The 142,043-nt window shown below is 47.1% G+C and overlaps 2 protein-coding genes, 1 long non-coding RNA gene and 4 pseudogenes across 5 annotated transcripts, besides 6 other annotated features; 2 read left to right on the top strand and 5 right to left on the bottom strand.

The window, feature by feature from the left end:
* Positions 557–736: an enhancer, noted in NCBI's record as "active region_25571". NCBI's record gives its function as "activates an Ori minimal core promoter by ATAC-STARR-seq in GM12878 lymphoblastoid cells {active_cell/tissue: GM12878}" and the evidence as "EXISTENCE:reporter gene assay evidence [ECO:0000049][PMID:35858748]".
* On the top strand, positions 17,041–40,277 carry ZNF890P (zinc finger protein 890, pseudogene; annotated as a pseudogene). The gene is made up of 6 exons (NR_034163.1): positions 17,041–17,340; positions 24,898–25,032; positions 29,098–29,139; positions 33,844–33,970; positions 34,662–34,757; positions 39,364–40,277. The product of NR_034163.1 is annotated as a zinc finger protein 890, pseudogene (transcript).
* Positions 17,494–17,553: an enhancer, noted in NCBI's record as "active region_25570". NCBI's record gives its function as "activates an Ori minimal core promoter by ATAC-STARR-seq in GM12878 lymphoblastoid cells {active_cell/tissue: GM12878}" and the evidence as "EXISTENCE:reporter gene assay evidence [ECO:0000049][PMID:35858748]".
* Positions 43,499–44,497, bottom strand: OR10AH1P (olfactory receptor family 10 subfamily AH member 1 pseudogene; annotated as a pseudogene).
* Positions 43,507–43,665: a silencer, noted in NCBI's record as "fragment chr7:5157553-5157711 (GRCh37/hg19 assembly coordinates)". NCBI's record gives its function as "represses an EF-1alpha promoter that drives an FKBP-Casp9 reporter gene in an ReSE screen in both phorbol 12-myristate 13-acetate-treated (for megakaryocytic differentiation) and untreated K562 erythroleukemia cells {active_cell/tissue: K562 | K562(+PMA)}" and the evidence as "EXISTENCE:reporter gene assay evidence [ECO:0000049][PMID:32094911]".
* Positions 66,642–66,842: a silencer, noted in NCBI's record as "peak6353 fragment used in MPRA reporter construct". NCBI's record gives its function as "represses an SCP1 promoter by STARR-seq MPRAs in K562 erythroleukemia cells {active_cell/tissue: K562}" and the evidence as "EXISTENCE:reporter gene assay evidence [ECO:0000049][PMID:32103011]".
* On the bottom strand, positions 88,364–89,527 carry RBAKDN (RBAK downstream neighbor). Its single transcript, NR_015343.2, has 3 exons — positions 89,387–89,527; positions 89,090–89,225; positions 88,364–88,665 (listed from the first exon to the last, which is right to left on the bottom strand). It is a non-coding gene; the product is annotated as an RBAK downstream neighbor (long non-coding RNA).
* On the bottom strand, positions 88,366–115,727 carry RBAK-RBAKDN (RBAK-RBAKDN readthrough). The gene is made up of 6 exons (NM_001204513.3): positions 115,629–115,727; positions 113,496–113,554; positions 104,166–104,292; positions 103,808–103,903; positions 89,090–89,225; positions 88,366–88,665 (listed from the first exon to the last, which is right to left on the bottom strand). The coding sequence occupies exons 2-5, from the start codon at positions 113,508–113,510 to the stop codon at positions 89,122–89,124; spliced, it is 342 nt and encodes a 113-aa protein (NP_001191442.1). The 5' UTR covers positions 113,511–113,554; positions 115,629–115,727; the 3' UTR covers positions 88,366–88,665; positions 89,090–89,121.
* Positions 92,100–115,727, bottom strand: RBAK (RB associated KRAB zinc finger). Of its 2 annotated transcripts, NM_001204456.2 has the most exons (6): positions 115,629–115,727; positions 115,191–115,332; positions 113,496–113,554; positions 104,166–104,292; positions 103,808–103,903; positions 92,100–97,892 (listed from the first exon to the last, which is right to left on the bottom strand). In NM_001204456.2, exons 3-6 carry the CDS (start codon positions 113,508–113,510, stop codon positions 95,986–95,988), a joined length of 2,145 nt encoding a protein of 714 aa, NP_001191385.1. In that variant the 5' UTR covers positions 113,511–113,554; positions 115,191–115,332; positions 115,629–115,727; the 3' UTR covers positions 92,100–95,985. The 2 variants fall into 2 exon arrangements, with proteins under 2 accessions (NP_001191385.1, NP_066986.1); NM_021163.4 differs by having other exon boundaries at positions 115,191–115,727.
* Positions 115,118–115,227: an enhancer, noted in NCBI's record as "active region_25569". NCBI's record gives its function as "activates an Ori minimal core promoter by ATAC-STARR-seq in GM12878 lymphoblastoid cells {active_cell/tissue: GM12878}" and the evidence as "EXISTENCE:reporter gene assay evidence [ECO:0000049][PMID:35858748]".
* Positions 115,378–115,587: a silencer, noted in NCBI's record as "silent region_17907". NCBI's record gives its function as "represses an Ori minimal core promoter by ATAC-STARR-seq in GM12878 lymphoblastoid cells {active_cell/tissue: GM12878}" and the evidence as "EXISTENCE:reporter gene assay evidence [ECO:0000049][PMID:35858748]".
* SPDYE19P (speedy/RINGO cell cycle regulator family member E19, pseudogene) lies at positions 122,027–132,271 on the top strand (annotated as a pseudogene).
* On the bottom strand, positions 126,837–127,830 carry LOC105375134 (uncharacterized; annotated as a pseudogene).

Genomic DNA, 142,043 nt, shown 5'->3' with positions numbered 1-142,043 from the left:
GGGCATGAGCCATTGTGCCCGGACAGATCTTTTTTTTTTTTTTTTGAGACAGAGTCTCACTCTGTCGCCCAGGCTGGAGTGCAGTGGCGCAATCTGTGCTCACTGCAAGCTCTGCCTCCCGGGTTCACGCCATTCTCCTGCCTCAGCCTCCCGAGTAGCTGGGACTACAGGCACCTGCTACCACGCCCGGTTAATTTTTTGTATTTTTAGTACACACGGGATTTCACCGTGTTAGCCAGGATGGTCTCCATCTCCTGACCTCGTGATGCGCCTGCCTCGGCCTCCCAAAGTGCTGGAGTTACAGGCGTGAGCCACCGCGCCCGGCTGTGCCCGGCCAGATCTTAATCCTTTAGTGAGCCTGTGCCTCTGGACTGGACTTCATAAGTGCTTATTAACACCCCAAGTCACCTGCTGAGGCGGGACAGGACGGCTCCTGGGGGCTGGGGTTGGGTTTTTCCTTTTCTCCAGGTGGAAGGCTAGGGCCAGCTGGAGTTGGGTATTTTTCTTCCCCCAGGTCAGGTAGGCACTGATGAAGCCCCAGCAGGTTCAGCTGTGGTTAAGTAGTTTCTCCTGAGGGTTGGCCTTGTTAAGAACGGAAAGCCCGGGCTTGTCTCTCTTCCCCTCCCCCTGCTGGAGGCACGAGGGGATTTTTCTCTAATATTCACTCTGAGAACCTGGTTGAGCCTCTGTAGGTAAAACTCACAAGAGCACAGGGCGCCCTGTCTGGGTCCGCTCGGAGGTTTGTTTTGTTTTGTGACGGAGTTTCGCTCCGTCGCCCAGGCTGGAGTGCAATGGCGTGATCTCTGCTCACTGCAAGCTCCGCCTCCCGGGTTCAAGCGATTCTCCTGCCTCGGCCTCCCCAGTAGCTGGGACTACAGGCGCCTGCCACTACGCCTGGCTAATTTTGTGTATTTTTAGTAGAGACGGGGTTTCACCGTGTTAGCCGGGATGGTCTAGAACTCCTGACCTCGTGATCCCCCGCCTTGGCCTCCCCAAGTGCTGGGATTACAGGCGTGAGCCACCGCGCCCGGCCCTGCTGGGAGTTTCTGTCTCAGACTTCTTCAGCCGGGCACAGCAATTCAGCTCCTCAGCCTTCTGCTCTTCCCACCCCTCTTCACTGGGTCCGGTGTGGGGCTTCTGCCCGTGGGTTTCTATGCAGGTAAGTTTTAATTCTCTGTATCCGCCTGTCTCTCCAATTTTGCGGCGGGGAGTTTGCCCTGTGACCTCCCTCCACGGATGGATTTCAGAGGAGTTGTTGACTGTTCAGTTTGTACAGCTTTTTATTTGTGAGCTCAGTGTGGTGACTTCCAAGATCCTTCTGTGCCAAACTGCAAGTCCTATCTGGCTGTTTGTAGGCACTTGGTCCACCCATATGTGAAACCGTAGGGTTGTAGGGGTTTGATAAGGCTGGTGGATTTCTCCCCCATGACCCTTGGTAGCTTTGGTCAGTTCTTGATGGAAGTGGGGATATTTAAATGAGCCTGTCAAATATGCTCCTGTAACACGAGGACATAGTTTTTTCAGGCCCAGATATGGTGGCTCCAGCCTGTAATCCAGCACTTTGGAAGGCCGAGCAAGGAGGATCACTTGAGGCCAGGAGCTTGAGACCAGCCTGGGCAACATGGCAAAACCCAGCATCTATTTTTTTTGAGATGGAGTCTTGCTCTGTTGCCCAGGCTGGAGTGCACTGGCGCGATTTCGGCTCACTGCAACCTCCACGTCCTGAGTTCAAGCTATTCTCCCATCTCAGGCTCCGAAGTAGCTGGGATTACCGCGCCTGCCACCATGCTCAGCTAATTTTTTTGTGTGTGTACATATATATATATATATATATATAATTTTTTTTTTAAATTGAGATGGAGTCTCGCTCTGTCACCCAAGCTGGAGTGCAGTGGCCGGATATCAGTTCACTGCAACCTCCACCACCCGGGTTCAAGCGATTCTTGTGCCTCAGCCTCTTGAGTAGCCGGGACTTCAGGCGCGTGCCACCACGCCCAGCTAATTTTTTTTGTATTCTTAGTAAAGACAAGGTTTCGCCACATTGGCTAGGCTGGTCTTGAACTCCTGACCTCAGGTGATCCGCTGGCCCCGATCTCCCAAAGTGCTGAGATTACAGGCATGAGCTACCACGCCTGGCCCCCAGTCTATTTTTTTTTAAGATTTTTGTTTTGTTTTGTTTTTGAGACAAGGTCTCACTCATCCAGGCTGGAGTGCAGTGGCTCAATTACGACTCACTATAGCCTCGACCTCCCAGGCTCAGGTTATCCTCCCATCTCAGCCTCCTGGGTATCTGGGAGTACAGGCATGTGCCGCCATGCCTGGCTAATTTTTTGTAGAGACAGGGTTTCACCATGTTGCCCCAGGCGGGTCTCAAACTTTTGGGCTCAAGCGATCCTCCTGCCTCGGCCTCCCAAAGTGCTGGGATTACAGGCGTGAGCCACTGTGCCTGGCCTTTTAAAAAGTTTTTTTCAGCACCTGATATATGCTGGAAACTGTGCTAGATGCTGAGGATGCAGAAATGGATGCTTTCCTGCCCCCAGGACGTTTCTTGCTTGGAGAGGATTCATTCATCTTTTTTATTTTTTTGAGATGGAGTCTTGCTTTGTTGCCCAGGCTGGAGTTCAGTGGCACTATCTTGACTCACTGCAACCTCCACCTCCTAGGTTCAAGCGATTCTTGTGCCTCAGCCTCCTGAGTAGCTGAGACCACAGGTGTGTGCCACCATGCTCGCCTAATTTTTTTGTATTTTTAGTAGAGACAGGGTTTCACCATGTTGGCCTTGAACTCCTGGCCTCAAGTGATCCACCTACCTCGGCCTCCCAAAGTGCTGGGATTACACTCATCAGCCTCTGCTCCTGGCCCCCATTCATCTTTGAAGTGCAACCTCCAATGTCCCCTGCTCTGTTGATCTCAGCTTGTAGCATGTTCCTAAGGAGGCTACTGAGATATCCCCTGCCCCAGAGTTCATGGTTTTGAATTAGACCAAGACATAGCCAAAAGGTAGAGCCGATATCAGGATGAGGTATTGAACCACACCCACATCCCATGTTTACATTTCGTATTGTTACCCTCTGCCCTGGAGAACTTCCTTGAGGCCAGGAGTTGGTGTCAGGAGACTGCAGAGAAAATATTTCTTTCTTTTTTTTTTTTTTTTTTTTTTTTTGAGACAGAGTCTTGCTCTGTTGCCCAGGCTGGAGTGCAGTGACATGATCTCGGTTCACTGCAAGCTCCGCCTCCCGGGGTCACACCATTCTCCTGCCTCAGCCTCCTGAGTAGCTGGGACTACAGGTGCGTGCCACCACGCCCGGCTATTTTTTTGTATTTTTAGTGGAGATGGGATTTCACTGTATTAGTCAGGATTGTCTCGATCTCCTGACCTCGTGATCCGCCCATCTCGGCCTCTCAAAGTGTTGGGATTACAGGCGTGAACCACCGCGCCGGGCACATATTTCCCTTTTACAGTCCCCAGCTGATAAAAGAGAAGGTCGTTCTTTGCACGCCGACCTCAGAGGCAGAGAAGGATGCAATCTCATGAAGACGTGTTTCATAAATGAATGAGGAATTCTTGCCACAGCTCTGTGGTCTCTGATATCAACATCTCTACGTTCATCCCTGGCCGACTCGCTCTACTTCCATCAATCAAAAAATTCTTTTTTGTTCCTAATAACATAGGACAAAGCCTCTGATTAAATCAGCCAAAAACCCAGCAGCCCAAGTGGATGTTCCTTGCTATCTTATTGGTATCAAAGTTCATTTTATTTCCAAACAACAACAAAAAAATAAGTACAAGACTATGAAAGCTATCTGAATGGTAAACGACTTTTTTTGTTTGTTTCTGTTGGGTTTTGTTTTAATCTAAGAGGTTGGACTCAGCGCTGTTGCCACTTGGCTCCAGAGCACAGTGATTCTGCGATTCTGTGTTGCTATGGGGATGAGATGATGTGATTCAAATGCACAGCATGTTCTGTTGCTAAGGTAATTACAGGCATCCTCACCCTCTTGATCAGGGCTGGCTTTGCCGCAGATTTTAGCCACGGATAAACTGAGCGTGAGGTCTCGGGTGCAGACAGAGAAGGAAGAATAAGCTTTGTGTGAAAAGTTTTAGAGGAAGTTTGCCATTTCTTTTCTTTCTTTCTTTTTTTTTTTCTGAGATGGAGTCTCACTCTGTTGTCCAGACTGGAGTACAATGGCGCGATCTCAGCTCCCTGCAGCCTCTGGCTCCCGGGTTCAAGCGATTCTCCTGCCTCAGTCTCCCAAGTAGCTGGGATTACAGGCGTGTGCCACCACGCCCAGCTAATTTTTTTTTTATTTTCACCATGTTGGCCAGTGCTGGAACTCCTGACCTCAGGTGATCCACCTGCCTCGGCCTCCCAAAGTCCTGGGATTACGGGTGTGAACCATCGCGCCTGGCCAGAGGAAGTGTTTTTTGTTTTTTTTTTAAAGTATACTCGCTGCTTGACCTGGGTGACCTCATGGTGACAGCCAGCAGAGTGGACAGCATGATTACTTGTGTCTTCAGGGAAGTGGCCGGTGACTGCTGTTTCGCAGGGGCCTGATGGTCTGATGGGTAGATGGCTTGCCCAGAACCGCTGGCTGGCAGAGAGACCCAGAAAGTTTGAGTGCTCTGGGAAGTATCAGAACCTTTCCTATTTGCAGTCCAAGGGGAAGGGGATTGAGTGAAAAGAGACATGAAGGAGCTTTCTGGGAGCATGGACACTGCTGTATCCTGATTGTGTTTCAGTTACATGGGTGTCTAAACCCATCAAACTGCACACTGAGGTTCTGTGTGTTCGCATACAATGTACGGTTCATCAATAAAAGCAATCCTTTAGCTCTTTTAGGATGAGAAGGGAGGTGAGGGATGGGCGATGAGGACAGAAGTGGGAATGTGATGATCTTCCTGCCTCAGCCTCCCAAACTGCTAGGATTACAGGCGTGAGCCACCATGCCCAGCCTATTTACTTTTAAGACAGAGTCTCACTCTGTTGCACAGGCTGGAGTGCAGTGGTGCAATCATAGCTGACCGCAGTCTTGAACTCATGGTTTAGAGGAGGTTTGCTCAAGCAATCCTCCCACCTCAGCCTCCCAATCAGCTGGGACAACAGGCATACATCACCATGCCTGGCTAATCTTTACATTTTTTGTAGAGATGGGATGTCGCTATGTTGCACAGGCTGGTCTGGAACTCCTGGCTTCAAGTGCTCCTCCCACCTCAGCCTCCCAAAGTGCTGGGATTGCAGGCCTGAGCCACAGCGCCCCACCAAGACTGGAGTTTTGAACTACAGTGGTTTCCCCTCTTACTAACAGTCAGTTAGCCGAGGTCAACCGCAGTCCAAAAATACTAAATGCAGAAAAGAGAAAGCAATCCTTCAGACTAGGCAGGGAGAAAGCAGCCTTGAAGAACCACTGGAGAGCAGCCCTCTCCTGTCTCTGAACAAGACTGTTTCACGTGCTAGAGAGCTGGCTTAGCATTTGCTACAGTGTGCATTCCCTGCTTTTGGGGGGCAGGGCATGAAGCTTGGGCTTGGGTTTCATACACACGACCCTGCAGGAGCCTCTGAGGATGTCAGTGCCAGCCTCACCCTCCTTTGCCCTCAGTCCAGGCCATCTGAGTTTCTTGTTCTCTTTCCTTCCAGGACTGGGACACAGTGTCCAGAGAGCATAGCATTGGAGTAGGAGTTTGGGAAGCAGATTTCTAGTCCCTACCTGGTATGGTTAGGGTTTGGGTCCCCACCTAGAATCTCATCTTGAATTGTAATCCCATAATCCCCACGTGTCAAGAGCGGGACAGGTGGAGGTAATCGGATCATGGGGGCAGTTTCCCCCATTCTGCTCTCCTGATAGTGAGTGAGTCTTGAGGTGTCCGATGGTTTTATATGCACTGGCATTTCCCCTGCTTGCACTCACTCCATCCTGCTTCCTGAGAAGGTGCCTGCTTCTCCTTTGCCTTTCGCCATGACAGTAATTTTCCTGAGGCCTTCCCAGCAATGTGGAACTGTGAGTCAATTAAACCTCTTTCCTTCATAAATTACCCAGTCTTGGGTTTATTTATTTATGTATTTATTTTTTCTTTTTAAAATTTTGTTTGTTTGTTTTTGAGTCTGAGTCTCACTCTGTTGCCCAGGCCGGAATGTAGTGGTGTGATCTCAGCTCACTGCAACCTCCGCCTCCTGGATTCAAGTGATTCTCCTGCCTCAGCCTCCAGAGTAGCTGGGATTATAGGTACCCGCCACCATGCCTGGCTAATTTTTATATTTGTAGTAGAGATGGGGTTTCACCATGTTAGCCAGGCTGGTCTTGAACTCCTGACCTCAGGTCATCTGCCAGACTTGGCCTCCCAAAGTGCTGGCATTATAGCCGTAAGCCACTGTGTATTTCTTTCTTTCTTTCTTTCTTTCTTTTTTTTTTCTGGGACGGAGTCTCGCTCTGTCACCCAGGCTGGAGTGCAGTGGCGCAATCTCAGCTCAGTGCAAGCTCTGCCCCCCGGGTTCATGCCATTCTCCTGCCTCAGCCTCCTGAGTAGCTGGGACTATAGGCGCCCACCACCACGCCCGGCTAATTTTTTGTATTTTTAGTAGAGATGGGGTTTCACTGTGTTAGCCAGGATGGTCTCCATCTCCTGACCTCATGATCTACCCGCCTTGGCCTCCCAAAGTGTTGGGATTACAGGCGTGAACCACTGTGCCTGGCCTTCAGGTATTTCTGTTTTGTTTTGTTTGTTTTTGTTTTGTTTTGATTTTTTTTTTTTTTTGAGACGGAGTCTCGCTCTGTCACCCAGGCTGGAGTGCAGTGGACGATCTCGGCTCACTGCAAACTCCGCCTCCCGGGTTCACGCCATTCTCCTGCCTCAGCCTCCCGAGTAGCTGGGACTACAAGCGCCCACCACCACACCTGGCTAGTTTTTTGTATTTTTAGTAGAGACAGGGTTTCACCGTGTTAGTCAGGATGGTCTTGATCTCCTGGCCTGGTGATTCGCCTGCCTCGGCCTCCCAGAGTGCTGGGATTACAGGTGTGAGCCACCGCGCCTGGCCAGGTATTTCTTTATAGCAGTGCGAGAACAGACTAATACACTACCTGGTCACTAACTTACTGAACGTTGGCTAAACAATCTGGGCTACAGTTTCCCCAGGTGCAGAACAGGGTTAGTTGCTCTCAGGGCTACCATGAGGAGTCAAAGTTCACTGGAGGTGTCCTGTATACAAAGGTGAAACAGGTGCTCTGCAGAGGAGACAGGAGGCTGCCTTATGATGTTAAAAAAAAAAAAAAAAAAAAGGGGCAGGGGTCTGTTGGTGAAAAATCATTGGCAGCCACCAGGCAGTCAGGAGCCTCCATGGCTTCTATTTTTGGGGGAATGAAGAAATTGATCTTGGTGGCTCACACCCGCAGTCCTAGCACTTTGGGAGTCTGAGGCAGGAGGATCGCTTGAAGCCCGGAATGCAAGACCAGCCTGGGCAACAGAGTGAAACCTTGCCTCTACAAAAGATACAAAAATTAGCCAGGCATGGTGGTGTGCGCCTGTAGTCCCAGATACTTGGTAGGCTGGGGTGGAAGGATCTCTTGAGTCCAGAAAGTTGAGGCTGCAGTGAGCTTTGACCACACCACTGCACTCCAGCCTCAGCAACAGAGTGAGACCCTGCCTCTGAAAAGGAAAACATTGTAATATAAAAATATATTATTTATATATAATATATAATATGTATTATAGGCCCAGTGTGACGGCTCATGCCTATAATCCCAGCACTTTGGGAGGCTGAAGGACACAGATCACTCGAGGTTAGAAGTTCAAGACCAGCCTGGCCAACATGGTGAAACCCCTTCTCTATTAAAAATATTAAAAAAGGGCCAGGCACGGTGGCTCACACCTGTAATCCCAGTACCTTGGGAGGTCGAGGTGGGCAGATCACCAGGTCAAGAGATTGAGACCATCCTGGCCAACATGGTGAAACCTCATGTCTACTAAAATTACAAAAATCAGCTGGGTATGGTGGCATGTGACTGTAGTCCCAGCTATTTGGGAGGCTGAGGCAGGAAAATCACCAGAACCTGGGAGGCAGAGGTTGCAATGAGCCAAGATTGGGCCACTGCACTCCAGCCTGGGTGACAGAGCGAGACTCTGTCTCAAAGAAACAAAACAAAAAATCAGCCAGGCATGGTGACACATGTCTGTAATCCTACCTACTTGGGAGGCTGAGGTGGGGAGATCACTTGAACCTGGGAGGCAGAGGCTGCAGTGAGCCCAGATTGCCCCAGTGCACTCCAGCTTGGGTGACAGAGCGAGACTGTCTCAAAAAAAAAAAAAAAAAAAAAAAAAAGTCACCGGGTGCAGTGGCTCATGCCTGTAATCCCAGCACTTTGGGAGGCCGAGGTGGGTGGATCACAAGGTCAGGAGATCAAGACCATCCTGGCTTACATGATGAAACCCCGTCTCTACTAAAAATACAAAAAATTAGCCAGGCGTGGTGGCGGGTGCCTGTAGTCCCAGCTACTCGGGAGGCTGAGGCAGGACAATGGCATGAACCCGGGAGGCGGAGCTTGCAGTGAGCCAAGATCGAGCCACTGCACTCCAGCCTGGGTGACAGAGCAACGCTCTGTCTCAAAAAAAAAAAAAGATATCATCTGTTACATATTATATATAATATAAACTATATATTTATAATATGAACTATATGATATAAAAATCTTTATAAAGACATATTTATATAATATATAGTATATAATATATAATACAAACCATATTATATAAAATATATTGTAATTTATATATAAATAGTTTTGCATTTATGTATTTTTATATTACATAAAAATATATTTATATTACATATAAAATATATTTATGCAATATATTACATATAAATAACATTTTATATTACATATATATAATTATATATATTTTTTTCTGAGACAGAGTCTTACTCTGTCACCCAGGCTGGAGCGCAATGGTATGATCTCAGCTCGCTGCAGCCTCCACCTCCCGGGTCAAGCGAGTCTCCTGCCTCAGCCTCCAGAGTAGCTGGGATTATAGGCACCTGCCACCACACCTAGGTAATTTTTCTATTTTTAGTAGAGACGAGGTTTCACCATGTTGGCCAGGCTGGTCTCAAACTCCTGACCTCAGGTGATCCACCCACCTTGGCCTTCCAAAGTGCTGAGATTACAGGCGTGAGCCACCATGCCTGGCCTATTTTATATTTATATTTTATATATCCATATTTTTATATTTTACATACAAATATATATTTTTATGTTATATATATTCATTATATATTATATATATAAAATATCAAACCATGGAGACAGTGTTAAGCATCTTCCCAGTACATGGCCCTGATAAAATGCCATTTTTCCTGTTGCTATTTTTTCCCAGTGGAGACCTGGAAGCAGGATGGCACAGAAGACCCGGAATGAGCCAGTGCGGTTAACAAGAGGAAGCACATGAATTGGAAAGCTCAGTGAGCTCTTGTTTAGATAATAGGATCCATATATCACTAGTGATATGTTCCTTGATTCTCTTGTGATCCATAGATTCCTTCTCCCTCTCTTCCTTTCCTCCGTCCCTCTCTCTGTTGGCATTTTATTTGTAGAAAAAAGTGTAGAATTTCTTACAGCCTGGATTTTGCAGATTGTCTCATTGTGGTGTCATTTGACATATTTTTCTGCTGCCCTTTTATGTCCTGTAATTTGTTGATTAGATCAAGAGGCTTAGACTCAAGTTTTTTTTTTTTTTTTTTCCCCAGGATTACTCATAGGTGATGTCGTGTACAGCCATATAGATGGACAGGATGTCTGGTTTTCTTATTTTTTTTTTTTCAAAAAGATGTCAGCAGTCATTGGTGATCATTACCTAAGGGTGTTTTTGTTTGTTTGTTTGTGTTTGAGATGGAGTCTTGCTCTGTCGCCCAGGCTGGAGTGCAGGGGCGCGATCTTGGCTCACTGCAAGCTCCGCCTCTTGGATTCACGCCATTGTCCCGAGTAGCTGGGACTACAGGCGCCTGCCAACACACCCGGCTAATTTTTTGTATTTTTAGTAGAGACGGGGTTTCACCGTGTTAGCCAGGATTGTCTCGATCTCCTGACCTCGTGATCCACCCGTCTTGGCCTCCCAAAGTGCTGGGATTACAGGCGTGAGAAAAAAAAAGTTTTTTAGAGATGATGTCTTGCCATGTTGCCCAGGCTGGTCTTGAACTGGGCTCAATCGATCCTCCCACCGTAGGCTCCCAAAGTGCTGGAATTACAGGTGTGAACCACCAAGCCCAGCTAGAGCACTCATTTAGGAGTCTAGTTTTCTGACTCCTTCGGAGTCACATGGATTTTTTTAATGAGAAATAATCATTGGTGATTTTTTTTTTTTTTTGAGATAGTCTCACTCTGTTGCCCAGGCTGTGGATTAGTGGCATGATCTTGGCTCACTGCAACTTCCACCTTCTGAGTTCGAGCAATCCTTCTGCCTCAGCCTCCCAAGTAGCTAGCACTACAGACAGGTGTGCACCACCACACCTGGCAAATTTTTTTTTTTTTTTTTTTGGAGACAGAGTCTTGCTCTCTTGCCAGGCTGGAGTGCAGTGGTGTGATCTTGGCTCACTGCAACCTCTGCCTCCTGGGTTCAAGCGATTCTCCTGTCTCAGCCTCCTGAATAGCTGGGACTACAGGTGCGCACCACCACACCCAGCTAATTTTTGCATTTTTAGTAGAGACGGGGTTTCACCGTGTTGGCCAGGGTGGTCTTGATCTCTTGACCTCAGGATCCACCTGCCTCGGCCTCCCAAAGTGCTGGATTACAGGCATGAGCCACTACTTCCGACAAATTTTTGTATTTTTTAGTAGAGACAGGGTTTCACCATGTTGCCCAGGCTGGTCTTGAACTCCTGGCCTCAAGTGATCCACCCACCTCAGCCTTCCAAAATGCTGGGATTACAGATATGAGCCACCACGTTCGGCTTTATCAGTAATTTTTAGAGCACTTTTATTTTGGGAGCTCTATTACAGCAGTTTTATCCATGTCCTAAATAATATAGTTGCATACGTTCTTAGCTCTCATTTTGTAATTAGAGTTGGAATATTCCCCTTCCCATTCATTTTACAGGAGTTTTCATGTTATCTTGATATTAGAAGATGATAGCTGTAAGAGTTTTATTTTCTCTCTTACTAGGGAAGATAGGAAAAATAATAAAGATTTTATCTTTGGAAAAATAAACAAGTGATAGACAAATCTCTGGTGACACTAATCAATATAAAAGAGAAATTATTGGAAAACTCTCTAAAAATAGATATAGGAATTTAATTTTTTTTGCTACTGTTTCATAGCAACCATGAATTTATTGGGAAGGAAAACATTTTCAACCATTTATTATTACTTTTTCTTTTCTTTTTTTTTTTTTTGAGAGGGAGTCTCAATTTGTTGCCCAAGCTAGAGTGCAGTGGCGCTGTCTCTCCTTACTGCAAACTCTGCCTCCTGGGTTCAAGCAATTCTCCTGCCTCAGCTTTCCTAGTAGCTGGGATTACAGATGCCTGCCACCACACCCAGCTAATTTTTGTATTTTAGTAGAGACAGGGTTTCACCATGTTGGCCAGGCTGGTCTTGAACTCCTGACCTTGTGGTCCGCCCGCCTTGGCCTCTCAAAGTGCTGGGATTACAGGCATGAGCCCCCTCCCCCAGCCTATTATTACTTTTTTTTTTTTTGAGACAGGGTCTCGCTCTGCTGGTCAGGTTGGAGTGCAGTGGTGTGATCATAGCTCACTGCAGCCTCAAGCTCCCAGGTTCACGCGATCCTCCTACCTTGGCCTCCCAAAGTGCTGGGATTACAGGTGGGAGCCACTGTACTAGCCTTTGTACCATAATAAAATAAAGTCAGCCCTTCATATTTGGAGGGGATTGGTTCCAGGACACAACCCCTTTGTATTAGTTCATTCTCATACTGCTATGAAGAACTACCTGAGACTGGGTAATTTATAAAGAAAAGAGGTCTAATTGACTCACAGTTCTGCAGCCTGTACAGGAAGCGTGGCTGGGGAGGCCTCAGGAAACTGACAGTCATGGCGGAAGGCAAAGGGGAAGCAGGAATGTCTTACATGGCCAGAGCAGGAGGAAGAGAGAGAAAGACGGGAGGTGCTGCACACTTTTAAACAACCAGCTCTCATGATAAGTCACTCACTCTCACGAGTACAGCACGAAAGGGGAAACCTACCCCCATGATCCAATCGCCTCCCACCAGACCCACCTCCAACACTGGGGATTATAATTTTTTTTTTTTTTTTTTTTCCTGAGATGGAGTCTTGCTTTGTTGCCCAGGCTGGAGTGCAGTGGTGCAATCTCAGCTCACTGCAGCCTCTGCCTCCCGGCTTCAAGCAGTTCTCCTGCCTCAGCCTCCCAAGTAGCTTGGATTACAGGCATGTACCACCATGTCCGGCTAATCTTTGTTTTTTTAGTAGAGACGGAGTTTCATCATGTTGGCCAGGGTGGTCTCGAACTCCTGACCTCAGGTGATCCACCTGCCTCGGCCTCCCAAAGTGCTGGGATTACAGGTGTGAGCCAGCGCGGCCAGCCGGGGATTATAATTTAACATGAAATTTGGGCGGGGACACAGACCCAAACCATATCACCCTCATACCCAAATCTGCCATACTCAAATCCCACAGTTGGCCTTGCGGAACTGTGTATATGAAAAGTTGGGCTTGTATTTATTTGAGTTTCACATCCCTCAAATACTGTATTTTCTATTTGTGTTTGGTTGAAGAAAAAAAAACCTGCATATAAGTGGACCTTCGAAGTTCAAACCCATGGTGTTTGAGGGTCTACATAGTGTATTTTTTCCCCACTGATCTAAAATACAAATTTGTAGAGAAATCTTGAAAAAGTAATAGGCATAACAAATATCTGAGTTAAAAACATGTCCTGATTAAAGGACAATCTGGAAGAAAATATGTATAACCAAAATGACCTAAAGAGGAAGAAAGGAACAAATGACGTAAAACCCCAAAAGGATTATTCTTTTATATGCATATATATAATTTTTTTTTTTTTTTTTTTTTTTTTGAGACAGAGTCTTGCTCTGTCGCCCAGGCTGGAGTGCTGTGGCGAAATCTCGGCTTACTGCAACCTCTGCCTCCTGGATTCAAGTGATTCTCTTTCAAACAATTCTCCTGACTCAGCCTCCTGAGTAGCTGGGATTACAGGGCCCACCACCACGCCCAGCTAATGTTTTTATTTTTTTATTTTTATTTTTGAGATGAAGTTTCGTTCTTGTTGCTCAGGCTGGAGTGCAGTGGTGCAATCTTGGCTCACTGCAACCTCCGCCTCCTGGGTTCAAATGATTCTCCTGCCTCAGCCTCCCGAGTAGCTGGGATTACAGGCATGCGCCACCACACGTGGTTAATTTTTTTTGTATATTTAGTAGAGACGGGGTTTTGCCCTGTTGGTCAGGCTGGTCTCAAACTCCCGACCTCAGGTGATCCGCCCATCTTGGCCTCCCAAAGTGCTAGGATTACAGGCGTGAGCTGCTGGCTAATTTTTGTATTTTTAGTAGAGACGGGGTTTCGCAATGTTGGTCAGGCTGGTCTGAAACTCCTGACCTCAGGTGATCCACCCACCTTGGCCTTCCAAAGTGCTGGGTTTACAGGTGTGAGCCACTGTGCCTGGCCCCAAAAGGATTATTCTGAAAAGAGTCTCCACCCACAAGATTTGTAAATGAATCATTTTTATGGAGATGATTTCTACTGTTTATTTGTTTTCTTTTTGTTTTGTTTTGTTTTTTTGAGATGGAGTCACACACTGTGGGCTCAGGGCTGGAGTGCAATGGTGCTATCTCGGCTCCCTGCAACCTTTGTCTGCTGGGTTCACGCAATTCTCCTGCCTCAGCCTCCTGAGCAGCTGGGATTACAGGCCTACACCATCACACCTGGCTAATTTTGTGTATTTTTAGTAGAGCCAGGGTTTCACCATGTTAGCCATGATGATCTCGAACTCCTGTCCTCGTGATCTGCCTGCCTCGGCCTCCTAAAGTGCTGGGATTACAGGCATGAGCCACTGCGCCCGGCCTAGTGTTGATAATTCTCTCTAGAACCACACGGTAGAAACCACAGGTAGAATCTACCACAAGTTAGAAATCTATGTAGTTGAATGTGCAAAGGACTCCAATTACTGATGTCCAAACTTGATCCAGGAAACCAGATACAAAACCTTTTACAAAGAGACAAAATATTTTTGTAGAAACAAAAGGAAAAGCCAGCTGGGCGGCTGGGTGTGGCGTCTTATGCCTTTAATCCCAGCACTTGGGGAGGCTAAGATGGGAGGATCCCTTGAGCTCAGGAATTCAAGACTAGCTTGGGCAACATAGACCACATCTCTACAAAAATTAACAGAATTAGCTGGGCATGGCAGCATGTGCCTGTGGCCCAAGCTCCTCAGGAGGCTGAGGTGAGAGGATTTCTTGAGCCTTGGAGGTCGAGGCTGCAGATCGCACTACTGCATTCCAAGCTGTCTCAGAAAAACAAACAAACAAAAAAACCAACAAGCGATCCCATGTTATAAAATAAAAGGATTGTTTTTCTCCCACTCAAAAAGAGCATGATTAGCTGGGCATGGTGGCATATGCCTGTAGTTCCAGCTACTCAGGAGGCTGAGGTGGGCGGATCACCTGAGCCTGGGGAGGTTGAGGCTGCAGTGAGCCGTGATCATGCCACTGCCCTCCAGCCCGGGCAACAGAGTGAAACCCTGGCTCAAAACAACAAACCATAGGCCGGATCTAAGAGTAAATTTTAAAAAGTCTCAGTGGCTGTGTCCAGTAATTCAAAATAGATTGATATGAAGCTTACTGTTTAAACATATTAAAAACTGAAATCATTGGATAATTTTCAAATAAAATCACATGGAGACATTCAGTGTCCCCCTCCATGATATATGAAACCATAAGGAATATCAATTTTAGACAAATATTATGCTTGTTTGAACTCTACAGACAATTCCATTAACATTGTAAAACAGGAATTCTAATTTACTAAGTTAAATAAACTAGGATATCTCAAAGTTTTAAACATTACTAACTTCAAAGGTAGAAATGGTCAAGCATACAAAAAGCATCATTTTAAACTTTATTAAACTTCTTTTACTCTCACTTTGTAAGTTTTGGATAAATTTATTTTTTAAGTTATTTGGTGATGGAGTCTCGCTCTTTCATTCAGGCTGCAGTGCAATGGTGTGATCTTGGCTCACTGCAACCTTCGCCTCCTGGATTCAAGTGATTCTTCTGCCTCAGCCTCCCGAGTAGCTGGGATTACAGACACTCGCCACTGCATCCGGCTAATTTTTGTATTTTTAGTAGAGACAGGGTTTCACCACATTGGCTAGGCTGGTCTCGAACTCCAGACCTCGTGATCTGCCTGCCTCAGCCTCCCAAAGTACTGGGATTACAGATGTAAGCCACCGCACCCGGCCTTTTTTTTTTTTTGAGATGGGCTCGTGTTCTGTCGCCCAGGCTGGAATGCAATAGTACGATCTCTACTCACTGCAACCTCCACTCCCGGGTTCAAGCAATTCTCCTGTCTCAGCCTCCTGAGTAGATAGGATTACAGGTGCCACCACGCCCGGCTAATTTTTGTATTTTTAGAAGAGACGAGACTTAGCCATGTTGGCCTCAAACTCCTGACCTCAAGTGATCCACTTGCCTTGGCTTCCCAAAGTGCTGGGATTACAGGCGTGAGCCACTGTGCCTGGCCTACAGATAAAATTTTTTTAAAAAAAGAGATGGAGGTCTCACTGTTTCCCAGGCTGGAGTGCAGCAGTGCAATCCTGGCTCACTGCAGCCTTGACTTCTGACCTCAACTGAGCCTCCCGCCTCAGCCTCCCAAGTAGCTGGGATTACACGAGCAAGCCACCACGCCCGGGTCCCAGACATCATTTTTATGCAGGGGTTCCTCCAAGGTAAATATTGAGATGGGCTACCTCTGATTCCTCGCCTATGAAATGAAAGTAATGACATCTATTTTGGGGACTATCATGAGGACTGAAGGATAGGCCTTAATATAAAAATAAAGTTTTTAGCCAGGCACTGTGGCTCACGCCTGTAATCCCAGCAGGAGGATTCATTGAGCCCAGGAGTTAAAGTCTAGCCTGGGCAACATAGGGAGACCCTATCTTTACAAAATAAGAAATAAAAAAATTAGCCAGCATGGTGGTGCGGGCCTGCAGTTTCAGCTACTGGGGAAGCTGATGGGGGAGGATCACTTGAGCCCAGGAGTTGGAGCCTGCAGTGAGCTCTGATCGTGCAGCTGCACTCCAGCCTGGGTGACAGAGCCAGAGCATAGTCTTAAAAAATTCTTGGCCAGGCATGGTGGCTCACACCTGTAATCCCAGCAATTGGGAGGCCCAGGTGGGTGGATCACCTGAGGTCAGGAGTTCGAGACCAGTCTGGCCAATATGGTGAAACCCCATCTCTATTAAAAATACAAAAAATTAGCTGGGCATGGTGGTGGGTGCCTGTAATCCCAGCTACTAGGGAGGCCGAGGCAGGAGAACCGCTTGAACCTGGGAGGCAGAGGTTGCAGTGGGCCAAGATCATGCCACTGCACTCCAGCCTGGGCGACGAGCAAAACTCTATCTCTAAATAAATAAATATTTTTATGATCTCCCCAGGTAACAGACTCTCTAGGAAGGAGGCCCAGTGCCAGTCCCAGGTGGGACTTCGAGTTCGGGCCAGCCATATCCCGCCCCACAGGATGGAACAGGGCTTGGGGCAGATCAGATCAGACACGTGGGGCCCATGAGGGCCACCCTTGGCCATGGGGGACATGTAAGAGGGCGCATTCACCCCCAGCTCTGTGTCAGCCAGAGCCATAGCGCCACACCCTGCCAGCCCATGGCCACCTCCCATGTGACTGCAGCCATGGCTGTGGCTGGAAGTGCAGGGTGGCCTAACCGGAATCATGGCATCGTGGGGGGGTTCTGGGAGTTGTAGTCCCAGGGGGTTCTTTTACGCAGTGTTTTGAGGTGCAAGACTGCAATGCGCGCACTTCCGGACCCCAGGCTGTTCCCATGGCGACTGACACCTCAGACACGTGTGGGAGGAACGGCGTCTTGGCTCCCGGGCTGTGCGCAGCGCCAGCGTGGCCGGCACCCACTTGCTGCAGAGCCGGCACTGCACTGGGGTCCTGGGGGCGGCTCCTCCAGACGTCTCCGCGGGTTGTCGGGTGCTGCCAAGTTGGGCTGGGGGACGCCACAGGTAGTGGTGGGTCCCGAGCAGCGGCTGGCCCCTCATCTCACTGCCCCTCCCCGCAGCTCTGCCTCCTCGGACCCCACCGTCCCCTGGAAGCTCGCGCAGGGCACCTGCCACTGTGACCACTTGGACGCGGGTGAGCTGGGGGCTTGTTCTCTGCACAGGGGACCCCGCTCTTCCCCAAGAGTGGGTTTGTTGCCGTCCCTTCCCCTGGAGCTTCTCTGCCCATCCAGGCCCCTGATCTCCACTGCACTGCGGTGCCTGGGTCTCTAGGGGGAAGAGTGGGGCTGTTGGGGAAAGTCCCCGTCTCTTGCAGAGGGTAACCCCCTTCTTCCTCTCCAACCTGGCTCATGCAGAACCCTGATCACAGCCAGTGGTGGGCACTGAGCTAGGAGGGAAACGAAGGCAGGGTGTGGAGGGGGGTTATTTCAGGCGTCTGGGCTCATTCAAAACATCTACTGAGTGCCTGGGTCCGATCTGGGGGAGCACGGAGCTGGGGTCCCTCGTTGGATGCAGTCCTACAGAGGTGTTGGTCACGTTAACATGTGGGGGCGATCCAGGGGTAGGCGCCCTGTTAGTTACCTCAACTGTCAGGATGCATGGACACCCAGGGGAGGGAGGATCAGTTTCAACTGGGGAAGGTCAACTGACTTCAGGTCAGACTTAAAGAAAAATAAGATGTTGCAGATGAAAGGACAATAGGGTCTTTGAGGACCAGGGAGGAGCATCCCTAAGGAGTAATGATGGGTGATACTGAGGACTCGGCACAGGGGGGGCGCCCCGTGAGGCTGGGGGCGGGGTGGGGGCCTGACCAGCAAGGTCCGAGGCTGGGGTCTCCCTCTTGCTCCAGCTGCAAATGCAGTACTTCAAGGCAGAGGCATGATCATATTTGGGTGTTGGTCAAAGTACCCCTGCAGGAAGTAGAGTTATGAGGGTTGGACTGAGGGTGTGAGAAAATTGAGTAGGGAGACGGGAGACGCCAGACTAAGGCGGGACAGTGCCAGCACCTCTGTTGGAGACTGGCGGAGAAGGAGGCGGCTGCGCCAGTTCCGTGTAGACTGTTCTTTTCTAGCCCTTGGTGAAGAAAGGTGAGCAACACTCGGGGTGGTGTGATGTGATGGAGTTGGCGGAGGATGTCTGTCTGATGCTTTTTTTAAGATGAAACTCACTTGATTTGGGGAGAGAATGAAACTGGTACTATGGTTTTAAATCTTGATAAGAGCAAATGTTTTTATGGTGGTTTTTCTATCACACTTGCGCTTGGGTCTTACTGAAAGAGGTTTTTCTTTTCCTTTTTTTTTCTTTTTTTTTGAGACTGAGTCTCACTCTGTCGCCCAGGCTGGAGTGCAGTGGCACAATCTCAGCTCACTGCAACCTCCAACTCCCCGGTTCAAGCGATTCTCCTGCCTCAGCCTCCTAAATAGCTGGGATTACAGGCGGGCACCCCCACGCCAGGCTGATTTTTGTATTTTTAGTAGAGATGGGGTTTCATCATGTTGGTCAGGCTGGTCTCGAACTCCTGACCTCGTGATCCGCCCGCCTTGGCCTCCCAAAGTGCTGGGATTACAGGCATGAGCCATCACGCCAGGCTTAGAGTAATCTTACAATTATAAAACTCGACCATGGCCGGGTGCTGTGGCTCACTCCTGTAATCCCAGCACTTTGGGAGGCCAAGGCAGGTGTATCATTTGAGGTCAGGAGTTGGATACCGGCCTGGCCAATGTGGTAAAACCCCGTGTCTACTAAAAATACCCCCCCAAAAAAATTAGCTGGGCAGTAGTGGCACACGCCTGTAATCCCAGCTACTCAAGAGGCTGAGGCAAGAGAATCGCTTGAGCCTGGGAGGCGGAGGTTGCAGTGAGCCAAGATCATGCTGCTTCACTCTCGTCTGGGCGACAGAGTGACACCCTATCTCAAAAAAAAAAAAAAAAAAAAAAAAAAAATCAAACCTCGACCGTATCTGAAATTGTCTTTTTCATGCCTTCTCTTGCTCAATTGTGCCTGGATTCTGGTCGATTTTATTAATCTTAAATACAAACCAATTATTTTATTAGTTTTAATAAAACCTTTCCAAGAATTGATTTAAGTTTTTTCTTTTTAACTTATTGTAGTCCTAATATATGTATTAAATAAAAAGAATGAAACTTAATGACATTCAGCTCAGGTGGTTAGCATATAAAAAGGAATAGGGCACATCCACTCCCATTTGTCCAGTCTGTGTCTCCCAGAAAAAGATATTTAAAAAAGAGAAAAGCCAGGCATGGTGGCTCATGCCTGCAATCCCAGCACTTTGGGAGGCCGAGGCGGGCGGATCACGAGGTCAGGAGATCGAGACCATCCTGGCTAACACGATGAAACCCCGTCTCTACTAAAAATACAAAAAATCAGCCAGGTGCGGTGGTGGGCGCCTCTAGTCCCAGCTTCGCGGGAGGCTGAGGCAGGACAATGGCGTGAACCTGGGAGGCGGAGCTTGTGGTAAGCAGAGATTGCGCCACCGCACTCCACCCTGGGCGACAGAGCGCAACTCAGTCTCAAAAAAAAGAAAAGAAAAGAGAAAAAGCGCAAACCCCCAAAGCTAAAAGCATATGAGGAGAAATTAAAAGGAAGAGAGGAACATTTACTCTGTTTTATGGAATAAAGTGTTTTCCCACTTAAAACAAAAAAATAGAGCAAGTTAAAACAAAAAAATTTCTGCCACAAATGTATCACCTGAATCAAATCATGAGACATTAAACCTAAATTGAGTATTTTTTTTTTTTTTTTGAGACAGTCTTGCTCTGTTGCCCAGGCTGGAGTGCAGTGGCACTATCTCAGTTCACTGCAACCTCTGCCCCCCGCGTTCAAGTGATTCTCCTGCCTCAGCCTCCCCAGTAGCTGGGATTACGGGCACCCACCACCACACCTGGCTAATTTTTGTAGTTTCAGTAGAGATGGTTTCACCATCAAGACCAGCCAGGCTGGTCTTGAACTGCTAATCTTAGGTGATCCACCTGCCTTGGCCTCCCAAAGTGCTGGGATTATAGGCGTGAGCCACCACACCTGGCCTTTTTTATTTTCTAATAGAGACAGGGGTCTTGCTATGTTGCCCAGTTTGGCCTTGAACTCCTGGGCTCAAGGGATCCTCTTGCCTTGGCCTCCCTGAGTGCTGGGATTATAGGTGTAAGCCACCATGCCTGGCCCCAGTTGTTTTATTTTGTTACAAATCTTTTTTTTTTTGAGCTGTCGCCCAGGCTGGAGCACAGTGGCGCCGTGATCTCGGCTCACTGCCAGCTCTGCCTCCCGGGTTTACGCCATTCTCCTGCCTCAGCCTACTGAGTAGTTTGGGACTGCAGGCACCCGCCACCACGCCTGGCTAATTTTTTGTATTTTTAGTAGAGACAGGGTTTCACCGTGTTAGCTAGCATGATGGTCTTGATCTCCTGACCTCGTGATCCACCCGCCTTGGCCTTCCAAAGTGCTGGGATTACAGGCGTGACCCACCACGCCTGGCCTGTTTTATTTTTTAATAGAGACGGGTCTCGCTATGTTTCCCAGGCTGGCCTTGAACTCCTGGGCTCAAGGGATCCTCTCGCCTTGGCCTCCCTGAGTGCTGGGATTACAGGTGTGAGGCACCATGCCTGGCCCCAGTTGTTTGAATCATAGCCCAAGTACATGCAGATTTGTAGTGATTTAGAGATCTCTTGGTGTGCATACCTGGGAAACTGTACCCAACATCTGCCGGCCATGTATAAGACAAACCATGTGGCTATTAAGACCCCAAGGCTAGCTGGGAGCGGTGGCTCATGCCTTTAACCCCAGCATATTGGGAGGCTGAGGCAAGCGGATCACCTGAGGTCAGGAGTTGAAGACCAGCCTGGCCAACATGGGGAAACCCTGTCTCTACAAAAATTAGCTAGGCATAATGGCAGGGGCCTGTAATCCCAGCTACTCGGGAGGCTGAGGCAGGAGAATCGCTTGAACCCGGGAGGTGGAGGTTGGAGATCGTGCCATTGCACTCCAGACTGGGTGACAGAGTAAGATTCCATATCAAAACAACAACAACAAAAGGACCCTAAGGCTCTCAGAGATACCCAGGAGCTGGCCCTGTGCCCTCTCCTGGGTAATGGCCCCCATGCCACAGCCCTGGGACGGCCTCTGGTGTGAGGGCCTTCCTGCCTGCACAAAGCCTCGCCCAGGTGCTGTCGTGTTTACTCTGCCACCTTGTGGTGGGACCTTTTTCATCAGCCGCCTGCGCAAATGTGGTAAAATGTTAATATTTGGGAGATCTAGATGAGAAGGGTATTTGGAAATTCTTTGTACTATTCTTGAGACTTTCCTTTGAGTCTCAAGTCACTCAAGTAAAAAGTTAAAAAGCTAAAATCACTTACTGGGGCCGGGCGTGGTGGCTCATGCCTGTAATCCCAGCACTTTGGGAGGCCGAGGCAGGTGGATCACAAGGTCAGGATATCGAGACCATCCTGGCTAACACGGTGAAACCCCGTCTCTACTAAAAATACAAAAAATTAGCCGGGCGTGGTGGTGGGCGCCTGTAGTCCCAGCTACTCGGGGGGCTGAGGCAGGAGAATGGCGTGAACCCGGGAGGCGGAGCTTGCAGTGAGCCGAGATTGTGCCACTGCACTTCAGCCTGGGCAAGAGAGCGAGACTCCGTCTCAAAAAATAAATAAATAAATAAATAAATAAATAAAATAAAATCACTTATTGGAAAGGATTTGTTAAACCTCCCCCCTCCAAAAAAAAATTTGATTTGTATTTAAAACTAATAAATTAGACAAACTTCAGTCTGCACTGATGAAGGGAGAATAGAAATAAGCTATTTATTTTTTTATTTTTTATTCTTTGAGATGGAGTCTCACTCTATCACCCAGGCTGGAGTGCAGTGGCACGATCTCGGCTCACTGCAAGGTCCACCTCCTGGGTTCATGCCATTCTCCTGCCCCAGCCTCCCGAGTAGCTGGGACTACAGGCACCTGCCACCACGCCCGGCTAATTTTTTGTATTTTTAGCAGAGACGGGGTTTCACCGTGTTAGCCACGATGGTCTCGATCTCCTGACCTTGTGATCTGCCCGTGTCGGCCTCCCAAAGTGCTGGGATTACAGGTGTGAGCCACTGTGCCTGGCCAAAATAAGCTATTTTTAGAATGGAAGATGAGATGATTTCAGATACAGTAGATTTATTTTTATTTTTATTTATTTTTATTTTTTGAGATGGAGTTTGCTCTGTTACCCAGGCTGGGGTGCAGTAGTGCGATCTTGGCTCCACCGCAACCTCCATCTCCCTGGTTCAAGCAATTCCCCTGCCTCAGCCTCTGGAGTAGCTGCGATTACAGGCACACGCCACCATGCCCGGCTAATTTTTTTGTATTTTTAGTAGACATGGGGTTTCACTATGTTGGCCAGACTGGTCTCGAACTCCTGACCTCAGGCAATCTGCCCTCTTCAGCCTCCCAAAGTGCTGAGATTACAGGCGTAAGCCACCGTGCCTGGCCTTCTTTTTTTTTTTTTTTTTTTTTTTTGAGATGGAGTTTCCCTCTGTCGCCCAGGCTGGAGTGCAGTGGCATGATCTTGGCTCACTGCAACCTCAACCTCCTGGGTTGAAGCAATTCTCCTGCCTCAGCCTCCCTGAGTAGCTGGGACTACAGGCATGTGCCACCATGTCCAGCTAATTTTTTTTTTTGTAGTTTTAGTAGAGACGAGGTTTTACCATGTTGACCAGGCTGGTCTCGAACTCTTCACCTGAGGTGATCCACCTGCCTTGGCCTCCCAAAGTGCTGGGATTACAGGCATCAGCCACCGTGCCTGGCCAGTAGATTTTTAAAAAATGAGATGTTACTATAAATCATTTAATGGCATAACTCTGAAATTAAGTAAGACACATTTGTAGAAAATTGTAAATTGCTAAAATTGACTGACATATAGAAAACCTGAATAAACCACTTATACACATTGCAAAAGTCTTGAAGACAGTTTTATAAAATTCCTGAAAAACATATAGGCCTCGTGTTTCTTTGGGAATATTTTTGAGTATGGATTCATTTCATATTTGGTGATTTAATTTTTTTTTGCATTCTTTTTATTTTCTAATTGTATTGTTTTTTGAGTCAGTGGGATCTATGCAATATATGTATTTTTCTTTTCTTTTCTTTTCTTTTCTTTTTTTTTTTTTGAGACAGTCTTGCTCTGTCGCCCAGGCTGGAGTGCAGTGGTGCGATTTCGGCTTACTGCAAACTCTGCCTCCTGGGTTCACGCCATTCTCCTACCTCAGCCTCCTGAGTAGCTGGGGCTACAGGCGCCTGCCACCATACCCAGCTGATTTTTTTGTATTTTTAGTAGAGACAGGGTTTCACTGTGCTAACCAGGATGGTCTTGATCTCCTGACCTCATGATCCGCCCACCTCAGCCTCTCGAAGTGCTGGGATTACAGGCGTGAGCCACCGTGCCTGGCTGCAATATATATATTTTTCTTTTGGTATTCAGGTTTGCTCTTTATGCTTGCCATTTTTTTTTTTTTTTTTTGAGATGGAGTTTCACTCTGTCACCCAGGGTGGAGTACAGCAGTGCAATCCCGGCTCACTGCAACCTCTGCCTTCTGGGTTCAAGTGATTGTCATGCCTCAGCCTCCCAGGTAGCTGGGATTACAGGCGCCCACCACCATGCCTGGCTAATTTTTGTATTTTTAGTAGAGACAGGGTTTCGCGATGTTAGCCAGGCTGGTTTTGAACTCCTGACCTCAAGTGATCCACTTGCCTTGGCCTCCCAAAGTGCTGGGATTACTGGCGTGAGCCACTGTGCCTGGCCTGTAGTAATTTTCTATTGTTGTATGACAGATTGCCACTCATTTGGTGACTAAAACCACACCCACTTACTAACACAGAGTTTGGGAGGTCAGAAATCCTGGTGGCCTCACCTATGGGTTCCACGCTCCAGGTAGCATCAGGCTCTGAGAAAGGCGTGGGCTGGGCTGGGCTTTTAGCCAGAGGTTCTGGGAAGAATCTGCTTGTCAGTGCATTCGGGGTTTGCAGAATTCTGTCTTAAGACTTAGGTCCCCGATTCCTTGCTGGCTGTCAGCTGGGGGCCATGCTCAGCTCCCGAAGCCCACCAGCTTGCTTTCCAATGGGATCTCCTTTTTTTTTTGAGACAGAATCTCACTCTGTCACCCAGGCTGGAGTGCAGTGGTGCGAGCTTAGCTCACTGCAACCTCTGCGTCCCGCGTTCCAGTGATTCTCCTGCCTCAGCCTCCCTAGTAGCTGGGATTACAGGCGTGCGCCACCACACCTGGCTAATTTTTGTATTTTTAGTACAGACAGGGTTTCACCATATTGGCCAGGCTGGTCTCCAACTGCTAACCTCAGGCGACGCACCCACCTCGGCCTCCCAAAGTGCTGGGATTAGAGGCGTGAGCCACCGTGCCCAGCCGGTCCCTCCATTTTCAAAGCCAGAAACAGAGCATGGACTCTGTCTCGTGTTCTAGGCTTTCTGACTTTCCCTTCTGCCACAGATTGGTTTCTCTCTATCAGCGGTAAAGGTAACCCTGCCAATGTCTTCTTTTCCCCCTGTAGAGGTGGGGTGTTTGTTGACTAGGCTGGTCTCGAACTCCTGGCCTCAAGCAATTGTCCTGCCTCAGGCTCCCAAAGTACTGAGATGACAGGTGTGCTAATATTTTCATGTGAGCCTCCCTGCGTCATTTTAATTTCAGGTTTTCCTGGTGTCTTTGCAAAAGCTCAGGATCGGACTTTGTCAGCAAGGTGGGTCCCTCCTCTCAGCATAGCAAGCTTGTTTCTACCCTGGTCCCGAGAACCTCAGAGGCTGAAGCTTGAGTCCCCACCTGAAGGTAAGTTCTCAGTAGGGGAGCAGAGCCTTGGCAGCCAAGTGGAGTTGCCCAAGTGTTCGAGACCCAGGCATGCTGGGAGTAAAAGCATTCCTGTGAAGAACTTGACAACGGGGAGCAGGAATCTACTTTGGAAAGCGAGACCCCAGTTCTGAGACCTCTTCACATAGCTTAGGGCTGAAGCCGGAGGGTCACGTGGAGGGTGGCAGCTCCCAAGGTCCATGTACCTGGGGCTGGGCATGGTGGCTCATGCCTGTAATCCCAGCACTTTGGGAGGCTGAGGCGGGCAGATCACCTGAGGTCAGGAGTTTGAGACCAACTTGGCTAACATGGCAAAACCCTGTCTCTACTAAAAATACTAACATTACCTGGGTGTGGTAGTGGGTGCCTATAATCCCAGCTACTCGGGAGGCTGAGGCTGGAGAATCGCTTGAACCCAGGAGGCAAAGGTTGCAGTGAGCCAAGATCGCACCACTGCACTCCAGCCTGGGCAAGAAGAGCAAAACTCCATAAAAAAACCCAAGGTCCATGTGCCTGAAATGGTCCCAGCCCGCTGGGGGACAGAGCAAACATGGGTTTGCTGGGTGGTCACGTTGAGGGATCATCTAGGTTTCAGTTGAGTGGAAGGTTTGCTAGGAGGAGAAAGAGGCTCTTGCTTTAGGGAGTACAAGTTTGTGGGCTCAGGGCCAGAGCATGTCCCTGGTGCTCAGAGGACAAGCCCGGACCACACTGTCCCTGGATCCTACACTATAGTCAAGCCATAGAATTTGCTTTCTTTGGGGTGGGGGTTGCGGGGGGAGCCAATCTTTTTTTTTTTTTTTTTTTAAAGTGACTGATCTCGGCATTCTGCAACCTCCGCCTCCTGGGTTCAAGCGATTCTCTTGCTTCCACCTCCCGAGTAGCTGGGATTACAGGCGCCCACTACCACACCCGGCTAATTTTTGTATTTTTGGTAAAGATGGGGTTTTGCCATGTTGGCCAGGCTGGCCTCAAACTCCTGACCTCAGGTGATCCACCTGCCTCAGCCTCCCAAAGTGTTGGGATTACAGGCGTGAGCCACCACGCCTGGCCAGAGTTTGCTTTCTTAACCTGAGTTTTTTGTTTCTCCTTCTCACGTCAAAGACTAAACAAAATGGGTGTGAGAGAGACATTCAGAACCGCCACGCACAGTAGAGGGTGAGCCAGTACTCACACCCAGGGCCCCCGAGCACCAGACAGGCTCTTCTTCCACTGTTCCACAATCATGGCTAAGACTTGGCCCGTCCCACCTTCTCTGCCTTCAGCCCTCCCCATGGCTTCCCTTTCACCAGGGGAAGGACTTTGATAGGAGCCCATGGGGAGAAAACCCAGTAAAATGCATGTATATTGTTATGAAATATTTACATGTGAAACAGCACCAATTTCTTGTTGAAGAAATTAGAAAATATCAATATGTTAAGAAAAAAATCCGCCCAGTGAGGCGGCTCATGCCTGTAATACCAGCAACTTTGGGTGGCTGAGGCAGGAGGATCACTTGAGCCCCTAGGAGTTCGAGACCAGCCTGGGCAACATGGTGAAACCCTGTCTCCACAAAAAATACAAAAATTAGCCAGGCATGGTAGTATGTGTCGTAGTCCCAGCTACTTGGGAGGCTGAGGCCGGAGGATCAATTGAGCCCGGGAGGCAGAGGTTGCAGTGAGCTGTGAATGTGCCACTGCACTCCAGCCTGGGCGACAGAGCGAGACCCTATCTGAAGAGAAAACACCAAAACAAAACCAACCAAACAAAAGTCCTACCATGCAAAGATAATCATTGTTAATATTCTGTGTCTTTTCTTCAGAATCTTTTTTATTTTATTTTTTGAGATGGGGTTTTTCTTTGTTGCCCGGGCTGGAGTGCAGTGGCTCGATCTTGGCTCACTGCAACTTCCGCCTCCCTGGTTCAAGTGATTCTCCTGCCTCGGCCTCCCAAGTAGCTGGGATTACTGGCGCCCGCCACCATGCCCGGCTAATTTTGTATTTTTAGTAGAGATGGGGTTTCACCATGTTGGTCAGGCTGGTCTCGAACTCCTGACCTCAAGTGATCCACCCGCCTCCGCCTCCCAAAGTGCTGGGATTACAGGCTTGAGCCACTGTGCCTGGCCCAGAATTTTTTGTTTATAGATGTATGTTTACAAACTTATTACATGTGCTGTAGTTTGTAGTTGATGTATACAAACAAGAAACAGGCCAGGCACAGTGATGCATGCTTGTAATCCCAGCACTTTGGGAGGCCAAGGCGGGAGGATCACTTGAGGCCAGGAGTTCGAGACCAGCCTGAGCAACATAGCGGGACCCTGACTCTACAAAAAGCATATATATATGTTTTGGTTTTTTAGACGGAGTCTCACTCTGTTGCCCAGGCTGGAGAACAGTAGTACGATCACAGCTCACTGCCACCTCCACCTCAGAGGCTCAAGCGATTCTCCTGCCTCAGCCTCCCAAGTAGCTGGGATTACAGGGGTGAAACACCGCGCCTGGCCTCTACAAAAAATAAAAATAGGCCGGGCATGGTGGCTTACGCCTGTAATCCCAGCACTTTGGGAGGCTGAGGTGGGTGGATCACCTGAGGTCAGGAGTTGGAGACCAGCCTGGCCAACATGGTGAAACCCCATCTCTAGTAAAAATACAAAAAATTAGCCAGGCTTGCTGGTGTGTGCCTGTAATCCCAGATATGTGGGAGGCTGAGGCATGAGAATCACTTGAACCCAGGAGGCACAGGTCGCAGGAAGCCGAGATTACGCCACTGCACTCCAGTCTGGGCAACAGCAAGACCCTATCCCCTCAAAAAAGTTTTCTTATAATTTTTTGAGGGGGATGGAGTCTTGCTGTGTCGCCCAGGCTGGAGTGCAGTGGTATGGTGCAATCTTGGCTCCCTGCAACCTCTGCCTCCCAAGTTCAAGAGATTCTCCTGCCTCAGCCTCTTGAGTAGCTGGGATTACAGGCACATGCCACCACACCCGGCTGATATTTGTATTTTTAGTAGAGATGGGGTTTCACCATATTGGCCAAGCTGATCTTGAACTCCTGACCTCAGGTGATGCACCTGCCTCGGCCTCCCAAAGTGTGGTGATTACAGGCGTGAGCCTCTGTGTCCGGCCTGTTTCTTCAGAATAAATTTCTAGTAATTACATTTTTGGGTAATGGGTGGGGATTGTAGTAAATTGCACATTGGTTACTGAGACACAGATGCACATACTCATTAAGAAAAACTTCAGTCAGTCGTGGTGGTTCACCCCTGTAATCCCAAGGTTTTGGGAGGCTGAGGCAGGCAGATTGCTTGAACCCAGGAGTTTGAGACCAGCCTGGGCAATACAGTGAGACCCTGTCTCTACCAAAAAATTTAAAAATTAGCTGGGCATGGCTGGGCGCAGTGACTTACGCTTGTAATCCCAGCACTTTGGGAGGCCGAGGAGGGCAGATCACGAGGTCAGGAGATCGAGACCATCCTGGCTAACACGGTGAAACCCCGTCTCTACTAAAAATACAAAAAATTATTCAAGCATGGTGGTGCACGCTTGTAGTACCAGCTACTCGGGAGGCTGAGGCAGGAGAATGGCGTGAACCCGGGAGGCGGAGCTTGCAGTGAGCCGAGATAGCGTCACTGCAGTCCGGCCTGGGCGAAAGAGCAAGACTCTTGTCTCAAAAAAAAAAAAAAAAAAATATATATATATATATATATATATTAGCTGGGCATGTGACACACCTATAGTCCCAGCTTCTCTGGAGGCTGGGGTGGGAGGATCGCTGGAACCTGGGAGTCCAGGGCTGCATTGAGTCGTGATTGCATCACTGTGTTCCAGCCTGGGCGACAGAGTGAAACCCCATTTCAAAAAACAAAACAAAAATCCAAGTAAGGCCTCACAAGATTGAGTCTCTATGACATTTGTAAGGTGAGGGCTTTGCTTTGATAATGGGGACCCTTCAGAGGAGGTTTTCTCCCACCTGCGCCTGGGAGAGGGCGGGGGTGGTCCCAGCAGTTGATTGGGAGCCCAAGGGCAAGCGTGGCCTCTCATATCCTCTCTCCCCACCCTGATGTCTGCCTTCACAGGTGTCTGCTTTTCCAGAATAGAGAAGAAGAACTATGGCCCAGGTGAGTGTGGCATTTCTTTCTACTGCCCTTTTTAGCAGGGATTTCGGATGCTCATAAGAACATGACTGATAAAGGCTGGGCGTGGTGGCTCACGCTGGTAATCCCAGCACTGTGGGAGGCCAAAGTAGGCGGATCACCTGAGGTCAGGAGTTCAAGACCAGCCTGGCCAACATGGTGAAACCCTGTCTCTACTAAAAATACAAAATTAGACAGGTGTGGTGGCACGAGCCTGTAATCCCAGCTACTCAGGAGGCTGAGGCAGGGGAATCACTTGAACCCAGGAGGTAGAGGTTGCAGTGAGCTGAGATCGTGCCATTGCACTGCAGCCTGGGTGACAGAGTGAGACTCTGTCTTAAAAAAAAAAAAAAAAGGGTATCCGATAAAACAAAATACAAACGGAAATCAGGATCGGTGAAAACAGGAAGAGAATGGAAGATCAAGGTTGTGGGAAGGGCAGGGTGGAGAGACTGTAGAGGCTGCCGCAGTTATGAGATGCCTTATAAATTTTTTTTTTTTTTGAGACGGAGTCTTGCTCTGTCACCCAGGCTGGAATACAGTGGCATAATCTTGGCTCACTGCAACCTCTGCCTCCTGGGTTCAAGCGATTCTCCTGCCTCAGCCTCCTTACAGGCACTTGCCACCACACACAGCTAATTTTTGTATTTTTAGTGAAGACAGGGTTTCACCACGTTGGCCAGGCTGGTCTCGAACTCCTGGCCTCAAGTGATCCGCGCACTTCGGCCTCCCAAAGTACTGGGATTACAGGCATGAGCCACCATGCCCAGCCCGATGCCTTGTAAATTTATATCTGACATTTCTGTCACTTTAAAAACGCAGGCAGATTCCATCTAATGTATGACTTGTGTTGTCTGTTTTGGACAACCGTGTCTACTTCTCAGGGGAAATACAGCTCTTTAGGGCATTTAAAGATATATTTGATCTTTGTATGCAAGATGTAGCAGGCCCGTTCCTCAATAACAACCATCTTGAAAGAAACACAACAGGAAATCTCTTGTGACTTTTCTTCCTCTCTGTATAAACAGCAGATATTATGCCAAAGCAGCCGTCTGTGATTCTGGTTGTTTGGGGATGCCGAACACTCAGGTCTACAGAGACAGCCTTGTGCGGTGCCAAGTGACCTGGATGTAACACTGCATTATCTAGAGGAACGAATGAATGAACTGCGTGTTCTTGAAACAGCCTGCCATGTCTACCGCCACACCACCCTGAACGTGCCTGATCTCATCTGAAATTGCTTGCCATAATGGGTTTTTTTAATTAAAAAAAATTTTTTTGAGATGGAGTCTGGCTCTGTTGCTCAGGCTGGAGTGCAATGGCACGATCTTGGCTCACTGCAACTTCCACCTCCTGGGTTCAAGTGATTCTCCTGCCTCAGCCTCCCAAGTAGCTGGGAATATAGGCATGTGCCACCACGCCCGACTAATTTTTGTATTTTTAGAGATGGAGTTTCATCATATTAGCCAGGCTGGTCTCGAACTCCTGACCTCAGGTGATCCGCCCACTTGGCTGTTAGCTCTCTTTGCATGTGAGTGACATCAGTGTTTTCCATCAGCCTGGAAGCATTCTCCTCCTCCTGCTCTTCACCCCGGGTTCTAGGAATGTGTGAGTGTGGACTGCACTGGTTAGAAGTTCTAATCCTTGAAGTTGGAAAAGCCAGAAATCCAACTAGAAGTAGGTTAGGATTTAAAAAAAAAAAGTAATTCTAGAACTTTGGGAAGCTGAGGCAGGAGGATTGCTTGAGGCCAGGAGTTCAAGACCAGCCTGGGTAATGTGGCAAGACCCCATCTCTACAAAAAATACAAAAATTAGCCAGGCGTGGTGGCACATGCTTGTACTCCCAGCTGCACGGGAGGCTAAGGTGGGAGGATCACTTGAGCCTAGGAGGTCGAGGCTGCAATGAGCTGTGATCGTGCCTTTGGACTCCAGCCTGGGCAACAGAGGGGAGAGCCTGTCTCAAAAAAAAAAAAAAAAAAAAATCTATAAGGCAGCATGCGAGTCCTGGGAAGAGCAGGTGTGCAGTCAGGCTCCAGAGGCATCTGGCAAACCAGGTATCGCCAGGAATCTTTGTTCCCTGTTCTCTGCCTCTGTGACTTTTTCTTTTTTTTTTTTGAGATGGAGTCTCACTCTGTCACCCAAGCTGGAGTGCACTGGCGCAATCTCAGCTCACTGCAAGCTCCCCCTCCCGGGTTCACGCCATTTTCCTGCCTCAGCCTCCCCAGTAGCTGGGACTACAGGTGCCCGCCACCATGCCTGGCTAATTTTTTGTATTTTTAGTGGAGACGGGGTTTCACCATGTTAGCCAGGATGGTCTCGATCTCCTGACCTCATGTCCACCCTCCTCGGCCTCCCAAAGTGCTGGGATTACAGGCGTGAGCCACTGCACCCGGCACTTCTGTGACTTTCTTCTCATGCTGACTCTATGTGGCCAGAAATAGCGTAGCCCCAGCTCCTCTCCTCCCAGCTGCAAGTTCTGCCGCTGTGAGGGACTGAATCTCCCTTCACTGATCCAATTTTGAAAGCTTTTCGGGGAGGATTCTGTTGGTCCAGCCTAGCTCAGGTGTATTAGGCCCTCTGTCCAGGCAGCTGTGCACAGGGGCAGGAAGGGCCTGGTCCCAGAGGAAGATGAGGCCTCGTGAACATTACCACTGTCCACTCCAGGAAGGAAAACGTTCACAGAGCCTGGGTTTCTTTGTGCTTTGTGAAGCCAGGGATGTCTAGGTGTTTCACACCAGAAATGTCTCAGAGCAGTAGGAGAGGCTAGAACAAGGTGGCGAGCCACACCCGCCCTGTGGGTGAAGCTGGAGGTTTCGCTTGTTGTCTTTCTTGGAAGCCACTGTTGGTTTTTTTTTTTTTTTTTTTTTCTGAGATGGAGTCTTGCTCTGTCGCCCAGGCTGGAGTGCAGTGGCGCGATCTCGGCTCACTGCAACCTCTGCCTCCTGGGTTCATGCCATTCTCCTGCCTCAGCCTCCCGAGTAGCTGGGACTACAGGCGCCTGCCACCATGCCTGGCTAACTTTTTTGTATTTTTAGTAGAGACTGGGTTTCACTATGTTAGCCAGGATGGTCTCGATCTCCTGACCTCGTGATCTGCCCGCCTCAGCCTCCCAAAGTGCTAGGATTACAGGCATGAGCCACCGTGCCCAGCCAGAAGCCACTGTAGGAAGGCAAATCCCACTGGGAGTGACTCTGTGTTAGGGCAGTCTGTGTACTGAAGATGACAATGACCGCGTTAAACGCTGTCTGTCCAGCACTTTTGTGGTCTCTGTGCTTTTCATATGTTATTTCATGAATAAACCCATAAGAGGCATATCTATAGAAATTACATATTTACATGGAAATTATATATTTATATAGAAATTATGTATGAATAAATTACATAGAAATTACAAAGACATGAATTAACTATGTAGACATTGTATGTGTATGTATAAAAACTATGTAGACATTGTATATATATATACATGTATGTAAACTACATTGATTATATATATATATATATATATATATATATATATATGTAATGTATATACATATACTACACTACGTAGACGCCAGGCATGATAGCTCACACCTGTAATCCCAGCACTTTGGGAGGCTGAGGTAGCTGGACCACCTGAGGTCGGGAGTTCGAGACCAGCCTGGCCTCATGGTGAAACCCTGTCTCTACTAAAAATACATAAATTAGCTGGGCGTGTGCCTGTAATCCCAGCTACTTGGGCGGCTGAGGCAGGAGAATCACTTGAACCCAGGAGGCGGAGGTTGCAGTGAGCTGATATTGCACATTGCACTCCAGCCTGGGCAACACAGTGAGACCCTATCTCAAAAAAACAAGTCACTGGCTTCAGCAGCCTTTAGCCCTTGGTCATAAGTTTTCTAGAGATCAGAGTGTGGTCTGGAAGAGAACCCAGGGTCCGTAGGGTGATCAGAGCTCTGGGCTTCTTTGTGGATTGCCTCTCCCCACTCCCACATAGCTCCCGGTCCCTGCTGCTGCCCCTGGGCTGTGCCCTGCTTCCTGCCCCTCCTCTGCACGCGCTTGTCTCACCATTGGGGACACTTTGGGTCACCCATTTGCCTATGAACATCCCTCACCACTCCAGCAGCATGTGTCCGGGGGACCCACTGCAGCTCTTTCTACCCAGCATCCCCCCTTGACCTCTGCCACAGTGACGAAAGCCCCCCAACCCTCACATGCTTTTTTTTTTTTTTTTTTTTTAAGATGGAGTCTTACTCTGTTGTCTAGCCTGGAGTGCAAGGGCGGGATCTCGGCTCACTGCAACGTACGCCTCCTGGGTTGAACAAATTCTCCTGCCTGAGCCTCCCTGGTAGCTGGGATTATAGGCACCCACCAGCATATCCATCTAATATATTTTTTGTAGAGATGGGATTTGACTATGTTGGCCAGGCTGGTCTCAAACTCCTAACCTCAAGCAATCCACCCGTTTCAGCCCCTCAAAGTGCTGGGATTACAGGCGTGAGCCACTGCACCCAGTCGAGATTTTTTTTCTAATGATTATTTTTTTCTCTTCCACAAAGTGTAGTACAAAGTTAGGGGTGTGCTCAGCTTCCTATGTAACCTAATATGGGGAAAGCTGACGTCGGAAGGTTTAAGATCAATCTCCTCTACGCCTTTGCCATGGTACCCAGTGCCAACCACTCCACATTAATCAGCCATGTGCTGTTCCAGGGGTCACTGTCATTCGGGGACGTGGCTGTGGGCTTCACCCGGAAAGAGTGGCAGCAGCTGGACCTGGAGCAGAGGACCCTGTACCAGGATGTGATGCTGGAGATCTACAGCCACCTGCTCTCTGTGGGTGAGGAAGACTTCCCCGTGGTCCTCGGGTTACATGAACTCTTTTTCTTAGTTGTATAAAACTGGGAAACTGCTCACGCACTAAAAGGGCTAAGCTGGGCATGGTGGCTCATGCCTGTGATCCCAGCACTTTAGGAGGCCGAGGTGGGAGGATTGCTTGAGCTACAGGTGCAAGACCCGATCTATACAAACGAGAAATAAAAAATTAGCCAGGCATGGTGGCATGTGCCTGCAGTCCCAGCTACTTGCGAGTCTCAAATGGAAGGATCACTTGAGGCCCGAGTTCAAGACTTGCCTGGGCAACATGGCAAAACCCCATCTCTACAAAAAAATTAAAAAATTAGTTGAGGGTGGTGATGCATGCTTGTAGTCCCAGCTACTCGGGAGGCTGAGACAGGAGGACCACTTGAGTGGAGTGCAGGAGATTGAGGCTGCAGTGAGCTGTGATTGTGCCATTGCACTCCAGCCTGGGCAACAGAGCAAGACCCTGTGTGAAAAATAAAAGTGCTTGGCCTTGGGTTTCAGTGGTCAGAGTCTCGATCCCACTGGAGTCCTCGTGAAGTTATCCTGCCAAGCGAAACAGCTCTTATGTGGCTGAGACGTCCACCTTTTGTTTTGCAGGCTGAACTGTCTGCTTGCTTGGAAGGCCCAGCTGGCTCAGCACAAATCCTTTAACTGTTTCTCCCCAACAGGGTGTCAAGTCAGCAAACCAGCTGTGATCTCCAGTTTGGAGCAGGGGAAGGAGCCATGGATGGAGGAGGAAGAGATAAGGACGTGGAGCTTCCCAGGTGAGCGGGTGGCCTGCAGGGGGCCGGGGGATGAGGTTCCTGGAAGTCTGCAAAGCAGAACCCATGGATGTTGTCTTGTTTTGTTTTTTGAGATGGAGTCTCACTCAGTTGCCCAGGCTGGAGTGCAGTGGCGCGATGTCAGCTCATTGCAACCTCCACCTCCCAGGTTCAAGCCATTCTCCTGCCTCAGCCTCCTGAGTAGCAGGGATTACAGGCGCTTGCCACCATGCGTGACTTATTTTGTATTTTTAGTAGAGACTGGGTTTCACCATGTTGGTCAGGCTGGTTTCAAACTCCTGAACTCGGGTGATCCACCTGCCTTGGCCTCCCAAAGTGCTGGGATTACAAGTGTGAGCCATGGCGCCTGGCCGGATGTCCTCTTGTTTCAGGCAACTGTTCTTAAAAGCCTGGGATTTTGGCTGGGCGTGCCATTTGTTGTTTTCATCTTTTTCTTTCACTGTGAAATGCCTCAAAAACATCTTTGCTACACGTAAAATTTAGTCCCCTTTCTCTTCTTAATACCCACAAACTGGTGAAAGCTATTCCTGTCCTTTAGTGTACTTAATGACTATTTTTGAGATGGAGTCTCACTCTGTCTGCCAGACTGGAGTGTAGTGGCGTGATCTCGGCTCACTGCAACCTCTGCCTCCCGAGTAGCTGGGACTACAGGCGCGCACCACCACACCTGGCTAATTTTTGTATTTTTAGTGGAGATCCTGTTTCACCATGTTGGCCAGGATGGTCTTGATCTCCTGACCTCGTGATCCGCCCGCCTCGGCCTCCTAAAGTGCTGGGATTACAGGCGTGAGCCATTGCACCTGGCCAACTTGATGAGGTTAAATCATTGCTGTCTCTCTCCCAGCTCACCTTCGTGTGGCGTTGATTCATGCTGATCACCAAGTTTCTGCTGCAGAAAACGAAGGGGCTGGGTTATTTTCTATTAAATGCTTATTCAGGGGCCAGGCATGGTGGCTCACACCTGCAATCCCAGCACTTTGAGAGGCTGAGGCAGGCAGATCACATGGGTTTAGGAGATTGAGACCAGCCTGGCCAACAGGGTGAAACCCCATTTCTACTAAAAATACAAAAATTAGCCGGGTGTGGTGGCACGCGCCTGTAGTCTCATCTAATCGGGGACTGAGGGGAGAGGATCACGTGAGCCCAGGAGGTTGAGGCTGCAATAAGCTGTGGTTCCTCCAGCCTGGGCAACAGGCTTGACCGCATCTCAAAAAAACAAAAATCGAACATCAGCTGGCACCAGTAATGGAATCAGAAGTAATTAAACCCTCCAGGCATGGCAGCTGTCACCTGTAGTCCCAGCACTTTGGGAGGCTGAGGCTGGAGGATCGCTTGAGTCCAGGAGGTCGAGGTTGCAGTGAGCTATGATCACGCGAGACCCTGTTTCTTAAAAAAAAAAAAAAGAAAGAAAAACTTGGCTCATCTTCAAGGTTTTTTTGTAGAGATGGGGTCTCACGATGTTGCCCAGGATTGTGTTGAACTCCTGGGCTCAAGCGATCCTCCCACCCCGGCCTCTTAAGGTGCTGGGATTACAAGTGTGAGTCACTGTGCCTGGCCGATCTTAGAGGTTAATGTCAACTTTGTCTACTTCACGCATCTGGTTACTCTACTATTCAGCCTACTACATTACCTTTTATATGACTTTTAAATTCTTCTTTCAAAACCATGTAATATGGCTCCATTCTGCCTAATGGGCTGTACTCAGTATAACCCCATGGGGAGAAGAGCTGTTATTTCATTTGTCCGTGTTTCTTCGAGAAGCTCTGGGGGACACTCCTTTAATCTCTCTTTGGATCAGGACAAGGATTCTTTCTCACGTGTTTGTTCAGGACGCTGCTAATTAATTGATGATCCACACGAAAATTACTTGGGGAGCTTTAAAAATACCCCTGGATGGGTCTCACCCTAGAAATCTGATGGCGGAGATGAACAGGTGCTCTTTACCTCTCAGAAATTCAGCAGTTCCGCTGGGCGCAGTGGCTCACGCCTGTAATCCCAGCACTTTGGGAGGCTGAGGCGGGCGGATCATGAGGTCAGGAGATCGAGACCATTCTGGCTAACATGGTGAAACCCCGTCTCTACTAAAAAATAAAAAATAAAAAAAATTAGCCTGGCTTGGTGGCAGGTGCCTGTAGTCCCAGCTACTTGGGAGGCTGAGGCAGGAGAATGGTGTGAACCTGGGAGGCGGAGCTTGTAGTGAGCCAAGATCGCGCCACTGGACTCCAGTCTGGGCTACAGAGCTGAGACTCCATCTCAAAAAAAAAAAAAAAAAAAAAAAAATCAGCAGTTCAGCTCAGGAACTATTTTTTTTTTCTTTGTGTTGGAATTTCGCTCTTGTTGCCCAGGCTGGAGTGCAGTGGTGTGATCTTGGCTCACTGTAACCTCTGCCTCCCAAGTTCAAGGGATTCTCCTGCCTCAGCCTCCCGAGTACCTGGGATTACAGGCATGTGCCACCATGCCTGGCTAATTTTTTTGTATTTTTAGTAGAAACGGGGTTTCTCCATGTTGGTCAGGCTGGTCTCGAACTCCTGACCTCAGGTGATCCACCTGCCTCGGCCTCCCAAAGTGCTGGGATTACAGGTGTGAGCCACTGCGCCTGGCCAGGAACTTTTTTTTTTTTTTTTGAGAGAGTCGTTGTCTGTCGCCCAGGCTGGAGTGCAGTGGTACAGTCTTGGCTCACTGCAACCTCTGCCTCCCGGGATCAAACACTCCTCCTGCCTTAGTCTCCCAAGTAGCTGGGATTACAGGCGTGCGCCACCATGCCTGGCTAATTTTTGTATTTTTAGTAGAGATGGGGTTTCACCATGTTGACCAGGCTGGTCTCAGACTCCTGACCCTAGGTGATCTGCCCATGTTCGCTTCCCAAAGTGCTGGGATTACAGGCTTGAGCCACTGCACCCAGCCAGGAACTTCTAAATAGAGGAGTGACACCCTTGAGTCGGACATGAGCCTCACAGGTGAGGCAGCAGGTAGCATCTTTAGTTTAAAATGCAAATGAAGATACACCAGGTGTGGTGGCTCATGCCTGTAATCTCAGCATTTGGAGAGGCTGAGGCAAAAGAATCGCTTGAGGCCAGGAGTTCGAGACTAGCCTGGGCAACATAGCAAAACTCCATCTCTACAAAAAAAGAAACTAGGCATGAGCCTCCGTGCCTGGCTAATTTTTATAATCCCAGCTGATTGGGAGGCCAAGGCAGGAGGATCGCCTGAGGCCAGAAGCTCAAGACAACCCTGGGTAACATAGTGAGACCCCCGTATCTACAAAAACAATTTTAAAAACTAGCTGGACATGGTGGCATGCACCTGTAGTCCCAGCTACTTGGAAGGCTGAGGTGGGATGATCGTTGGAGCCCGGGAGTTTGAGGCTGCAATGAGCCATGATTGTACTACCATGCTTCAGCCTGGGTGACGGAGTGAGACCCTGTCACCAAAACAAAAACAAGTGGTAATACAGGCATCAGGAGACAGCAGGGAATCTGAGGCCAGGATGGCTTGTGTGTACTCTAGTATTCTTCTGTTGGACATCATAAAGATCCATAGGTCCACGTGAGAATAAGTCACTGCAGAAAATGCCGCTAGCTCTAAGATAATTCCTTTAACAATAAAGAGCTCATGGCTGGGTGCAGTGACTCAAGCCTGTAATCCCAGCACTTTGGAATGTCCAGGTAGGCAGATCACCTGAGGCCAGCCTGACCAACATGGTGAAACCCTGTCTCTACTAAAAATACAAAAAATTAGCTGGGCGTGGTGGTGGGTGCCTGTAATCCCAGCTAATTGAGAGGCTGAGGCAGGAGAATCGCTTGAACCCAGGAGGCTGAGGTTGCAGTGAGCCGAGATTGCGCCACTGCACTCCAGCCTGGCGACAGAGTGAGACTCCATCTCAACAACAACAAAAAGGACCTCATGCTTTGAGAAAATCCAGTTGGTATACAGAATGAAAGGGAGCATAGGTCGGGAGAACATGGGAAGGGTGGATAGTGAAGGCCTCTGTGTAACCTAGGCCTCAAGAAAGGGACCGGGCACTTGGTTTTACTACTTTTTGGGACAGAGTTTCACTCCATCACCCAGGCTGGAGTGCCGTGGTGTGATCATGGCTCAGTACAGCTTCAACCTCCCAGGCTCAAGCGACCTTCCCACCTCAGCCTCCTGAGTAGCTGGGATTACAGGCAATTAGGCTTAAAACCACAAAATGAATCCTCCCTTCAAGCTTTTCTGCAATAGTTTTGTGATACAGTACTCCAAGATTAACAAATTTATGGCCAGGTGCGGTGGCTCACGCCTGTAATCCCTGCACTTTGGGAGGCGGAAGCCAGCAGATCACCTGAGGTCAGGAGTTCAAGACCAGCCTGGCCAACATGGTGAAATCCTGTCTGTACTAACAATACAAAAATTAGCTGAGCATGGTGGCTGGCACCTGTAATCCCAGCTACTCAGGAGGTTGAGGCGGGAAAATCACTTGAACCTGGGAGGCAGAGGTTGCAGTGAGCCAAGATCATGCCAGTACACTCCAGCTTGGGCAATGGAGTAAGACTCCGTCTCAAAGAAAAAAAAAACCACGAGTTTGTGGTTTTGTTTTTTTTTTTTCTAGAAGAAGTTTGGCAAGTTGCTACCCAGCCAGATAGCCAACAGCAACACGAAGACCAACATTTGAGCCATACGTTTCTAGACAAGAAAGACTGGACCGGAAATGAGCTTCATGAATGTAACGAACTTGGAAAAAAACTCCATCAGAACCCAAACCTCCTTCCATCAAAACAGCAGGTCCGCACACGTGACTTGTGCAGAAAGAGTTTGATGTGTAACCTGGACTTCACTCCTAACGCCTACCTGGCGAGGAGGAGATTTCAGTGCGACGGCCACGGAAACTTCTCTATTCGAAACTTGAAACTCCACCTTCAGGAGCGAATCCACGCGGAGGTCACCAGTGTGGCAGTGCTTTAAGCTGTGACGAGGGAGTTCCTGCAGCTCAGGGAGCCAGTAGTGAGAAACCCCACGAATGCACGAAGTGTGGGAAAGCCTTGTGCTGCAGATCGGACCTCAGGGTACATCACGGGGTCCACGCGGGGGAGAAGTCCTCTGCGTGCAGTGAACGGGGGAGTGGTTTCAGGGAGAAGCTTTGCCCTGACAAACAGGGAACTCACACAAAGGAGAAACCCGCTAGAGACAGAAGTGGTAAAACGATCTTCCGGAAGACACGCCTGTGTGTCCCGGGCACAGTTCACGCCGGAGCGAAGCCTTACAAGTGTTGGGAGTGTGAGAAAACCTCCCACAAGTCGCGCCTCATCGAGCACCTTCGCTCCCACCCGGGGGAGAAGCCCTGCGGCTGCAGGGAATGCGGAAAGGCCTTTTTCCAGAAGTCACACCTCATCCTGCGTCAGAGGACTCACACGGGGGAGAAGCCCTGCGGCTGCGCGGAGTGCGGGAAAGCTGCTCCCAGGACTCCTGCCTCCTGACCCACAGGCGGACTCGCGGGGAAGAAACCGTACGAGTGCTCCGACTGCGGGAAGACCTCCCGGAAGGCGAACCTCATCCGCCACCACGGGATCCACACGAGGGAGAAGCTGCATGGGTGAAGAGACCGTGGGATCGTCACAAAGTCACATCACGAGGTCGCCGAACCTCTAGGAGGGACATCGCCAGGGAAACAGCCCTCAACCAAAACTACGACGCCACCCTAGGCAGAGGTCCCATATCGGGGTGAAATTCGGCCACTTTGGTGGCTTAAGGAAGGCATGGTCAGCTGGGCGCTGTGGCTCACGCCTGTAATCCCAGCGCTTTGGGACGCCGAGGCGAGTGGATCACCTGAGGTCAGGAGTTCAAGACCAGTCTGGCCAACATGGTGAAAGCTCGGCTCTACTAAAAGTACAAAAAATTAGCCGGGAATTGTGGCAGGCGCCTGTAATTCCAGCTACTCGGGAGGCTGAGGCAGGAGAATCGCTTGAACCCGGGAGGCGGAGATTGCAGTGAGTGGAGGTCGCACCACTGCACTCCAGCCTGGGTGACAGAGTGAGACTCAGTCTCAAAAACAAACAACAAAAAAGCATGGTCTGTTAAAACTAACGACGGAAGGGTGATGGTATGCTAGAGTGATCTATTTTTGTAAGTATACTTTTTTTTTTTTTTTTTTTTTTTGAGACAGAGTCCTCATTCTGTTACCCAGGCTGAAGTGCAGTGGTGCAATCTCGACTCACTGCAACCTCTGCCTCCCAGGTTCATGTGATTCTCCTGCCTCAGCCTCCCGAGTAGGTGGGATTACAGGTGCCCGCCAGCGTGCCTGGCCAACTTTTTGTTTTTAGTAGAGATGGAGTTTCACCATGTTGGTCAGGCTGGTCTCAAACTCCTGATCTCATGATCTGCCCACCTCGGCCTCCCAAAGTGCTGGGATTACAGGCCTGAGCCACTTTAGCCAGTCTATACTTAATTATAAAGACAACTGTGGATATGAAGTTTTTTTTTCTTTTGAGATGGAGTTTCACTCTTGTTGCCCAGGCTATGGGAAGAAATGAAATCATTACGACTAACAGATCTAAAAAGCATGAGAACATCCCAGAGGGACGCAGGGGTGTGTTCCGAGTGTGCTACAGACAGGTAATTTTTATTTTTGTGTTGCACTGGTGAACAGAACATAATTGTGAATCTGTAGACATACATACCATAATATATAGAAGATCTATGGAGACTTTCTATGCTAAATTATACCCTTCTGTATTTGTGATACAGAACTGGAATAAGATGAACATATTATTAAACCAGGGAGGCCCACTGCAGCACCACATACCATTTCTTCTGTTTGTCGTCACGTATCACAGAGCCCCTGAACCTGGAAGCTAACAATTTCATGACATCTGATAACTCACAGTCAACTAGTTTGTATTTCTGGCTGGGCTCGGTCGCTCACACCTGTAAACCCAACACTTTGGGAGGCTGAGGTGGGCGGATCACCTGAGGTCAGGAGTTTGAGACCAGCCTGGCCAACAGGGTGAAACCCCATCACTATGAAAAATACAAAAATTAGCCGAGCATGCTGGTGCATGCCCGTAATCTTAGTAATCCCAGCTACTTGGGAGGCTCAGGCAAGAGAATTGCTTGAGCCCAGGAGGCAGAGGTTGCAGTGAGCCGAGATCACACCACTGCACTCCAGCCTGCATGACAGAGCAAGATTTTGTCTCAAAAAAAAAAAAAAAAAAAAAAAACCAAAAAACCCAAAACAGGGTTTTGGTGTTGTGGTGTTTGAAACAGCTTTTGGAAGCAAAAATATTTTGGAAAGAAGAGTCCCTCAACCAATGTTTCTCTGGAATCTAACATAACCTCAGTGAAGTGCATCTTGTTCAGGGACAGGGGTAAATGGGATGTCTCTGTACCTTCCTCTCAATTGTGCTGTGAACCTAAACTGCTCTAAAAAAGTCCTTAAAAAGAGCTGTCGTAGGCCAGGTGTGGTGGCTCATGCCTGTAATCCCAGCACTTTGGGAGACCAAGGCGGGCGGATCACAAGGTCAGGAGTTCAAGACCAGCGTGGCCAACATAGTGAAACCGTCTCTACTAAAAATACAAAAAATTAGCTGGGCATGGTGGTGGGCACCTATAATCCGAGCTACTCGGGAGGCTGAGGCAGGAGAATCGCTTGAACCCAGAAGGCGGAGGTTGCAGTAAGCTGAGTTCGAACCATTGCGCTCCAGCCTGGGCAATAGTGTGAGACTCCATCTAAAAAACAAAAAAAAAACAAAACAAAGCAAAATGCATACACACAAAAAAACCAGCTGTCTTAAATCTGTTTAGGGGTGATCATGTTCCATATACCGGTAGCATTTGGGGAGAAGGCTGGGAGGCTCTTCTGCTCCAGGGCTAGGGCTTTTGTGTTTCAGGTTTCCTGACACCAGCCTCAAGAAGCCACAGATAAGGATGGAAATGGTATGAAGAGACTCTTCCTCTTTCCCAAGACTCCTGAAGCCATTGTCAGCTTCCTTCTTGGTGCTCCTCACTGGAGTAGACATAATTCTTCCCAATCAGCCTTGATAGGCGTGCACATCCACCAGCCAGGTGGTTAGGTAGGCAGAGGTTACCTGCACTGACCATGCCTCTGAGGTTCCTGGCTCCTAAATGGGCCCTTCAGGAGGTATTTTTTTGTTTGAGATGGGGCTTTGCTCTGTCACCCAGGCTGGAGTACAGTCCTGCAATCATAGCTCACTGCAGCCTCCACCCCCTGGGCTCAAGTGATCCTCCTGCCTCAGCCTCCCACTTAGCTGGGACTACAGGCACACAGCAGTACACCTGGACAATTTTTGTAGAGGCGGGGTTTCACTGTGTTAGCCAGGCTGGTCTCAAACTCCTGGACTCGAGATCCTCCTGCCTTGGCCTCCCAAAGTGCTGGGGTTACAGGCATGAGCCACTGCGCCAAGCCCAAGAACATTTTTGATTATCACACAGGGTAGTGGGGTGGAGGGTGCCACCGGCATCCAGTGAATAGAGAAAGACTCAGAGCGCGGCCGAGCACTTTGTAACGCATGGGACATCCCCCAACAGCAAAGAACCATCCAGCGCAAGACGTCAACGGACACAGCAGCGCTAGGCTGGAGTCGGATTGCTGGTCTTTGCGTGCTATACTTAGATTTACACCCCGTAGGCGTTGGGGAGGCTTAGATGGCTCCAGAATGGTGAGATTCCCCTCAGTGGGAGAAATCTCAGGACAGACACCGCCTGGCACCCAGCATCAGGCAAAATCCACCTGGTGGCCATCCCCAGCGTCCTCTGGCCGACCATGCATTGCAGGGCCTCCTGCATGTCCCGGTTCCGCAGCGTGTAGATGGCCGGGTACAGCAGCGGGGTGACGTTGATATAGATGAGCGAGACCAGCTTGTCCTCCTCAAGGGAACGGCTGTTCAGGGGCCTGGCATACATGGCCGTGGCACAGCCGTAGTGGAGCACAGCCACGGTGAGGTGGGACGCCACCGTGTTGAAGGCCTTGCGGCGGCCCGCGACCCCCCCAACACCCAGGATGACCACCAGCACCCGGGTGTAGGAGAGCAGGATGAGGAGCAGGGGTAGCACCAGCAGCAGCAGGCAGGCCACCAGGAGGACGCGCTCCTGCAGGGCCCGGCACCCGCAGGCCAGCACCAGCACGGCCGGGAGGTCGCAGAAGACGTGGTTGACCAGGCCGCCGCGGCAGAAGGGCAGCTGGAAGATGACCGCGGTGAGGCCCAGGGCCAGGACAGAGCCACCCGCGCAGCAGGCGGCCAAGCAGGCCCCAGCAGACGTCCATGGTCATGAGCCGAGGGTAGCAGAGTGGATGGCAGATAGCCAGGTAGCGGTCTAGGGCCATGGCAGCCAGCAGCAGGCACTCGGAGCCCCCCAGGGCCACGAAGAGGCCCATCTGGGCGGCGCAGGTAGAGGGGTCCACAGCCTGGCCCCTGGAGGGCAGGAGGAAGCCGGCCAGCATGCGTGGCGTGAGCACCAGCGTGTAGGCTGCCTGCGCCGCGGACAGCGCCCCCAGGAAGAAGTACATTGGCGAGTGCAGGGCGGGGTCCACCAGGGCCAGGCCCAGGATCAGTAGGTTCCCCGCCAGGGTGACCAGGTAGAGCGGCAAGAAGAGGACGAAGAGCAGCACGCGGAGCCCCGGGGGCCACACGGAGAAGCCCAGGATCACGAACTCCTGCAGGGCTGTCCCATTGGACTCAGGCCAGCAGCTCGCGTTGGGGTCTGCGGCAGGGACAGGAGTGCAGGCTGGAGAGGTGTCACTGTGACACCTCCCTCCTAGACACCTGTATGCCTTTTGCCTGTCCTAGGCCCCAGAACCCCACGCCCAGCCTTCTGAGGGCTACCCTTTCTCACTCTGTCCCCACCTTCTCCCAGGAACCCAGAATCCTCCCCTCAATCCATCCTGGGCACCCCTCACTTCCCCCAGTCCAATGTTCCCCGGAAATTCAGATGGCCGGAGCTGCTGTGCTGTGCCCTGCATGCTTCCAGGCACCCAGGGGTCTCCTTCAGACGTAGCCACCCACCCTCCCAGTTCTATCCCACCTCCTAAAACCTACCTCGTCCATACCTAGGAAGGCAGGCATCCTGGTTCCCAGCCTACAGTGAGAAGGAAGAGCTGCAGCCGGCGGGGAAGGACTGGAAGGAGTCTGGGTTCTCCCAGGTGATCTCTGCGTGGAGTGGGCTGGTTCTGAGCAGCAGGAATGACCAGTCCTGCAGACAGAGCCACGTGGGTGAAGTCTCAGAAGCAGCGGGAGAATCCTCTGTGCACAGAGGCTGCCTGACCCCCTGCACACCTCCCGGCCCTGAGCTGATAGAACAGTGCATCCATCATCTCTCCTGCCCTGGGATGGGTGCTTTATGATTCCCTTTTCTTCCCCTTTGCTGGATTCAGGACAAACCCATTGCAATCCTGGGTTCATCATTTCTCCCTCAGTTGCAGAGAAAATAACTACCAGGGAAGAGCATCCACCCTCTCCACGGGGGCAGCCGCCTCATGAGGAAGAGCAGCCTTCACGAGTCAGAGCAGCTGCTGCCATGGTCATGAGGAGAGTTCCAGTCCTTCCTCTTAGATGCAGAATCATATATCATCATCATTATTGAGACTGGGTCTCGCTCCATTGCCAAGGCTGGAGGGCAGTGGTGTGATCTTGGCTCACTGTGCTCTCCGCCTCCTGGGTTCAAGCAATCTTCCCATCTCAGCCCCCCAGGTAGTTGGGACCGCAGGTGAACACTGCCTCATCTAGCTAATTTTTCTAATTTTTATTTTTTGAGACAGTGTCTCATATCACTCTGTTGCCTAGGCTGGAGTGCAGTGGCGCAATCTCAGCTCACTGCAGCCTCTGCCTCCCAGGTTCAAGCGATTCTCCTGCCTCAGCCTCCCGAGTAGCTGGGACTACAGGCATGTGCCACCACGCCCAGCTAATTTTTGTATTTTTAGTAGAGATGGGGTTTCACTATGTTGTCCAGGCTGCTCTCAAACTCCTGACCACAGCTGATCCGCCTCACCCTCCCAAAGTGCTGGGATTATAGGCATGAGCCACCGTGTCTGCCCTAATTTTTCTATTTTTTGTTGAGACAGGGTTTCGCCATGTTACTCAGGCTGGTCTTGAACTCCTGCACTCAAGCGATCTGTCTGCCTCGGCTTCCCAAAGTGCTGGGATTACAGGGGTGGGCTACTGCACCCTACCTACTTTTTTTTTTTTTTTTTTGAGACAGGGTCTCATTCTGTTACCTAAGTTGGAGTGTGGTGGTCTGATCACACAGCTCACTGCAGCCTCAACCTCCCAGAATGAGGCAGTCCTCCTGCCTCAGCCCCCAAGTAACTGAGACCATGGGTGCCTGCCACCACACCTATTTTTTTTTTAAAATTATTTGTAGAAATAGGGTCTCCTTATATTGCCCAGGCTGTTCTCCAACTTCTGGGCTCAAGTGATCCTCGTGCCTCAGCCTCCCAAAGTGCTGGGATTACAGGTGTGAGCCACCACACCCAGCCCATGTTTTAAAATTTTTAAAAACTTCTTAACATTTTTTTAAATGCTAGAAGACTTTATAACTTTTTTAATTTTAAAAAGCTTAATTTTTAAAAAAAGCTGAAGCATTTTTAAAATTTAAGGAACTTAAAAAAACAAAATTTTTTTAATTTTAAAAAACTTAAAAATTTTTAATTTTAAAAAAACTTTAAATTTTTTTAAGGTAAAAAAAAAAAAAAAGCTTTGTAGAGATGGGACTCTAGCTGTGTTACCCAGGCTGGTCTCAAGCTATGGGCTTCAAGTGAAACTCCTGCCCCAGCCTCTTGAGTAGCTGGGACTACAGGTGTGTACCACAATGCTCAGTTAATTTATTTTATCTGTGTAGACATGGGACTCTTGCTATGTTGCCCAGGCTGGTGTCGAACACTCCTGGGCTCAAGTGAGCCTTGGCCTCCCAAAATGCTGGAATTACAGGCATGAGCCACCACACCACACCCAGCCCAGAACCATATTTTCTACTGCCTCCTGAACAGTTCCACCAACCATTCCAACTCAACCTGTCCCAAGCTCAAGCTGTTATTTCTAACCCAAGCCTCCCCACCCTTTCTGGGAATGGAGCTGGCCCAGTGCCGAAATCAGGAAGATTCATTCCAGATTAATTCTCTTTCCAGCACCCTCGAATGCAACTGGGCACCACAGATGCACCTCCACCTTGGAAATCCTTCTCTTTCCCCTGAGTCCTGTTTCCTCTTTTCTTTCTGAGAAAGAGTCTCGTTCTGTTGCCCAGGCTGGAGTGCAGTGGCGCGATCTCGGCTCACTGCAACCTCCGCCTCCCTGGTTCAAGCAATTCTCCTGCCTTGGGTTTCCGAGTAGCTGGGATTACAGATGCGTGCCACCACACCTGGCTAATTTTTGTATTTTTAGTAGAGAAAAGGTCTCACCCTGTTGGCCTGGCTTGGTCTCGAACTCCTGACCTCTAGTGACCTGCCTGCCTTGACCTCCCAAAGTGAGCCACTGGGCCTAGCCCTGTTTTCTCTTTCCTAACAGATCCTCCCTGATCTTCCAGTTGCAGCCAACTTCTGAATCACTTTTCCATGCCACGAATTAGAACAGCCCTTCGGATCCACAGGTATCAATTCTTTGCTTAACCATCCCTCTCGACCATCAGGGTCGAGTCCACACTCCTTAGCATGGCACTCGTGTTTGTTTTTTTTTTTTTTTTTGAGACGGAGTTTCGCTCTTGTCACCCAGGTTGGAGTGCAGTGGCACGATCTCAGCTCACTGCAACCTCCACCTCCTTGGTTCAAGCGATTTTCCTGCCTCAGCCTCCCAAGTAGCTGGGATTACAGGTGCCCGCCACCATGCCCGGCTAATTTTTGTATTTTTAGTGGAGATGGAGTTTCTCTGTATTGGGCAGGCTGGTCTTGAACTCCTGACCTCAGGTGATCCACCCACCTCAGCCGCACAAAGGCACTTGGGGTCTTTCACAAGATCATGCCCTGCATCATCTTTTGTTCCCTTCCCTTGTGCAACACGTACCCCGGTTGGAGTGAGGGACTCACGTCCTGAATGCACCGTGACTTTGCTCAAGCTGTTCTCATTTCCTGGATCTACCCACCCGGGAAAGTTCTAGTCATCCTCCAAGGCTGCACGTGTATGCCACGTCCTGGGTGATGACTCTTGTTCCCCAGGCAGGCTCGGTGCCACCCTCTAATCCCCCTGTCATGTAGGCAACTCCGCTAAATTCCGTTTCCTGCAATCAAAGATTTGAATTATGTTTATCTGTGTTGTTTGCTGAATTATCATAAGTGAAGGAATGGCCGGGCGTGCTGGCTCATGCCTGTAATCCTGGCACTTTGGGAGGCCGAGGTGGGCAGATCACAAGGTCAGGAGTTAGAGACCAGCCTGGCCAACATGGTGAAACCCTGTCTCTACTAAAAATATAAAAATTAGCTGGGTGTGGTGGCGGGCACCTGTAATCCCAGCTACTCAGGAGGCTGAGGCAGGAGAAACACTTGAACCCGGGAGGTGGAGGTTTCAGTGAGCCGAGATCGCGCCACTGTGCTCCAGCCTGGGCGATAGAGTGAGACTCCATCTCAAGATAAGTGAAGGAATTAGTTGTGCTGTCCTTATTTCTCCATCATGGGTGCCTCCTCTCACTGTCCCCCTGACTTGGGGTTCTGGCCCTGGAACCTCAGAGAGCCAGAGGCTCCCGCCTTGTGCTGCAGTCAGTTGTTTCGAATTCTGTTGGATCCTTCCCTAAAAATGCCCCTTGGCATGTGCCATCAGTTACCATCAATCTCAGATGAGGTACCTGCAATAAATCAGCTTCATGGTTAATACTGCCCCAAATTACTAGAATCACGTCCATCTGCGCACCCAGCCAAAGGTCAACCATCCAGCCTTCCTCTGGACTCATTCAACTGAGGTACATCCTTCTCCTCCTCTTTTTCTTCGTGTACCCCAATCCTTAAGACTTTGTACTCCTTTAAAGATGCCTTAAGGAACTAAAAGTAGATCTATCATTCGATCCAGCAGTCCTACCCCTGAATATCTACCCAGAGGAAAATACATCATTATATGACAAAGACATGCATATTTATAGCAGCACAATTTGAAATTGCAAAACTGTGGAACCAGCCCAAATGCCCAACAGTCAATGAGTAAAGAAAATGTGGTGTGTATATATATACCATCGACTACTACTCAGCCATAAAAAGGAATGAAATAATGACATTCGCAGCAACCTGGATGGAGTTGGAGACCATTCTTCTAAGTGAAGTAACTCAGGAATAGAAAACCAAACATCGTATGTTCTCACTTGTAAGTAGGAGCTCAGCTATGAGGATGCAAAGGCATAAGAATGATACAATGGGATGGGCACGGTGGCTCACGCCTGTAATCCCAGCACTTTGGGAGGCCAAGGCTGGCAGATCACAAGGTCAAGAGATCAAGACTATCTTGGCCAACATGGTGAAACCCCGTCTCTACTAAAAATACAAAAATTAGCTGGGCATGGTGGCGCATGCCTGTCATCCTAGCTACTAGGGAGGCTGAGACAGGAGAATCGCTTGAACCCTGGAGGTGGAGGTTGCAGTGAGCCGAGGTCGCGCCAGTGCACTCCAGCCTGGCGACAGAGCGAGACTCTGTCTCAAAAAAAAAAAAAAAAAAAAAAAAGAAAATAGAAAGATACAATGGACTTTGGGGACTTGGAGAGAAGGTTGGGATGGGGGCGGATAAAATGCTACACATTGGGTACAGTGTACACTGCTTGGGTGACAGGTGCACGAAAATCTCAGAAATCGCCACTAAAGAGCTTATCCATGGAACCAACCACCCCCTGTTCCCCAAATACCTATTGAAATAATTTTTAAAAACTTTACCCCTTTGAAACTGAACACAAACTCGCCTTCCCTCAGAAGCCTTACCTGGCTAGGTTGACGCCCTGCTTCAAGACACTTACACACCCACCAGGGTGGATGCCCACCAATGTCCAGCAAACTACCGGATCAGGCTGATACATTTCATCATCAGAGCCATTCCTTGATATTTAACTAATGGTTCCTCTCCTCACAGGAGGCTGTTAGTATGTTGAGGTTACTTTTTTAGAGCTTAGACTAACAGCCACTGCATTGAGAACCATGAAATCCATCTTTGAACATCTACCGTGTAAGGGTGAGCTGATCAGTGTATGAGCTCGTCTCCTCACCAGAAAATAAGAGTTGGACCAGATGTTTTTTTTTTTTTTTTTTTTTTTTTTTTGAGACAGAGTCTTGCTCTGTTGCCCAGGCTGGAGTGCAGTGGCGCGATCTTGGCTCACTGCAAGCTCCACCTCCTGGGTTCAAGCGATTCTCCTGCCTCAGCCTCCCGAGTACCTGGGACTAACAGGCCCCCGCCACCACCCCTGGCTAATTTTTTGTATTTTTAGTAGAGACGGGGTTTCACCATGTCAGCCAGGATGGTCTCGATCTCCTGACCTCATGATCCGCCCGCCTTGGCCTCCCAAAGTGCTGGGATTACAGGCATGACCCACCACGCCTGGCCCAAATAGATGATCTTTATGTTTCTTCTGGTTCAGATATTTTTTTTTTGAGACAGAGTCTCGCTCTGTCGCCCAGGCTGGAGTGCAGTGGCGCGAGCTAGGCTCAGTGCAATATCTGCCTCCTGGGTTCAACTGATTCTCCTTCCTCAGCCTCCCAAGTAGCTGGGATTACAGGCATGCACCACCACACCCAGCTAATTTTTGTAATTTTAGCAGACATGAGGTTTTGCCATGTTGGCCAGGCTGGTCTCGAACTCCTGACCTCAGGTGATCTGCCCACCTTGGCCTCCCAAAGTGTTGGGATTACCACATGCGGCCTCTGGTTCTGATACTTTATGGTTCCATTGAAAGTTGTGTTTGTGCCAGACAGCAACTCACGCCTATAATCTCAGCACTTCGGGAGGCAGAGGTGGGAGGATCTCGAGTCCAGGGGTTTGAGACCAGCTTTGACAACATAGGGAGACCTCATCTCTACAAAAAATTTAAAAATTAGCCAGGCATGGTGGCACGCATCTGTAGTCCCACCTATTTGGAAGGCTGAAGCAGGAGGATTACTTGAGCCCAGGAGTTTGAGGCTGCAGTGAGCTATGACTGCACCACTGCACTCCAACCTGGGCCACAGAGCAAAGACCTCATCTCTAAAAAAAAAAAGGAAAGTTATGTTTGTAATTATACTTTTATTTCCAAGGTAAACCGTATTTAAAAAAAGAAAACACATTTTGTTTCAGGAGCCGTGTTGGGAACAGGCCTCCAAATCTGGCCATAAACAAAATCTCTGCAGCACAGTGACATGTTCACGATGGCCATGAGGCCCACGCTGAAGGTTGTGGGTTTACCGGAATGAGGGCAAGGAACACCTGGCTCACCCAGGGTGGAAAACCGCTTAAAGGCGTTCTTAAACCACAAACAATGGCATGAGCGACCTGTGCCTTAAGGACATGCTCCTGCCGCAGATAACTAGCCAGAGCCCATCCCTTTGTTTTGGCCCATCCCTTTGTTTCCCATAAGGAATACTTTTAGTTAATCTATAATCTATAGAAACAATGCTTAACACTGGCTTACTGTCAATAAACATGTGGGTCAAACTCTGTTTGGGGCTCTCAGCTCTGAAGGCTGTGAGTCCCCTGATTTCCCACTCCACACTCTATGTTTGTGTGTGTGTGTCTTTAATTCCTCTAGCGCCGCTGGGTTAGGGTCTCCACGACCGAGCTGGTCTTGGCAGAGCCAGGCTGCTATGAACTGTGATCAAGCCACTGCACTCCAGCTTGGGCAACAGAGCAAGACCCTTTCTCGAAAAAAGTTTGAAGACATCAGTTTACTTTAGAATTGTAAGTCAGTAAGGCAGGCGTTAAGTGATGCATAATATGATACCTATTCACAGACACCCATTCACAGATCTTAGAAGGGCCTCAGACCAATGTACATACCAAAAAGCCTCTTTTAGCTGGGTACAGGGATTCATGCCTGTAATCTCAGCGTTCTGGGAGGCCGAGGCAGGTAGATCACTTGAGCCTAGGAGTTCAAGACCAGCCTGGGCAACACAGAAAGACCTCGTCTCTACAAACAATTTAAAATTCAGCCAGGCATGGTGGTGTGCACCAGTAGACCCAGCTACTTGGGAGGCTGAGGTGGGAGGATCGCTTAGTCCAGGAGTTCGAGGCTGAAGGCAGCTATGTTCAAGCTACTGCAGTCCAGTCTGGGCAACAGAGCAAGACCCTGTCTCTTAAAAAAAAAAAAAAAAACAGTTGGGGAAGGGGCCAGGTGTGGTGGCTCACGCCTATAATCCCAGCACTTTGGGAGGCTGAGGCAGGTGGATCACCTAAGGTCAGGAGTTTGAGACCAGCCTGGCAAACATGGTGAAACCCCATCTCTACTAAAAATACAAAAAATTAGCCAGGTGTGGTGGTGGACGCCTGTAATCCTAGCTACTTGGGAGGCTGAGGCAGGGAGAATTGCTTGAATGCGGGAGGCAGAGACTGCAGTGAGCAGAGATTGCACCACTGCATTGCAGCCTGGGAGACAAAAGTGAGACTCCATCTCAAGAAGAAAAAAGAAAAAGCTCTTTCTAGCTATACGAATTTGTTTGTGTAAGTGCCCATTTGCACAGCTGTTTGCCAGTGTACAGTGCAATCTGAGATGTGGTTGCCTTCTTCATCCAATTCTGGGGTCACCTCAGGGAAGTCTGGGGGCTGGAGTCTAAAGGCTTGGTTTCTGTTCCTGTCTGGCCTGTGGAATGGCATGTGATGTTGACAAGTTACATTTTTTTCTCTGGGTTTTAGATTCTTCATCTACCCACCTTGATGAGGAACTCAAGGGCTGTGGCCACTGAGAGTGCCCCAAGATCAAATTTTCCAGTTCCCTGAGGCAGGAGCCTAGCTTTTGTCTTCGCCTGGGGCACAGTGAAGGGACAAACAGGAGCTTTGGGTTCATATCTGCGTTTTCCTCTTAACTCTTTCATTTATGAGTCGGGAGAGCTTAGGGGGAATTTTTTAACATTTTCAAGCATCAGCAACGTCCTTAAACCCACAGGATTGTTTTGGTTTGTTTATTTATTTATTTATTTTTGAGAGAGAGTCTCGCTCTGTCGCCCAGACTGGAGTGCAGCGGTGCGATCTCGGCTCACTACAAGCTCCATCTCCTGAGTTCTCGCCATTCTTCTGCCTCAGCCTTCTGAGTAGCTGAGACTACAGGTGCCCACCACCACGCCCGGCTTTTTTGTATTTTTAGTAGAGATGGGGTTTTACCATGTTAGCCAGGATGGTCTTGATCTCCTGACCTCGTGATCTGCCAGTCTCGGTCTCTAAAAGTGCTGGGATTACAGGCGTGAACCACCGCGCCCGGCTTATTTATTTATTTTTGAGATGGAGTTTCGCTCTTGTCACCCAGCCTGGAGTGCAGTGGCATGATCTCGGCTTATTGCAACCTCTGCCTCCGGGTCCAAGCGATTCTCCTGCCTCAGCCTCCTGAGTAGCTGGGATTACAGGTGTGCACCACCACACCTGGCTAAATTTAAAAAAATTTTTTTGGTATTTTTAGTAGAGACTGGGTGTCACCATGTTGGCCAGGCTGGTCTTGAACTCCTCACTTCAGGTGATCCACCTGCCTTGGCCTCCCAAAGTGCTGGGATTACAGGCTGAGCCACTGCGCCTGGCCTGTTTTAGCGATTAATTTAAATGATGTATAGAAAACATCTCCTGCAGTGCTTCCTGTATTTAGGAAGTCTTATTTTTTGTAGGGACAAGGTCTCACTCTGTCACCCAGGCTGGAGTGCGGTGGCATGATCACAGCTCACTGCAGCCTCAATCTCCCAGGCTCAAGTGATTCTCCCACCTAAGCCTCCTTAGTAGCCGGGACCACAGGTGCACACCACCATGCCCAGCTAATTTTTAAAATTACCTGTAGAGACAGGGGTCTCGCTATGTTGCTCAGGCTGGCCTCGAACTCCTGGCCTCAAGGAATCCTCCCACCTCAGCCTTCCAATGTGCTGGGATTATAGGCATGAGCCACCGTGCCCGGCCCAGGAAGTGTTAATGAATAAAAATTACCCAAATCGCAAGATGTCCTTAGTCCTTTTACTTTGCTTCTGGCTCATCACATGCTTGTTACAGTCTACACCGGCTGAAAATCTCAGGATGGAAGACATATCTGGAGAGAGTAAATAACCAGTGGGGGAGAGAAGAAAATGCAGGTATCTGGGTGGCAGAGGCATGCCATAGACAAGCATCACCTCCTAGCTGCTCCGTTTCCAAGACCCTGGATGGCTTTACGTTTCCACCCCATCTCTCTTTCCCCTTTCCCAGTCCCCGGGCCCCCAACCCCAGCTTTTCCTCCGTGCTTTCCTGGACAATGGCCCAGAGACGCTGACATTGTCTCCAACTTTCCCTTCCTCGGCAATATCCCCGTATTCCCTCTAAATACCGATGGGAGTGAGAGAACAGAAAACAGCAACGCCTGCTGCTGTTATTATTACTGCTATTTGTTGAGCCATTACAATGGGCAAGAGATAGGCTAAGTGCACCATAAGCACAATACATTTATTTATTTATCTATTTATTTATTTATTTATTGACACGGAGTCTCGATCTGTCACCCAGGCTGGAGTGCAGTGGTGAGATCTCAGCTTACTGCAACTTCCACCTCCTGGGTTCAAGCGATTTTCCTGCCTCAGCCTGCTGAGTAGCTGGGATTACAGGCACCCACCATCATGCCCAGCTAATTTTTGTATTTTTAGTAGAGATGGGGTTTCACCATGTTGGCCAGGATAGTCTCTAACTCCTGATCTCAAGTGATCCACCCGCCTCAGCCTCCCAAAGTGCTTGGATTACAGGTGTGAGCCACCACGCCCGGCCAAGCATGATATTATTTAATCTTTGCAAGACTAGTGTGTGGTAGTAGGCATTCTTATTATTAATTTACAGAGGAGAGGCCGGGTGTGGTGGTGCAGGCCTATAGTCTCAGCTGCTTGGGAGGCTGAGGCAGGAGGATCGCTTGAGTCTGAGAGTTCGAGGCTGCAGTGAGCTATGATTGTGCCACTGCACTCCAGCCTGGATGACAGAGCAATACTCTGGTCTCTTAAAAAATAACGTAATTGACGGTGGAGGAAGCTGAGCCTTAGAGAGACTGACTTGGTAAAGGAGTCATATAGCTTCTCTCTGAGCTGGGACCTGTCCCTAGGACTGACTGATTTCAGTCTGTTCTTGTATGTAGGGGGATGCTGCCGTTCTGTCTCTCTTATCAGTCTGTATCTTCCCACCCAAATGCGGAGAAAATGAAAAGGGACTGAAAGAGAGACTCAGAGGCACACAGAGAAAAAGAAGTGCAGAACCAGAATGAGGCACGTGACCAGAGGTTGTAGGTACCAGGGAAATTAAAAGTGAAGACATTGGATGGAGTGCCCCCTGCTCAGGTAGCTCACCAGGCTCTGGGCTACAAAAGAGAGAGGAGAGATTGAGAGAGAGAGATTTGGAATCTTCTGTGCCCCACCAGCCTTCTGTACCCAAGACTCCCTTTTTATAGGATTTTCTCTTTACTTTAAACATGGGTTTCAGTTGGGTGAATTCTTTTATATATTTTTTTTTCCGCAGAGTCTCGCTCTGTAATCCAAGGCTGGGGTGCAATGGTGCAATCTTGGCTCATTGCAACTTCTGCCTCCCAGGTTTAAGTGACTCTCCTGCCTCAGCCTCCCGAATAGCTGGGATTACAAGCGTGTGCCACCATGCTTGGCTAATTTTTGTATTTTTAGTAGAGATGGGGTTTCACCATGTTGGCCAGGCTGGTCTCGAACTCCTGACCCCAAGTGATCCACCCACCTCAGCCTCCCAAAGTGCTGGGATTACAGGCATGAGCCAGCATGCCCAGCCATTGGTGCATTTTTTTTAATTTATAAAGAACAGAAGTTTATTTGACTCATGGTTCTGGAGACTGGGATGTTTATGAATTCTTTTTTTGAGACTGAGTTTCACTCTTTTCACCCAGGCTGGAGTGCAATGGCACAACCTCAGCTCACTGCAACCTTTGCCTCCTGGGTTCAAGTGATTCTCGTGCTTCAGCCTCCTGAATAAACTGGGATTACAGGTGCCTGCCACCGTGCCTGGCTAATTATTGTATTTTTAGTAGAGACGGGGTTTTACCATGTTGGCCAGGCTGGTCTTGAACTCCTGACTTCAGGCGATCCACCCGCCTCAGCTTCCCAAAGTGTTAGGGTTACAGACGTGAGCCACCGCGCCCAATCTCAGTTGGTGAATTCTATCAAGAGCTTTGAACTCAGTCCCTGGCACCCACACCCCAAAAGGAACCATCCCTGGAGAAAGAAGACTAGAGTATGTAACACTCATTTAAAAGAGACATCTGGACAGACACGGTGGCTCACACCTGTAATCCCAGCACTTTGGGAGACTGAGGTGGGTGGATCATGAGGTCAGGAGTTTGAGACCAGCCTGGCCAACATGGTGAAACTCTGTCTCTACTAAAAATACAAAAATTAGCTGGGTATGGTGGCGGGTGCCTGTAATCTCAGCTACTTGGGAGGCTGGGGCAGGAGAATCACTTGAACCTGGGAGGCGGAGGTTGCAGTAAGCCGAGATCATGCCACTGCACTCCAGCCTGGGCGACAGGGCGAGACTCCGTCTCAAAAAAATAAATAAAATAAAATAAGACATCCATGGCAGGCATGGTGGCTCACGCCTGTAATCCCAACGCTTTGAGAGGCCAAGGTGGGAAGATAGCTTGAGGCCAGGAATTCAAGACCAGTCTGGGAAACATAGAAAGATCTCGTCTTTACTAATTTTATTTTTTTAAAATTAGCCTGCCATGCTGGAGTGCACCTGTAGTCCTGGAGCCACAGCTACTTGGGAGGATGAGACAAGAGGATCACTTGAATCCAGGAATTCAAGGCTACACTGAGACGCGATCACACCATTGCACTCCAGTGTGGGTGATGGAGCGAGACCCTGTCTCTAAAAATTTCATCTCACATACCAGCGTGAGACCCCCTAGCAGAGTGATTAGAGTGTGTGTTTGAGCCAGACTGCCTTGGTCAAAGCTTTGCTCTCCCACTAACTAGAGACAAGTGACTTAACCCTCTGCCTCAGTTTCCTCAACTGCAAAATGAGGATCACAGTGGAATCGATTTTGTAGAGGAAGGAAGACCAAATTAGTTAATGGATATAAAGTGTTAGAACATAGGAAGTACTAGGTAAGGGTTGTTAAAGCATTGCTAATAATGTTATTGACTCTGATTAATTAGCTGGGAGGCTAAAAAACAACAAGCCAGTAATGGACATGTCCAGACTCAAGACCATCATACCTGAGTTCCAGCCTTCTCTAACTCTCCACTCTTTAGTTGGCCAGGCTCAATTGGTCACCTTCCTATCCTGGAAGGAATACAAGTCCTAACAATGACTCCTAAGAGAGGAAGAGATCAACTTTAAGTTGAGGAGAAGATGACTTGGATTCTGAATGGAAGAAGCCCAGGTTCCAACAGTCACAATATGGACCCAGCATAGCTTTGTGGTCTCAACCTCTACCATCTTCTACCTCATTCCTTACGAGCTATACAACAACCTGAATGTGCCCCACTCACTCATTTCTCCCAGAACTATTTTTTTTTTTGGCGGGGGGAGGGGGTGGTTTGAGATGGAGTTTCACTCTTGTTGCCCAGGCTGGAGTGCAATGGCACGCTCTCGGCTCACTGCAACCTCCGCCTCCCAGGTTCAAGTGATTCTCTTGCCTCAGACTCCCAAGTATCTGTGATTACAGGCACGTGCCACTACGCCTGGGTAATTTTGTATTTTTAGTTTAGAAACATGGGGTTTCACCATGTTGGTCAGGCTGGTTTTGAACTCCTGACCGCAGGTGATCCACCTAACTTGGCCTCCCAAAGTGCTGGGATTACAGGCATGAGCCACCATACTGGACCATTTTCCCCATTCTTATACATACCTCTCCAATATCACAATGACCTTTTCCCACCTGGAAATTTACTCATTCTTCAGGCCCAGATGAAACGTCAGCTCCTCTGTAAACAAAAGTAAGAGCGGAGTCAACTGTAGAAGGATTTTGTAGGAAATGGGAGGAGACGGACTCTACCACACCTTTCTCCCTTATCTCTGTCAATCTTTCAACTTCTATTCCCAGTAAGAAGGGAATACTTATACTCTTAATAAGAAAATAGTTACTTAATAGGTTTCCCAGGGCCCACTTAAGGGTCTGGCTTGATCCAAAGCCCCAGGGCCTCATTACTGATCTTCTCCCCCAACACTGTGGTGCCTAAGTGACAGGATGGTCTCTGAAGGATGAGGGCTGGAGGGATGAGAGGGAGTGGAAGAGTTGGGAATTCAAAACTGCCGAATCCTGGGGGAATCTGAAACTTCTGGGCTAAGGGGATAAGAGGCCACCTCCCTGCAGTGATGAAGAGACTGTACAAGTCTTGGGATAAACTTGAACCTAGGAAATGAATAGCCAAAATACCTATCTCCAGAGAGGTAGGCAGCTCTCTGGAGAGAGGAGAGGAAAGTTACAGCTCTGTCCACATTTTCTTAAAATGTAAACCAAAGGGTGGCCAGAAGACGGATGATCTCAGAGTGGACTGATTCTTGGTGTAATGTGATCAAGATGGTGGACTAGGAGGTCCTAGCCCTTGTACTCCCACAAAAACAATGATTTAACAACTATCCACAGACTAAAATAGCTCTGGGAGAACTCCCAGAGTCCAGTTAAAAAGATGCAGCCACCGAGTAGAGCAGAAAAGCCAAGAATAACTGCATAGAAAAGAAACATGACATCACCAAAGGAACACAACACATTTCAAATGACCAACCCCAAAGAAAAGGAGATCTATGAATTAACTGAAAAAGAATTCAAAATAACTGTTTTAAAGAAGCTCAGCATGTTACAAGAGAACACAGATACAACTCGTCAAAATCAGATAAACAATATATGAACAAAATGTAAAGTTCAACAGAGATACAGAAATCACAAAAAAAGAAATTCTAGAGCTGAGGTGAACAAGGACTAAAATGAAAAAATGCCATTTAGAGCTTCAACAGCAGTGGCTTATGCTTGTAATCTTAGAACTTTGGGAAGCTGAAGCAGGCAGATTGCTTGAGGCTAGGAGTTCAAGACCAGCATAAGCAACACGGCAAAACCCTATTTAAAAAAAAAATTTTTTTTTAAATTATCAGGGTATGGTGGTGTACACCTGTAGTCCCAGCTACCCAGGAGGCTGAGGTGGGAAGATCACGTGAACCCAGGAAGTCAAGGCTGCAGTGACCCATGATTACACCACTGCACTCTACCCTGGGTGACAAAGTGAGATCCTGTCTCAAAACAAAACAAAACAAAAAATCAATGAACATGAAGATGAAGATAAGTCATTTGAAATCATTTAGTTAGAGGAGAAAGAGAGGCTACAGTGAGCCATGATCATACTACTGCACTCCAGTGGGAAACAGAATGAAGGAGGGAGTGATGAGAAATTGGTTAATAAGTACACAAATACAGTTAGATAGAAGGAATAAGTTCTTGTGTTTCATAGCACAGTTGGGTGACTATAGTTAGCAATAATTTATTGTATATTTCAAAATCGCTAGAAGAAAATATTTAAAATGTTTCCAACACAAAGAAATGACAAATAGTTGAGGTGATGGATATCCTAATTACCCTGATTTGATCAATACACATTGTATGCATGTAGTAAACCTTGAGGCCAGGGTTTTGAGACCAGCCTAGGCAACAAAGCAAGACCCTGTTCCTGCGGGGAAAAAAATTAAACAATTAACCAGACATGATGGTGTGCACCTGTGGTCTCAGCTACTTAGGATGCTGAAGCAGAAGGATCACTTGAGCCCAGGAGTTCGCAACTGCAGTGAGGCAGGATCACACCACTATACTCCAGCCTGGGTGACACAGCAAGACTTCGTCTAAAAAAAAAAAAGTTGGGCTAGGTGCAGTGGCTCACACCCATAATCCCAGCACTTTGGGAGGCTGAGGTAGGTGAATCACAAGGTTAGGAGTTCGAGACCAGCCTGGCCAATGTGGTAAAACCCTCTCTCTACTAAAAATACAAACAATTAGCTGGGCATGGTAGTAAGTGCCTGTAATCCCACCTACTCGGGAGCCTGAGGGAGGAGAATCGCTTGAATCCAGGAGGTGGAGGTTGCAGTGAGCCGAGATCGCGCCCCTGCACTCCAGTCCGGGCGACAGTGGGAGACTCTGTCTAAAAAAAAAAAAAAAAAAAAAAAAAAATTCAGCCGGGTCTGGTGGCTGACACCTGTAATCCCAGCACTTTAGGAGGCCGAAGTGGGCAGATCACCTGAGGTCAGTAGCTTGAGACCAGCCTCACCAATGTGGTAAAACCCTGTCTTTACTAAAAATACAGTATTAGCTAGGCGTGGTGGCACGTGCCTGTAATCCGAGCTACTCGGGAGGCTGAGGCAGGAGAATCACTTGAACCTGGGAGGTGGAGGTTGCAGTGAGCCAAGATCGTGCCAATGCACTCCAGCCTGGGCAAAAAGAGCAAAACTCCATCTCAAAAAAAAAATCTCATCAAAGAAGAACCACAGATTCACTGCTGAATTCTACCAAACATTTAAAGTACCAATGCCAATTTTTCTCAAACTTTTCCAGAAAATCGAAGGGAAGGAATTCTTCCAATATCATTCTACAAGGCCAATATTACTCTAAGACGAAAACCAGACAAGAACACAACACAAAAAGAAAACTACAGGCCAATATCCCTGATGAACACAGATGCAAAGATCCTTAACAAAATACTAGCAAACCAAATCCAGCAGCACATTATAAAGATCCTTCACGGCCGGGCGCGGTGGCTCATGCCTGTAATCCCAGCACTTTGGGAGGCCGAGGCAGGCAGATCACGAGGTCTGGAGTTCGAGACTAGCCTGGCCAACATGGTGAAACCCTGTCTCTACTAAAAATACAAAAATTAGCTGGGCGTGGTGGCACACACCTGTAATCCCAGCTACTTGGGAGGCTGAGGCAGAAGTACTGCTTGAACCTGGGAGGCGGAGGTTGCAGTGAGCCAAGATCGCACTACTGCACTCCAGACTAGGTGACAGAGTGAGATTCTGTCTCAAAAAAAAAAAAAAAAAATCCTTCACTGTGATCAAGTGAGATTTATCCCAGAGATACAAGGATGGTTCAACATTTGCAAATCAATAAATGTGACACATTACATCAACAGAACGAAAGACAAAAACTGTATAATCATCTCAAGAGATGCTGAGAAAGCATTTGATGAAATTCAACATTGCTTTATGACAAAACTCTGAACAACATAGGCATATAACGAATGTACTGCCGCTCAATGAAGGCTACATATAGCAAACCCACAGCTAACATCATACAGAATGGGGAAAAGCTTAAAGCTCTTCCTCTTGGAACTGGGACAAGATATAAATGCCCACACTCGCCACTCTTATTCAATAGTACTGGAAGTCCTAGACAGAGCAATTAGTCAAGAGAAAGAAATAAAGGGAATTCAAACTAGAGAAGAGCCGTGAAATCATCCCTGTTTCCAGACAACATGGTCTTATATATAGAAAATCCTAAAAGCTCCACCAAAAAAAATTTTTTTTTTTTTTTTTTTTTTTAAGATGGAGTCTCCGTCTGTTGCCCAGGCTGGAGTCCAATGGCACAATCTCGGCTCACTGCAACCTCTGCCTCCCAGGTTCAAGCAATTCTCCTGCCTCAGCCTCCCAGGTAGCTGGGATTACAGTCGCACGCCACCATGCCCAGCTAATTTTTGTATTTTTAGTAGAGATGGGATTTTACCACGTTGGCCAGGATGGTCTCGAACTCCTGACCTTGTGATCTGCCCACCTCGGCCTCCCAAAGTGTTGGGATTACAGGTGTGAGACACCGTGCCCGGCTCCAAAAAACTTTTAGAACTGAAATTTAGTAAAGTTGCAGGATATAAAAATCAACATACAAAAATCAGCAGTATTTCTATACATTGACAATGAACTAGCTGAAAAAAAAAGTCAAGAAAGCAATCCCATTTACAGTAGCTATAAAAAGTACCTAGGAATAAAGTTAACCAAGGAGGAGAAAGGTCTCTGAAAGGGAAACTATAAAACACCGGTGAAATAAATTGAAGAGGACACACAGAAAAATGCAAAGACACCTTATGCTCATGGATCGCAAGAATTCATACTGTGAAAATGATCAGACCACCAACAGCAATCTACAGATTCAATGCAATCCCTATCAAAATACCAAGACATTCTTCACAGAAATAGCAAAAACAATCCTAAAATTCATATAGAGCCACAAAAAACTCCAAATAGCCAAAGCAGTCGTGAGCAAGAACGAAGCTGAAGGCATAACACTAAATGACTTCAAAATATACTACAAAGCTACAGTAATTAAAGCCTCATGGCACTGGCATAAAAACAGACACACAGACCAATGGAACAGAATAGAGAACCCAGAAATAAATCCGTACATCTACAGTGAATTTTTTTTTTTTTTTTTGAGATGGTTTCTTACTCTGTCACCCAGGCTAGAGTGCAGTGGTGCAATCACAGCTTACTGCAGCCTTGACCTCCCCAGGCTCAGGTGATTCTTCCACTTCAGCCTTTCAAGTAGCTAGGACCACAGGCATGCACCATCACACCTAGCTATTTGTGTGTGTTTTTTGTAGAGACAGAGTTTTACCATGTTGCCCAGCCTGGTCTCAAACTCCTGGGCTCAAGCAGTCCACCCACTTCAGCCTTCCAAAGTGCTGGGTTTACAGGCATGAGCCACTGTGCCTGGCCAGGTGATGCAATTTTGACAAAGGCATCAAGAACATTCATTGGGGAAAGGATAGTCTCTTCAATAAATGGTTGAAAAACTGGGTATCCATAAACAGAAGGATCAAACCTGATCCCCATTTCTCGTCATATACAAAAATCAACTCAAAATGAATATAAGACTTAAATATAAGACCCAAAGCTATAACATTACTAGAAGAAAACACAGGGAAAACACTTCATGACACTGGTCTGGGCAAAATTTTTATTAACAAGATCTTGGTCAGCTGCGATGGCTCACACCTGTAATCCCAGCACTCTGGGAGGCTGAGGTGGGCAGATCACTTGAGGTTAAGAGTTCGAGACCAGCCTGGCCAACATGGTGAAACCCATCTCTACTAAAAATCTAAAAATTAGCCAGGCGTGGTGGCATGTGCCTGTAGTCCCAGCTGCTTGGGAGGCTGAGGCAGGAGAATGGCTAGAACCTAGGAGGTGGAGGTTGCAGTGAGCTGAGATCATACCCCTACACTCCAGCCTGGGCAACAGAGTGAGACTCCGTGTCCAAAAAAAAAAAAAAAAAAAAAAAAAAAAATAGCACAGGCAGCAACAACAATAACAAAGAGAAATGGAATTATGTCACACTAAAGATTCTGCACAACAAAGGAAACAGTTGACAGAGTGAAAAGACAACCTGCAAAATGGGAGAAAATATTTGCAAACTACTTATCTAACAGGAGATTAATATCTAGACTATAAAAATAACTCAAACACTCAACAGCAAAACAGATAATCCAACTTTTTTAATGGGCAGTGAGCTAAATAGACGTTTCTCAAAAGAAGACATACAAATGGCTCAAGATCTATGAAAAAAGGCTCAACATCACTAATAATCAGGGAATGGTGAATCAAAACCACAATGAGATATCATCTCACCCCAGTTAGAATAGCTGTTATTGGCCAGACACGGTGGCTCACGCCTGTAATCCCAGCACTTTGGGAGGCTGTGGTGGGTGGATTACTTGAGGTCAGGAGTTCAAGACCAGCTTGGCCAATATGGTGAAACCCCGTCTCTACTAAAAATACAAAAATTAGCCAGGTATGGTGGCAAGCACCTGTAATCCCAGCTACCGGGGAGGCTGAGGCAGGAGAATCACTTGAACTCAGGAGGCAGAGGTTGCAGTGAGCCAAAATCGTGCCATTGCACACCAGCCTGGACAACAAGAGTAAGACTCTGTCTCTCAAAAAAAAAAAAAAAAAAAAAAAAAAAAAAAAAAAAGCCAGGCGTGGTGGCTCATGACTGTAATCCCAGCACTTTGGGAGGCCAAGGCAAGAGGATCACCTGAGGTCAGGAGCTCAAGACCAGCCTGGCCAACATGATGAAACCCTGTCCCTACCAAAAATACAAAAATTAGCTGGGCGTGGTGGCAGGCGCCTGTAATCCCAGCTACTCAGGAGGCTGAGGCAGAAGAATCGCTTGAATCGGGGAGGCGGAGACTGCGGTGAGCGGAGATCGCACCACTGCACTCCAGCCCGGGTGAAAAGAGTGAACTTCCATCTCAAAAAAAAGAAAAAGCTATTATCAAAACGACAAAAATAACAAATGCTGGTGAGGAGATGGAGAAAGGGGAACGCTTAGACACTGTTGACAGACCGTAAATTAGTACCATCATTGTAGAAAACAGTATGGGAGTTCCTCAAAAAAATGAAAAATACAACAACCATATGATCCAGCAATCCCCCTCTAGCATATATATCCAAAGAAAAGGAAGTCTCTGTGTTGAACAGACACCCGCACTCCCGTGTGGATTGCAGCACTTTTCACAATAGCCAAGATTTGGAATCAATCTGAGTGTTCACCAACAGATGAATGGATAAATATGTGTTATAGATCACAATGAAATATGATTCAGCCTTAAAAAGAGTAAAATCCTGTTATTTGGGGTCACATGGATGAGCGTAGAGAACATTAGGTTAAGTGAAATAAGCCAGGCACAGGAAGATAAATACCACAAGTTCTCACTTATATGTGAAAGCTAAAAATGTTGATCTCGTGGAAGTAGAATAATGAGGCGGGTGGATCACCCGAGGTCGGGAGTTCGAGACCGGCCTGACCAACATGGAGAAACCACATCTCTACTAAAAATACAAAAAAAAAAAAAAAAAAAAAAAAGCCAGGCATGCTGGCTCATGCCTGTAGTCCCAGCTGCTTGGGAGGCTGAACCCAGGAGGCAGAGATTACAGTGAGCAGAGATCACACCATTGCACTCCAGCCTAGGCAACAAAAGTGAAACTCTGTCTCAAAAAACAAAAAACAAAAAACAAAAACAAGAAAAGAAAAGAAAGTAGAATAACGGTTACTAGAGGCTGAGAAGGATGGGAGAGGATAGAGAGTGGTTGGTTAACAGATACAAAATTACAGATCAGGTGCGGTGGCTCATACCTGTAATCCCAGCATGTTAGGAAGCAGAGGCAGGCAGTTCACCTTGGCTCAAGAGTTTGAGACCAGCCTGGCCAACACAGTGAAACCCAGTCTGTACTAAAAATACAAAAATTAGCTGAGCATGGTGGTACATGCCTGTAGTCCCAGCTACTCAGGAGGCTGAGGCAGAAGAATCACTTCAACCTGGGAGGCAGAGGTTGCAGTGAGCTGAGATGGCAACACTGCACTCCAGCCTGGGTGACAGAGCTAGACTCTGTCTCAAAAAAAAAAAAAAAAAATTACAGCTAACAAAGGAGAAATAATTTGAATGTCCTATAGCACCATAGGGTGACTATAATTGACAATAATTTATGGTATATTTTCAAATAGAGCAGATTTTGAGTGTTTTTGAGTACAAAGAAATGATAAATATTTGAAGTGATCAATGTGTCAATTTTAGTGATTTGATCATTACACACTGTTTACCTGTATTAAAATATCACACTGTGCCCCGTAAATACGTACAATGATTATGTGTCAATAAAATAAAAAAAAACCCCTTCGCCAATATAACTGCATTTTCTTCCCCTTTTTGTGCTATTGTCATACAAATTATACCTTCTGAGATTATCAATACAGTTTTTATCATTATTTCTTTTTTCACTGTAGTTGTCTTTTTTAGAGACAGGGTCGTCTTGCTGTGTTACCCAGGCTGGAGTGTAGTGGCTATACACAGATGCAACCACAACACACCACAGCCTCAAACTCTTGGGCTCACATAATCCTCCTCCTGCCTCAGCCTTCTGAGTAGCTGGGTCTACAAGCACGTGCCACCACGCCTAGCTTACGCAGTTGTCTTACAAGAAAGAAATGAGTTACAAAAAAAATACATTTATACTTTTTTAAAAATTTTTTTTTTGAGACAGGATCTCGCTCTGTCACCCAGGCTGGAATGCAATGGCACGGTCTCGGCTCACTGCAAGCTCCGCCTCCTGGGTTCACGCCATTCTCCCGCCTCAGCCTCCTGAGTAGCTGGGACTATAGGCACCCGCCACCACGCCCGGCTAATTTTTTGTATTCTTAGTAGAGACAGGGTTTCACCGTGTTAGCCAAGATGGTCTCGATCTCTTGACCTCAAGATCCACCCGCCTCAGCCTCCCAAAGTGCTGGGATTACAGGCGTGAGCCACCACACCTGGCCTCGTTTATACTATTTCTTACATTCACCTAACTGGTTGCCTTTATTGATGGCTCTATTTTTTCATGTGGATTTGAGTTACTGCCTAGTGTCCTTATATTTCAGTCTGAGACTCCCTTTAGTATTTTTTAAATTTTCTTTTTTTTTTTGAGATGGAGTCTCACTCTGTCACCCAGGCTAGAGTGCAGTGGCACGATCTTGGCTCACTGCAACCTCTGCGTCCCAGGTTCAAACAATTCTCCTGCCTCAACCTCCCCGAGTAGCTGGGACTACAGGTGTGTGGCACCATGCCAGGCTAACTTTTGTATTTTTAGTAGAGACGGGGTTTCACCATATTAGCCAGGATGGTCTCAAACTCCTGACCTCATGATCCACCTGCCTTGGTCTCCCAGTGTTGGAATTATAAGCATGAGCCACTGCAACTGGCCCCTTTAGTATTTCTCAGAGGACAGGCATCCAAGTGATGAATTCTATCAGCTTTTCTTTATCTGGGAATGTCTTGATTTCACCTTCATTTTTGAAGGATAATTTCACTGGTATAGAGTTCTTGGTTGACAGTCTTTTTCCTTCAGCACTTGTAATATTCATTCCATTGCTTCTGGTCTCCATAGTTTCTGATAAGAAGTCAGCTATTGATCTTATAAAGGTGTCCTTGTATATTATTTTTTCTCTTACTGCTTTCAAGTTGTTTCTGTCTGTAGCCTTCCACAGTTTTTTGTTTTATTTTTTTAAGATGGAGCCTCACCCTGTCACCCAGGCTGGAGTGCAGTGGCACGATTTTGGCTCACTGCAACCTCCGCCTCCCAGGTTCAAGCAATTCTCCCTGCCTTAGCCTCTCGAGTAGCTGGGATTACAGGCACCTACCACCATTCCATAAGGAGGGAACCTGGGAGGTGGAGGTTACAGTGAGCCAAGATTGCGCCCACTGCACTCCAGCCTGGCAACAGAGAGACACTTTGTCTCAAAGAAAAAAAAAAAAATTAGCCCAGCTAATTTTTGTGTATTGAGTAGAGATGGGGTTTTGCCATGATGGCTAGGAGATCTCCAACTCCTGACCTCAGGTGATCCTCCAGCCTTGGCCTGCCAAAGTGCTGGGATTATAGGTGTGAGCCGCACCTGGCTGCTTTCCACAGTTTGACTGTGATATAGTTACGTGTGGATCTCTGAGTTTATCCTAGTTAGAGTACATTGATCTTCTTGGCTCTGTAGATTAATGTTTTTCATCAAATTTATGGAGTTTTGTCCACTATTTCTTCAAATACTTTTTGTGCCCCTTTCTCTCTCCCCACTCCTTATGGAATTCCAATTACGCGTATGTTGCTATGCTTGATGGTACAACACAAGTCTCATAAGCCTTTCTCCCCTCTTTCTGCTCCTCATACTGGTTAATCTCAATTTACCTATCCTCGAGTTTGATGATTCTTTCTTCTGCCAGTTCACATCTGCTGCTGAGCCCCTCTAGTGAAGTTCTAACTCAAAACTTCTATTTAGTGTTTTTTGCTGTTACTGGATTTCTGTTTTTGATTTTTTGAGACAGGGTCTCACTCTGTCACCCAGTCTACAGTGCAGTGACATGATCATAGCTCACTGTAGCTTCAGTCTCTGGGCTCAAGTGCTTCCTGAGTAGTTGGGACTACAGGAATGTGCCACCATGCCCAACTAATTTTTAAAACTTTTGTAGAGATGGGGGTATATGTTGCTCAGGCTTGTCCCAAAGTCCTGAGCTTAAGCAATCCTCCCACCTCAGCCTCCCAAAGTGTTGGGATTATAGGTGTGAGCAACTGCACCCAGCCTCTAATAGAGATACCTGATTTTGGTATCTATTGATATTCTCTATTTGGTGGAACATTGTTCTTCTGCTTTCACTCTTTAGACAACATTTCCTTTAGTTATTTGAACATATTTATAACAGCTTCAAGTCTTCGTCTAATAAGCCCAACCCTGGAACTCCTCAGGGCCAGTTTGTATTGACTACTTTTTATATATTTTGTATATGAGCCACACATTTCTGTTTCTTTGCATGTATCGCTTTTTCTGCATAAAAATGGAGATTTTAGGGCCAGGTGTGGTGGCTCACGCCTGTAATCCCAGCACTTTGGGAGACCGAGGAGGGTGGATCACAAGGTCAGGAGTTCGAGGCCAGCCAGGCCAAGATGGTGAAACCCCCGTCTCTACTAAAAATACAAAAATTAGCCAGGGACGGTGGCGAGTGCCTATAATCCCAGCTACACCGGTGGCTGAGGCAGGAGAAATGCTTAAACCAGGGAGACAGAGGTTGCAGTGAGCTGAGAACGTGCCACTGCACTCTAGCCTGGGTGACAGAGCAAGACTGTGTCTCAGAAAAACAAACAAAAAACAAACAAACAAAAACTGGAGATTTTAAATACTGTATTATGGTAACTCTGGTAATCAGATTTCCTTCCCCGTTTTCAGATTTTCTTGCTCTTGGTTCTCGTCTCTGCTCAGTTTAGTGTTCAGCTAGCGACTGTACAGATTTCCTTAAATGCTTTAAGCGAATAAGTCTTCCAGTTTTTGCCAAGGGTCCCCTGTGTGTTGGGGTCCATCTTCAACACCCCAGCAGTCGACAAGCCTGCGCTTAGCTTTCACTTCCTGCCAGTTCAGAATCTAAGGACAACAGATGTGAGACATTGGAGGTGTCTGTGGTATTTCACAGGCATCTGCATGGCCTTATATATTGTATGTCCTTCTAGATCACTGGAACATGTTAGACCTTTTCAAAACCCTGTATAGACCTCTCATGCTCGAAATTATCATTTTATGCTTTCTGGCCAGCCTCTTGTGTGTCTTAGCTGGTACTGCCACCCCAGGGAGCTGCAATGTTATTCAATTGCTACTGATTGTTTTTGAAAAATGTCCTGGGAATAGGGTATTAACCTTCTAGGGGAGTTGTTACTGAAAGTGGATAAAAGTCCTCTGAGGCCGGGCGCGGTGGCTCACACCTATAATCACAGCACTTTGGGAGGCCAAGGAGGGTGGATCACGAGGTCAAGAGATCGAGACCATCCTGGCCAACATGGTGAAACCCTGTTTCCACTAAAAATACAAAAATTAGCTGGGTAGGCCAGGCGCGGTGGCTCACACCTGTAATTCCAGCACTTTGGGAGGCCGAGGCGGGTGGATCACGAGGTCAGGAGATCGAGACCATCCTGGCTAACATGGTGAAACCCCGTCTGTACTAAAAATGCAAAAAACAAATTAGCCTGGGCGAGGTGGCGGGTGCCTGTAGTCCCAGCTGCTTGGGAGACTGAGGCAGGAGAATGGCGTGAACCCCGGGGGGCGGAGCCTGCAGTGAGCCAAGATCGCACCACTGCACTCCAGCCTGGGCAACAGAGCGAGACTCCGTCTCAAAAAAAAAAAAAAATTAGCTGGGCATGGTGGCACGTGCCTGTAGTCCCAGCTACTGGAGAGGCTGAGGCAAAAGAATCACTTGAACCCAGGAGGCGGAGCTTGCAGTGAGCCAAGATCACTCCACTGCACTCCAGCCTGGTAACAGAGCAAGACTTTACCTCAAAGGAAAAAATTTAAAAAGTCATCTGAGTGGGGCTTTTCTAGACAGTTGCCTTATAGGTGAAGTACTGACAATTCTCTGAAGATAGGGCTTTTTGGCGAGTTTCAAACCCATTTTCTCTCAAAATGGTTAATTTTTTTTTTTTTTTTTTTGAGACAGTCTCGCATTGTCGCCCAGGCTGGAGTGCAGTGGCACGATCTCTGCTCACTGCAAGCTCTGCCTCCCGGGTTCACGCCATTCTCCTGCCTCAGCCTCCCGAGTAGCTGGGACTACAGCCTCCCAAGTAGCTGGGACTATGCCCAGCAAATTTTTTGTATTTTTAGTAGAGATGGGGTTTCACCGTGTTAGCCAGGATGGTCTCAATCTCCTGACCTCGTGATCCGCCCACCTTGGCCTCCCAAAGTGCTGGGATTACAGGTGTGAGCCACCACGCCCGGCCTAAAGTACTGGTTTTTACAGCTACTGTGGGTAAAGGCTGTTGGGTTTTTTTCTTTTTTTTTGAGATGGAAGGGTCTCACCCCTATTGCTCAGATTGGAGTACAGTGGCATGATCATGGCTCACTGCAGCCTCGACTTCCCGGGTTCAGGCGATCCTTCCACTTCAGCCTCCCAAGTACCTGAGACTACAGGCTTGTGCCACCACGCCTAGCTAATTTTTGTATTTTTTGTAGATATGGGGTCTCGCCATCTTGCCCAGGCTGGTCTTAAACTCCTGGGCTCAAGCAATTTACCCACCTTAGCCTCCCAAAGTGCTGGGATTACAAGTGTGCACCTGGCCAAACCTATTGGATTTTAAAGCTATCAGAGTTGGGAAGAAGGAAATGGGAAGTCCACATGCTACAAAGCTCACTGGTCTCGTGAAAAGAAATTAAATCTTGGGACCCCAGGCTGGGCATGGTGGTTCACGCCTGTAATCCCATCACTTTGGGAGGCTGAGACGGGCAGATAACCTGAGGTCAGGAGTTCGTGACCAGCCTGGCCAACATGGTGAAACCCCATCTCTGCTAAAAATACAAAAATTAGCTAGGTGTGGTGGTGGGCACCTGTAATCCCAGATACTCAGGAGGCTGAGGCAGGAGAACTGCTTGAACCTAGGAGGCAGAGGTTGCAATGAGCCAAGATCGTGCCACTGCACTCCAGCCTGGGGGACAGAGCGAGACTCCATCTCGAAAAAAAAAAAAAAAAAAATCTTGGGACCTCAAACTCGTTAAGCCAAAGGGAAAAGTCAAGCTGGGAACTGGGTTGTGCAAACCTGCCTCCCCATTTTTGGGTTTCTAAATAAGATGGCTACAAGATGAAAAGCTACAAGCCTCCCTCACATTTTGCTCACAAGGAAATTCCTAGTGAGCTGCAAGATCTTTAAGGTGTTTCTGTGAAAATTTCACCAGGGCAATGTAAACTGATAGCTTACCTTTTACAGGTGCAGTCAACCCCCTGCCCACCAGACACAAATGCATATCTGATTGCTCCCCTGCCCCATTTTGTCTATGTTATCTTATGTAAAAAAAAAAAAAAAAAAAAAGTACAGGCCAGGCACGGTGGCTCATGCCTGTAATCCCAGCACTTTGGGAGGCTGAGGCGGGTGGATCACCTGAGGTCAGGAGTTCGAGACCAACCCCAGGCAACATGGTTAAACCCCGTCTCTACTAAAAATACATATATTAGCCAGGCGTGGTGGTGGGCACCTGTAATGACAGCTATTTGTGAGGCTGAGGCAGGAGAATCGCTTGAACCCGGGAGGCGGACGTTGCAGTGAGCTGAGATTGTGCCACTGCACTCCAGCCTGGGCAACAGAATGAGACCCTCTTTGGGGGCGGGGAGAAACAGATTCACTGAACCAGACAACAGGCATGAATGACTATTTTTCCTACCTCCTTCTTACATGAAAATTGTGTACTTCTCAATATCTCGCCCTTTCCCCTTTAATGGTGGGGTCTCAAAATTACTTTTGGAGAAAGACATAGACCTGTCTCCCAGGTGTGCATCGTTAACTTTGGTGAATAAACCTCCTAAAATAATTGACGCTTGTCTCATCATTTTTCTCGATTGACAATCTTAGAGATATTCAGGTATTTTTCTTAAATTCCCCGAATTGTTATAAGCCTTTGGTTAATTTCTAAAGTTATGGAGAAGTTGGTTTTGACCATTTTTGCCAGGATTTGTGTGACTTTTATGGAGGAGGAGATTTTCAGTTATTTTGGAGTTTTTTTTTGTTTGGAGATGGAGTCTCCCTCTGTTGCCCAGGCTGCAGTGCAGTGGTGCGATCTTAGCTCACTTCAGCCTCCGCCTCCCAGGTTCAAGCAATTCTCCTGCCTCAGCCTCCCAAGGAGCTGGGACTACAGGCGTGCACCACCAAGCCTGGCTAATTTTTGTATTTTTAGTAGAGATGGGGTTTCACCGCATTGGCCAGACTGGTCTCAAACTCCTGACCTCATGATCTGCCTGCCTCAGCCTCCCAAAGTGCTGGGATTACAGGCGTGAGCCACTGCGCCTGGCCGATTATCAGAGGTGTTTATTCTGCTGTTCTGGAAGTGATCCTGCCTCCCAGCTTACCTTTGATTCAGCAAATGAAAAAACTGTAAATGCAATACTGTGTTTTTGCAAAAATATTGGCAAAAAATTTGTAAGTTTCTAACCAGCCTGGTAGAGGTGAGAGGTTTTCTTGCATGCAGTTGGTGGAAGGTAATTTGTCAAGCTTTCTGGAAGGAAATTTGGTACTTGTCCCTACAAATTGGAATCCTGAATTTCCTGTTTGATGGATCCCCTTGGGGCAGAGACTCCACGGAGTTAGAGAAGGAGCATTTTCCTCCCAGGCCTGAGGGCAGAAGGAGGGCGTTTGCGGAACAAAAATTAAGATTCAGGCCGGCGTGGTAGCTCACGCCTGTAATCTCAGCACTTTGGGAGGCCAAGGCAGGTGGATCACAAGTTCAGGAGCTCGAAACCATCCCAGCCACCATGGTGAAACCTTGTCTCCACTAAAAATACAAAAATTAGCTGGGCGTGGTGGTGGGTGCCTATAATCTCAGCTACTCAGGAGGCTGAGGCAGAAGAATCGCTTGAACCCGGGAGGCGGAGGTTGCAGTGAGCCGAGTTTGCGCCACTGCACTCCAACCTGGTGACGAAGCAAGACTCTGTCTCAGGAAAAAAAAAAAAAAAAAAAAAAAAATTAAAGCTCAGTGCTCCTGGGAAAAGCAACTACAATTTGTCGTCAGAGGGCAGTGTTTTGCCCTGTTCTTCTGGAGAGAGGCGGGACTTCCTCCAGGTGTGTTCAGGAGTCCCCACAAATGGCTTCAGGAAATTAGAGGCCTGGAAGGCTCCCCCTGTCTTCACAAGCCCAGGCTCTACACTCTGGAGCCAAACACAGCAGCCCAAGAGGGCGGGAATCCCATTCCCATGGGCGGTGCTATTTCTTCCTTCCTTTTTTTTTTTTTTTTTTTTTTTTTTCGGAGACAGAGTTTCACTCTTGTTGCCCAGGCTGTAGTGCAATGGCGCAATCTCGGCTCACTGCAACCTCCGCTTCCTGGGTTCAAGTGATTCTCCTGCCTCAGCCTCCTGAGTAGCTGGGATTACAGGCATAAGCCACCATGCCCGGCTAATTTTTGTAGTATTAGTAGAGACGGGGTTTTACCATATTGGCCAGGCCTGTCTCAAACTCCTGACCTCGTGATCCACTCACCTAGGCCTCCCAAAGTGCTGGGATTACAGGCGTGAGCCACCGCGCCTGGCCAAAGTGCTATTTCTGTTCCCATTCTGTGGACAAATAAATGAGATCTTAATGGGGTATTTGGGGTACGAGCTGGAGGGGTTGCTCTCAGCCAGTGTCTTTGCCTGCAATATTGTCCCCCATTTCATGCACACCCCAATACTGAAACTTACCCCATTGCTCTTGCAGTAGACTGAACATGTTCCCCCCAACATTTATATGTTGAAACCTACCCTCTAAGGTAATGGTATTATGAGACATGGGCCTTTGGGAGGTGATTGGGTGTTACCCTCACGAATGGCATAGTGCCCTTATATTAATAAAAGGGATGGCCGGGTGCGGTGGCTCACACCTGTAATGCCTGCACTTAAGGAGGCTGAGGCTGGAGGATCATGAGGTCAGAAGTTCAAGACCAGCCTGCCCAACATGGTGAAACCCCGTCTCTACTAAAAATACAAAAAATTAGCTGGGCATGGTGGCAGATGCCTGTAATCCCAGCTACTTGGGAGGCTGAGGCAGGAGAATGGCTTGAACCGGGGAGGTGGAGGCTGCAGTGAGCCGAGATCATGCCACTGCACTCCAGCCTGGGTGACAAGAGTGAAACTCCATCTCCATCAATCAATCGATCAATCAATGGGACCCCAGAGAGCTCCCTCTTTTTCCACCACATGAAGACACAACTAGAAGTCTGTGATCTGGAACCCAGAAGAGGACCCTCACCAGAAGCTGACCATGTACCCTGATCTCAGATCTTCAGTCTCCAGAGTTGTGAGAAATAGATATCTATTGTTGATAAGGCAGCCAGTCTATGGGACTTTGTTATGGCAGCCGAGACTGTCAAAGACAGCTCTAGAGGGGCTATGTGTCCAGGAGGGGATGAATCAGTCTTTTACTTCTTCTTTTTAAGACAGGGTCTCGCTCGGTCACCCAGGCTGGAATGCAGTAGTGTGATCTCAGCTCACTGCAACCTCTGCTTCCTGGGCTCAAGCGATCCTCCCACCTCAGCCTCCCAAATAGCTAGGACTACAGGCACGTACCACCATGCCCAGCTAGTTTTTGTAATTTTTGGTAGAGACGGGGTTTCGCCATGTTGCCCAGGCTGGCCTTGAACCTCTGAGCTCAAGTCATCTGCCCACCTCGGCCTCCCAAAGTGCTGGGATTACAGGCATGAGCTGCCGCGCCCACCCTCTCCTTTACTTCTCAGCTGTGAATGTTCTCCCATATCCTCGGACTCCCAGCCTGCTCCCAGGCTTCACAGTCCTATCTGATGAAGTAGGGGAGCACCAGCCACCCCCTTATCTCTCTAGCTCAGTCTATCCCCTCCAGGGGCTCTGGACTTCTCTCCAGGGCAGCCTGACCTAGGGGCGACACAGGAGTTTCCTTGACACTGGTACTATCTCTGAACATCTCTGCCTCCATCTCTGTTTTGAGGCTGGTCCATGGAGTCAATGAAGGGGTCCCCTCCTCTCCCCCAAAACCCTCATCTTAGCTCCTGCTTTTCCCAGGCCCTAAGATCCTGGGGGCAGGTCTTGTAGAGGGGGAGCCCTTGTGGGGGGCTTCAGGTACCCGCACTCTTTAGGAACAGGCACAGGTCTTGATGTTGCAGGCACAGGTCTGGATATTGATGGGAAATTGCGGTCAGAGTGGACAGCACCACCCATTCCCGGCATCTCCCATGATTTGGTCTTCAAGCCTTCACCTCATTCTCTGCCCACCTGGATCTTGTCAGCCCCAGAGAGAACCTGAGTCCAGAGGAGAAGCAGAACCCAGGCCACTGGGCAGTGGCAACCGCACAGACACCGACATCCCTGGGAGAGCCTGAGCCCACCGCCCAGAGCTCAGAGCCTGGAATAAGCAGCCCAGCGAAGAGCCCCGCTCCACCGCCCAGAGGAGCACCAGAGTGAGCTCGGCCTGGAACCCAGAGACCATCTTCAAAATCTCATCCCCAACCTCTCATAAATGCCACCTTGTCCCTGGCCCCCCTGTAATTACTTCAGCCCCTTGTTCCCTTCACAGCAGTAATTTTTTTTTTCTTTTTGAGACAGAGTCTGCCTCTGTTGCCCAGGCTGGAGTGCAGTGGTGCAATCTCGGCTCACTGCAACCTCCGCCTCCCGGGTTCAAGCAATTCTCCTTCCTCTGCCTCCCAAGTTGCTGGGATTATAGGCCAGCACGCCAGGCTAAATTTTTTTTTCTTTTTTTGAGACGGAGTCTCACTCTGTCGCCCAGGCTGCAGTGCAGTGGCGCAATCTCGGCTCACTGCAAGCTCTGCCTCCCGGGTTCAAGCGATTCTCCTGCCTCAACCTCCGGAGTAGCTGGGACTACAGGTGCCCGCCACACGCCCGGCTAATTTTTGTATTTTTAGTAGAGACAGGGTTTCACCGTGTTAGCCAGGATGGTCTCGATCTCCTGACCTCGTGATCTGCCCGCCTGGGCCGCCCAAAGTGCTGGGATTACAGGCGTGAGCCACCGCGCCCGGCCGATTATTTTAATAAGATGATTGAACATCTTCCTTATTAGATTGTAACCCACAAGGGCATTTATGTTGCCTGCGATGTCCCCCGGTCCTAGGGCAGCCCACCTGCTGATGCAGTTCTGAGTGCTGCCACCAGGGGGCAGGGCTGCCTCGCACTTGTCATGGGGACAGCGGCAGGACCCTCAAGAGGGCTTTAACTTGGTTGGGTTCGTATCTGCACCGGGCCATATCTGCACCTGGGAATACTCCACTCCCTCCCTGAGGTGTGAGTGGGGATGCTCCCAGCTCCAGGAGACACAGCTGTGGTGTCGCTGGCCAGGGTGCAGCTTTCTAGAGAGGTTCCATTTTCACACCTCCAAGTTCAGACCTTTTCTTTCCCTCTGCAGACTGGGGCGAGCGACCACCCAGCCCAGTGTAGAGGGGGTCTCATGTCTTACCACTCTTCATTTACACTTTTTTTTTTTTTTTTAAAGACGTCGGGTTAGCTCACCCCTGTCATCCTAGCACTTTGGGAGCCCCAGGCAGTCAGATCACGAAGTCAGGAGATGGAGACCATCTTGGCCAACATGGTGAAACTCCATCTCTACTAAAAATACAAAAATTAGCCGGGCATGGTGGCGGGCGCCTGTAGTCCCAGCTACTCAGGATGCTGAGGCAGGAGAATTGCTTGAACCCGGGAGGCGGAGGTTGCAGTGAGCTGAGGTCATGCCATTGCATTCCAGCCTGGTAACAGAGCAAGACTCTGTCTCAAAAAAAAAAAAAAAAAAAAAAAAAAAGGGACATAGGGTCTGGCTCTGTTTCCCAGGCTGGAGTGCAGTAGTGCAATCACAGCTCACTGCAGCTTCCAGCTCCTGGGCTCAAGCAATCCTCCCACCCCCGCCTCCCAAGTAGCTGGAACTACAGGTGTGCACCACCACATCTGGCTAATTTTTCTATTTTTATTTTTTGTAGAGATGCGGGTCTCACTATGTTGCCCAGGCTGGTCTCGAACTCCTGGCCTCAAGAGAGTCTCCTGCTTTGGCTTCCCAAAGTGCTGGGGTTACAGGCATGAGCCACTGTGCCCAGCCTTCACTCTGACTTTGAACAGGCCTCCTGTTCGCAGCCCACTGCACATCTCCACCCTCTGGCGCATATGCTTCCGCCAATCCCAGAGCCTTTTCCTCTTTGACTCCCCTCCCGAGGAGTGTTTGCCTCTGAAGAACTTAGGCTTCAGGGTTTTTTTTTGAGACAGGTTTGCTCTGTTGCCCAGGCTGGAGTGCAGTTGTGCGATCTCTGCGCACTGCAACCTACACCTCCTGAGTTTAAGCGATTCTCCTGCCTCAGCCTCCTAAGTAGCTAGGATTACAGGCCCCTGCCACCACACCCAGCTAATTTGTGTATTTTTAGTAGAGATGGGGTTTCACCATCTTGGCCAGGCTGGTCTTGAACTCCTGACCTCGTGATCCACCTGCCTCAACCTCCCAAAGTGCTGGGATTATAGGCGTGAGCCACTGCACCCAGCCTGGGCTTCAGCTTTGCTCTACCAGGGGTTGCCATTAGTAATGTTTCTCCTAACACTGTGTGGACGTCTCTTTTCTACCTTTAACTGTATTCATGTTCCCTTTATCTTGGTGGGGTTAAGCCAAAAAAGGGGGATGGGGGCTGGATGCAGTGACTCATGCCTGTAATCCCAGCCAAGGCAGGAGGATCACTTGAGCCTGGGAGATCTAGACCAGCCTGAGCAATATAGCAAGACCCCGTCTCTACAAAATAAAATTAAGAAATTAGCTTGGTGTGGAGTGCGTGCCTGTACTCCCCACTACTCAGGAGGCTGAGGCAGGAGGATCACTTCAGCCCAGGAGTTCAAGCCCAGTCTGGGCGACAGAGCGAGACTCTGTCTCAAAAAAAAAGTCCTCATTGTGGATTGAGTGAGTTGCAGTGGGGATTGTTTGTGCCAAATCAGTTTCTTACAAGCTCCTCAGTAGGTTTCAAGGGAAGCTTCGATGTCACGTCCTTCAGATTGTGGGGGACAGTTGCTGCTTTGGCATGGTGGTTATCATGAGGCAGTGGGATGGAGAGAAACAAAGGCGATGCAGCTGGTCCATATCCCCAGCAAGTACAAGCACGCATAACGGAAGCATTGCAAGCACACATAACCATGCCAGACACATTGCAAGCGCACATAACAGATGCATTGCAAGCGCTGATAACCATGCCAGAGGCACTGTAATCACACATAACCGTGCCGGACACATTGCAAGCGCAGATAACCATGCCGGATGCAGGCAAGCACACATAACCTTGCCGTATTCATTGCGAGCACAGATAATCGTGCGGAGCCATTGCAAGCGCTCATAACCCTGCCGGACGCATTGCAAGCGCAAATAACCACGCCAGATGCAGCCAAGCGCACATAATCACGCCGGACCCATCGCAAGCGCAGGTACCCATGCCAGACGCATTGCGAGTGCAGATAACCACGCTGGACGAAGGCAAGCGCACATAACGGACGCATTGCGAGATTGCAGGCACACATCACCATGCCAGACTCCTTGCAATCCACGTAAGCATGCTAGTTTGGGGGTTGATACCAGCCCCTCTTCCTTTCCTAACTTTGTAATCCCCCAAGCCATAAACACCAGTGTCAGATGCATAGCAATCAAAATCCGTTTTATTATGAACGACACTGAATTGGAGGAAGTAGAGGGACCGGGGCGGAGGCCGGGGGAGACTGACCGCGTGGGTTTCCCAGCACTTTGCACCTGCCAGTCACAGGTGAAGTTAGAAAACCACAAAGGTCTTCTGTTTGGAAAAGCAGAAGGAACTGTGGACCAGGCTGTCCCAGAGAGACCAGCTAGGGAGGGGACAAGGTGTGCTTGGCTCACTCAGCACTTTTGCAGCACTCACCAGCATGGCAAATCCAGGTGAGAAGAAGGTTATGGGACTGGAGACACCCCCCTGCTTCCTGGAAGGCGTGAAAATACCACTCTCCCCCACCCCCGCAAGAGGAGACAGGAGCCCAATACCTGAGGCATTTCTAAATCCCGGTTTCTTTCGCCCAGGCTGGCTGGAGTGCAGTTGTGCAATCTCGGCTCACTGCAACCTCCACCTCAAGCCATTCTCCTGCCTCAGTGTCTCGAGTAGATGGGATTACAGGCACCCACCACCATGCCCGGCTAATTTTCTTTTTTCTTTTTCTTCTTTTTTAAAAACGTATTTTAAGTAGAGACGGGGTTTTGCCATGTTGGCCAGGCTGGTCTTGAACTCCTGGCCTCAAGTGATCTACCTGCCTCGGCCTCCCAAAGTTCTGGGATTACAGGCATGAGCCACTGCACCTGACCCAAATCCCAATTTATTTCTCAATGGCAAAACCTGGAAACCCAGTTTTTGGAAATAATTGAATCCCTGGCACTTCCTTCTCAGATGACTGGGCAGGATGCACCCCAGACACATGGTAAATGGAAACTGGGGTACAGCAAATAGTGACTTTTTTTTTTTAAGCAAAGAGGCCCAGCATGGTGGCTCATTCCTATAATCCCAGCACTTTGGGAGGCCAAGGTGGGAGGATCGCTTGAGCCCAGGAGTTTGAGACCAGCCTGAGCAATAGAGTAAGACCTTGTCTGTACAAAAAATAAACTAGCCAGCATGGTGGCATGTGCCTGTAGTCCTAGCTACGTGGGAGGTTGAGGCAGAAGGATCACTTCAGCCCAGGAGGTGGAGGCTGCAGTGAGCTATGATTGTGCCACTGCACTCCAGCCTAGGAAACACAGCGAGACTCCATCTCAAAATAATAATAATAATAATAATAATAATAATAATAATAATAAAAAAACACGTTACCAGAGAAATATCAACAGCCTAAAAGTCATCAACTGTGTGCTCCAGTGGACTCAGGCTGTGGCGAGGGATGTCTTTTCTGAAGAGTGGAAGGGAGCTGAAGAGCTCTGTACCTTTCAGGTGAACCCAGAGAGAGTCCCAGCAGAAATACCCATGGGGAGAGGGAACCTGCCATTCTGGGGGTCTGAAGGGTGAAGAGGTCCCCTCATTCATTCAAGGCAAGAGCCAGGTCCTCAAAAGGCCATTTTCTAAAGTCTTAAAAAAAAAAAAAAAAAAAGAGAGTCTCACTCTGTCACCCAGGCTAGAGTGCAGAGATGCAATCACAGCTCTCTGCAGCCCCGACCTCCTGTGTTCAAACAATTCTTCCTCCTCACTTCCCAAGCAACTGGGGCTACAGGCATACACCAACATGCCCGGCTAATTTGGAAATTTTTTGTAGCGACAGAGGCGGGGGGTCTTGCTATGTTGCTCAGGGTGGTCTTGAACTCCTGGCCTCACGAGTTCTTCCCACCTTGCCCTCCCAAACTGCTGGAATTACAGTCATGTGCCACCGCGCTGGGCCGTGGTGGGGGGATTTTAAGTTACAGATTCGATTTCTTATGTCAGTTTCAGTAATTTTCTAGAAAGTTGTTGGTTTTATCCAAATATTTAAATTCATTGGCATGGCCAGGCATGGTGACTCACGCCTGAAATCCCAGCACTTTGGGAGGCTGAGGTGGGTAGACCACTTGAGGTCAGGAGTTCGAGACCAGCCTGGCCAACAAGGTGAAATCCCCTCTCTACTAAAAATACAAAAATTAGCCAGGCATGGTGGCACATGCCTGTAGTCCCAGCTACTCGGGAGGCTGAGGTGGGAGGATCGGTTGAACCCGGGAGGTAGAGGTTTCAGTGAGCTGAGATCATGCCACTGCACTCCAGCCTGGGCGACAGAGCTAGACTCTATCTCAAAAAAAAAAAAAAAAAAAGCAAATTAAAAAATAAAAAATAAATTGACATAGAATGTTGATAACATCTTATAGGCTCTGCCATGATGTCTCAGTTTCCCCCTTTCTAATGGGCCGGAGGAGAGGACAGAGGCTGGCATTCCAGGCAGTGGAACAGTGTGAGCCAAGCTCTAGCACAGATGCTGGAACAGCAGCTGGCCCTGCTCGTCTGGGGTTTAGGCAAACGCCGGGGATGCAGAGGAGGGTCCCAGTGCCTGATGGGCATTCACCTTCTGGTAGAAGTAGCTGCCATGTGATTGGGTGGTTTTATCAGCCTGGGGTCACAGAGGCAACCAAAGTGCCACCTAAGCCACACTGTTGCTTGAAGCCAAGGGACAGGGCAGCTGTCACATCTCCTGCAGCCTCTCCTTGCACCATTCAGGGTCCCCCCCTTGCTGCTGATGTCTACACTATGCACATTCACCCAGGCCCAGTGCGGGCTGCTCCACCACCAGCCATACCCACCCCACCTGAGCTCAGCTGATTATCCCAGCCCTGCCTACCCATCACTCCCAGCCCTGCCATCTGCACAGTTCTGTCCTCTCTGAGCCCTCCACCTCAGCCCTCCACATTTTTTTTCTTTTTTTTGAGACGGAGTCTTGCTCTGTCACCCAGGCTGCAGTGCAGTGGCGCTATCTCGTCTCACTGCAAGCTCCGCCTCCCTGGTTCACACCATTCTCCGGCCTTAGCCTCCCGAGTAGCTGGGACTACAGGAGCCCGCCACCATGCCCGGCTAATTTTTTGTATTTTTAGTAGAGACAGGGTTTCAATGTGTCAGCCAGGATCGTCTCGACCTCGTGATCCACCTGCCTTGGCCTCCCAAAGTGCTGGGATTACAGGCGTGAGCCACCGCGCCCGGCCCACATTTTTTTTTTTTTTAAAGAGATAGAGTCTTGCTCTGTTACCCAGGCTGGAGTGCAGTAGCATGATCATAGCTCACTCTAGTCTCAAACTCCTGGGCTCAAGCAATCCTCCTGCCTCAGCCTCCTGAGTAGCTGGGATTATAGGCACAGGTCACCATGCCTAGCTAATTCTTAAATTTTTATGTAGAGATGGGGTCTTGCTTCGTTGCCCAGGCTGGAGTACAATGGCATAATCATAGCTCACTGCAGCCTCCAACTCCTGGGCTTGAGCTATCCTCCCACCTCAGTCTCCTGAGTAGCTGGGACTACAGGCCCCGGCCACCACACCCAGCTTAGTATTATTTTTTATAAAGATGGGGTCTTGCTATGTTGCCCAGGCTGGTCTCAAAATGCCTGGACTTAAGCAATCATCCCACCTCAGCCTCCCAAAGTTCTGGGATTACAGGTGTGACTACCATACTTACCCTTTTCTTTTCTATTTTGACACTGAGTCTCGCTCTATCACCCAGGCTGGAGTGCAGTGGTGTGATCTCGGCTCACTGCAACCTCTGCCTCCCAAGTTCAAGCAATTCTTCTGTCTCAGCCTCCTAGTAGCTGGGATTACAGGCACCCATCACTATGCCCAGCTAATTTTTGTATTTTTGGTACAGACGGGTTTCACCATGTTGGCCAGGCTGGTCTCGAACTCTTGACCTCAAATGATCCACCTGCCTTGGCCTCCCAAAGTGCTGGGATTACAGGCGTGAGCCACCACGCCCAGCCTAACCCCTTTTCTAGATCCTCCCACATCTCCCTTGCTCGGCCACTGAGCCTGCTGAAGGCCAATGTCACCCCAGGCCCGCTCCTCTGGCTTGGCTCAAGTGAAGACCTACCAGAAAATGAGCCTGTGGCAGTGTAGAAATGCCCAGCTATGCCCCCGGCTATGCCCAGGACACAGCAGGCGGAGAAGGTGTCATCACTTTAGCCACAAAGCTTTAAGCAAGAGTGGTTTTAGTCTGGGCACTGTGGCTCACACCTGTAATCCCAGCACTTTGGAAGGCCAAGGCAGGCAAATCACTTGAAGTCAGGAGTTCAAGACCAGCCTGGCCAACATGGTGAGACTCTGTCTCTACTAAAAATAGAAAAATTAGCTGGGCGTGGTGGCTCACACCTGTAATCCCAGCTACTCGGGAGGCTAAGTCAGGAGAGTCACTTGAACCTGGGAGACGGAGGTTGCAGTAAGCTGAGATTATGCCACTGCACTCCAGCCTGGGTGACAGAGTGAGACCCTGTTGAAAGGAAGAAAGGAAAGAAAGAAAGAAAACAAAGAAAAAGGAAAGAAAGGAAATGAGGAAAGGAAAAAAAGAAAGAAAGAAAGGAAAGAAAGGAAGAAAGGAAAGAGAGAAAGGAAAGAAAGAAAGGAAGGAAAGAAAAGAAAAGAAAGAAAAGGTTGTAGACTGGGTGTGCCTGTAATCCCAACATTTTGGGAAGCCGAGGCAGGTGAATCGCTTGAACCCAGGAGTTCCAGGCCAGCCTGGGCAACGTGACAAAACCCTGACTCTATTGAAAAGAATTGTAAAGAAATAGTGGTTCTTTACCTCCCAACAGAGATCAAAGTACTCCTGTGAGTAGTCAATTTATTTTTATTTATTTATTTTTTTTGAGACAATCTTGCTCTGTCAGCCAGGATGGAGTGCTGTGGCGTGATCTTGGCTCACTGCAACCTCCATCTCCTGGGTTCAAGTAATTCTCCTGCCTCAGCCTCCCGAGTAGCTGGGATGACGCGTCTGCCACCACACCTGGCTAATTTTTGTGTTTTTAGTAGAGATGCGTTTTCACCATGTTGGCCAGGCTGGTCTCGAACTCCTGACTTCAGGTGGTCCCCACGCCTTGGCCTCCCAGAGTGTTGGGATTACAGGCATGAGCCACCACACCTAGCCCCATTTATTTTCAATCACTGCCAACTCACCCATCTATCCATGAGTGTAAATTTCACTTTTCAGCCTTTGAACAACAGGACCCTAGCATTTTACGCTGTCCCACACGATCACCACTGGAGGCAATAGGAAAGTGGAAGCAGGGGCTGGAGTGTCTGGGAACAGCCTCTCTGCACAGCGTGTGACAGACACAGCCACCTGCGTGCTTGTCCTCGATGGGAGAAAAAGGCTTCGAGAACTGAACGTCTGCCAAGCTCAGTGTTGTGTGACACAGCAGGAAACACAGCCCGTTTCTGCCGTCAGGAGCTTGTAAGAGGGTTTATGGAAAAGAAAAGCAATCATTTTCGTGCACACACACACTTGTATGCAGAAGACTGCCCAGCCCATCCTGGGTTTGTGGCTACAATAGTCAAATGCCGTTTCTGGAAACTATTGGTCAGGACATTTCAGTTAAAATGGAAAACAGGGCTGGGTGTGGTGGCTCAGACCTGCAATCCCAGCATTTTGGGAGGCCAAGGTGGGCAGATCACTTGAGGCCAGGAGTTTGAGCCAGTCTGGGCAACATACGAGACCCCCGCCTCAAAAAAAAAAAAAGAAAGAAAGAAAAAGAAAAGAAATTTTTTTTAAAAGAGAGAGAAAGAGAAAGATAAGAGAAAGAAAAAGAAAGAGAAAGAAACAGAAATAAAAAGAAGAGAAAGAAAAAGAAAAAAGAGAAAGTAAAAGAAAAAAGAGAGGCCGGGCACGGTGGCTCACTCCTGTAATCCCAGCACTTTGGGAGGACAAGGCAGGCGGATCACGAGGTCAGGAGATCGAGACCATCCTGACTAACACGGTGAAACCCCGTCTCTACTAAAAATGCAAAAAATTAGCCGGGCGTGGTGGCGGGCACCTGTGGTCCTAGCTGCTCGGGAGGCTGAGGCAGGAGAATGGCGTGAACCCGGGAAGCAGAGCTTGCAGTGAGCAGAGATCGCGCCACCACACTCCAGCCTGGGCAAGAGAGCAAGATTCCATCTCAAAAAAAAAAAAAAAGAAGAGAGAGAAAGAGAAAGGGAGGGAGAGAAAGAGAGAAAGGGAGAAAGAGAGAGAAAGAAAAAATGGGAAAGGAAGAAAAGGAAGGAGGAAGGGAGGAAGGAAGAAAAGGAAGGAAGAAGGGAGGGAGGGAGGGAAGGAAGGGAAGGAAAGGTAGAGAAAGAAAGGAGTCTGGGTGTGGGGGCTCACGCCTGTAATCCCAGCACTTTGGGAGGCCAAGGTGGGCGGATCACCTGAGGTCGGGAGTTCGAGACCAGCCTGACCAACATGGAGAAACCCCGTCTCTACTAAAAATACAAAATTAGCTGGGTGTAGTTGCATATGCCTGTAATCCCAGCTACTCAGGAGGCTGAGGCAGGAAAATCACTTGAACCCGGGAGGTGGAGGTTGCAGTGAGCTGAGATTGCGCCATTGCACTCAGTCTGGGCAACAAGAGCAAAACTCCGTCTCAAAAAAGAAAAAGAAGAGAAAGAAAAGGAAAGGAAACTCCTGTGAAGGGAACTGATTTTCATGACGCAGGTGTTGGCCCGAAGGTTTCAGCGTGGTCAGCAGCTGTGGGTGTGTTGGGTTTGGGGATTGGCGGGATGACGAACAGGTGGGCTGCACTGTTCACAATCAACCACTTGGGAGGGGAGGCTTTACCTGGGCCAAAGATGATGGGATACAACTGGGTCTCAAGTAACTTATATCAGGCCTAAAAACGGAATGCCAATTAGCAACCAAACAAAGCAAATAGACAACACCAGGAGATGCCAGACCTCAAGGCAGGTCCCCTAAATTGCATCCCTCCTTGGGCACTGACCGTGCCATGGCAGAGTGGCCAGGCAGGAGGCCAGGGCAGACCTTCAGGGTGAGGCATGCCACACAGAGGGAGCAAAGGCTACGCCACTCTCAGTGTGGCTCTGGGGGTGCAGGGGCAGCGGCAGTGACAACCTCCCAGGCGTGATTATGGGCAGGGACAATGGGGGGGGGCACCTCCACCCACTCGCCATTCTCCATGGTGCAGAGGGAACCTGGCCCAGGTTCTCACGGAGACTGAGGGGACCGGGAGGAACAGACAAGGATCTGAAAAGGCTGCAGGGTTCCTTCCGGGCGGGGCTCTGAGCACAGAGAGCTGGCTTTGCTGGTTTACCGAGGTCTGATGGATATAGTAAACTGCATCCATTTAACTGTGTGGTTTCAATGAGTTTTGACATAGATATGTACACCTGTGACACCGTCGCCACAAAGAAGATGGGCCAATAGCCCCCTGTATTAGTCTGTTTTCATGTTGCTATAAAGAAATACCCAAGACTGGGTAATTTATAAAGGAAAGAGGCTTCATTGACTCACGGTTCACATGGCTGGGAGGTCTCAGGAAATTTACAATCATAGCAGAAGGCGGAGCGAACCCCTTCTTCACCAGAGCGGGCGGGAGGAACTGGCACTTATAAAACCATCAGATCTCGTGAGAACTCGCTATCATAAGAACGGCACGGAGGAAGCCACTCTGATGATTCAATCACCTCCCACCAGGTCCCTCCCCTGACACCTGGGGATTACGAGTCAGATTACAATTCGAGATGAGATTTGGGTGTGGACACAGCCGAAGCATATCACCCCCAGAAGCTTCCCTCTGTCCCTGTCACCCCATCCTCTCCCACCCTCATCCCCAGGCAATCTCGGATCTGCGGTCAGTGTAGACTCGAGTTTTTTTTGAGACAGGGTCTCACTCTATTGCCCAGGCTGGAGCGCAGAGGCGCAATCACGGCTCACTGCAGCTTCAACCTCCTGGGCTCAAGCGATCCTCCCACCTCAGCCCCCTGAATAGGGACTACAGGAGCACACTATCACACCCCGTTAATTAATTAATTATTATTATTTTTGAGACAGAGTCTCGCTCTGTTGCCCAGTCTGGATCTTGGCTCACTGCAACCTCCCCCTCCCAGGTTCAAGTGATTCTCCTGCCTCAGCCTCCCGAGTAGCTGGGATTACAGGTGCACACCACAATGCCTGGCTAATTTTTTTGTATTTTTAGAAGAGACAGGGTTTCACCATGTTGGTCAGGTTGGTCTTGAACCCCTGACCTCAATCCACCCACCTTAGCCTCCCAAAGTGCTGGGAGTACAGGTGTGAGCCATTGTGCCTGGCCTGAGATTTTGCCCTTTCTAGGATTTCATCAAGGATAGAATTATATGCAGTATTTGGCAGGGCGCAGTGGCTTACACCTGTAGTCCCAGCACTTTGGGAGGCCGAGGCAGGCAGATCATGAGGTCGGGAGATCGAGACCATCCTGGCTAACACGGTGAAACCCCGTCTCTACTAAAAATACAAAAAAAATTAGCCGGGCGCGGTGGCAGGCACCTGTAGTGCCAGCTACTCGGGGGGCTGAGGCAGGAGAATGGTGTGAACCCGGGAGGCGGAGATCACAGTGAGCCGAGATCGCGCGACTGCAGTCCAGCCTGGGGCGACAGAGCGAGATTCTGTCTCAAAAAAAAAAAGAATTATATGCAGTACTTTTTAGTGGCTTTTATTTTTTTTCAGAATATGTTTCTGAGACCCATTCATGTTGCATGTATCAGTAATTCTTTCCTTTTTATTGCTGATGAACATTCCCTCATGAGGCTATATCATGGTGTTTATCCATTCTACCTGTTGCTATTTGGGTTGTTTCTAAAATTCGGCAATTATAAATCAAGCTGCCATGAGCATTTGTGTACAAGTGTTTGTGAGGCGTGTGCTTTCATGTCTCTTGGGTAAGTGTCCAGGCCATGGAATGACTGGGTCATAGGCAGGTGTGGGTTTAACATTTTAAGAAACCACCTGCTGGGCGCGGTGGCACATGCTTGTAATCCCAGCACTTTGAGAGGCCGAGGTGGGTGGATCACCTGAGGTCAGGAGCTTGAGACCAGCCTAACCAATATGATGAAACCGCTGTTTCTACTAAAAATACAAAAATTAGCTGGGCATGGTGGCACACGCCTGTAATCCCAGCTACTCAGGAGGCTGAGGCAGGAGAATCACTTGAACCTGGGAGGCAGAGGTTGCGGTGAGCCGAGATTGTGCCATTGCTCTCCAGCCTGGGCAACAAGAGCAAAACTCTGTCTCAAACAAAAGAAAAAAAAAAAACCACCAGGGCTGGTATTTTTGAAGTCACTGAGACAGAAAGTAACAAGGGCGGCTCCAGCGTGTGCTGTTACTGAGGCTGGGGCCAGGAGGCTCAGTGTGGTAAGCAGTGCTCCGTGGGGGAGCAGGACTAGACACGCTTGCTGTGCCCAACTCAGCATGCTCCTCTGAGATCTCAGGTGGCCTTGAGTAAGAGCCGAGTGCCCCACCATTGGAGAGGTTAGGAACCAGCAAATGGGACACCCACAGGCTGCAGCATCTAGAGGTGACAGAGTCAGGGGCGGAGTGTTCAGACAGGGCTACAAGTGACAGTTAAGGACAGAGCACAGAGTGGCTGCAGATGACAGGTCAGGGACCAGGTGCACAGATGGAGCTGCAGGTGACAGGTCAGGGACCGGAAGCACAGGCAGGGCTACAGGTGACAGTCAGGGACGGAGTGCACAGACAGGGCTTCAGGTGACAGGTACTGAGTGTACAAACCCACTGCAGGTGATGGACTGGGTGCACAGCTGGGGCTGCAGGTGATAGGGACCCAGTGGACAAATAGGACTGCAGGTGACATTGAGGGATCGAGTACACATATGGGGCTTCAGGTGACATGGGCAGACTGAGTGCAGAGAAGGGTCTGGGGACGTCAGCATCAGGGACTGGAGGACACAGCTGCTTCATCAGAAGACAGAGACAGTGCCTGAACACGGGGCCCAGAGAACTCAACCAGTGCAGGTGCCTCCTGGAGACAGGGCCAGGCTTGGAGCTGGGAGGAACCCAGAACAGCCTGGCCTACCAGGCACGGGCCCATCCCAAAAGGAAACAGCACCTCTAGCTAAGAAAGAACTTTATTATTTCTAATAAATGCATCTGGGGGTGGGGTCTGGAGAGGGCACACGGCCGTCCCCTGCCAATGCGTTGAGGCCCACACTCCTTGGGAGTGGACAGGGAAAGCCCCATGTTCCCCGGAGCCTGTCGCCGTGGCCTGCAGCCCTGGACGCCTCTCACGGAACCGCAGGTCTTCCTCCCCGGCTTTCTGGTCGCGTGGCCACCACAGCCCCATCAATACAGCCAGAGCCCGGGGCCAGGTGTGAGTCTGCCCGCAGCTCTCCGTCTCCGCCAGCCCCGACTCCTGGGGAAGGGGATAAAGGGGGACTTCCTGGTGCTGGCTAGAAAGGGTGATGCTCTTCAGCCAGGCAGCCCCCTGGTCCTCTGTGCTGTCGCTGTGCCTGGGGGAGGGGGGGCATCGGGGACGCTGTCCCTGTCCCGCAGCAGGTGCCCTGGGGGTTCCAGGTGTGTGGCCGGCCTCGAAGCCAAGGGGCCCAGCAGCCCAACCCATGTTCTCCACCCTCTGACCCTCGGGACCCCACCAGTCATCCTCCCACCCCTGTCTGGTCCCTTGTCCTTATCCAGTTCCCTGTGCTGGGTCTGTAGTGCCTCATCTTTCTGTCTCCTCTATTCCTTTCCCTGCGTCCCTGACTTCCTCTCTTCCCGTCCATCCCCCCGCCCCCAGTCCCCTTCCTCGCCCCTCCCCTCCAGCATGGGGCGGTTGAAACCTTGGAGCAGGTTCTGAAGGCCTTCCTGGGTGTTAGCATCCGGGTGGGGAGCGGCTTTGGCGGTGGGGACCGGGGCGGCCGGGAGCAGCAGCAGCAGCAGCAACAGCGGGGGCCACATGGCCTGCGGGCAGGGCGGCTGTCGGGGGACAAGGTGGGCGTTAGGGGCCCCGCCCCCTCTTCACGCCCTTTCCTCTCTGCCCTCTGGCTTCTGCGTGCCAGGCTCGCACGTCCAGCACCCTTCACCTGCCCCCACGGCCCGCCTATGTCTCCCGAGCAGCCCTGAGTTAGCCCACGGACCAGTCACCGGTCTCCGGCTCCCCAGGGATTGTTAGATCCGGACAGTTCTGCCCCAGAGCTGCCCTGGAGCTCGGACGCCTCCACGAGCCTGAGCCACGCCCTCGAGCCCGAGCCACGCCCGCCCACTGTTAACGCCTCACCCAAACCCCTACGCATGACCACGCCCTAGTACAGAGCTACACCCATTCTCGGCCACGCCCCCAGAGTCACGCAGAGTCTCCACTCACCAGCCAAGCCCCCACTGCAGAAGACCACGCCCCTGAGCACAGCCCTGGAGACCCACGCGGGCCTGGCCCTCTTCCGTGATCCCCAGTCCAGCCCCAGTGCAACAGCCCAGGCCCCCGAGTTGAGCCTCATCCAGCATCCAGGCCAGCCTCTGCCACCCTCAGCATGGAACACAGTCGTTTCCGGTCCCTCACTCTCGTTCATTCTCCATTCTTCTTGAACATACGGGGAATATTCATAGTAGCTGTTTTAATGTCCTGATCACTAATTCCATCATCTATGCCATTTCTGGGTCTTTGTTATTTTTCTACTCATTATGGGTTCTGTTTTTCTGCTTCTTTGCATGCCTGTTTTTTTTTGTTTTTGTGTTTTTGAGACAGGGTCTCACTGTTGCCCGAGCTGGAATGGAGTGGCATGATCATAGCTCACTGTCGCCTCAAATTCCTGGGCTCAAGCGATCCTCCTATCTCGGCCTCCTGAGTACTGGAACCACAGGTACACGCAGCCATGCCCAGCTAATTTTTAAAATTATCTTTTGTAGAGACGGAGTCTCACTATGTTGCCCAGGCAGGTCTTGAACTCCGGGCCTCAAGAGATCCTCCTGCCTCAGTCTCCCAAACATTACCAATATATTCTTATTTCTTTGAGAGTCTTTAGCATAGGTGGTGCAGTTTGTTCTTTGGTGACTGAGTTCCTCAAATGTCTGGTTATTTTTGCCAGAACTCATTTTCTCCAGGGAAGTGCTGCAATCTTGCCTGGAAAGAAAAAATAATCACATAGCTACTTCCTGGTACAGGTTAACCCCATTTCTGCTTTTTAGAGGGGGTTTATAGAGGATGTTGGCTGGGCTCAGTGGCTCACGCCTGTAATCCCAGCACTTTGGGAGGCCAAGGCGGGTGGATCACCTGAGGTCAGGAGTTTGAGACCAGCCTGGTCAACATGGTGAAACCCCATCTCTACTAAAAATACAAAAATTAGAGCCGGGAGCAGTGGCTCATACCTGTAATCCCAGAACTTAGGGAGGCCGAGGCGGGCGGATCACGAGGTCAAGAGATCGAGACCATCCTGGCTAACACGGTGAAACTCCGTCTCTACTAAAAATACAAAAAATAAGCCGGGCATGGTGGCGGGCGCCTGTAGTCCCAGCTACTCGGGAGACTGAAGCAGGAGAATGGCATGAACCCGGGAGGCGGAGCTTGCGGTGAGCCGAGATTGAGCCACTGCACTCCAGCCTGGGCGACAGAGCAAAACTCCATCTCAAAAAACAAAAACAAACAAAAGACACACACACGAAATAAATAGAGATGGGGCCTGGCTGTGTTGCCCAGGCTGCTCTTGAACTCCTCAGCTCAAGATCCTCCCACCTCAGCCTCCCAAAGTGCTGGGATTACAGGTGTGCCTGGTCTGCTTCCCTTCTTTGAAGAGCCTAGCATCCTCATATCTGGACATAATTTGGGATGGAATAAGGAACAGTGGGTGAATTTTTGGCCTCAGGTATAAAGTAGTAGTCTTGCATTTGTGTCTTTTGCCATAATTTAGAGACAACATTGAAAAGTTCGCCAACCCCAAGCCAAGCACCAGCAAATGTGGGCGTGGGGGGAGAAAATCTGTGAAATGGGCACTTCCGGTGGGGGTGAAGGGCGAGCCCCTGCCTTGCTTACATACTGCCTGGTGGTTCTGGCCAAAGGAGTGACAGAGCAAAGGGAGCCATTGTGGGGGAATCACACCCCCAAGTCCCAACCAACTCCCAGATTCCCCCTCCTTCAGCAAAGCATTAGTCACCTGTTCACACTTCAGCTCAGCTTAACCCTCAATGAGTAAGGTGGAATGAAAAGCACATGGCCGGACGAGGTGGCTCACTCCTGGAATCCCAGGACTTTGGGCGGCCAAGTTGGGTGGACCACTTAAGCCCAGGAGTTTGAGTCCAGCAACACAGCAAGACGCTGTCTCTACGAAAAAAATAAAAAAATTAGACAGGTGTGGGGGCATGCACCTGTAGTCCCAGCTACCCAGGAGGCTGAGGTGGGAGGCTCGTTTGAGCTCAGAAAGTCGGGGCTGCAGTGAGCTGTGATTGCACCACTGCACTGCAGGCTGTGGTGAGAACTTGACTCTAAAAATAAGAGAAAGAAAAACAAAAAACAAATGCCTTCCCACCAAAAAAAAAAAAAAAAAAAAAAAAGAGGCACACAGTCTATGCCATCCAATGTCACGTCCTTCTTGCTGTGCTTTTACAAGCTCAGCCAGCCCTCACCCAAAGTGTTTTTTTTTTTTCAATGGTGCAAAGTTTTGCTGACCTGTTTCTTTCACTCACTTACATCTGGGCTGTTAACTGTGTATCTGAGATTTGCTCAAATATTTAGCTGAATACTTTTAAAATAATTTTCCATCAAATCCAACTCAGCATTATATTCATTCACTGCCAAGAAAGGTCACCCCTACAGTAAAAGTTAAGATGAATCCCGAATTCAGAAATGCAAAAAACAATTTGTTTAGGGAAATATGAAATGTTACACATTAGCTTCTTTATTGAAGAGGCAGCTCAGACCTATTTATATATGCAAAAGTATAGGATGACAAAGTATGTAATGATTCTTTAACCTTCTCAAATATTTCACTTAAAATATACATTATGCTAAGCTTTAAGGACAGCGTAGGAAATCTTAGTAGTTGCCATCAAAATTACTATAAATATGTATTTCCTGCACAGAATTATGCAAAATCTGCCATTTAATTCCTGTTGTGCAGCATATTCATACACATCTAGAAAAATATGATTAGAGTGATGAGCGACACAAATGTTAGCCATTTGTGATTTTAGAAAACTTTTATGGAAAGTTTAACACACATGCAGAAAAATACACATATCTTAAGTGCACAGCTCAAAACACACTCAAATACTTAGCACCTAGGTTTAGAAACAGATTATTCCCAGCACCAGATAAATGCCCCCTTTCAGCCTTGGCCAAGGCTAACTGCTACCCTAATTTTAAACCACGTATACAAGTTTTGCCCGTCTTTATAATTTATATAGAAGGAATCATACAGCATGTTGGCTTTTGTGTCTGGAGTCTTTCATTCAGCAAGGTTTGTTAAATTCAGCTGCGTTATTACACGGACTTCTAGTTCATTCATGCTCACTGTTTTACAGTATTCCATGGACATATGCCACTTCTTTATTCATTCCATTGCACATGTGCCTTAAGATAGTTCTGTTTTGTGCAGTTTTAGGCTATAAATATTCTAGTGCATGTCCTTTGGTGGACAGACACATGCATTTTTGCTGGGTTTGGGTAAAACAGTATACATATGCTTGGCTTTTAGTGCCAGCTTTCAAAATGGTTTTATCGATGAGCAATTCCACCAGTAGTGTACAGTTCCTCTTGCTTACATCCTTGCCAAAACGTGATGCTTTTTCATGCTTTTCATTTTAACCATTTCCATGGATGGGTAGCAGTGCTACATGTTTTAAGTTTGCATTTCCCTGATTACTAATAAAGCTAACACATCTTTTCATGCTTATTGGCCGTCTGGATATCCTCTAAAGTGAGTGGATATCCTCTAAAGTCTTTTGCCTTTTCCAGTTTCCCCCTTGTTGATTTGTAGGTGCTCTTTACATATTCGAGATCAGGGACCAGAAAACTATGAGTGCAGACCAAATCCAGACTGCCACCTGGGATTGTGAATGGTTTTACTGGGAAGCAGCCATGCTCATTTTTTTTTTAATGCATGGTGTATGGATGCTTTCACACAATAGCAAAGATGAGCAGTTGTGACAAAGCTGAAAATTTTCACCATCTGGTGCCTTGCTTTATAAAGTTTGCCAACACTTCTGCTATACTCGGTGCTGTTGTCACATACATGAACTGCAAATATCTTCTCCTCCCCATGATTTCCTGTTCATTTTCTTACTGGTGGTCTTTCTGATAAATAGAAGTTCTCAAATTTAATATTAAGTTCTAATTTTATGGGTTAATGCTTTTTGGGTCTCAATAAACCTTTGCTTACTCCAAGATTACAAACTGTCCTAAGATTTCTTTGTAAAGCTTTCACATTTCATATTCAGATCTGCAATCCACCTCCAAATAACTTTTTATCAAATTACAAAATTTTATTGGCAAAGTACATTTACTGGAAAGAACACCCTTTCCCCCACTACACTTCAATGTCACCTTTCTCAAAACTCAGGTGATGGTATACACGTGGGTCTACTTTTGAATCTGTATGCTGTTCCACTAGTCAGTTTTTTCATCCTTGTGCCAAATTAACACCTTCATTATTTCTATGGCTTTATAACAGGTCTTGATATTTAGAAATTTCAATCCTCTCTGTCCATTCTACAGGATAGCCTTGACAATTATTCGACTTTTGAATATGCATATGAATTCTAGAATTAGCTTGTTAATTTACATTAAAGAACTTGCTAGGATTTTAAGGTTGCAATGAATTTAGGAAAAAGCAATAGTTTTGAGATTGTCCTGGAATCCTATCCCTCTCCTCCTTTGTAATTTTATTTTCTGGATACAGTTCTTCAAAGCATATTAACTCATTTTCTCCCTCTAGGCACTTGAGGGATCTTTGAAGTGGCATTGCTTTTCAAAATTTCATTTTCCATGTTTTTTGCTGGTATATCATAAAATGCTTTTTGCATAACTTTTATGCAGGGAACTTACCAAATTTACTCATGGCATCTGCAAATAGAGATTTATATTCTTTTTCGTTTTTAAAGTTTTACTTCTTTTCTAATCTCTATGCCTTTTGTTTCTCTTCCTTGCATTAGTTTTCTGGTTAGGTCCTTCTGAACAATGCCGAATAAAATCATTGACAGCAGATATCCTTGTCTTATTTTTATAATCTTAGGAGAAATGTTCACTATTTCATCATTAAGCATATTGTTTGTTGTAGTTTAAGTCTCTTTATGCAGTTAAGTAAGTCCCTTTCAATCCATCATTTGCTAAGATCATAAACGAACATTAATTGTACCACAAGAATGTTCTGCATGCCAGATTACTTTTCTACAGGTGGTGTATAATAGCAACTGACTTGTGAATATTAAGCCACCTTTGCATTCCTGGAACACAATCTATTTGATTACCATTTTACCTTTTCCCAGAACAAGTCCATCTTTGTTTTGTTTACCCAGTATCAGGTCATATGACCACTATAAAACAAGTTACTGGCAAAGAGAATGAAATCATTATTATTTTGACTAATCAGGATTCCCCTGTGTCATGTGAAGAAGTGGTAGGTACCTAAACTGTTCCAGCAAGAAATGGAGCGAGGACATTAAGTTAATTGATCAAAAAATATCTGCTAGAAACTTGAATCAATTTGTTCTGAAATACTGGGAAAAAGGAGAATGCACAAAACAATGACACTGTATTTGTACCAAACAGAAGTTTGTGAATAAAATTTCTAAATTACAAAATATTGGCACTAGGCACACTCAAACCTATGGGTTAAAAAACAAGGGTGGTGTGAGAGCTGGGGATATTTTAGAGTATGGGCAGTATGCTTGTTCTCTTTCACTGAAATAGACTTAAACAATTCCAAATTATGTATGTATAGTTTATCAAAATAGTCTTTTAGAAAATCTTATCTTACTCAGATGCAGTTGAAAACTTTACAAAACGACTGCCTCCTGTACTAATGAGGCATTTGTTAAAAACCCATTTGTAAATTCCTCTAAATAGAAAACTAGGTATTTTACCATTTTATACCTATTAAATATTATCTCACCAACAATATGTCCTGTCTTAATACATTTTGCCATCCTAATACTCAAATAAGAAAACTGCCTCTTCACAAGTCATCCAATTCCAAACTTGCATAGAATTACCATTAGATTGCATTTTTAAGACATGATAAAAAACGGCCATATACTTATTTAATGCTACTGTCCTCATGATCAACTCCTGACAATTTAAAAACTTCATTTTATACAATGAAGATTTATTCAGAGCTCATAGCCTCTGAGATCTTTCCTGTAAACACCTGATTTTCCATTAGAAATATGGCTTTTACAACAAATTTCCAAGACAATATATTTTCCACATTCACCATATTGACAGATTTTGCCTTTGTATGATTCCCTGATATGTAAATACAATTTGAATCCAAAATAAATATTAAATATTTATAAAACTTCACTCCTATATAAATTAGTGTCCGATGAGTCGTATGATCTTGCTGAAGGCTTTGCTTCTTGTTACATTCTTCGGGATTCTTCTCTGTGAAAATTTGGATTAAAATGACTCTAATGCCTAAATGCTTCTCACCGTTCAGGAACACGAACTCTCAGATAAACGCTTTGACTTCCTATTGGATTCCCCATATTCATTATATTCAGAGAGTTTTCTAAAAATTGAGATCTGACTTCAGAGATTTTCCACATCAAGTACGTTCATATTTCCTCTTCTATGAATTCTCTGATGGCTATTGAAGGCTGATCTGTGGTGGAATTTTTTCCCACACTCGTTACATTCATAGGGTTTCTCTCCTGAATGAGTTCTATAGTGTACAGTGAGGTATGACTTCTGAGAAAAGACTTTCCCACATTCATTACATTCATAGGGTTTCTCTCCTGAATGGCTTCTGTAGTGGACAGTGAGGTTTGACATCCGAGAGAAGACTTTTCCACATTTACTACATTCATAGGGTTTCTCTCCTGAATGAATTCGATGATGTATAGTGAGATATGATTTCTGAGAGAAGAATTTTCCACATTCGTAACATTCATAGGGTTTCTCGCCTGTGTGTACTCTTTGATGTCTGAAGAGGGATGAATTATGGGAAAAGGTTTTCCCACATTCGCTACATCCATAAGGTTTCTCTTCTGAATGACTTCTATAATGTTCAGTATAGTATGACAACTCATTGAATAACTTTCCACATACATTACATTCATAGGATTTCTCCCCTTTTGGAAGTGGCTGGTGCCCATCGAAGGCTGAATTTACAAGGAAGGTTTTCCCACATTCATTACATTCATAGGGTTTCTCTTCTAAATGAGCTGTATGATGGTCGGTGAGATACAACTGAGAGAACTTTCCACATTCACTACATTCATGGGATTTCTCTTCTGTGTGTACTTTCCGATGTCTAATGAAGGCTGAATTTAAATTGAAGGTTTTGCCACATTCATTACATTCATAGGGTTTCTCTTCTAAATGACTTCTATAATGTATAGTGAGGTATGACACCCGAGAAAAGAATTTCCCACACTCGCTACACTGATAGGGCTTCTCTCCCGTGTGTGTTCTCTGATGTGTAATCAGAGTAGACTTTCGGTAGTAGGATTTCCCACATTCATTACATTTATAAAGCTTCTCTCCCGTGTGAGTTCTCTGATGGTCACTGAGAGCAGACTTGCGGGAGAAGGATTTCCCACATTCGTTACATGGATAGGGCCTCTCTCCTGAATGATTCCTCTGGTGCAGGGTGAGATGTGTCTTTTGGCAGAAGGTTTTCCCACATTCGCTACATTCGTAGGGTTTCTCTCCTGAATGAGTTCTTAGGTGTTGAGTGAGGTGTAACTTCTGACAAAAGGTTTTCCCACATTCATTACATTTATAGGGCTTCTCCTCTAAGTGTGATCTCCGATGTACAGTGAGGGTTCCCTTTTGGCTGAAGGATTTCCCACATACATTACATTCATAAGGTTTCTCTCCTGTGTGAGCCCTCTGGTGGATGATGAATTTTGACTTTTTACAGAAGGATTTTCCACATTCACTGCATTCAAAGGGCTTCATTTCCATTTGTGATCTCTGATATGCATTAAAATTTGACATCTGTATGAAGTCTGGTCCAGAATCATTCCACTCATAGGGCTTCTCCCCTATGTAAGCTCTCTTATGAGCAATAAAAACAGCCTCATTGTCTAAGGCTTCCATGCATTCATTATATTCAAAGGGTTTCTCCAAAATACTAATTTTCTGAAGAATATTTTCTTCATTGTGAGAATAGGTATCCCCATTTTGATTAAATTCACACATTTTCTCTCCATGATATGTTTTCCCACATTCATTACACTCATCAGGTTTTGTCCTAGCATAGCTTCCATCACTACTAATTAATTGCGAAATAGATTCTAAATTCTTTCCACATGAGACACAATTATGAGCTATTATGCTTGAAGGAACAAGGCTTGTTTCCATGTAAATTTGACTAAATGTATTCTCTTTCTCTTCAGTCAGGGTTTTGCTATTGATACAAGCAGCTTGCCTTGAATGTTTGTCTTCGTTTTCTTGGATTCTCTCTATCAGGTCATCAACTCTCCAGGCTTCTAAAAAGGAAAAATAGTAAACAAACTTTGTAAATCTGAACACACTAGCTATGGAAAGGTACTGGTATTCAAGAGCCCCCATTGTGGGGTTGACTCTGGCTTTAGAGCCAATCTCCATAAATAAAAATAATTACAAATGCATAGTTCTCTTTTTCCTTTGGTTTGGAATACAAAACAGAAACACACACACACACACACACACACACACACACACACAGTGAAAGAATTAAGGTGAGACAGTGGTAGAAAATAGAAGAGTAAATTCATATTGAATACAGGTAACTTTGTTGCTTTACAAATATTATGTTTCAAACTTTGGTAGAAAAGGTGAAATAAAACCAAATGATGAGCAGAGAAGTGGTTGAAAGTACGTCAGATCCAGGCAAAGATGGGAGGACTTAGATCAAATGTGTTGTGGGAAGTCAGGGACCCCAAACGGAGGGACTGGCTGAAGCCATGGCAGAAGAACATGGATTGTTAAGATTTCATGGACATTTATTAGTTCCCCAAATTAATACTTTCATAATTTCTTATGCCTGTCTTTACTGCAATCTCTGAACATAAATTGTGAAGATTTCACGGACACTTATCACTTCCCCAATCAATACCCTTGTGATTTCCTATGCCTGTCTTTACTTTAATCTCTTAATCAGCTGAGGAGGATGTATGTCGCCTCAGGACCCTGTGATAATTGCGTTAACTGCACAAATTGTAGAGCACGTGTGTTTGAACAATATGAAATCTGGGCACCTTGAAAAAAGAACAGGAAAACAGCAATGTTTAGGGAACAAGAGAGATAACCTTAAACTCTGACTGCCGGTGAGCCGGGTGGAACAGAGCCATATTTCTCTTCTTTCAAAAGCAAATGGGAGATATATTGCTGAATTCTTTTTCTCAGCAAAGAACATCCCTGGGAAAGAGAATATGCGCCTAGGGGTGGGCCTATAGATGGCCCCCTTAGGTGTGGCCGTCGTCTATGGTCGAGACTGTAAGGATGAAATAAATCCCAGTCTCCCATAGTGCTCCCAGGCTTATTAGGAAGAGGAAATTACTGCCTAATAAATTTTGGTCAGACCGGTTGCTCTCGAAACCCTGTCTCCTGATAAGATGTTATCAATGACAATGGTGCCTGAAACTTCATTAGCAATTTTAATTTTGCCCCGGTCCTGTGGTCCTGTGATCTTGCCCTGCCTCCATTTGCCTTGTGATATTCTATTACCTTGTGAAGTATGTGATCTCTGTGACCCACACCTGTTTGTACACTCCCTCCCCTTTTGAAAGTCCCTAATAAAAACTTGCTGGTTTTGCAGCTTGTGGAGCATCACAGAACCTACCGACATGTGATGTCTCCCCCGGACGCCCAGCTTTAAAATTTCTCTCTTCTGTACTCTGTTCCTTTATTTCTCAAACCAGCCGATGCTTAGGGAAAATAGAAAAGAACCTACGTGACTATCGGGGCAGGTTCCCCGATACAAATGGGATCAGGAGGAACAAAAACAGGTGCTAGGTGTCCGTGCAAAGGAAAGACTCCATTATGGATTACATGTGGGAGACATCTATTACAATTTATATTAAACTGCAAGATATCACTTCATATCAAGACTACGATGGTGGCATCCCTTCCAAAATCCATGCCTTACTAGTCTGCATATAAATGCAAATAAGCATTCTGAATGCTTTGATTTCCTCACGTTTACAGAGAGGATTCACATTCATCTGGAGGAGAGATCCAGGCATGTGAATGTCCAAAAGAAACATAAGATAGACCAGAAGACAAGGTATCTGTTTTTTTTTTTGTAGATGGAGTCTCGCTCTATCACCCAGGCTGGAATACAATGGCACCATTTTGGCTCACTGCAACCTCCACTTCTCAGGCTCAAGCGAATCTCCTGCCTCAGCCTCCCAAGTAGCTGGGATTACAGGCACACGCCACCGCACCCAGCTAATTTTTGTATTTTTAGTAGAGATAGGGCTTCACCATGTTGCCCAGACTGGTCTTGAACTCTTGACCTCAGGTGATCCACCCACCTCAGCCTCCCAAAGTGCTGGGATTACAAACACGAGCCACCGTGGCCGGCCAGGGAATATCTTAAAAACAAGATCATGCCGGGCATGGTGGCTCATGCCTGTAATCCTAGCACTTTGGGAGGCCAAGGTGGATGGATCGCCTGAGCTCAGGAGTTTAAGACCAGCCTGGGCAACATGCAAAACCCTGTCTCTACTATAAAAAAAAAAAAAAAAGAAAAAGAAAAACAAAACAAAAAACCCAAGATCAGATCTTTGAAGTGTTTTGAAAGTCATATTTAATACTAGCTAACCTTCCTAGCCATTAAATTCTGCTTTCCCTGCTTGCACAATATAGCACAGTGGTTAAGAGCATGACCACCAGAGCAGGTCACCTCAGTTCAAACCCCCAACAATTTACTAACTAGGGCATTTGGTCAAGCTGTGTAACTGTGATGCAGTTTCACTCATCTGAAATGTGAATATGAGTGCCTAAATCATAGGGTTGTCAAAGGACTGAATTAGTACATGTAAACTGCTTAGAACAGTTTATAACATAAAACAAATGCTCATTAAGTTGAGCCATTAATTTTCTTTCAATTTGCTGACTTAAATTTCCTAAAACCAGTCATGTCTCTGTATAATTCTTTTACTTAATTCTGAATACAAACAAGAGTTCCCAAACTCCTGGGTTTCATTTGGTGTAAAATCTTATATCTCAGATTCCTAAAGCTGCCCCTATGATGTACTTTTATTTTTATGTATCTTACAAATTTTTGGATGCACAAACTATTTTTAGCTGCTATCACCCACATTCAATGCAACCCTGATGGTACTCTGCTCAGAAATCTACAACATCTCTGAGCTCCAGCACCCCAAACACCAACAGAAGAAACAGAAAGGTTATTAACGGGATTTTTCACTACTTGGACTCACAATATATATCCAAGCTAGCATTCCACTAATCTGTCAACATCTTCTGCTCCTGGAAGCCTAGGCTATGCCTTGCTTATTCTCAGCCACAAGTCTGTACTCGTGATCTTCCTCATTCAATTTGACTCCTGGTGTTGGCTATACTCAAAATCTATCTATACTTTGGGGGAAACTTGAAGACATTTATCAAATCTCTTCCCAGTTCATTGAATCTCTTTCCCTTACATTTTAAAATAGCTTCTTAAAGTTGCACAATGTGCATTGGAGTATAAATTATCCATGTGAAAGCTGAATTTTAAAGTAATTCATGCAGCTTTTATCTTATTTCCTAACCAAAACCTATGCCCTTGGAAAATATTCATATTTTCTTTGAATCTCTCTGAATAGAAATTAAAGTAGTTCCTAATCTGATGGGTGCTTACAGGTTCTAATCTAACCCCTATCTGTTTTATCAGAATCTGTGGTTCAGAATAAATGATCTCTTGATGGATTAATGATAAAGATCTTTCTTTTACCTAGCTCCTTGGTAAGTCAATAAAAACCTACTGAATGCCTACTGTATGTTGCATTATAAAAGCAAGAAGAGTAAAAAGGTCTTTCCTCTTTGGAGGACTATAATTCGGTAGAAGAAGCTCAAGCAACAAATATATGCACCTACCTCTCAGAGCATATAATCATTTAGAGTATATATTCCTATCAAAGCATAGAATCACAGAGCATATACTCCTATCAGAGCTTATACTCAGAGCATATAATCCTAACAGAGCATATACTCATAGAGCATACACTCCTATCACAGCATATAATCCTATCAGAACATATAATCTTTGAATATATAATCCCATCAGAGTTTATACTCATAGAGCATACACTCCTATCAGAGCATATAATCTTAGAATATATAATCCTATCAGAGCATATAATCACAGAGCACACAATCTTAGAGCTTATATTCATAGAGCATACACTCCTATCAGAGAATATGATCTTAGAGCATATAATCCTATCGGACTGTAAAATCATATCTAACTTTTTGAGGTAACAATCGCTGACTGGAATAGATATTAAGAGAAGGAAAGACTGGAGTGGTCAATGAACCATGAAGGAAACTTCAAGGAGCTAACCTTTTCAGTTCAAATGTAAAGCATAAAGTTCTAAAGTTTATTGCTCAACAATGCAAATACAGTTAACATTACTGTATACTTAAAAATGGTTATGATGGTAAATTGTATGTTATGTGTGGTTTTTTTTTTAATAAAAATATAAAAATTAGCCAGGCATGGTGGCGTGCGCCTGTAATCCCAGCTACTTTGGGAGGCTGAGGCAGGGGAATCGCTTGAACCTGGGAGGGGGAGGCTGCAGTGAGCCGAGATCATGCCATTGCACTCCAGCCTGGGCGACAAGAGTGAGACTCTGTCTCAAAATGGAAGGAAGGAATGAAGGAAGGGAGAGAGGGAGGAGAGGAAGAAAGGGAGGGAAAATATGTATTATGTGGGCAAGTAAAATGCAGATGAAGGAAAAGGACAATGATCATTTGAATGGAAGATGGATCCACTGAAATCCAGGTATGGGAGAATACTGAACACGAATGTCGAAAGAAACAGAATGTGCTGACGCTCTGCCAGGCATTTCACAGAAGACAAAGAACACAAACCATGGAGACAAGACTAGCACAATCAAATACTGGGAGGTGAGGAAGGTAGACAGAATTCATGATTTTGGAATGTGCACAGTTTATCATCAGACATTCTGAGAAAGAAGGAAGTGAACTATCTCCCTGGTAACTGCTATGTTGTCAAGTAAAATATTCAACTAGACTCCAGGTTAAAAGTGTCAGACGTATCAATTTGGAGGCAAGCTGCAAAAATACACAGGAAAAAAGGTCTTAGAAGGTGAGATTAGATAAACTCTTTTAAGGGATACAAAGAAAACCAAAAAAGTGGAAAACAGGTCCTAGGGGGACAGTCCTGAAAAGGCAAGAAAAGGAACCGACATTCACTTATGAAATTCACACTTCCTGAATGTCTACTATGGACAGAGCATGATTCCAGTTATGGGGAAGGGGAAATGAACACACAGACGGGTCATGAGCAGTGGGGAAAGAGACGAAGGCTGAGGGAGTGCTATAGCGTCACATCAACTGAGCATGGACTTTGGGAAATAACAGACACCACAAGCTGTGACTCAGTTCACAAGCATAGGTGGAGGATGAGGTTTTGGTATCTGAATGCCTAAAGAAGTAAATAAAATCGAGGGCAGAAAATAAGTCCAAGGTATTTTTAAAGCAAGGAAGGAAAGAAAATGGAAGATAAAAGGAATGAACATAAAAGTCTCAAGTTGATTTTTATGTCAGACTTCTGAATGCCCCAAAACAAAACAATTCTGTAAGGCCGGGAGCCTCAGGACTGTAATCTCAGCACTTTGGGAGGCTGAGGTGGGCAGATCACTTGAGGCCAGGAGTTCAAGACCAGTGTGGTCAACATGGTGAAACCCTGTGTCTACTAAAAATATAAAAATTAGCCAGGCGTGGTGGCATGTGCCTGTAATCCCAGCTACTTGGGAGGCTGAGGAAGGAGAATCGCTTGAACCTGTGAGGTGGTGGTTGCAGTGAGCTGAGATCATACCACTGCACACCAGCTTGGGTGACAGAACAAGATTCTGTCTCCAAAACAAACAAACAAACAAACAAACAAACCCAAAACAATTCTGTAATGGCAAGGGAGTAAATAAGTTACCAATAATGCTGGAGAAAGAGGAAGTGAATGGGTCTCCAGTACCGGTTAGAATGAAAAAATCCCTACCAATGTAAATCAAATGTAAAATCAACAAAAGAGTTCATGTATGTGTGCGGGAAGGAAAGTGATATTTGGGGGTTGGGAGGTGTTACTGAGGGTACTGAATACATATAAACAACTCTTTAGTCTCTCCCAAAGGTCTGGGATGAGCATTTTTTAACCTTTGATACGCTACTAACTTACCTGGACTATGTTGACATGGAAATTCACCTCCCATTATCCACGGCTCCTCTCCCTGCTCCAACTTAATGATGACGTTTGGCTTGGTGGTATCATATCCTGTTAATGGGAAAAGAAGGAGGACTTGGGGAAGCTGCTTGGCTTCAGAATCTCTGAAGTACAAGATGTTGCCACCTCATAAGCTGCATAACAGAAGTGCTCCATTTTTTACCTTATCAAAGTTAGAACCTTTCAATGAATAATAATATAAACACTCCAGCTAGTGCCCACAAGGAATTAAATGGTGTCATCACTTATTTCTTCAAACTCAAGGATAAAACCCCATTCAACTGAGAGCATTCAGAAAGCAAGCTATTCTCACCCACAGAAACTAGATGGCTATAGTTCTCCAACATCACATCCCTGTAAGTTATCTTCTCATCAGGGTCCAGCTGCTGCCACTCCTCCTGGGTGAAATCCACAGCCACATCTTTGAATGACACTGGCCCCTGTAATGGCAACATGATCAGAATTGGGAGATACGGAAAAGGGATAGGGGGATAACGTTTTACAAAGCCCACCGGTAAAGTTAACCATAAACATTGTATACCTTATTTTATGTTACAGATTATGGAAGGGAAATCATATTGGAAACACATATCCTTTGGGGTTATAATACATAATATATAAAATATATAATATATATAAATATATATAATATATATAAAAAATATATATATATTGCCCCACAAAAATAAAAACCCAAAACACAACTGAGCTCCTATTTTGCAAGTGAACTAGCTGAGCTTTGGGGACATGAGATGAGTGAAACACCATGCCTGCTCCCAAAGTGAACAACCTAAAAAGGAGATAAACATGTAAACAAACACAAGCATTTTACTCCTTGTCACTTCTTTTAGTCTTCCTTGCTGCCAGGCCCTCCCCTTGCCCTGGACCTCTTCATGTTGGAGTGCCCACCACTCAGCTCCTGGTCCTCTTCCTCCTAACTCACTGCTCTGGGGCTCTCACCTAGTTTCAGCTCCTTGTTCTTTTGGCTCTTTTATTCTCATAGCCAGTGGCCTCTGGCTATCTGCATGGCTGAGTTTTATCTCAAACATCTCAATCTTGGAGCAATAAATATTCGTTAAATGAATGAATGCCCAAAGCTGTTATTAGAGTAATGCAGACAAGGTGCAGAATGATTTAACAAAAGAGGATCAAATTATTTTAATTTTATGCCATCAGATTAGGCTTCACAGACTCAGTTAACTTGAAGTCTTTAAAGATGAATTGTGCATTCTATGGGATGAAGGGGAAGAAGAATATGATGAGGTGTACAAAGTACCAATGGCAAACGGGAAGCAGCTTCAATTTTTAAGTGGTTGGGGCTGGGCATGGTGGCTCATGCCTATAATCCTAGCACTTTGGGAGGCCAAGATGGGAAGATCGTTTGAGCTCAGGAGTTCGAGACCAGCTTGGGCAACATAGTAAGACCTCATCTCTGCTAAAAATAAATTAAAAAAAAAAAATTGGCTGGGCATCATGGCACACGCCTGTAGTTCTAGCTACTTGGGAGGCTAAGGCAGGAGGATCACTTGAGCCTGGGAGGTCAAGGCTGCAGTGAGCTGTGAATGCAACACTGCACTCCAGCCTAGGCAACAGAGTGAGACCTTGTCTCAAAAAAAAAAAAAAAAAAAAAGAAAAATGCAAAACTCCTGGGCTCCAGCAATCCACCTGCCTTGGCCTCCCAAAGTGTTGGGATTACAGGCTTGAGCCAGCACGCCCTGCCCAAACTTGTAGTTTAGAAAAAGGAAGTGCCCAGTAAGCAGGCTGCATTATCCTATTATTTATAAAGAACATATCAACAAGGGGTTCAAATCCAGTGATACAGCTAGGACCATGTAGATCCCAAGAGATAGCAGAGGCAGGGCCGCTAGGCTGTGGGCTGAGAAACTAAAGCAGAACATCCAAGCTTATCCACAGTCAGGCCACAGGAGCTGATAAAATCACCGAGAGAGAGTAATAACCTTCTGGGTTAAGTTAGTCCAGAAGGCAAGGAGGTAGTAGGGGTTAGAAGACTGATCAACCAATAAATAACATAAAATTACATGCCAATACCACTTACATCAATACAAAAACCCAAAATGAAACATAATCAAACAAAATCCAGTACCAGATTAAAAACATAATATACAATAGCCAAATGGGACTTATTCCAATAATATAGACTAGTTTAATATTTGGAAATCTATTAATATGATAAGCCACTATAACACAGCAAAGAAGAAAAATCTTGTATCCGTGAAGATACCTGAAAAAGCTTGACAGAAAAAGCTGATTTAAAAAAACAAACTAAAGAAAATAGAAACTGATGGATACTTCATTAACATCAATAACATGTATATACACAAATATAAATATTGCACCCTAATATGCAATAGTATGTATGATATATATGTGACATATGTATTTCAATTACACACAAGCACATATATATACAGTTTGTGTGTATATACACGCACGCACACACACACACACACACACACACACACACACATTTATGCCTCAGTCTTCTCGGTCCAAAAGTCAGGATTTTACTTAACAGGGAAAAACTACATACCTTCCTACTAAGATCAAGAACAAGGTATTAATAAAATGCTCATTATCTACAATTAGAGAAGATAAAACAATTAGAGGAATATAACTAAGAAAAAGTAAAAGTGCTCGGGCACGGTGGCTCACGCCTGTAATCTCAACACTTTGGGAGGCCGAGGCGGGCAGATCACCCGAGGTCAGGAGTTCAAGACCAGCCTGGTCAACATGGTGAAACCCCCATCTCTACTAAAAAACAAACAAACAAAAAAAATTAGTTGTATTATTAAGGTCAACTTACCCTACCTAGGGTAAGTCAGTTACCCTAAATTACTTTATAAATATGCAACCCCAGTAAAAATACCAAAAAGCTTTTTCCTGGAACTAGATAAGCTGACACTACAGTTCATATGAGGTGGAAGAAAATCAAAAACAGCTCAGGGAAAAACACCATTTGGACATGGACAAAACTGGATCCAGGCCAGGTGCAGTGGCTCATGCCTGTAATCCCAGCACTCAGGAAACTGAGGCAGAAGGACTGCTTGAGGCCAGGAGTTTGAGACCAGCCTTGGCAACATAGCAAGACCCTGTCTCTACAAAGAAAAAAATATATATATTAGAAAAAATATATATAGAGAGAGACATGAGGACTTCTGCCCTCAGTTGTGATAAACTAACAGGTACTGGATATACCCTCCAACCTGAAATGGCACATAACAAAGAACAGCAGCAACAACAAAATCAAAAACAGAAAGAAAAATAAAACGGAGAACATATATGAAGCAATGGTTTTTTTTTTTTTTTTTGAGGCAAAGTCTCACTCTTGTCTTCTAGGCTGGAGTGCAATGGCACAATCTTGGCTCACTGCAACCTCCGTCTCCCGGGTTCCAGCGATTCTCCTGCCTCAGTCTCCCAAGTAGCTGGGATTACAGGCGTGTACCAGCATGCCTGGCTAATTTTTGTATTTTTAGTATAGAAGGGGTTTCACTATGTTGGCCAGGCTGGTCTCAAACTCCTGACCTTGTGATCTGCCCTCCTTGGCCTCCCAAAGTGCTGTGATTACAGGTATGAGCCACCACGCCCGGGCTGAAGCAATGGTTTTCAAGGCACTGATTATCAGGCAGTAGAGTTATCTATGAGTGATGGGAAATAAACAAGGTGAACCAATCAACTTCTGCCTTGAGTGTTTCCAGGCCACAGAGCAGGGAAGAAGAACAGAGACAGATGTGAGGTGTAAGAGTTGCGAGATGGGAAAATGGGCAGGAAATTACAACCATAAGGAAGAAAAGAATCAGTCCATCAAAACTGGCCCAGAATTGACAGAGTTTACAACCCACACAGAGCACTGAGAGAGTTCATCATTCTATTCCACATGTTCAAAAAAATTGAGACAGGCAAGATGTAAAAAAGACCCACGCTAACCTTCTACAGATAGAAACTACAATATCTGAGATGAAAATTATACTGGACAAGATTAACAGCATCGTGGAAAAAAGAGATTAGTGAATATAAAGACAGCAACAGAAGTTACATAAAATGAAACAGAGAAAAAAGAATTAAAAGCAAATAAAGAGCAACAGTGTGTTGTGGGAAAATTTCAAGTGGCCTAATATACAGGCAACAAGAATCAATGGAGGGGAGGTGGTGGGTATGTGAAGAAATAATGATAAAAATGTTCCCAAAGTGATGACACCATAAACCCAAGATCCAAGAAGTTCAGTGATCCCCAAAACAGAAACATGAAAAAAATGATACCATGACATATTGCAATCAAATTACCCAAAACTAGTGATAAAAAGTTTACAACATAAGGGGGGAAAGAAAAAAAGACATGTTATATACAGGGGAACAAAGATGAATATGAGATCAGATTTCTCTTAGAAAAAAATGTAAGCAGGAAGACAATAGAGAAACATATTTAAAGCACTGTGGAGAAATATCCAGCAGAAACACCTTTAAAAGCTAAGACACAATGAAGACATTTGCAGACGTACAAGAATTCATCAACTAGAAGAAATGTTAAAGAAAGTCCTTGAGGCAGAAGTAAAATGACAGCAAATAAAAATTTAGATTTACACAAAGGAATGAAGAGTACCAGAAATGGTAACTGTGTATTTTCTCTCATTACTTAAATCTTTTTAAAAGATAACTGGGCTGGGTGTGGTGGCTTACACCTGTAATCCCAGCACTTTGGGAGGCTGAGGCAGACAGGTCACCTGAGGTCAGGAGTTTGAGACCAGCCTGGCCAACATGGTGAAACCTCATCTCTACTAAAAATACCAAAATTAGCCGGGTGTGGTGGTGGGTGTCTGTAATCCCAGCTACCCGGGAGGCTGAGGCAGGAGAATCACTTGAACCTGGGAGGCAGAGGTTGCAGTGAGCCAAGATCGCACCCCTGCACTCCAGCCTGGGGGACAGAGTGAGACTCCAACTCAAAATCAATCAATCAATCAATCAATCAATCAATCAAAGATAACTGTTTAATTAACAACAACGTAATAGATTCTGTGTGGCACTGATACCACCTGTAAAAATAAAATGAACAACGGTGTAAAGACCAAGAGGAGAGAAATGAAAGTATCCTATTGTAAGCTTCTCTTACTCTAAGAAAAATGGTATATCACTTAAGAATAAACTATGATAATTAAAGTTGCATACTATAAATTCTAACTCACTAAAATAACAAAACAGTGTGATAGCTAAAAACTCAACAAAAGATATAAAGTAGAATCATAAAAAATTATCAATTAATCAAGAGGAAGGAAGACAAACAAAGACATTTTAAAAAGAAACAAAGAAGATGAGACTAAAAGAAAGCAAAGGCAATGGACTATAACCTAACTAGTTTTATCAATAATTACATTACATGTAAACAGTCTATACATCCCCAATTATGAGGCAGAAATAGACTGATGAAAACAAGCAAGATCCAAATCTTGCTGCCTACAAGAAATAATACTTTAGATATAAAGATGCAAATACGTTATAAGTAAAAGGATGGAATAAGATATACCATGCATGCATTACTCAAAAGAATGCTACATAAATAACAAAGTACATTTCAGCCTGGAATACTAGCAGGGATAAGGAAGGCCATTTTACAAAGTGGTTAATTAATCAACAGGATGTAATAACCTTGAACATTTATGTATCTAATATAATACATAAAGCAAAAAGTGGTAAAATTGCAAAGAGAAAGAGAACCACAAATGCAGCAGATTTCAATCCCCTCTCCCCAACAATTGATACAAGTAGGCACACAATCAACAAGGATATAATACACCTGAACAACACAACCAACCAACTTGATCTCATTAACATTTATCAAACACTCCACCCAACCAGAGCAGAACAAGCCATCTTCTCAAGCATGCACAGAAGTTTCCCAAGACAGATCCTATTCTGAGCCATAAATTTAAGAGGTCCCATGTAGTGTTCCAGACAAAAATTCACCAACTAAATCTAATCATGAAGAAAGATCAGGGAAACCTAAATTTAAAGACTTCTATAATATCATTGGCCTGTATTCTGCAAATATTATAATGGCACTGAGGAACAAATCCGTATTAAACAGCCTTAAAAAGCATGAAAACTAAAGGCAATTGACAGTCCTAGACTGAATCTTCTACCAAAAATTAAAAATTGCTATAAAGGAAATTATTGGGAAATTGGCAAAACTGGAAAATGAACTACAGTTTAGATAAAAGTATTAAATCAATGATAAATTTCCTGAATTCAATTACTGTGCTATGGGTATTTAATAGAAAGTTCTTGATTTTATGAGATATAATCTAAAACTTTATAAGGTAAAGAGGCATGACAAATCATACCCACTCTCAAACAGTTCAGAAAAAAAATATATAAAAATATGTACACACATATATGTATATATGCATATAAATGATTAATGTGGGAAAATGTTAAGAATGAAGTATCTGAACAAAAGGAAGTAGCTGGGATTTCTTTGTAAAATCCGTGCAATTTTTCTGAAAATTTGAAATGATTTCAAAATAAAATGCTGAACAGAAAATAATGCTATCAAATATATATTGTATGTATAGATTTGCTATCAAATATATCAAATATATTTCAAAAGGACTCAGAAACCAACTTAAAGGGATTTTGTCTGGCCAAAGATGGAGCCATTTAATTTTCAAAAAGAATCACAACTTTGATGTACTGAAATATTTACTATCTGTTTAAACCCACGAGCTCATAATGGTAACAAAACAAAAAAACCTTCCTGCTTAGAAGCCTACTCAACATTTTAGAAACTGTCTTTCCTGCATGAATTACATAACCAAATAGAGAACAGAAATTTATCTTTAGAAAAGTATTCTAGGCCAGCTGTGGTGACTCATGCCTGTAATGCCAACACTGGGAGGTCAAAGAAGAGGATCACTTGAGCCCAGGAGTTCAAGACCAGCCTGGGCAACATAGCAAAACCTGTCTCTACTAAAAATTAAAAAATTCGCTGGGCATTGTGGCACATGACTATACTCCCAGCTACTTGGGAGGCTGAAGTGGGAGGATCACTTGAGCACAGGAGTTTGAGGCTGCAGTGAGCCGTAAACACGACAGCCTGGGTGACAGAGTGAGACTCTGTTTCCAAAAAAAGAAAAGAAAAGAAAGGTATTTTGGCTAGTAAATAAAGAAGAAATGGTAGAATTAGCACATCACCATTTTGCCTCCCCTAATGAACTAGTAAATCACAGCAATAATCAACAGTCAATAGTTCTTAAGTTCACAAAAACAAAGAAGGTAACACATGCCTCCAGAAGTAGACAAATGCCACGTACGGTACAGCTGTGTGAAAAGAATTGAACATAAACCTGATTAGACTTCCAGATCAAACTACCAATTTAACAAGGCATAAAAGATATATTTTTTAAATGTGCTAAAGGTGAAACAAGGGTAACACAATCCAAACTGAGGATAACCAACCCAGTTTCTTCAAAACAATGAGCACGCAAGAGACATAATATAGGAACTATTAAAAGATTTAACCCAATTGCCACATGTATTAAGAGAGTATTATGGGTTATTCCTAGCCCCTTTCAAAAAGATTCCTTATTAGCCAGGTGTGGTGGCTTACACCTGTAATCCTAGCACTTTGGGAGGCCAAAGTGAAAGGATTGCTTGAGGTCAGGAGTTTGAGACCAGTCTGAGCAATACAGTGGGAATACATCTCTAGGCTGGGAGCAGTGGCTCACGCCTGTAATCCTAGCATTTTGGGAGGCCGAGGCGGGCAGACTGCCTGAGCTCAGGAGTTCAAGACCAGCCTGGGTGACATGGTGAAACCCAGTCTCTACTAAAATATAAAAAAATTAGTCGGGTGTGGCAGCTTGCGCCTGTAGCTATGCAGGAGGCTGAGGCAGGAGGATCGTGTGAGCCCAGGAGACTGAGGTTGCAGTGAGTTGTGATCACGTCTCTACACTCCAGCCTGGGTGACACAGCAAGACCCTATCTCAAAAAAAGAAAAAAAGAAACAGAACAAAACAAAACAAAACAGACTTCATCATTTAAAGACAAGCAGAAATACTTACAGACGAATCTTTTTAAAAGCCAAGAAAAGAGAGACTCCATGGAGAAAGTATCAGTTTGGAAGTAACAGATGTCAAAGGCAGACAAAGGGTCCTGGGAGGTAGGGGCTAGGAAATCCCCTCTGGATTTGACTGCAATGAAATCACTGGTAATCTTTACAGACTGACTCAGCAACGTGAAAAGGACAAAACTAAAACACTGAGAACTGAAATGAGAAACAGAAATGAGGAAATCTTCACAAGAGAGTAACTGTATTGTTTGCTGTGCAACCCAAACTGAAAGACGAACAAATATTTGAAGGATGATCATGTCATTCATTCCCCCCATGATCTAGGACTCAACAGTAAAAACAGAATTCTGTCTACTGGGATCACAATGTTTCCTTCCCTGGAAAAATTATATGCACCAAGTTCTCCTTGGGCAGCAGGCAGGCCCTCTGCTTACATAAGCACCAAGAATAAGCCATAAGTTATGGTAACTTAATGGTTGTTATTAGGAAAGCTATCCGCAATTATATCAACTTGAATGAAGAAATTTTTCCAAGTCCTAGAAAATCTTTTAAATCCACAAGTAACAAAGTTGGTTTCTCCTTATAATGAATGCAAATGATGTCATGGATGGTGATATGGTTTCGCTTTGTGTCGCCAACCAAATCTCATGTTCAATTGTAATCCCCAATGTTGGAGGTGGGGCCTGGTGGGAGGTGATTGGATCATGGGGGCAATTTCCCTTTTGGTGCTGTTCTCCTGACACTCAGTGACTTATCACAAGACGTGGTTGTTTAAAAGTGTGTAGCGCCTCCCCCTCCCTCTTCCTCCTGCTCTGGTGATGGAAGATGTACCCGCTTTCCCTTTGCCTTCCACCATGACTGTAAGTTTCCTGAAGCCTCCCCAGCCATGCTTCCTATGATAGAGCCTGCAGGCGTGAGCCAATTAAACCTCTTTTCTTTATAAATGACCCAGTCTTGGTTATTTCTCTATAGCAGTGTGAGAATGGACTAATACAGATGGCATTTTCCTTTTGTGATGACTGCCAAGAATATCAGTCCTGGGTGCGGCTCAATTTCAACAGCCTTAAAATCTACTATCCACACATACAAGCTTCACAAATCATTTTTGGTGCTGATCTGCCACACTAACTATATTTTACAGGACAATGTCTATTTCCACATTCCCATTTTAAAGTATGAATCCTGGCTGGGCGCGGTGGCTCATGCCTGTAATCCCAGCACTTTGGGAGGCTGAGGCAGGAGGATCACCTGAGGTCAGGAGTTTGAGACCAGCCTGGCCAACATGGTGAAACCCTGTCTCTTCTAAAAATACAAAAAATTAGTTGGGCATGGTGGCGCACGCCTGTAATCCCAGCTACTCGGGAGGCTGAGGCAGGAGAATCGCTTGAACCCAGGAGGTGGAGGTTGCAGTGAAGCGAGATCATGCCACTGCACTCCAGCCTGGGCAACAGAGCAAGACTCCATCTCAAAAAAAAAGAAAAAAAAAAAGGTAAGAATCCTTACAAACCTCTTAAAATGCATCATAAAATAAAGTTGAGGAACATATACACAAGCATGAAAACTCACCTGCAATGTGTTCATTTTCTGCTGCTCTTGGAAACGTGCAGAGACTGTGGCTGGTAGACCTAGAGGGGGAGAAGCAGGTCACTGAAGTCATGAGTGCTCTGGCCTGCAAAGGCAGGAATCTCCTGCGTAAGAACCACAAAAGAAAGCTCAATAGGCTAACACCCTGTGAACACTCAGCCTGCAAACACTCAGAAGGGCCTAAAAGAGTGATACAGGGTTTCGCCATGTTGGCCAGGCTGGTCTCGAATTCTGGCCTCAAGTGATCCGCCTTCCTTGGCCAATATGGCGAAACCCCATCTCTACTTAAAAATAACAAAAAAATTAGCCAGGCATAGTGTCACATGCCTGTAGTCCCAGCTACTCAGGAGGCTGAGGCACAAGAATCCTTTGAACCTGGGAGGTGGAGGTTGCAGTGAGCCGAGACCACACTGCTGCACTCCAGACTGGGTGAGAGACACTGTCTCAAAAAAAAAAAAAAAAAAAAAAAAAAGAGAGTGAAAAAGAGTGATAGGCGAAGCATGCACTTGTAACTTTGTAACTCTAAGATAATCAGGTAGTAATCAGATGAGTGAGACTCTCATGGGTAACATGACTCCTTTTACAAATAGTCTGCCATCATCAAATACAACCTGCAAAAAGAAAAAAAAAATTCCCATTATACAGCTCATGTTTTTTGTGGTTTGTCTGTTTGTTGAGACAGGGTCTCAATCTGCCACCCAGGCTGGAGTGCAGTGGTGCATTCACAGCTCACTGCAGCCTCGACCTCCTGGCCTCCATTGATCCTCCCACCTCAGCCTCCTGAGTAGCTGGGACCACAGGTGCATCCCAGCATGCCTGGCTACTTTTGTATTTTTTGTAGAGTCAGGGTCTCCCTATGTTGCCTAGGCTGGTCTCTAACTCCTGGTCTCAAGGGATACTCTTGCCTTAGCCCCCGCAAAGTGCTGGGATTACAGGTGTGAGCCACTGCATCCGGCCCGCATTTTCTTATTGTCTCTTTAAACTGCTTAAAATCAAAGAAGCCATAGGAATTGAGTATGTGAGCTCTCAGAAATGAAATGAATGTGTATAAAATATGGTTTTGTTTCTAAATTATCTAACTGAACTTGGTTATTGCTGCACCTAATAATCTTCTATTAAGAAAACTAGGATACGGGAGAAAGAACACTGGCCTGGGAGATAAGACTCCTGAGTTCTACTATGAGCAACTCTACCCACAAAGCCAGTGACCCGGTCAAGTCACCCACCTGCTAAGGCCCAGTCTCTTCCCCTAGCAACTGAGGCAGCAAGAGAGAATCCCTGCAGACTGTTCCTGCATTACTACCAGTCTCCAGGGCAGATCTAAGGGGGGAATCAGCAGACACTTAAATGAGAGAACAGAGGCGCTGACGGACGTTTAGAGGAGGTCGAAATCTGGAGCACGGAAAGGAGGAGGAAGGGCTGTTAGGGGTTAGCGGGGAGTGGAGACGACGTCCGCAGCTGAGGCTGGTGACACCCTCCAGGCCCCCATAAGCCTCGTCCTCCCAGATTTCCCATGCAGCGCCTGTTCGGTGCAGCCGGACCCTGCCCTCAAACCCAAACACACGTCTCTCCTGCAAGCGATCGAGACCCTCCCCCTGCCCCACACTCTAAGGTCCCCAACACACGGTGACTTCACTCAGGCCCTTCTCGCTCCGGGCCCGAAAACCCAAGACCTACCCTTCTGGGGCTCCGCAGCCTCTGCCCCACGGCTCCCGAGAGGCCGGGGCGGGGCTGCTGTCGCTGGCGCGCGTCTGCTCGCGAGGTCCCCTCCTGTCCACCTCACTAAGGTTGTTCTGCTCCCGAGGGGCCCGGGCCGGGCCTAAGGGGCAAATCCAGGCGGGTGTCCTTCCCGGGACCCAGATCCGCCTCCCTCGGGCTCACCGTACAGCGGCAGCCTGGGCCAGGCCGCCAGGACACACACGGGCCAGGCCCGCGTCCCGCCGCCCCTTCGCCTCCGCCGCCACCTCCGCCACCTCCCGTCCGGCCCCTCTGGCCCCAGCGCCGCCGGCTCCGGGGCTCAAGCTCGGGGGTCCCCGCTCAAGCCTCCACCCGGCCCGCGCGAACCCTGGCCTGCACACCCCCGCGCCCGCCTAGGTGCTGGCCCGGGCGCTCAACCTCCAGCCCCGCAGGCTCCGCGATTCTCGTCCACTGGAGGCCAAAGCCTGGGAACTAGAGCAAGCGGTGACCTGAGGACGCACAGGAAGCGAGGGCAGTGCAGCGGCGGCGCGCATGCGCGAACACGCACACAGAGAGAGGTGCACACGCGCAGGAGTGCACCGGAAGTCAGCCTCCGGGGCCCACAGCTGGTCCCAGGACAAGCACCCTACTCTATTTCCCATGAGCCTACGCGCCCCCCAAGTTTAGGGGCCGTTTTAAATGTCTCTACCCTGCCTAAAGGTTAAGAAGCTCCAGGCTATGAGCTTTGGGAGCTCTGAACCCCTGATTGAACTTCGCATTTGTCTTTACTCCCTTTTAGGGTCAAGTCCAGGGCTGCCTGACTGGGTCCTGGAGCCCAAGGCCTCTGGGTTAGAACCGAGTTTCCCATAAAGAGAAGGAAAGGAAAGGGTGTATCGTGGTCACTGCGCTGAAATGCTAAGAGAAGTTTCACTCAAATACTAGGACAGGATAAATGCCCAGCGATGCTTTCCAAGGAAGAGAAAGAAAATAGAATTTGTGGCTGGGCGCGGTGGCTCACGCCTATAAATCCCAGCACTTTGGGAGGCCGAGGCGGGCGGATCGCGAGGTCAAGAGATAGAGACCATCCTGGCCAACATGGTGAAATCCCTTCTCTACCAAAAATACAAAAATTAGCTGGGAGTAGTGGCGTGTGCCTGTAATCCCAGCTACTCGGGGGCTGAGGCAGGAGAATAGTTTGAACTCGGGAGGTGGAGGTTGCAGTGAGCCGAGATCGCGCCCCTGGACTCCAGCCTGGCGACGGAGCGAGACTCTGTAGCTTTTCTAGATCACACAGCGAATGCCTAAAAACTGTAGAGAAATCAGGAAATACACAGATCGAACGAAGAAAAGAGATACCTGTGATCTCACCTTCCCCAGGAGGATTATGTTTAGGGTTAGGTTATGTTGACCAAAAAGACTCAAAGTCTGTCAAGAGTTTTATTCTGGGCCTCCTACTTGAGTGACCATGGCTGGTGACACAGCCTCAGGGGGTCCTGAGAACGTGAGCCCAAAGTGGTTGGGTTACAGCTTGGTTTTATACATCTTAGGGAGACAGCAGTTACAGGCAAAGACATAAATCAATACATGAGAGGTACACATTGGGTCAGCCTGGAAAGGCTTTCAGGTCACTAGCAGATTCAAAGATTGGCAGTTGGTTCAGAGTTAAGCGTTGGCTGAACAGTTGGAAAACGACATGAAGAAATGGGCCATTGCGGTGGCTCATGCCTGTGATCCCAGCATTTTGGGAGGGTGAGCTGGGAGGATCCCTTGAGGCCAGGAGTTGAAGGACAGCCTGGGCAACACAGCGAGACCCCCACCTCTACAAAAAAAAAAATTATCCAGGTGTGGTGGTGCATGCCTGTAGTCCCAGCTACTCAGGAGGCTGAGATGGGAGGATTGCTTGAGCCTGGGAAGTTGAGGCTACAGTGAGCCATGATGGTGCCACTGCACTCCAGCTTGGGCAACAGAGAAGAAAAGAAAGAGAGAAAGAGAGGGAGGAAAAGAGAGAGAGGAAGGAGGGAAGGAAGGAAAAGAAAGAGGGAGGGAAAGAAAAGAAAAGCTTGAGTTAAGATAAGGGGCATTGTGGAAACCAAGGTTCTTGTTATGTAGATGAAGCCTCAGAACAGGCTTCAGAGAGAATAGATGATAAATATCTCTTATTGGATCTTAAAAGGTGTCAGAATCTCCAGAAAAGACTTCTTTTCTGTAAGGGAAGGAGATTCTCTACAGAATGCAAATTTCCCCCAAAGAGATGGCTTTGCAGGACTATTTTAAAGTGTGTCAAAGAAAATATATTATGGGATAAAATACTATGATTTCCTTCAGGGACTGCTATCTGTCATGTGATGCTATATCAGAGTCTGGATGGAGTTGGGTATCTTACTGATACAAAGAGCCTGTTCTGTCAGTCTTATGATCTGTATTCTAGTGTTAATGTTGGTCAGCTGTGCCTAAACTCTGAAGGGAGGAGAGTATGACAAGGCATGTCCGACCCCCTCCTTCCCATCATGACCTGAATTAGTTTTTCATGTTTATTTTGGATCTTGCTGGCCGACAGGGGAGTCCATTCAGTCAGTTGTGGGGGCTTAGAATTTTATTTTTGCTTTACAATTAAAATGTCAGTTTTCAAAAATGGGATCATAAGGACAATGATTCATCACAATTTTTTGGTGAACTCTAACAGTGTTCTTAGTGTTCTTGCCCAGTTGTTTCATAAAAACTGGTAAGGAAAAGACTAAAAATAAATTCTTCTGATGCCAGGAACCGTGGCTCATGCCTGTAATCCCAGCACTTTGGGAGGCTGAGGCAGGTGGATCATGAGGTCAGGAGACCAAGACCATCCTGGCCAACATGGTGAAACCCTGTCTCGACTAAAACACAAAAAATTAGCTGGGTGTGGTGGTGCGCGCCTGTAGTCCCAGCTACTTGGGAGGCTGAGGCAGGGCAATCACTTGAACTGGGAGGCGGAGATTGCAGTGAGCCGAGATCACGCCACTACACTGCAGCCTGGCGACAGAGCAAGACTCCACCTCTAAATAAATAAATAGATAAATAAATAAATTCTTCTGTTAACCTAGAATATTCTCTCCACAAATTCAGAAAATAAAGAAAACAATTTTATTATTGAATAAACATTAAACCAAACTGTGATGCCCATCGCAGGTGATCCATTAATGAGATGCAAAGAGAAATAAAGCCTCCTTTTTTTTTTTTTTGAGACAGAGTCTTGCTGTGTCACCCAGGCTGGAGTGCAGTGGTATGATCTCGGCTCACTGCAACCTCTGCCTCCCCAGTTTAAGCGATTCTGCTGCCTCAGCCTCCCAAGTAACTGGGACTACAGGCACATGCCACCACGCCTGGCTAATTTTTTGTATTTTTAGTAGAGACGGGGTTTCGTCATGTTAGCTAGTATGGTCTCAAAATCCTGACCTCTCAATTCGCCCGCCTAGGCCTCCCAAACTGCTGGAATTATAGGCGTGAGCCATGGCGCCCAGCCAAAGCCTCCTTTTTACATAGCCTGGCAGACATGATCCACTGCATACACGCTCTCAAGATAAACGGTAACTCATCCTCATGTAAAAGGACTTGCTATGTTTTTTTTTTTTTTTTGAGACAGGGTCTCATTCTGTCATCCAGGCTGGAGTGTAGTGGTGTGATCTTGGCTCACTGTAACCCCCACCTCCTGGGTTCAAGTGATTCTCATACTTAAGCCTCCCGAGTAGCTGGAATTACAGACATGTGCCATCATGCCCAGCTAATATTTGTATTTTAGTAGAGACAGAGTTTCGCCATATTGGCCAGGCTGGACTCAAACTCCTTCTTTTGATTTCTGTGTGGCTTCAAGTGATCCGCCCATCTCGGCCTCCCCCAGAGTGCTGGGATTACAGGTGTGAGCCACCGCACCTGGCCTGCTATGCATTCTTAAACACTCATCCTAAATTCACCTGGAAATCAAGGTGGCCACCCATGCTAGTTAATTACCTGTATCCGGTGAAAAAACAAAACTTCTCATATCTCCTTGACAAGCAGGTAGTAACAGCTCAAGGTGCCTAGGCTAAACTCCCTAGGCAACAGGAAGATAGGGACACTATCTTCCTCGAGGTTTACATTTCAAAGACAAGACTCTCAGGCTCTTAAGAAAAAAATTCCTGGGTTGTGGCTGGGCGTGGTGGATCAGGCGGGTAATCCCAGCACTTTGGGAGCCTGAGGTGGGTGGATCACCTGAGGTCAGGAGTTCAAGACGAGCCAGACCAACAAGGTGAAACTCCGTCTCTACTAAAAATACAAAAATTAGCCAGGCGTGGTGGCAGGCGCTGTAGTCTCAGCTACTCAGGAGGTTGAGACGGGGGAATTGCTTGAACCCAGGAAGTAGAGGTTGCAGTGAGCCGAGATCACACCACTGCACTCCAGCCTGGGTGAGAGTGAGATTCCGTCTCAAAAAAAAAAAAAAAAAAAAAAATTCCTGGGTTGTAGTGTTGGCAAGAAGTTCATTCACCTTTTTAAAAGATTTAGATACATGTCAAAGGCACAAAAGTTATTTATATTACCACGTTTATCAAGGAAATACTCTTTAAAAAGGAGAGGAGAAAAGGTTAATTTACCTTGTGGCAAATAAGACAAATTTAATCTTTTTTTTTTTAGAAAACCCGTACAGTGAGGGCTGGACACAGTGGCTCACATCATCTGTAATCCCAGCAATTTGGGAGGCCAAGGCAGGCAGATTGCTTCAGGCCAGGAGTTCGAGACCAGCCCAGGCAACATGGCGAAACCCCATCTGTACTACAAATACAAAAATTAGCTGGGCATGGTAGTGTGTGCCTATTGTCCCAGCTACTCTGGAGGCTGAGGCATGAGAACCGCTCGAACATGGGAGGCAGAGTTTGCAGTGAGCCAAGATTGAGCCACTACAATCCAGTCTGGGTGACAAGAGTGAAACTGTGTCTCAAAAAACAAAAAACAAAAAAACAAAAACAAAGAGCCTCTTTTCCATCTCCCTGCCACAGAGTAATTTCATTTGCTTTTTTCCTCAGGGTTTACTGGGTTTCTGGGTTCCAGAAGGGGAAATTCTCTTCAAGGTACAGAAACCACAACTCTGCAGAGAACCGCAGAGATGGCAGCATGACCAGACCCCGGTCAGGTGTGGGGAGGCTGCTGGGCTGAGACTTGGGCTGAACTTCCTCTGCAGGTCGACTTATTCCCATCAGCACCAAAGCCGCTGGAGGAGGTCATCCAACAGCAAAGGAAGCAGGGAGCGCAGCTTGGAGGCTGTTTCAGATAGTCTCACTGAGCCAAGGACTCAAGGCCTGGCCACAGCCCTCCCAAGTGAGGCCCAGATCATATTTCACTATGCTCAGAAAACCTTGTCTACGGCCGGGCTCGGTGGCTCACGCCTGTAATCCCAGAACTTTGGGAGGCCAAGGCGGGCAGGATCACAAGGTCAGGAGATGGAGACCAGCCTGGCTAACACGGCGAAACCCCGTCTCTACTAAAAATACAAAAAAATTAGCCGGGTGTGGTGGCAGGCACCTGTAGTCCCAGCTACTCGGGAGGCTGAGGCAGGAGAATAGCGTGAACCTGGGAGGCGAAGCTTGCAGTGAGCCGAGATCACGCCACTGCACTCCAGCCTGGGTGGCAGAGCAAGACTCTGTCTCCAAAAAAAAAAGAAAGAAAGAAAGAAAGAAAACCTTGTCTGCTCATTTTAGTCCATAGTGACTTTGCTTTCTTAGGATCTCTCTTACACTGTTCAACCCAGAGAGTTCCAAATCTGAATGGATTCCAATGATGGGGTTAAATCAGGCCCCACCTCAGTTTCTGAATTACAATCAATAGGGCCAGGTCCCAGCATCTATATCTTAATGTTCCTCCATGTGATCCTCGTGCTGAAAGGCTGGTATTTGCAAATCCCTTCTTGTGGGGAGTGAAGAGTTTTTTTAGAGACAGGCCTCACTCTGAGGCCCAGCCTCGAATGCAGTGGTGGGATCACAGCTCACTGCAGCCTCCAACTCCTGGCTGCAAGAAATCCTCCCACCTTGGCAACCAAAGTGTTGGGATTGTAGGAGTGACCGCTGTGTCTGGCCAGGAAAGCCCTTCTGTGTCACTTGAATGATATTTCTGCCGCATACCTGCAGCCATTGCTGTATTCAACTGCATCACTGCGGGAAAAGAGAAGGCGAGAGGTGGCTGTTTTGCTTTTTTCTGAACATATCAGACCAAACCTGGGCTGTTTAGCCTTTTTTTTTTTTTTTTGAGATAGTGTCTTGCTCTGTCGCCCAGGCTGGAGTGCAGTGGCGCAATCTCGGCTCACTGCAACCTCTGCCTTCCAGGTTTAAGCGATTCTCCTGCCTCAGCCTCCCAAGTAGCTGGGATTACAGATGTGCACTCCCACGCCCAGCTCATTTTTTCTGTATTTTTAGTAGAGACGGATTTCAACACGTTGGCCAGGCTGGTCTCGAACTTCTGACCTCTGGTGATCTGTCTGCTTTGGCTTCTTAAAGTGGTAGGATTACAGGCATGAGCCACCGCACCTGCTTCGCTACGTTTTTTGACAACGTATCAACATCATTTAAGATGGGCACGGCCTCAGTGTAGTGTGTCTAGACAAGGTGGCCAGAAGAGAGGGGAATATGCAAACCAGGCTTGAAGACGGGTTAAATCAGAGCTTTTCATTCCACAAAAGAGCAATTTTAATGGGGTCAGGACATTGATCTTCTAATATTTGAAAGCCTGTTAACTAGGAGAGAGAGAGCAAACTCTTTTGTTGTAGGAGGACCTACCCAGCTCTGACGGTTTAAAGCGTCATGAATGCAAATTTGAACTCCAGAAAAGCAGAGTTTCCTAACAATGGGACTTCCACAGCAATGGGATCTGCTTCTTCACTCAGTCTGTGTCTTTCCCATGAGTGAGAGACTCCTAGGAGAGCCACAGCACATTACGAAGCCATGTGGGAACTCACTCACAAGTTCTTTATTTTTTTGAGATGGAGTTTTGCTCTTGTTGCCCAGGCTGGAGTGCAATGGTGTGATCTTGGCTTGCTGCAACCTCTGCACCCCAAGTTCAAGTGATTCTTCAGCACCCCCTCACCCAAGTAGCTAGGATTACAGGCACCCGCCACCATGCCTGGCTAATTTTTTGTATTTTTTGTAGAGATGGGGTTTCACCATGTTGGCCAGGCTGGTCTCTAACTCCTGACCTCAAGTGATCCACCCCCTTTGGCCTCCCAAAGTGCTGGGATTATAGGCATGAGCCACTGAGCCCGGCCAGGAACCCACAGGTTTTTCGGATGGTCTCTGAATGTCATGCAACTTTTATTTTTTATCAAAAAAATTTTTTTGACACGTCTTGCTGTGTTGCCCAGACTGGAGTGCAGTGGCAAGATCATAGCTCACTGCAGCTTCTAACTCCTGGGCTCAAGCGATCTTCCTGTCACGAGTCTCCCAAGTAGGTGGAGCACAGGTGCCAGCCACCACACCTGGCTAATTTGGTTTGGTTTTGTTTTTTTACAGATGGGCTCTTGCTATGTTGCCTACACTGATCTTGAACTGCTGGCCTCAGGCAGTCTTCCTCCCTTGGCCACCCAAAGTGCTGGGATTACAAGCATGAGCCACTGTGCACAGCTGAGATTTTTCGACTTAGTCTTTTTGTACATGCGATATTTTATTCATAGAATCCATAAATGGTAGGGAAATTTCTGAGTTCAGAGCAATACGTATGATACAAAACTTGATATATAGACTAGAGTTTCTTAGCCGAACTGGAGAGGCTAGCTTTAGGTAATCCATGGACTCCCTGAAATTGGGGACACCATTGGAAATATGTGTGAGCTCATGGGCACTTTCCTATGATTTTCAGGCCTCAAAATGTCTCTTGGACTCAAAGATGCCTTAGGGCAGAGGACGCTTGTACCCCCAGTATAGAATCTCGGACAGTGAATGTCAGTAAGCATTCGGCAGAAAAGCTCTGCCAAATTGAGTGCTCTGATGTCATTTTTTCATCAAGGTCAATGTTCCTGGGATCTCTTGTACATGATCATCTCACTCTTGTAAGGTTTCATAGTTTCTGCTTAGCCTAGTTTTCTTTCCCACCCTGTTCCCTCTCCCACCAGACTGGACTCTGAAATGGGCATGTACAGAGAAGAGGAGACCCCAACATACTTCAGGCTTTGAGTGGAGAGGACACAGCCTCTGCTGGGACAGGGAACAGAGGGATGCGGAGACCCTGAAGATGCTTTTGGACAGTGGTCTGAGGTTGGGACAGTGGCAGGAGATACCATTCACCCAGGACAAGAGATCAGCCTGGCAGTTACATGTGTTTTTCTTCCAAATGGTTGCCAGGTTGGAATAACCAATGACATCAGAGATTCCAACCTTCCTAGGAAGGACTGGACTCTGTGGGCGCCTGGGAGCTCAGGTGGACAAAGCATCTTCTCAGAGCTGTTCTCCACTCCTGACTTCTCCCAGCCTCGAGAATTGACAACACACTCTTCTGGGTCTTAGCAGAGTCCAGAAGAAGGCCTTGGACAGAATAGAGACTAGGTTCCATGGGATGGGACAGATTTTGGGAAAGATCATGACCAGCCATCAACCACACCTCCAGGATGAGGAGCAGAGCCCCCAGCCCAGCGCCTCGGGGTACCCCCTCCAGGAGGTGGTGGATGATGACATGTCAGGACCATCAGGTGAGGGGACTGGAGGAAGAAGAGGTAGGATAGGATTGACTAAGACGAAGGAAGGGGGACGGGCGCAGTGGCTCACGCCTGTAACCCCAACACTTTGGGAGGCCGAGGTGGGCGGATCACCTAAGGTTAGGAGTTCGAGACCAGCCTGGCCAATATGGTGAAACTCCATCTCTACTAAAAGTACAAAAATTAGCCAGATGGTAGTGGTGCGCGCCTGTAATCCCAGCTACTCGGGAGGCTGAGACAGGAGCATCGCTTGAGCCTGGGAGGAAGAGGTTGCAGTGAGCCGAGATAGCACTACTGCACTCCAGTCTGGGTGAGAGAGAGATATTGTCTCAAAAAACAAACAAACAAAAAAAAGGTCAGAGATCAGGAAGGAGAACCTGAGAAGGGTGTGTGGGAAGAATGGAGAAATTCAGGCCGGGTGCAGTGGCTCACACCGGTAATCCCAGCACTTTGGGAGGCCAAGGCAGGCAGTTCACTTGGCCTGCCAGGAGTTTGAGGCCAGGAGTTTGAGACCAGCCTGGCCAACATGGTGAAACCCCATCTCTACTAAAAGTACAAAACTGAGCTGGGCATTACAGCAGACACCTGTAATCCCAGCTACCTGAGAGCTGAGAGGCTGAGGCAGGAGAATAACTGGAATCCGGGAGATGGATGTTGCAGTGAGCTGAGATTGCACCACTACACTCCAGCCTGGGAGACAAAGCAAGATTCTGTCTCAAAACAAAACAAAACAAAACAAACAAACAAACAGAAAAAGAGGGACTCAGAGAGCCAGGGACCAGGGAAGGACATGAGGAAGTGTTCTCAGGACAGAGAGATGCAAGAATGGGGAGGAGAAGGAGCACCACATGGGGCTCAGCAGAGGAGAAAGACAGAAAGATGGCTTGGAGAAACCAACAGTCTGTGAGGCTGGGGAGGATGGAGAGTAGTTTGGGGTTTTGGGTCGGGGTCTAAGGTGGTCAGTTGCAGAAGCATTACACCGTGGCCTGGTTTCTTTACTCAGCCCCTGGGGTAGATCCCAGCCCCTGGGGTAGGTCCCTTTGCTGGAAAAGGAAGAGGGAGTGGTCGGACGAATCTGAGGAGGAGTCAGAGGAGGAGCCAGAGAAGGAGCTCGCCTCTGAGCCTGAGGAGACCTGGGTGGCGGAGACACTGTGTGGGCTCAAGAAGAAGCTGAAGTGACAGCGAGTGTCACCCGTGCTCCCTGAGCACCTGAGGCCTTCAACAGGCTGCTTGGTAGGAGGACACCCCAGAGAGCACCTCCAATCCCGTTCTTTCTAAAAAGAGGAAACTTCCAATAACCACACTTTTCCAATGGGAAAAATATGCCCCCAGTGGGTGAGCTCTCCATGCGGGAGGACTCAGAAGTGATCACTCATGAGGGACGTTTAGGAGACGATAGAGGATTAGGATTAGGTCAGCGCTTGGGATGAGAAAGCTTGGTTTTGAGCTGAGTGCGGGGGCTCACGCCTGAGATCCCAGCACACTGGGAGGCTGAGGCAAGAGGATTGCTTGAACTCAGGACTTTGAGGCTGCAGTGAGCTATGATGGCACCACTGCACTCCAGCTTGGGTGATAGAGCAAAACTCTGTCTCAAAAGAAAAAGCAAGGCCAGTTGCGGTAGCTCATACCTGTAATCCCAGCACTTTGGGAGGCCGAGGCAGGTGGATCACCTGAGGTCAGGAGCTAGAGACCAGTCTGACCAACATAGTAAAACCTGATCTCTACTAAAAATACAAAAATTAGCCGGGCGTGGTAGCACACGCCTGTAATCCCAGCTACTCAGGGGACTGAGACAGGAGAATCGCTTGAACTTGGGAGGTCGAGGTTGCAGTGAGCTGAGATTGTGCCACTGCATTCCAGCCTGGCCCACAGAGCAAGACTCTATCTCAATAAGTAAGTAAGTAAATAAATAAATAAATAAAACAAAATAAAAAATCAAAGAAAGTGGCTTCAGCTGTGCTCTCTGAAACTTAATGTCTCTTACTGACTTTTCTAAACCTAAGTGTCTCCATCCATAGTGGGGGATACCAAGGCCATGGTCGCACCCTGATGTGACTGTCTCATGAGGAAATGATGGGAATTCCTTTATGACTCTGCAGTGGTTCTCCGTGTCTGCTGGGAGGGCATCCTGGCTTATTCCCAGCTCTACATCCCATAGATTCTCACACCCAGGGCCTCCTTCGGCCTCTTCTCAGGGGACTCTCCGAGCAGGAGCCTCTGTCCCTTGCCCAGTGAAAGTCATTCTCCCCTCTCCCATCCACCTCACCTGCGGCCACAATCCTGAGACTTACCCCCCGGGAAGCACACTTCTCCTCGCTGCTCTGCTGCTCCCACAGAAACCCTGTCCTGCTTCTCACGCTGACATCTGCTCTCTAATCACAGAGGATCCTGTCGTTAAAAGACTCCTGGTCTGGGACAAAGATCTGAGGGTGTCGGACAAAGTAAGGTTGTTTTCTACGGAACGGTGTTCCTGCTTCAACGCACCGCCTGGAGCAGGGCACAGCTTCCAAACCCACAGTTCCTCTCCTCTCTCCCTCCAGCATCTCCCACCAGATGCTCCCACAGTCTTTTTCTTTTCTTTTTGTGAGACAGAGTCTCGCTCTGTTGCCCAGGTTGGAGGGCAGTGTCTCAACCTTGGCTCACTGCAGCCGACGCCTCCCGAGTTCAAGGCATTCTCCTGCCTCAGCCTCTCAAGCAGCTGGGATTACAGGCATGCACCACCATGGCTGGCTAATTTTTGTGTTTTTAGTAGAGACAGGGTTTTGCCATGTTGACCTGGCTGGCCTTGAACATCTGACCTCAGGTGTTCCACTCGCTTTGGCCTCCCAAAGTGCTGGGATTACAGACATCAGCCACTGTGCCCCTCCAGCTCCCACAGTCTTGAGTCTTGGTGCCCATTTTTTTTTCTTTTTGAGACAGTATCTAGCTGAGTTCCCCAGGATGGAGTGCAGTGGCATGATCACAGCTCACTGCAGCCTCTAATTCCTGAGCTCAAGCAATCCTCCTGCCTCAGCCTCCTGAGTAGCTGGGAGTACAGGCACATGCCATCACGCTTGAATAATTTTTATACAAACAGGGTCTTGCTATGTTGCCCCGGTTGTTCTCAAACTGTTGGGCTCACGTGATCCTCCTGTCTCCACCTCTCAAACTAGTGGGATCACAGGCTTCAGCCGCCACTCCCGGCTATTCTTGGTCTTCTTTATGATTTGCCAGCGTCTCCCTCAGGACTCTGCTGGTCTCTTGCCGAGTGAATGAGTGGCCCCTGCCTCTCCTACAGGTCGTTTGGGATCTGAGCCATGGGCCACAGTCTGGCCGCAGCTCTGAAGCTCCTGGCCCCTCTACTCTCAGCTCTTTGGGACAGTTCTCTGCCTGGCACACAAAAGACCCTCCTGACACCAGCTGACCTAGACTCACACTTTCAAAGATCCCATCAGAGCCCACCATCCTGGGAGCATCACCGACATCCCTTCCTCCGGCTTCTCGAATTTGCATCCGACCTTTGAATACCCCTCCACCCCGCAATTTGCACATGAGCACAGTTACCCCAACACTGAGGACCCTTCTCTGATGGGCAACCCCTCCCCAGACCCCCATTCCACTATCTCCATGATCTTCCTCTCCCAAGATGTGACCTCTCCCTCTCTGTGTTCCCTTCGCTCCATCAGTATCTCCTGGCTATGGTCATAGCGTATTCTAGCCCGGCCAGCCTCTTCTCCTGGCAATACCAACGCATTCATTTCTTCCTGGCTCTGTGAGTGGTTTGCTGACTCCTATCCATCAGTATCCAACGCCCTGGGACAGCAGAGGAAGGTGAGATTCCAGCCTGTCATTTATTCTTTCACCTATTTGTCCTCTTTACTCTGTGTACAAAAAAGACAGGATTATACTATCTTGTTCTTAAACTGTTTCTAAAAAGAAACTCAGGCTGGGCACAGTGGCTCATGCCTGTAATCCCAGCACTTTGGGAGGCCAAGGCAAGTGGATCACCTGAGGTTAGGAGTTCGAGACCAGCCTGGCCAACATGGCCAAACCCCGTCTCTAGTAAAAATAGAAAAATTAGCTGGGCTTGGTGGTGTGCACTTGTAATCCCAGCTACTTGGGAAGCTGAGGCAAGAGAACCCCTTGAACCCAGGAGGTGGAAGTTGCAGTAAGCTAAGGTTGAGCTACTGCACTCCAGCCTGGGCGACAGAGCAAGACTTTTTCTAAAAAAAAAAAAAAGAATAAAGCAAAAGGAACCATAAACTGCTCCTAAGGGGAGAAGAAAAGGAGCGGAGGAGCGGACACGACACTTCCCCCAGCAAGCAGACGTTTCTGGTTCTTCTCTCTCTCTCCTTCCCACATCAACCGCAAATGCCATCGTCCTCCTCCGGGTTCCCACGACAGAGGCCACAGTTCAGGTCCCCCTTGCATCATTCGAATCCACTGTCAAATGCTCCCTGCCAGGGTCTCCTGGAGTCTCTCCCCAAGCCAGGGGGCTCCCTAGTGCAGCCTGAACATCTTTCCACAGCACAACAACCTCACTGCCCACCTGAACAACCTCCTTAGCTGATGTCTTTCTCTATCGAGGCCAGGGTAACAGTGCCAATTCCACCCTCTCTACAATCTCTACAACCACACTGGCTCACCATCTTGGTGTTTCCTGGCTTGGCTTCACTGCTCCTTCCAAATGCCCTCCACTCGACTTTGCGTTTGTGTTTTCTGTCTGGGTGTCCCACACACATGTGGTTCTGAAGGGAAGGACCCATTCCTTGAAGTCAGTTCACCCCACAGCCTCTGTGATGCCTTCCCTCATCTTCCAACTTCTGCATGCCCATAGCTCTCCAGTTACATCCTATTATAATGTGACACTGGGATTAGGTCATCTGCCCTGATTACTCCCAGTCCCATTAGACTAGATGCCTGTAGAAGGCAGGGTCCTAGCAAAATATCAATGTATCCAATTTATTTTACTTTTTTGAGATAGACTTGCCCTGTCCCCCAAGCTGGAGTGCAGTGGTGAGATCAAAGCTCACTGCAGCCTCCATATCCTGGGCTCAGGCGATCCTCCCACCTCAGCCCCTTGATTAGCTCTGACTACAGGGCTGTGCCACCACACCTGGACAGTTATTGATTGATTGATTGATTGATTGAGACAGAGTGTTGCTGTACCTCAGGCTGGAGTGGAGGGGCCCAATCTCGGCTCACTGCAACCTCCGCCTCCTGGGTTCACACAATTCCTATGCTTCAGCCTCTTGAGTAGCTAGGACTAACAGGTGTGCCACCGCACCAGGCTTTTTGTATTTTTAGTAGAGACGGGGTTTCTCCAGGTTGACCAGGCTGGTCTCGAACGCCTGGTCTCAAGCGATCCACCTGCTTCAGCCTTCTAAAATGCTGGGATTACAGACATGAGCCACTGTGTCCGGCGTATTTTTTATATTTTTAATAGAGACGAGGGTCTTGCTATGTTGCCCAGGCCCATCTCAAACTCCTGGCCTCAAGTGATCCTCCTGCTTCGGCCTCCCAATGTGCTGGGATTCCTCGCATAAGCCACCACTCTCGGCCACCAGTTGGGTTTTTGTCTCCATCCTGAAGGAGTGGGAGACGCCCTTCAGCAGGTCTCTGTCCAGCAGAGCCCTCCTGAGGAAGGTGTGGCTCTGTGCAGGGTGGGTGCCCGTCCTGAGCTGAGGACGGTCCCCTGCCCTCCTCTCTGGGAAGCTGACCTCAGCTGGAGGTCTCTCCTGGTGGTGCCCCTGAGCAGTAACCTGATTTCTGTTCCCAGCTACCTGACCAATGACATGGAGGAGGACAGCGAGACCCCCAAACAAAACATCTTCTACTTCCTGTACGGGAAGAACTGCTCTCAGATAGCCTTGTCCCACAAGCTTTGGTTCCAGTTCTTCCATTCCGTGCGCTGCAGGGCTTGGGTTTTCCCGGAGGAGTTGGAGGAGGTGGGTGGGGCCTGGGGAGATGGAGGAGGTGGGGAGGAATCGGGTGGGCTGGAGGCTGGATGAGGGGAGGGAGGAGTATCCTGGGGAGTCCCCATCTTCTTAAGGGGCATTTGTTTTTCCAGATCCAGGGTTATGACCCAGAGCACTGGGTGTGGCCATGAGATCGGGCCCGCCTTTCCTAGAGCTCCAGGGACTGTGGAGGCCTGAGGTCATCGGCCTGAGAGAAGGTACATCTGTGTCCTCTGGGGTAAAGGCAGAATATTGGGGTCTATTTCAGAAATCTGAGGAACCCAACTGCTTGATCTGGCTTCAAGCCTGGGCAACATGGCAAGATCCCCTCTCCACAAAAATACAAAAAGTAGCCAGGCGATGTGGGAGGCATCTCTACTTCCAACTACTCAGGAGGCTGAGGCAGGAGGATCGCTGGAGCCTGGGAGGTCGGGGCTGCAGGGAGCCCTGATCCTGCCACTGCACTCCAGCCCGGGCGACAGAGTGAGACCCTGACTCAAAAATAATCATAAATACTGAATTTGGGGAGGTTCATTATGATTGACGCACTTGAGTTACCGATTTGGGTCGAGGGTTCAGTGAAGCTTTGGTTTACATCTCGTGCAGCTAACCACATTGAGCACAGAGCATGAGACTTCATCATGAGGAGGTAGGATTATGGATTAGGCTTCTGGACTCAGGGTTCGTGATGTTGTCACAGTAGAAACAGATCTAGCATGGTTACAAGTTTAGATCTTAAGTGACACAAAAGGCCCCAGCTGTGATGAAGTCCAAAGCCACATTCTCTGAGGGTGCCCTACTCCCTGGGCAGACCCACGCAAAGTCCTTGCTATGAAGCAGATCACTGGGGCTGCCCTTGGGTGTATTAAGTGAGTTTTGGAGTCAGGGTCACCAAAGTGTGAGTTTCACAGTTGAACATAATGGTTCAGAAGCAGGCTATGGAACGAAGGACAGGAGATAAAATTGGATTTCTCAATTGCTCTGAACTCTACTTAGACTTGACATGGGACGTGAATAACCTTCCTGTCTAGAGAGCTGCCTCCTTGAAGTGTGACATCCTCTTTCTCACTTCCAGAATGCTGGGCCCAGGGGAGATGCGGATTTTCATCAGGAACTTTATTCCAATGCTAATGGCAGGCACCAGGAAGAAGGAGAGGAGCCATTTGTGCAGATCATCTAGAAGAACCTGGACTGTTCTAGATGAAGCCGAATAGAGTGATCACGTTGTCGTCCTAGGACTGGGGGTGGGGGGGGGGTGGTACTTCTAGGAATCCACAGAGAACAGTAAGAAACCAGGGGTGTTTCTGTTTCCACCCCTTCCTGCGGCACCACCTCCCTTTTTATATTGCTGAATTCCAACTTCCCTGGGGTGGAACCTGGAGGTCCTGTTTCTTACGGACTTGGTTGCCACAGTCCAGGAGCATTTGAAGGCACAGTGCAGACACTCAGGCACAGAATTCTTTGTGAAATATGAGTGTCATAGACTGTAACAGACAGCTTCATGCACACTATGCATTTATTGGTTTGGAAAATGTTGGCCATCGAATTATTAATAGGTTTATTTCAAATAGTTTGGAAATTGTTGTACTTTTGAAAACATGCTGTTCCTGTAGATTTTTTGATGAGAGTTACAGCTGTTATACATACATAAAGATAATTTTCTTTTCATTTTGAGAATCCTTTTTATCCTAAATCTTTTATTATCTTTAAATTGTTTTCTGTATTATTATATGTGCCTCTGAAGCGAGTACACTTTTTATCTATGATACTTCCATAATAATCTCTTCTATTTATAGCTATTGGTAGTTCCCCTAAATTCCTGTCATACACATTTTTATTTGCTGTTTAGATTTGTGACTGAATTGTGAGAATTCAGTTGTGATTTTTAACATCTTAGATATATACTAACATGTCTAATATATACTATATATTTTATTGATTTTGAAAAAGATGGGCATTATTAGAAGAATTATTACTACATTTATTTTAAATATTTTGAAAATATTGGTATTTTTGAATAGACACTGTTCCTATAAAGTTGTGAGATGGCTGTTACAGCTGCTATATACACATAAATATAATTTTGTTTTCCTTTTTAAGAGAGCATTCTTTTTATCCTAAATCTTTTATCTTTAAATCTTTATCTTTAAATCTTTGTATCTATTATTACATGTGCTGCTGAAGGGAGCACTCTTTTTATCTATGATACTTAATATATGTACTACACTTACAGCTACATGATAGTTCCCCTAAATTCTTATAAAAATAAATTTTTATTTGATGTTTACTGTATGTTTTTGAAATGTGAGAATTCTGATGTAACTTTTTACCTTGTATTGGCATGTTTGTATGTTACTTTAAAGAGGATGTGTGTTTTAAAGGAGAACATGAGCTGTGTGTTTTCAAGAGAACAATGCAGTGCGTCTCTTGGGGAAACGTAATAAAGATGAAGTTTTCTCACCTTCACAGCGAGTGTGATCATATTGGTCTGGATTGATTATTTGCTGTCATGTGACATTTTTCCTCAATGGGCTTTTGGTTATTTGAACATATATATTAATTAGCTCTAGAAGACAATCCTGCATTATTTTTTATGTAGAAAAAAAACACAAGGCTGGGTGCAGTGCTCACACCTACATTCCCAGCACTTTTGGAGGTCATGGCAGGAGGATCACTTGAGGCCAGGAGTTTGAGGCCAGCCTGGGCAACATAGCATCAACAACTATTTTTTTAAAAATTTTTTAAAAAGAAAAATAATAGAAGAGAAGGCCAATCCCAAGCTAGAGGTTTTGTTTGTTTGTTTGTTTTGGAGACAGAGTCCTGCTGTGTCTCCCAGGCTGGAGTGCAGTGGCATGACCTTGGCTCACTGCAACTTTCACCTCTGGATTCAAGCGAATTCTCCTGCCTCAGCCTCCTAAGTATGGGACTACAGGCACCCAACCTTACATCCGACTAACTTTTGTAAAAATAGTAGAGACGGGGTTTCATCATGTTGGCCAGTCTGGTCTCCAACTCCTGACCTCAAGTGAATTGCCCGTCTTGGCCTTCCAAAGTGCTGGGATTAAGGGAGGAGACCACCTCTCAAATTGTCTTATGCCCAATTTCTGCCTCCAAAGAAAGAAAAAGTAAAAACTAAAAGGCAGAAATGAAAACCACAGGCAGACAGCCTGGTGCCACACCCTGGGCCTGGTAGTTAAAGATCGACCCCTGACCTAATTGGTGATGTTATCTACAGATTACAGACATTGTATAGAAAAGCACTGTGAAAATCCCTATCTTGTTTTGTTCCGATCTAATAACCGGTGCGTGCAGCCCCCAGTCACGTACCCCTTGCTTGCTCAATCACGACCCTCTCACGTGCACCCCCTTAGAGTTGTGAGCCCTTAAAAGGGACAGGAATTGCTCACTCAGGGAGCTCAGCTCTTGAGACAGGAGTCTTGCCAATGTCCCTGGCTGAATAAACCCCTTCCTTCTTTAACTTGGTGTGTGAGGAGTTTTATCTGTGACTCATCCTGCTGCATTTCTTGGTTCCCTGACCAGGAAGCGAGGTGACTGGCAGATGGTCGAGGCAGCTCCTTAGGTGGCTTAAGCCTGCCCCATGGAACATCCTTGAGGGGGACTCTGACCAGCCCGAGCGACGCGGATCCTGCGAGCGCTCCCAGGTAGGCATTTGCCCTGCTGGGACGCCTTGCCAGAGCAGTGTGTGGCAGGCCCCCGTGAAGGATCAACGCAGTGGCTGAACACTGGGAAGGAATGGGCACTTGGAGTCTGGACATCTAAAACTTGGTAAGACTAGTCTTTGAAACTTACCCACTCCATTTGAGTGGAAGCGTGGCCTGATCACCCACGGCGTGCCTTTATTGGCACTTTGGTTTTGGTTTTGACTTGGTTTGAATAGCTTGATGGGACTGGTTTTGGGAACTTGCCTACTCCATTTGAGTGGAAGCATGGCCTGGTCACCCATGGTGTGCCTGTACCAGCACTCTGGTTTTTGTTTTTGACTTGACTTGGATTGCTTGATACTTTGGTTTTGGTTTTGACCTGGCTTGGATTTCTGGATACTCTGATTTTGGTTTTGATTTTGGTTTGGTGTAAACTACAAAAGTGTGTGCCATTTTTACCCATTCTTTGTTTTGTGGTGTGCGTGTGGTGTGAGTGTGGTGTTTTGTCTTGAGGAAACATGGGTGAGGACCAAAGTAAGCCCACCCCACTAGGAACTATGTTGAAAAATTTCAAAAAAAGGATTTAAGGGAGACTATGGAGTACTATGACACCAGGAAAACTTAAAACTTTGTGTAAGATAGACTGGCCAGCATTAGAGGTGGGTTGGCCATTAGAAGGAAGCCTGGACAGGTCCCCTGTTTCGAAGGTATGGCACAAGGTAACCTGTAAGCCAAGGCACCCAGACCAGTTCCCGTACATAGACACTTGATTACAGCTGGTTTTAGACCCCCCGCCCCCAACACACAGTGGTTGAGAGAACAGCAGCATAAGCAGCTGGCAGAGGCAAGGAAAGAGCAGCAGAGAGAGAGAAAGGAAAGAGACAGAGAGGAAAAGAGGCAGAGAGAGAGAGGAAGAGACAGAGAGGAAGAGACAGACAAAGAAGGAGTCAAAGAGAGAAAGAAAGAAAGAAAAAGAAAGAAAGAAAGAAAGAAAGAAAGAAAGAAAGAAAGAAAGAAAGAAAGATGATTTAACATTAATCACTGAAAATTCCCTTAACCCAGCAGGTTTCCTAACAGGGGATCTAAATCTTAATTACCATACAAAGGTCTGACCAGACCTAGGAGGAACTCCCTTCAGGACAGGACGATCGATGGTTCCTCCCGGGTAATTGAAAAAAAAAAAAGCCATCTATACCAATTCTAATTTGGACAAAACAAGGTCGTATTAATAGCAAAGGACAATTAAAATCCCAAACTTACAAGGTTTTCAACTAAAGTCTGCTGAAAGTTAACAGTGTAACACGTATTATAGTAACTTCTATTCTTGTGGCGTTAGACAGTCTAGTCCACAGACATAAAAAAGGTTTGCTTTGGAAAAGAATGGTTATCATCTTCGGAAAAAAAGGAAAAAAAGGGGGGGACGGAATTTATATAAAAAGAGTATTATATGGTAAATTCTTGTCCTGAAACAAATTAACTGGTTGTTTAAAGAAAGAAATATTTGTAATAAGTCAGAAAGTTGATGCATGTTGAAGAATTGTCTGCGAAAGTCATTGTCTGTGAAAGAGAAAAATGTTATAAAAAAGAATTTATGCAAAAAAGTTGTATAATTTAAAAGTAACTAGGCCTCCTGAATGTAAAACTATTGAAGAAAAAACAGCTTATGTGTAAGATGTATAAGAAAAGTAAAATATACCTTTGGTAAAAGGATTATAAGGAGGCATAAGAATGTGGATTTTTACCTACATTAAAAAGTTTAAAAAATATATTGTTTTGAAGGTTTAAGCAAGTTTTAAAATGTTAATTGTAAAGAAAATTCTGTGTGTAAACATATTAGCTAAAGTTAAAGAAGTATCATCCAGTTTTTCTGTGAACTGGACATTAAAGTAAAAGCATAACAGGTTTTTCTTAAAGCACCAACCTGCTCTTTAGCAAAAATTATAAAAGGTTAAAAAGAGTCTATAAAATCTTACCTTATGGTCAAACATTAAAAATTAGATAAATATGTTTACAAGGTTTTATTAAAGTTAGGTTTAACATTAATAACACACTAATATACAATTTAGCTTATCTGGTATAAAAATCATACAAAAAGCATTATTAAATATAAAATAGTGTTTAGCTTTCTTTGGTCTAAAAAGTAATAAAAATAGGTGCTAAAGGAAATTTCTCAGTAAAAAGGCACTAAGGACTATAAAGTCCACTGCCAGGGTCCCCACATTTAAAACAAAAGGTCAATTTCTTAGAAATTATATACTTGATTTATCTTCCACTTTTCTTTCTCTCAAAAACTAAAAGTGGTTTAGCACATGTACCACTGCTAGAATTTCCGGTAAACCAGCACCAGCCTGAAGATCACGTTCTCATCAAAAAGTGGAAAGAAGAAAAATTCGAGCCAGCCTGGGAAGGACCCTACCTTGTGCTGCTAACCACCAAGACTGCTGTTCGTACAGCATAAAAGGATGGACTCATCACATCCGAGTCAAGAAAGCGCCACCCCCTCCAGAGTCGTAGGCTATAGTCCCATAGGAAAACCCTACCAAACTAAAGCTAAGAAAAATTTAACTCTTTTCATCTATTCTATTACTCTTCCTTCTTTCCTCATTCTATTGCTGACCATCTAGTTATTAACATAACCAAGTCAATTTCACCTCAAACTATTGCATTTAATGCTTGCCTTTTTATACCCTGTGGGGACTTGCCAAGTCAAAGACAGCTCTCTACTTCACAAAAGTACTTCTGTCCCTCCTGACTCTCCTCAGACTGGGCGTTAGTAAACTAGGACCATTTAATCCGGGGAGATTTCGATAAAGACCCCAGTGCCAACCAGGAGTCTTGCCCCCCGATGTAGAGTTTTCATGCCATAGTTGGTCCAACGTTCTGTGGACCACTAAAGAGCAAGGGTGGACTGCCCCAACCGGTTTTTGTAATTTCCTAAAATCATACATTCATTTTACTAGAGGATCATAGAAGTTAAAGACTTAAAACAAACTTTAGCAATTAAGACAGGATACCAAGATGCAAATGCCTGGTTAATTGGATCACATATTCCATCTGCACGTTAAACAAAAGCAATTGTTATGTGTGTGCACATGGCAGGCCAGAGGCCCAGATTGTCCCCTTTCCACTAAGGTGGTTCTCCAGTCAACCAGGCGTAGGCTGCATGGTAGCCCTTCTCTGGGATTCTACAGCCTGGAGTAATAAGTCGTGCCAAGCTCTCTCTGCTACATCCCAAAGTCTAGCACCCTGTGGATCAGCCCCCAAGGGCCATCCAGCCTCTGTCTCCCAACACTAAGTTCACTTCGTGTCTCTCATGACAGGGAGGAAACTTAGCATTCCTTGGAGACCTGAAAGGATGCAGTGAGGTTAAGAATTTTCAAGAGCTTATCAATCAGCCAGCCCTTGTTCATCCCAGAGCAGATGTATGGTGGTATTGTGGTGGACCTTTACTGGACACTCTGCCGAATAACTGGAGTGGCACTTGTACTTTAGTCCAATTGGCTATCCCTTTCACCCTGGCATTTCATCAACCAGAAGGAAAAAAAATATGATATCGTAAAGCAAGAGAAGCCCCTTATGGGTCTTTCGACTCTCATGTCTATTTAGACGCAACTGGAGTCCCACGAAGAATACCAGATCAATTTAAAGTTTGAAATCAAATAGCTGCAGGATTTAAGTCAATATTTTAGTAGGTGACAGTTAATAAAAATGTAGATTAGATAAACTACATCTATTACAACCAACAACAACGAGGTTTTCATGAGTTAAAAGAAAAACTCATGTCGGCCCCAGCCCTGAGGCTACCTGACCTGCAAAACTCTTTATGTGTTAGAAAGAGAGAAAATGGCAGTTGGAGTTTTAACCCAGACTGTAGAGCCCTAGCCAAGGCCAGTGGCCTATCTCCCAAAACAACTAGACAAGGTTTCCCAAGGCTGGCCCCCAGGTCTAAGGGCCCTAGCAGCAACGGCCCTGTTAGCACAAGAAGCAGATAAACTAACCCTTAGGCAAAACGTGAATATAAAGGCCCCCCATGCTGTGGTAACTTTAATAAATACCAAAGGACATCATTGGTTAACAAATGCTAGATTAACCAAGTACCAAAGCTTGCTATATGAAAATCCCCACATAACCACTGAAGTTTACAACACCCTAAACCCCACCACCTTGCTCCCGGTACCAGACAGCCCAGTTGAACATAACTGTGTAGAGTTGTTGGACTCCGTTTATTCCAGCAGGCCCAATCTCCGAAACCATCCTTGAACATCAGTAGACTGTGAGCAGTACGTGGATAGCAGCAGCTTCGCCAACCCCTGCAAAGTGACTCTGAAGAAGACGACAAGCCCTGCTCCAGTCACACCCGGAAGCTGACTGATCCACGTACGGCCGAAGCATGAGGAAACTCATCGCGGGACTCATTTTCCTTAAAATTTGGACTTGTACAGTAGGGACTTCAACTGACCTTCCTCAGACTGAGGGCTGTTCCCAGTGTATACATCAAGTCACTGAGGTAGGACAAAAGGTTGCTACAGTCCTATTATTTTATGGTTATTGTAAGTGTACTGGAACTCTAAAAAGAACTTGTTTGTATAATGTTATTCTGTACAAGGTATGTAGCCCAGGAAATGACCAACCTGATGTGTGTTATGACCCATCTGAGCCTCCCCCATGACCACAGTTTTTAAAATAAGATTAAGGACTGAGGACTGGTGGGGGCTCATAAACGATACGAGTAAAGTGTTAGCCAAAACAGAAGAAAAAGGGGTGCCCAAAAAAGTCACCTTAAAATTTGATGCCTGTGCTCTCATTAATAGTAGTAAGTTAGGAATAAGGTGTGGTTCTCTTAATTAGGAAAGAGGCTATATGGCAGAAAATAAGTACATCTGTCAGAAATTAGGACTGTGTGGAAATAAATGTAAACACTGGTCTTGTGTCATTTAGGCCACTTGGATAAAAAAAAAAATGAGAAGGATCCAGCCCACCTTCAGAAAGGAAAAAATGGCCCTTCCTGTACTAAAGGACAATGTAACCCCTTAGAGCTAGTAATAACCAAGCCCCTCGATTCTCGCTAGAAAAAAGAGGAACGTGTGACCTTAGGAATCACGGGGCCGGACTGAACCCTCGAGTAAATATCTTGGTTCGAGGAGAAGTTTACAAACGCTCTCCTGAGCCACTGTTTCAAACTTTCTATGATGAACTAAATGTGCCAGTACCAGAAATTCCAGGAAAAACAAGAAATTGGTTTTTGCAATTAGCCGAGCATGTAGCGCAGTCTCTCAGTGTCACTTCATGTTATGTATGCGGAAGAACTGTCATGGGAGATCAATGGCCATGGGAAGCCCGAGAATTAGTACCTACGGACCCAGTTCCTGATGAATTCCCGGCTCAAAAGAATCACCCTGATAATTTCTAGGTCCTAAACGCCTCAATTATTGGACAATATTGCATAGCTAGTGTAGGAAAAGAATTCACTTACCCCATAGGACGACGTAGTTGTCTGAGACAAAAACAGTCACTTGGTGGAGTTCAAATCACACAGAAAAAAATCCAACGCCGGGCGCGGTGGCTTATGCCTGCAATCCCAGCACTTTGGGAGGCCAAGGCGGGTGGATCACAAGGTCAGGAGATCGAGACCATCCTGGCTAACATGGTGAAACCCCGTCTCTACTAAAAATACAAAAAATTAGCCAGGCGTGGTGGCGGGCGCCTGTAGTCCCAGCTACACGGGGGGCTGAGGCAGGAGAATGGCGTGAACCCAGGAGGCAGAGCTTGCAGTGAACAGAGATCGTGCCACTGCACTCCAGCCTGGGCAACAGAGCGAGATTCTGTCTCAAAAAAAAAAAAAAAAAAGAAAGAAAAGAAAGAAATCCATTTAGTAAATCCCCAAAGTTGCAAACCATGTGGACCCACGCAGAGTCCCACCGGGACTGGATGGCCCCCACTGGATTATACTGGATATGTAGGCATAGAGCTTATGCCAAATTACCTGACCAGTAGGCAGGTAGTTGTTTTATTGGCACTATTAAACCATCTTTCTTCCTACTGCCCATAAAAACAGGCAAACTCCTGGGCTTCCCTGTCTATGCTTCCTGCGAAAAGAGAAGCATAGCTATAAAAAATTGAAAAAATGATAAATGACCCCTAAGAGAATCATACAATATTATAGGCCTGCTACTTAGGCAAAAGACGGCTCGTGAGGATACTGGACCCCCATTTACATGATCAACCGAATCGTACGGTTACAAGCTGTCTTAAAAATAATCACTAACAAAACTGGCAGAGCCTTGACTATTCTGGCCCGGCAAGAAACTCAGATGAGAAATGCTATCTATCAAAATAGATTGGCTCTTGACTACTTGCTAGCAGCTGAAGGAGAGGTCTGTAGGAAATTTAACCTTACTAATTGCTGCCTATACATAGATAATCAAGGGCAAGTAGTTGAAGACATAGTTAGAGATATGACAAAACTGGCACATGTGCCCGTGCAAGTGTGGCATAGATTTGATCCTGGGGCCATGTTTGGAAAATGGTTCCCAGCACTAAGATTTAAAACTCTTATATTAAGAGTTATAATAGTAATAACAACCTGCTTACTGCTCCCTTGTTTGCTAACTGTACTTCTTCAAATGATAAAAAGCTTCATCGCTACCTTAGTTCACCAAAATGCTTCAGCACGAGTGTACTATATGAATCACTATCGAAGTGTCTTGCAAGAAGACATAGGTAGTAAAAATGAAAGTGAGAACTCCCACTACTGAGTGAGATTCTCAAAGGGGGGGAATAAGGGAGGAGACCACCCCTCATATTGCCTTATGCCCAATTTCTGCCTCCAAAGAAAGAAAAAATAAAAACTAAAAGGCAGAAATGAAATCCACAGGCAGACAACCCGGCGCCGCACCGTGGGCCTGGTAGTTAAAGATTGACCCCTGATCTAATTGGTGATGTTATCTATAGATTCCAGACATTGTATAGAAATGCACTGTGAAAATCCCTATCTGGTTTTGTTCTGATCTAATCACCGGTGCACGCAGCCCCCAGTCAGGTACCCGCTGCTTGCTCAATCAATCACGACCTTCTCACGTGCACCCCCTTAGAGTTGTGAGCCCTTAAAAGGGACAGGAATTGCTCACTCGGGGAGCTCGGCTCTTGAGACAGGAGTCTTGCTGATGCCCCCGGCCGAATAAACCCCTTCCTTCTTTAACTCGGTGTCTGAGGAGTTTTGTCTGAGGCTCGTCCTGCTACAGGATTACAGGCATGAGCTACTGCACCCAGACCCCAAGCTAGGGTTTTAAAGCAGGAAATGAGGGAAAGATACCGAGAGAGGAAAACCAGGTGGTAAGAAAACTCTAAAGGTGGCAGGGCGCGGTGGCTCACTCCATTGATCCCAGCAGGAGTTCGAGACCAGCCTGGCCAACATGGTGAAACCCTGTCTTTAGTAAAAATACAAAAATTAGCCAGGCATGGTGGTGCATACCTGTAATCCCAGCTATTTGGGAGGCTGAGGCAGGAGAATCACTTGAACACGGAAAGTGGAGGTTGTAGAGATTGTACCACTGCACTCCAGCCTGGGCAACAGAGTGAGACTCTGTCTTCTGCTGCAAAAAAAACAAAAAAACAAAACAGTTCCTGCCACAGTTAAAGCTGTTAAAGACAGGCACTCTGCCATGCAATTCTTTGTGATTTTTCTTTTTTATTTCTGGAGTCGGAGTCTTGTCCTATAACCCAGACTGGGGTGCAGTGGCACGGTCATAGCTCACTGCGGCCTCAGACTCAAGCTCAAGCGATCCTCTTACCTTGCCTCCCAAAGTGCTGGGATTACAAGCATGAGCCACCGCACCTGGCCTGTGTGACGCAATTCTGATGTCAACTCCCTGATGTTACGTCAAATGCCACAGGTCAAATGCCACCAGCCCCCACTAGGCTGCCCTTGCTTCAGACGCAGCTGCAAGCTTGAGTGTCCTCAGACCACATGTACTTCTCACCAACTGCCTGCAAATTTGGAGATTCCCACCGTGCCCTCAGGTTTGATAATTATAACAACTCGCAGAACTCAGAAAAGCATGACACTTTCTTTTTCTTTTTCTCTTTTTTTTTTTTTTTTGAGGTGGAGTCTCGCTCTGTCGCCCAGGATGGAGTGCAGTGGCATGATCTCGGCTCAGTGCAACCTCCGCCTCCCGGATTCAAGCGATTCTCTTGCCTCAGCCTCCCGAGTAGCTGGGATTACAAGTGATCACCCCCAGCTAATTTCTGTATTTTTAGTAGACACAGGGGGTTTTACCATATTGGCCAGGCTGGCATCGAACCCTTGACCTCAGGTGATCTTCCCACCTCGGTCTCCCAAGTGCTGGGATTACCAGCATGAGCCACTGTTCTCGACCAAGCATGATACTTTCACTACAGTTTTACATAAGAAAAACACTGACAAAAGTTAAGACCGGACAAAAGCAGAGACGCATAGTGGAAACTCTGAGAGCGTCCCACAGATGACACTTCTGTGTCCTCAGGACGCACCATCCTCTCAGCACATTGATGTGTATCACCGACCAGGGAAGTTCACCTGGGCCTCCACATCTGGGGC

This window comes from Homo sapiens, chromosome 7, assembly GCF_000001405.40.
Source record: "Homo sapiens chromosome 7, GRCh38.p14 Primary Assembly".
Lineage (NCBI taxonomy): Eukaryota > Metazoa > Chordata > Mammalia > Primates > Hominidae > Homo > Homo sapiens.
Note: the sequence above shows the minus strand (reverse complement) of the source record. Positions and strands in the feature narration are given on the sequence as shown.

Coding starts and splice junctions, on each gene's coding strand:
- RBAK (NM_021163.4), bottom strand. Junction 103,904..104,165: donor TAGCCATCTAGTTTCTGTGG/GTGAGAATAGCT, acceptor TCCCATTAACAG/GATATGATACCACCAAGCCA. Junction 97,893..103,807: donor TCCATGTCAACATAGTCCAG/GTAAGTTAGTAG, acceptor TTTCCTTTTTAG/AAGCCTGGAGAGTTGATGAC.
- RBAK-RBAKDN (NM_001204513.3), bottom strand. Junction 103,904..104,165: donor TAGCCATCTAGTTTCTGTGG/GTGAGAATAGCT, acceptor TCCCATTAACAG/GATATGATACCACCAAGCCA. Junction 89,226..103,807: donor TCCATGTCAACATAGTCCAG/GTAAGTTAGTAG, acceptor GTCCCCCGACAG/CCGCCCTGCCCGCAGGCCAT.